This window comes from Pempheris klunzingeri, chromosome 7 (assembly GCF_042242105.1).
Source record: "Pempheris klunzingeri isolate RE-2024b chromosome 7, fPemKlu1.hap1, whole genome shotgun sequence".
NCBI lineage: Eukaryota > Metazoa > Chordata > Actinopteri > Acropomatiformes > Pempheridae > Pempheris > Pempheris klunzingeri.
In genome coordinates, this window is record NC_092018.1 from 8870168 (window position 1) to 9014346 (window position 144179).

The window sequence follows — 144179 nt, forward strand, 5'->3', positions numbered from 1 at the left end:
TGAAGATTCTCAGTCATCCAGGTCAGAGTTATTCCTTAGGAGTTGAGCAAAAGTCAACTGGACTTGTTGAAGGTACTTGAAGACGTTTCGCCTCCCATCCAAGAGGCTTCTTCAGTTCTAGAGACAGATGCATGAAGTGATACTTGATTGATAGCGATATGTCAGTATTAACCCAGGAGTTAACTACAATACTGCAAAAGCAGGGTTTCTGTGCGGCCTGCAGTTATCATGATATATAAACTGCCTATTTCACAACTAGCAGCGGAAACTGGTACTGCAAATCACTCACTTTGGCTCATCAGAAAATGGTATTGTCTCATTTGTTGAGGTTTTTAGCCCAAATTAGTTAAGGGATTCTGGGATTAGAGGAGAATGGGGATTATACCAATTACAATGGGGAAGCAAGAGTGTACGTATGTGCGTATATGTGTGCTGTGACTCTAACAAGGAGAGCATTTTTTTCTGTTTGTAAGCATGTGTCTTTGGGATACAGAGAAAAAAAAGATGCTTGTTTCTGTGTATATGTTAGCATTTCTGTGGCTGCATATATATGTGTGTGTGTGCATTTGAGTGTGTGTGATTGATCCATAACCACGCAGCACTCTCCATCACAGATGGTGCAAATATGGATGCCAGCGTGATGATTCTTCCAACCCCATTGGGGGCCAGAATGATTGTCTGAGATCTTGGAAGAGCTGGAAGACAGAATGAGGCACAAATTAGACTTGTTAACAAAGGACAATGAGTCTGACATGCAGCTGTCTAATCTCATATCTTTGAAGCATGCAGAGAACATTCACAGATTCAGAGGAGAGCTACTTCTCAGATAGAGGCCAAGAACATGTTCTGTCTGTAGAGAAAGGCACTCTCCAAGCCATATTCTGTCTGAAGATCTGGCGTGACATGTCAGATATTACACAATGGGGAAAAGCACTTTATTCATTCACTCATTTTTCCATGTTCAGACCATAAATCAGCCACTGTGTTACCGTGTCTGGTCTCAAAGGTCTCACTTATTTGACTGTGGAAGGAAACATGTTCAGATCCCACTAGCGTTGGGCCCTCGGAAATTTCACTGAATTAAGAGAAGAAAATGTAAGTTTATAGTGCTGAATCAGAATATCTGTGCTTGTGTGTGTTTTATTTGGTCAACTGACACATTCTCATGTCGTTTCTGCTCCTGTTGGATGACTTGGCCAATTGGTGATAGCTGCCCGCCAACAACTGGCCACCATCACTTAGCATCTATAGCTGGGATATAAACTCTGAGAGATACAACTGTATGCTATACCAAAATGAAAAATGAAGAAAACAACAACAGGCCGTCATTTTCTGTAAGTCTCTTTTTGGCTATTTTTCTTCTTTCAATCTCACACTTTCTATCACCCTGAAAATAGTCCCATAGTCATATGAAGGGTCAGTGATTATAGTGCAGCACCCATACCATTAATGCAGAAAGCATATATTGTATTTAGAGAGAAACCAAAATGATCACTGTAGATGTTACAAGATATCCTACGCAGTACTTAACCATTTATCATACACATCATATTAAAGCTATCTTATAAAGTTAGCGAATTCAGAATTGGAGTGTGGATTTCACCACACACTTCTTGGCCTGATGTTTACTTTCTTTGGCATGAGTGGAAGCTGAACTTTGAACCTACCACAGTCTCCAGAGTCTTTGAGCGTTCATAGACCAATCAGAGGAGGCGTGGATGTGAGATGTTAGAAATTCAGCACAGCGTGCATAGCCAAAAGCACTTAATGTTATTTCTTCCCGTCTGTCAGGGATTACAAGGAGACAAGTTTAAGAGTTATAATGTTCTTTAACATGACCTTACAAGACCAAGCTGAATGATTTTAATGTGGCTGTTCATATGAGTTTTATTACTCTTCCCCTCTCTCTTGGGGGGATTCATCCCCTCTACCACTTCATAACCGTTGTGGTTGTGGCCAGTGGTTAAACAGGCCTTGTCAACAACACTGTAGGACCATGGCTTTAAAGTCTGCTCATCTGAAAACAGAGCAAAAATTGCCTCAAAGTATAAATTAGCTGAACTATAATAATGAATGAGGGGCATAATGAGAGACTACAAATTACTTTTCATTGTGTTTTCCCCTTTGCATCATTAGCCACAGTCCCACATGACGCTGCAGATCACGAAACTACATAGTAACCGTTAGAATATCAAGCACATTTTAGGGTTCATTTGCACAGCATGTGAGGAATGTGGAGCTAAGAGCTTGCAAGTCTGGTGATTAACGCCTGACTCCATTTTATTCTTCATGAAAATGGATTACTTAAAAATAATCCCATTTATGAGATCATTAATATCTTGACTCTGAATTAATTTGTCTTGGAGCCTTCAAATGTTTGTGGCAGCAAATGTTGTTATATCACATCTGGATTTTTTATTTATTTATTTATTTTTTTGAAAGAGGCGCACATGTAGGCATACATGTTGCGAACACCCTCATACACACACATCATGTTGGCAGCGCTGAAACAATAGCTATTGTTTTAGCATTTGAATAGGAAACTGGGACAGTGTCTCAGCTAGCCAGGTCTTTTTTAAAAATGTGCAAATGGAAGCGGCAGCCACGTGAGCCTGGGCCCTCCTTTAGGTTGGGCTGGATATCAGAGTTGACCCTACAGTCTGCAGTCTCATTTAATTACCACTATGACTCAGCAAACAGGACAGCCAGCCAGTCGGCTCGCTTGCCTGCCTAGTCCAACCCGGAGTCACAGCAGAACAGAGCAGACTTAGAGACCAAAGCTTTGACATTTTGAGAGATAGCAGCCGCACAGCAGTCTGGGGTTTGCACCAACTGTCTTTTTTGGCCCCGGATAGTGGGGCCTGTAATATTCAGCACATTTCCTACACGGCTAATATCTTCTGGACAGTGTCTGAGCCAGTAAAAATACGCTCATTTCCAGGCCTTGAAGCTGGTTTGCATCCAGGTCTCCTTGACAATTTATGGAAAAATATGAGAGAAGGAAGGAGGGTAAAAGGGAAGTTTAATTTCTTGCATAAGGTGATGGTATTTGACTGCCACAAAATAAAACAGTAGCATAGAGCATTTAGTCTAATAAATCATGGGATATAAAAGGAAGAAGTGGCCATTTTTAAACATATTCTTCTTATTTCTTTTTTGCCACAACAACTGTAGAGAGATAAATACAGAGAGCACATTCAGTGTTCATACTTCAGTTTGAATTCTCACTATAGGCCTTTCCAAGTCCAATGGTGAGAAGATACACAGACATGCACACACACACTCAAGTACGCACATAAAATACAAACAATATGTTGGCAATACACTTTCAGTGGGTCTCATTTAAAGATGTTTGCTATTACTAATCTACTGGATTGAACCAATGTGAACTCGTCTCAGCCTGTTTCCCAGCTTGGCTCTAGTTCAAACTGCTGCGGTTTGCATTCTTGTGGAAGATTTTGGACAAGATGGTGGACAGTTTGAGTTGTACCAACATTCACTGTATATTTCCCCAAATCTATTGGTCATCAGAAAACACTTAGGCTGAATCTGTTCAGTTGTTTTTGGACACACTCGGTCATACCACATGAAAAGGGAAAATTTTCAATGATCAATATCGCCACGTCTGCCTGTCAGCATGCGATAATCAATTTTGTCTGCTGAAATATCAGTTTATGGATTCAAAGACATTCATTGGTGGTGTTCCTGTTACGCGCCTCCTGATGTTTTGACATTAGAGCACGGCTGGAGGAAACCAATCTCTTGCTTGCCTCAGGTCAAGATGGATGTGTTGAGAACCACAGCCCAGACCAGATTCCCTACGGTCGTTGAGCAACTGGCCAATTCTGGGCTCCGCTCCCCTCTTCCTGCCTTTTCTTTCCCCTCATGTATACCCTCCACTTCCCCTCCCAGGCACTACTCTACCTTGAGCGGCTGGAAATCCCCCTGTCTGTTGAAAGGCATCCTTCACTGGCACTCAGCAGCCATTTCAGACAGACATGCGATTCGGCCCAGAATGAATACAACAAGCATCTCAATCTTTCAGGCGCTGCGAAATGACTACTGACTGGTTTAGGGGAAGGAAATACTTTGACAGGAAAAATGTTTATGCCTTGACGACTCTAGACGTGTAACTGTGGATTAGGGACAATATTTCAGGGGTTGAGCAGTCAAACTGAACAGGATCATGTTTGGCTTTCTTGACAAACTGGACAAGGGCTAAGCAGCATGTTTTCTATCCAAACAACTATCGTGTTTTGCCTCTGAACAACTTTATTGTTTTAGAGACAATGAACAATGTACTGTAATGCTGCAGTGAAGTGAATGGTGCAGCCGTGGCCAAGGACCAATTACACTGTGTGAAATTTGCTGGCCAATAAATGGCAATGCATATTTTGCACATTTTAACATAATAAACCAAGCTAACAATGGTGTAGGATACATTGCAAATAATGAAGACAGTTTTGCTTTAGAAATGCAAGAAATAATGCTAAGGCGTTTAATTTGTTAGAGAGGTTGTTTCTCTACAACTGGCTCATGGTCTAAAAATATGACTATATCATCTAATGTTATTTAAAATCCAGCCACACTTTATTTTACAAGGTTCAGTGTTATATGGCTCTAGATGCCTGTCTCCATCCTCCAGACTCAGGTTTATGATTCCTGCTTTTGCACCCAGAGGTGTGTTTTGTCTCAGCATCTATCCCCATTTCACTTTTTAACACTCCTTGTCAGAAAGGGGATATGTCATTTCCCTCTGTAAATCTGAGCGGAGCGTTAGCTTCCCCTGGAAACACATGTTTTACCTTTACTGACCTGCTTATAGCCTCTCAGTCATCGTAATATTGCACTCTGACATTCGAGCGCACAAGAATGCAATTTCACATGCACAAGCTCTCACACAGATGCGCACACATTTACACACACTCTTACGGTGCACAACAGCCTTCTGCTTGGCAAGAGTGATATCATGTGACAGTGCTACAGGCCTTAGATGGCGCCCCATAGTGAAACTGTGAAATGTTATTATTTAGTTCCTTGCCAGTGGTCTGTAACGCTATGAAGGACGGCAGGGCATACAGAGGAGGGGCTTTGGGTTAAACACATGGTGATAAACACTGCAAAGCTCCAGCTACACACAGAGTCCAACTTAATTCAACTTGTGCACTGTATTTCAACTATGAACCAGATTTACATGTTTTTATTCCTCTGCTTGAAACATTGAATTACTTCACACAGTCAATCAGTTCTGATATGCATCCGACGAGTTTATTTTTAGTTGCAAAATAATAAAATTATCAAGTTTTTGTTTTTTCCAGCTTACTTTCCCATTATCATTTTCCCAGTGACCTCGGTGGTAATTGCTCGAATAATTTCCCATTAGCCACAAGTGTTTGCTTGCGTTCAATGGCCTTGACTAACTGTATCTCAAGGTGGAATTTCACTTTGAGGACATACTTTGGTTGGATAATGTCTGTGGGAGAGCACACTGACACAATTACTTTAACCATTAAGGATGGTATAGGCTTACACCAGACCAGTGATTAAATTAATGCTTAGAAGAGGAGGGGCGGCTGGCCCAACAGCCAATTACACCAACCCTGAATCGCTGGACCGCATTATCTAATGAGCACTTACTCACACATTACACAACAAAGGAGGAGGTAAGGAGGAGGTGAGATGAAGGCATCTGCTGTAAAAAAAACTTAACCCCCTGCTGCTACAATTTGTGTGAAAATATGATTTTCAGCAATGGCTACCAGTCACAAGCATGATTGCTTCCTGTGGTGGATGAAGCAACTCCCCCTACATTCCTCCTCCTTAAACACATACACACACCACAAAGGGGAATGTCTAATTGATAAAGTATGGTGTTCATTAAACCTAATGGGATCTCTTTTCAACTGCACACATGATATGGAGACGCAAAATACCTTCACCTGTGCCCTGCTCCACACGAGAGCACAGCTCAGGGCTCCTCTTAATGGAAGCAGGGCACTAGTTACAGGAGACATTTTAAGTGCACAATTTAAACGTCTGTAACCAGATACAGAACGAGAAAACACTCAGCGCTCTTCCAAAGAGCACAGGGAATTGCAGTTTTGAAAACCCCAATAACATTTTACATAAGCAAATCAACAAAACCTCCTGTTTCCTGTGTAAATCCATTTGGGTAGATTTGTGTGAGGGAGATTAGATTCTCTACATAGGTTTTCCAACATAATTCAATTCAAGAAAGAGCAAAGATTTTATTTTATCACATTTTCTGTACTTTATTGTGGTATTTGTCCGTTAACCTATATACCAATGTCTATGTAGATATTGTATACAATTAAATGCACATATGCACTGATGTAATTATGCTACTTTTTTGACTGAATTCAGTTTGACTCTTTCTCTTCTGGGTGATGCAGATCAGAGTTTGCAGACCACTGCGTCCCTTGTTATAATTGGCAGGACAGACAATAAGTGATCATTGAGCTAATGATGTGCAAACCAGCTCCTCTCCCTGTTAGTCTGCTAGCTTGGCCTGGCTCAGGGCACTGCAGCTGTGGACAGAAACTGTGCCAAAACACCAGTGTTAAGGTTAGTGGATGAAATGGACTGTAGTCGGGTATAGAAATGGATGCAGCATTCTAATATGTGACAGTAGTACTCATTGGTTGTAGTCTTTTGTAATAATGCTTCTGTGACTACGTAAATCATATATGCTGTACGGGGTATGGCAATGGTCAAGGTCGTCTCTGAAACTACATTACATTATAAAATCAGAAATAAACAGCCAAGTGTCCATGTCACACTAAATACAGAATCCCTGTTAATGTTCCATTGTATTTAGCCACACAGGCTAAGAGGAGGCTGCATGAAGGCTATAAATCGGAAGCAGTAAAGTGTGTTTTTTGTCTTGGTATTGGTTGTGATCATTAATGTTTTGCCCAAGCCAAGTGAGAAAAGTGCACTTCTACCACACCAATGCTCATCCACCACATACAGCTACTGATTTATTTCACACAGCCCCTCATAGATGTTATGATGAATGGAGTTAATTTATTTCTAATCTGTTACAGATCAAGCTGGGGAGGAATAATAAAAAGTGATCGTGTCAACTAGTCCAGCCAACCACATCAGTTAACACTGAGATCAGCAGCCTTTGGACCACCAGACAAATGTACAACACCTCATTTGGTTTTGGGCACACATTGCCACTGCATGAGCAAATGGGGAAATGCATCCGTGCATAATCAATTTCATTTTGGATTTGGAGAAATTCAAAGACAGACTCATAAGAAAGGGAAAAAAAAAACATCTGTGATCAATTATTTGCAACTACAGTGATGGGAATTTTTGTGTGTCATTTGATTAACTTTGGTCATTAGAAGTCAGGATGTGAAACACCAAATTTGCCATGATTGAAGTGTGTGGGGGTGAATGTGTTAGTGTCCAGAGTCGTGTGTTGTTATCTATTACCCTACAGCACAATTAATGATTTTCCAACCACAAGACAGGGATTATACATCAGACAGCGGACAAACCACGATAACCACCTTATCTCATACAGACCATACAGTAGATGTATTGTCAATAAATTCTATTGGCATATTTTTATTGATCCACTGAAGACACACTTTCCCAATAGCAAACAGAAAAAAAAGTCTGGGAGGGAAAAATCTATACATGGACTATGATGCTACACAGATTACAGATTCAAGATGAGGAAAAACAAGAAGTTGTAACTCATAAATGAGGGCATCTGCTGTGAGAGAGAGAAGCAAAAGGAAGCTCTTTTCCCCTGCTTAGTAGTGCTCTCATTTTGTGGTGATGTATTCAGCACAGTGATGTGATTGCAAAATCCCATCTCGTTCTTCCAGACCCTATAAAAAGAGTATGACAGCAGCAATACTGATGTGTGACTGTATGGCCCTGAGCGCACCACCAGGTGAATGTCCCAGAAAAACCAGAAAACACAATTTTGCTCTGAACTGGGGATTCTGTGGCCTCTTTCTGGGAAGAGAAGAGGGGAGAAAACCTACAATTTCATTCATGTCATTGGAATTCCACACATATTTCCTTTTGGTTGAAAAGAAAGAGGGATGAATCAGCTGTCATTATGCAGCTGGGAATGAAGTGTAATGCATGATGACCAGCTACTAGCTACTTTTTTTTTTTTTGGATTAGTTTTTAAAGGTAACTAATACACAGAAGGTGAAGGGAAAGAGACAGCATGACAATACTGGGAGTGAATCCACAAAGCAAGCATCGCTCTGTGACCTTGAGATGAGCTGCTGGCAACATGTATAGCAGGGCCACAGGAGAATGAAGGGAATATCGTAACAGTTAAAGAAAATAAAGGCAATGGTTGAATGGTTTGGCCTCTGTAAATGAAAGAGTATGGGCTTCTCTATATGAAAAGTGTCATGAAAATTAGTTTGCTGTTATTTGGCGCTATACACATAAAACTGACTTGACTTGACATGTCATGTCCAGAAGGGAGTGAGGGAGGGGGAGAGAGAGAGAGGGAGAGAGGGTTTAAATGTGAATGTATCTGTGTATGTGTTGATGTTTGTGGAGTGGGGGCTGGAAGACTGTTGATGGGCTTGAGTGGTTGAGTGGGCTTATGAGGGAGAATACGCCTCAATTAGTGGTACTTTGGTAATGGTTGAACCGAGGAGGAACTAGATGAGTCTCAAAGACAGTTAGCAGATGGAGGCCCTATATGTGCTTGTAGTAAGCCCTAGGTTTTTAGTTAGCGGTAGGGCAGCACAATGCTTGGAGTAAAGCTTGATACAGACTCTGAAAGCTTTTTACGATGACATGAAAAGCAGATTCTATCAAGTGCGTTCTAATAGGACCCACATTACTGCCGTGGCAACAGAGATACCAAATATAAAGGCACAAAACAATATGAGAGGAATATAATTAAGATCAGGAGAAGGGGAAAAAAATGTTCCTTGGATGAAGTGTATCATCTGAAGTAAAAGACTAGTTTGTGGTCTACAGTGGGAGAGAGCTCTCCCCCAAAGGAGCTTATTATCCACATATAGACACATCACTTTCCCTCTGAATGACATAGAAGATCGGAGAAAGCTGCAGTAGATCTCTCTCTCTCAAACACACACACAAAGACTGGTTTTCAAGCAGACATACTACAGAGAGAGTTTCCACCGTGTTTGACCACCCTGCTAATCTAAGATGATGAAGTGTTGGTGGTGTGGGAAGCACATGTGCACGAGTATATGTGTATATTTCTGGGTGTGTTTTTCAGCTATATATGCGTGTGTGAGTTTCTTAATCTATTTGAATCTTGCTTGTTTCCTCACTGTAAATAACTACTTGTCAAGAGAGGTTGGTTTTGGGGTGTTTTCCTTCTTTTCATTTTTGTAGATTTAGAGACAGGGTTGAAATGGACCTCAAACAGCTTCCGTTGGAATGTTGGACCCAGAGTTTTATTGCATCTACGGGAACGGCTGTTTAGATGGACGACCTTAAATACAGCTTCTGTTGCAAGGGATCACCAGGTACTTTCCCTGTGTATCACTGGTCACAGTGGATTTGTGTGGAGAAAGATCTCCTCCTTGACCCACCAAGTCAAGTCGGGTTGTTTTAAGTGGATACAGTTCATCATAAGTCAGGTCAGTGTAAACTCACTCCATCATTATGGCAAAATCCATCAAGATGCTGTGGCCTGGTCAAAGACTGCTGCAAGCAAGAATCTCAGTCATTTCAATTTTAGTTTTGTGTTAGCTGCAAACTCAGGTTCGCACAGGGTTATGGATTTAGATTATCACCCCACTGGCTGGGAGTAGTAGCAGAGAGAAAATCGATAACTGGCTTAGAGGTTAATCATGATTTCAGCCCCATATATTTAGGTAATATTTCAGCCAACCTCAATTCTAGTGACAAGTATCTTCTCCAAATACTGCTCACAGCCATTAAAATCACCATACCTAGGAAATGGATGATTAAAGAACCCTCACCAACATTAAAGTGGATATGGATTGTAAAGGGAAATTACAGCGTGGAAAGTTTGACTTTCTCCTTAAGACTTAATTTGGATACGCTTGCTAATTATTGGATGAAATCGTTATTATATCTCAACACAACAGGGAATTAACAAGAATTTGAATTCATGCTACTTTCCTACTTGTGCATATCCTCAACAACCTCTCTTTCTTTCTCCCATCTGTGTCACATCAAAAACCTAAGTGTTGAATTAGGGGAAGTACGTGTGAAGATGGTTGAGTGAGGATCTGCTGCTAGCAGTACAGTGAACTCCTCCCTCTGCGTATGAACTGAGGCCAATGTGAGCTGTATGGAAGTGGATGAACAGGCATGGCCTTGGCCCATTCTGTGGTGCTTATCTGTTCTACCCTTCACCTGGACATCTGTGTGGACTCACCCCTACTTGGACACATAGACATGTACTCAAACAGGACAGGACAATGTGTCCTGACTTGATATGTACTGGCTCTATATTCTGGTTTTCCCCCCAAAATGGTAGAGCAACCCTTATTGCTTTACAATTTTAGAAGTGTGCCATTTCTTGTTGATCAACAGAGGTAACCTTTCTGGTTATACAATTTTTGTAGTTGGTGGATCATTACATCTATGGATATGAATATTCATTTAAGTGTGTTACTTCTGGATAATGTTAGAGATTTGCCGTTTAATAAAAATGGTATATGAGGTTGAACACCTTAACCAGATTATGACCAATTGCGGAGTTTCTCTGCACATGAAAACATAACCATTCAGCTATACCCACCCGGAAATAAGATCTCCCTGCAATAGAGCGACCGTGCTTGTTAGAAAATTAAATCCGGAGGGGAAGGATATCATTATTTTCATTAAATCAAATGGCTTATCAAAGCAACATTCTGTAAACGTAGCTTTCACATTGCCATGTAATCACATAAAGCGAGTAAAATCTGATTTGTGTTTCAAATCTGATATTTCAAGCTTATTTTCCACACTGCCATGTACAAGTGAGCAGAATTAGTGTGGGGCAGGGGTTCCAGTTCTTTACTGTCGCATCTACATTCGTCATTATTATCTTTCCGCACCGTAGATTTAAATCTCAATCTGTGAATTCAAACGCAGCAGCAGCCTGGTTTTACTTTTGTGTGAGTTAAATAAATGCTAGATTTTTACATCTTAAACCACATACAGAAGTGGCTTGTGTACAGTTTAAAATGACTGGATTTTGAAAAGTTAAGGAGTTGCCTGGATTGTTGGTATCATGTTACTTGTGGACAGCAGGGTGTCTGAATGGTTAGCACTGTCGCGTACCAGCAAGAATGTCCTGAATTTCAGAATGCAGTTTGCATGATCTCCTCGTCTTCATATGGATTTCACCCAGGTGCTGAACTGACAATCTGTTCGTGATATTTCCCAGCCTCTAGCCCAGTGCATGCTGGATCCACTCCATGCCACCTGTGAACCTCCATAAGCAGGTGTAGAAAATGGATGAATGAACAATTAATTTCTCTGCACACCCCTGATGAACAAGCTGCTTTAGTGAATGCAGTTTGAAAAAAGTAGAATTTGCTTTTTTACTCTTCTTAAAAGACACTGCATCCCTTTGTGTCTTTTGAGTGTCTCTGGTCTGTTCAGTTTAGTTGGGCCATCAATCTCCATCAGTTCGCTCTCTCCACTTGCTTCACTGGAAATGCTGCATACTTAATGGACATTATTTGAAGAGTAAGGGGTTACATTGCTCTAAGTGGCCAAGATAGAAATAAATGAACTGAAAACACTGTTATCTGGAGGAAGAGATTGAAATGCTTATAGGCTGTTAGGCCCAAATAAAGCAGGAAAAAACACTTTATGTGACCTTATTTCTTTCTGTATGCATTTAGTAATGGCGCACATAAACTGATTATTTCTCTGTAATCCTTTCAGGATAAGGGCTCTTTTAAGACTTGACTGTTTGTGATTATACCCCACGCAGTCAGCTCTGCCTGGCTCAGCCCAGAACATGTGTTTAAACACTTCATTGAGAGTTTTCATGGACGCTCTGGCTTCCAAGATGAACTGTGATTCTGGCTTTTTTAATGTCCTCCAATAAAAATTCACAGTAGTCCATTTATCTCAAATGGTGGTGTGTGTGATGTGTGCCACAGCGCTATGATGAGATTCAGGGAGGTTTTTTTTCTTTCTTTTTTTTCACTCTGGCTTTGACACAATACTTTCAAACCTTTCCAGGTAACCTAGAACTAGAACTAGTCAATATTTCTTTTCATGCACACCAAGGGAAAGCCCCGGTTACACTTACGGACACCCACGCCCACCCACACCCATCATTCTCTCCACTTTATTTTTTATTGTCTTCTTGTTTCCACGTTCGCTGCATCACCATATTCATGTTCATTGATTTGGCGATATTTACAAGATGTCTGTAACAGAAAAAAATCAAAGCCATCTAATAAAACCAGTCCAGTGATGTAAGTCTAATCAATACTGTCGCGACAGTGGGATCACAGACAACCCTAAAACTAAACAGGTTTAATGGTGTTTTAGGAGAAATAACATCTAAGGGCACTTTGCCTTTGACATATTGGTATTATTCATGGTCATTACATTGTGTGATCAAATAATTTTTTATCTACGGAATAATCTTTTAGACACACAACACATTAGAAATGAGAGAATGGAGCCTTTTCTGTTATGCACCAGTAGATTACAAGGGTTTATACTATATTTGGCGTATGGATTCTCACTCTTTCAGTCTAAGCTAACAAAACATTAGCACATAGTCACATGTGAGATAAATAATAGTGTGCAGTATCTATGTGCAGGGATGAAATAAGGGAAAATCAATAAGACTGTTATAATTCAGGGAATGAGTATTATTTACAGGAAGAAGTTAATATAAGTCATCTACACTCAGGGACCAAAGCCAGATGATAATACTGAGAGCCTGTTGACGTCAAGCATCGGCTCCAGCAATAGTAAAGCAGGACAAGTAGCATGAACTGCCAGAGTTCATTTGCATAGTGTATTTCTGTCTACATTATGCAAATAAGGGAGTAAATTTGATGACATGCAATTCAGTATTCCTCTTTTCTACAAATCGTCACTTATTTTCATTATTATTACATGACTCCTACTGAAACACAACTACTCACCGCTGACTATGTTTCATCACTGAAATGTTGTCTGCAGAAGCACTGAGATAACCTCAGCATAGAGCCAGGTCAAGCTGATCAAACCAAGCCATGATGTTTAGTGTCTCACGTAATCCACATTACGCAGAACACACATCTCATACAATGACAATAACATTGTTCAATTTTGCCGAACACGGAGGGTCATACTAGTCAATTTAACTACAGTGCTACACCGTGGTCATCTGACGTGGCCGAAACAGATGGAGTGGTTATTGGATTGTTTGGTATGTAGTCTTGGCAAAAGCTGTGATTATGTGAAACGGGCCTTGACGTTGGTGCCATGAGTTTGATTAATACCCTTTTCATATGTTACCACTATGTGATTCAATGCAGACCAGAAAGTGGTGTTAAAAAAAAAAAACTGTTGCTGTGTAGAAAAAATAATACTCCAGAGCCCTGCACAGCTGCAGTCCAATCATATGAAGTCTGTAATGAATGCCGTAGGGCAAAAGTGACAGAGGAAAAATGTGAGTACACTATCTGTGTGCCTGTTGCTCATGTGTAGCATGGCATCTACTTCTTCTAGGACATTCACTCTTCAGTCCTTCATTCATAAACAATATTACAGGTATCGCCGTCTCAATTTGACCTCATTTCACAGATTAGTAGCACTATTTTTTTTTATAGGTCCGTCATTTCCGAAAACATTTCCTGGAAAGCATCATGTAATTCGGTGCTAATTATGTGTAAAAACTGAGACAGTGTTTAATTGGTACACTTTCAATTAATTCCAGTTAATTGCTAGTGTAACCCAGAGAGTCTCTTAGTCAGTGCACAGCAGGTCAGCTGAATATAAAAGTGTGAAGTTAACAGGCAAGCGTACAATTCAACATGCGGTCCCTGCTAATAAGATTATAATGATTGGGCTTCAATTGAGCACGTATTCTTCTGGAAATCGGCATCTACTAATAAACTCATCGCAACTAAATTCTTACTGTATCAAAGTAAATAATTATGACAAAATCGTGGACCCATAAAGTGTTTCCCCCCTGCAATGTCTCACACTTATTGTAGCAAGGAAGATGCTATAATTACAGGTAAATACAATTGCACAATTTTGTTTTTGCTACCAGCTGACCCACTGATTTGTCATAACATATTCTTTGCTATGTTCTCCTTTGTTGTTGTTGTTGTTGTTGTTGTTTTTGCATATAGTCCAATCTAATGTGATAAATGCAGGAAGAAATCTATAATACATTCTCTTTATTCAAAAAAAACAACTAGCATGCTTACTGGCTGCAGTTTTGCACACGTGTAAGGAGAATACTAGTAAAATGTTTTTGTCTGTCAAGTTGCAGGTTTCTGTGCAGAGTCTTTGGAGATTTATCTTTGAAATATCATGTCTCTGATCTTCGCATACTGTACTACACCCTCAGATCCTGGCATGGGTTTGTGGTTTTAGCCTCACATTACCACAGTTCACTGTGCTTTTATCTGGAATTAGTAGCTAAGCCTACCTAAGAGGTGCCCACCCGCCTGCTTAAAGCATATCACACTGTACACCTTTGCTCTGTCATCATCCACCTACCCACCAAACCCACAAGCATCCCAACACATTCTCAGCCACTCACTCAAAAGCTTAAACACACAGGCCTTAAGTGCACTAAAACCTAATACACGTACACACACAAGCATGCACACACACTTCACTCAACAGCTACATTCCAGGTGGGTTACCTAATTTAATTTTCTGCATCTAGAGGCTTGGGTCTTTTTTGTCCTTGACCCTGCTGCTGCTGGTCACCTCCCCCTGCCAGGGGGCCTGCCTGCCTGGCATATTTATAACTAGGCTGGAGAGGGACAACAACACTTACACCAAGTGCTAAAAAAAAACAAAGTCCCCAAAGCTTGGAACCTGCCAGTCATTGTTCCATTTTGAATAATTAGACTCAATAAACGCATACAGGCAAAGATAGCCACTCTGCTGACTAATGGAAGAGGGGTGCTGCAGGTTAAACAGAATAAAATCTGTCTCCAGCAGAATAGAGAGTTTTGTTGTTGTTGACACATACAAACATATCAACACTGTTCATGTCCTCATGTGAAAAGCAGAAAGTGACATTACATAGAGCCCCCATGTAAATGATACATGCATTTCTAGAGGTAAAATGTGGAAAATACAACACATCCTGTCAATGTGATTTTATTGTTTTCATACTCCAAACCAGGTCAGTCCCAAGTTGTTCAGGTTTAGGCGCTCTTGTTGTTGTGATCACATTACATCAACATTGTAAAACACCGACATGACTAATCCTCCTACAGCCCATCCCAAACTTTTGTATCTGACCATAAGGTTATAGTCATGACAAGTACTGAAGTGCACAGCATTGGCTCACAGTATATGCAAAATCCCTGTCATATCTGCTGCCCACACACCAAGCTGGGCCTACTGCACCTGTCAGATAACATCTGTTCATCTGTCCTCTGTCTTTCTGTACACTCTCTCTCTCTCTCTCTCTCTCTCTCTCTCTCTGTGTGTTTCTCTCTTATGAGTATGTCTGGATTTGATTCTCATCTCAAGAACTGAAAAAGTCTATAACTTTTACACAGTTTTTTATACTATCAAACAAAACATAACCCAGGCTATTAAAATATTAGTGATACACACAATGTTTGTCTCTCCCTGTACGCACGCTACACGACATGAGTAGGGCTTTCAGTAAACTAAATAATGCAGTGTGATGTGATATGATAATTGCTCTGTTTCAACAACCTGCGTGGAGGCTTGCAAGAGCATCCAGACGTAAAATGCTGATAATTAAATCCCCACAACAGCAGGACGGGACCCCATGAAACGAACAGTTGCTTTACAAGAGTTTTTGTGCAGTGTATAGAGCAACATAATGGTTGCTCTAAAGGACCATTTAAGAAATACGTTAAGACTTTTAACTCAGTGGTGCCAGAAGGATGTTACTGTAGACTTGGCTTTGCCTTAAGTTTCATCAGCCTCACCTTCCCAGTGAAGAAAGAGATTTTCAAGGCTTCGTGAGAAATAGGCAGCAATATACTTGAATGACTTAAAATATTGCAGTAGTCCTTGTGTTCTAAGTGTATCTTGCACAACATTCAAACAGCAGGGATAAATAAAACACATTCAGCATGCATTGATTATAAAATGTATGCATTAAGGTTACTGCTTGCCAATACCTAAAGCATGGTGACATAGTGAGTGTGACAGCACATCAGATAGGGCAACTCTTGTGCTCTACTTTGGCAGAATGTACTGGCAGGCACTGAGGGCCATATTTGAAGGTTGACCTTGTCACCCCTGATATTTAGGATTGACCCTCAGGGGTAATACAGGAGTGGTTACAACCGGACTAAAAGGTCAGGGGTCAGCAAAGGTGCCAGTGATGTAAGGATCTGACTTCACTTAAGACTTGCATTTCTGAGAGCCTACAAAGCTGGGGAAGCCAATGTGAGATATATTGGTGATAAAACATCATTAAATAATAATAAACAGAGAAAATGTATCACCAGCAATCCAGCGTGCTTGAGACTATGGACGTGTTTGTGTGTGTGTAGGTGAAAAAGCGGGAGGAGAATAGCAGGGAGGCACAGAGAGAGGCAGAAGTTAGAGGGGTCATTTGCATGATCTTTGTAAATATTGCCATAGCCTCAGGCTTTTACTAAGAATACTGAGCTTGGAGAAAACCAAGTTATTTCCCACAGTGTATGCTCACTCTGTCAGTTCAAGATAAATAAATGCACCTCCATGGTGCATTAAAACAACCACATAAGGTAGAACTTCCACAATTAGCTTTGCCGTTTCCCTTAATTAATGTTATTCAGCAATACTTCAGAATAATGACCTTTAATAAGATCCACTAGTGAAGAACATGCTTCCTAATGCATAATTTGGACGGTATTAGCATAACAGATTCATTAAAATTTTCATTACAGACCTACATTCCCTTGTTTGGAAAAAATTGTCAGCTTTACAAATGGTTTATGAGATGATTGTATGAAAAGTATCATTTTAATATGAAATATGTACATATGTGATGATTTGCTGTATTGGAATATACCATAAATTGCTTGTTAGTTCATTTGTTAAACATACAGTATACAGGGGAGCTTCAACACATATGTGGAGGGATTAACTTTTCATTTATGTTTTTGCCTTTGCTTGGTATTTGCTTTTTTCTCTTTGTATGCAGCCAAGTGAATTTCTTCTATGGGCCATAAAGTTCATTCCCTGTGAAAGGAGCCCATCAGCTTGTGGTTGCAAGGTCTCTAAAATGGAATTTGTACTAGTTAGGGTACTTGGTGGAATGTGCTATTTCACATGAATAGTACATTTTTTTCCTTTATGTCCATAAATTGTGCACATCTCTTTAAAATGTTTGCTGCTCTCAGTCTAAAGGTGCAATTAACATAACGGGTAGAATATTCATTAAAGCTAGTAATTTATATGCTGGGGTGAAAATGCAGTGACTTTTTTTTTTCAAATTACATCATGTGAGAAACCTTTTGCCCATAACAGCAGAACCCAAAAATTATCAAATAATGCTGTCTGTTGATATCTGAGGCCAGATGCTGGATACAAATAAAGAAATACAGCACAACCAGTTTAGGATCCTTCCATGAAATATTAAACTGCAAGTAAGGTTTGTGAATTTTCATTATTCTAAACAGTTACCAATTATTCAAAGCTTTAGGAGTGAAAGGGCTCAGTTCTAAGATGACTGAAGGTAATAATTTAGCTTTTAAAAATAGAGTAGAATGAATATGTATATTTCAATGTAATAAAATGTATGCATGCTACCAGAATGCCCTGTACAGTCATACTGGCAATTATAATATAAAAGTTGGTGTCAGAACATTCAATATTTATACCTGGATTAATGAAAAGATGGAAAACTAAATCAAGCTGTCTGCTAATCTGATCTGAGATGCACTGAATTCTCATTTGAAATACAATATGATGCTATCAAGGGCAGGAGTGATAATCCACCTGAAGACACATTTTCAGAAATGAAGGCTTCAAAGAAATTGTGAAAGAGTGATGGGAAATGTTGTCAGAGAAGGAAAGTGGAATTAAAAATCAGATTAAAGTTATGGCGATCTTCATGAATAATGCAGTGAACGTTTATTTCCCAGGAAGTCGACTGTAAAACATAGTCTTTCTTGCCAAGTCTGCTGCTCTCGGTACTCTCTACATTTCACCCACACCAGTAATGATGGATGACATTTTAAAGTAAACTAATTAAATCTGAAAAAGAAAATGAATTGTGACAATATTTCATCCCATCAACATCATAATGGCGCAAGTGTCAGACTATTTCTTGCCATCAAAAAATTAAAAGCATAAATCAAAGGCTATGGAGGCAAAAAAAGGGATTGGGTTGGAAAGTTATTGTTTTAACTGGATGACAAAATCATTAGAATCTAATTTATGACCTCGGGGCAAAGACTTTTCCATGATCTACTGTTGGCATGTCGGTGTAATATCCCTGCCATCGCCTTTGCTTCATTCATTCAATGGGCACTGGCAGAAAATACTCTCATTTCAATGGCACACTTACTGTAAGTGGAACAGGCTGCTCAGGAGATGACCAAGGCCCTCCCCACTCTGACAAAGCGGGCATATTGGTGTGCTCAAATTCCACAGCAGTACCCCACAAATACAACTCATCCATTCTGTGAGAGAGGAAGCCGATAGACATGCAGGATATAATTCTGACTCTGATATCTGATTACCGCATAGCAAAAATCGTCAGCAGTAATTAAATTCTGTTATTGTAAAAATAAACTCAACTCAGTGCAGTTTAGTCCACCCTGCAAAAGTTTGTTTAACAAATGCAGCAGAGTTAAGTGACATCTGTATCAACAGAGGAAAAACAACCCTCTGATCAACACTCTAAATAGATGTATTGAAAAATCAACCCTTCGTGACAGTGGAAAATGTTCTGTCACGATTTTATTGCTACCATTTGACACTTGACAAACTCATTTTTAGTTTTTATCGTAACTATTTTTGTATATTGGCTTGTTTCAAACCAAACACGCACTAAGCAGAGTTCTGTTTGTTTCACAGTGAAACCTTTGGCTTGCTTTGTTTTTTTCACATCACCCTGTGAAATCCGCTGTCACTACACACGAGGAAATCTTCATTTCTGCATGTGTGAACGCTTAATGTAACACATCAGACATAGTGTGAAACACTGTGTGAAAACCTGCTGTTTTCGTAGCTCATCATAGTATCTGACTGCCTACACACAACAATGAAAAAAATCCATCCTGCTGTAGTTCACAGGGAAATCAAGCCCTTTTTTTCCATTCCAGTTAAGATTTGAAAAAGAGACTGCAATCTAAGATACACAAACTTGATGCACGACACATAAAAACACACTCATGTGATGATCAGTGTCAGTCCTCACCTTCCACCACCACTTCTTTCAAGCTCTGTTGCATTTCCCCTGAAGTTGATATTTTGTAGCTGCATCACATCTTCCAATAATCCTCGTCTGGATTGGCTGCAGCCCCTCATCTCTCAGCCCTGAAGGTCAGCATGTGAGAGGCATCAGTAAAAGAAAATGACCTGCGTGAAACACATTGCAGCGACCTCCACCTGTGCTCTGGCTAACCTACCTTGGATTTACAGTTACTGAAGCTCAGCTGGAGAGAGAGGCCATGGTCCTCTGAGGCTGATAACTGATTAAAAACACTCCTACGAATACAGTGTCTTTATAACATACCACAGAGCATTTCCCTAAAGATCTTTGAGGTATATCTCCTTATTCTTTACAAGATGTTGCTTTCTAGCGTTTAGACCCTGAGACCTTTCAGGGGTTGAGGCCATTCATTTGCATTTCAATCAGTCTGCAAGCTCAAGATCTGATTTTCTTTTTTCCTGTGAGGTTCTGACTCTGCAAGAACAATGGAAGTAATTAAGACATTTTATTTTGATGGGTATCAAACACAACTCAGTGGGAGGATACATTGCACCTACTATGGCAGAGACAAGATGTTTCAAATAAATGTTTTGTGCTTTCTTGATAAAGCTGCTGTACAACAATGTGCTGATGGCTTTGTTCAAAGATCTATTTTTTTCTCCGCCAAACATTTTCCATTCTATTTTCACTTCCTCTCTTTGTAATTATTTCTATTCTTATTTTTGAACTTGTTCTTGAAGCATGTCAGAGCTGTCATAAATCATAAATCCTGACCTTGAATTCAATTCCAACTTTCTAACCCATCAACACTGTGACATTCCACAGTGTGACTGAGACTCTAAAATGTATTCAGCTTATCAGTTATTTCTGGCACAAGCAGCCACCCCCAACTCCCTCTCAATAAATATGGGGTTGACTAAGTTGATATGCCTCGGAGGCGTTTTAAATATTCCCCCAAAAATATCTATTCATAAAGCGGGGCAACATAATTGGGTGATTTATGACCTTTTCAAACCACTGGAGCGATTAACTGAAGACATCATTCAGAACTGTCAATCAAACTGATTGTTCACATGGAAACGAAACACCATGCAGCCAATAAGGCAGCTAGCTGACTTGAGAATGATGCCTTCAAGAGCCTTTCACTGAAGTGGCCTCTTCAGGACTGTCTGTTGTGTTGTTATTGTGTTAAGATAAAACTTCCTCTATCAGAAAGCTACAATCTCAGAGAGAGGAATGGAATCAAAGGCTCAGGTAAATCAGTACACTTTCATGCGTTCACGTTGCCATCTCAAGAGTGACATGGTTTCAGTTGAACGCTTCCCAGTGCTCTCCTCTGACAGACCTTGACTATGTTCATAGCTTAATAGTACATCTGGGTCACATCTTCACATAAAGCTATCATTACCTCAGATGTAATGATCAGGCGCAGTGATTTGTCTTTATTGGTCTTCATAGACACACACACCTGCATCTCCAGAGCCTTCCTTTGGTAATAACATCAGGAAGAACAACTTGACACTAATTGGCTCATCATGTCAAGTGTGTTCGTGCATAAAGCATTTATGCTTCTGATGCTTAAAAAAGTACCAGTTTTGGCAAAAGGATGAGATTGGAGAGGATTTCATCCTGGATGAGATTTCATGTCTTTGGCATCAAAACATTTTATTCCAGCCTACAAAGCTATGCCTGCTTAATCTTCACTGTGACCCAGTGGTACTGAAAAAGTCTTTAATACCCAACAACATACTGGCAGCATAACTATCCTCCTAGAATCCAAGCTTTCTGTATTATATTTAGCAAATCCAACTACGTGTATGTACCTCCCATATGAAAAGCAAGGTTCATACTTCACTGATCTTTCGAACATTGGTCAAATTGGCTTATCAGGAGGCCTGCTCCCCCCTTTGGTCCTCAGGGCTTGCTGGCTCTCTGTCTAATTACCAGAGATAATGGAGGGTGAAGCTAAATGGCACTGATGGGGTCCAGCAGAAGGTTATTAGGTGTCCTCATTAGTGCCCGACTGAAGTGAAAGGAGGTTTAAGGTCTTATTCTGATCCTGATGGATGGTGTTCCTCTTAGTCTGTCTTTAGTGGGTGTTATTCCACAGCAAAGGCTGCTAGGCTGAGGCACGGGTAGAGAGATACATACAGAGGGGTGTGTGTGTGTGTGTGTGTGTGTGTGTGTGCGTGTGTGTGTGTGCGCGTGCGTCTGGTGACTGCATCCAATTTGGCACATGATGAGACATGATTCTACTTGAGCGAGAGGAATATGTTCATTTGCTGTATTATTAACAGTGGGAATGTTTGATGCAGTAAATATTCCTACTAATGTTCTGACAAATTTGACAGTGCTTCCGATTATAAGACTAACGCCATGATCGCAGTATATCTCACTTTTATCCCTCTGTAAAAGGGTCAAAGAAGAGAAAAAGACACCACAATAATCAAAGCAATTTTCCATTTTATTGTATTACTCATAGTTGCTCAGACACGTGTATATACAAATACAGATAGTTTTTTGTCAATTTTTTTTGTTGTTGTTTATATACTGTAAAAGAGCAGGTTGGAAATATTCCCCATCGGTGGCAAAGTGGGAGCGGGGTTCAAAGGTGAGGGAAGAAGGACAGCAGGTGGTGTGGTGGAGGTTATACAAGCACAAGAAGGATGGGACAGGACAGGTGCACAAAATGAACAAGTGGCTCATCAGCAAGAGGAGAGATGAAAAAGTGAGGCTTGGCCCTGTACGCTCAGAACCTGGATCGATGATAGGCTTCCCCCCCCCAACGATCCAGCTCAGGATTTGGGGGAGGTGGGGCACTTATCCTTGAGATGTGCCCAGGACCAACGTCTTCCGTAGGGACAAGTGATTCAGGGTTGTTAAAAAGGGAGAGAAAGTGAAGGGCCCTGTTGTCGTCTCTTCGACGCCAGCAGCCGTTCCGTGTAAAAGCACAATGGCAGAAAGCGTCTTGTACACAGACGGGGCTGCCAGGGCTGAGGCTGAAGGGCTAAGGCATGGGAAACACTCTTCGTTGCCAAAGAGGGTTGCCGCTTCCCATTCACTGCGGCAACAGCAAATGAGACACGCACACACACACAAACTCAAAGGTCTCAAACATTTTTTCACACTGAAATACGTCCACACACTGATGTATACACTCCCAAATGCCTCCTCTTGGGAGAGCAGAAAGAGAATGAATAGTCAGAAGAGACAGACTGCAACTACATGAATTCAGTAGATGGGTACAGAAAGAGTCATTCTTAAGAAAAAAAAAAAATGACCGACCCCCACTGTAACTTCACAACAATGGTTTGTGTTATGTACATATGTCATCTGTCACTACACAGCTTAATGACATCACTCAAATGGGGATGCAAAAACACACAACATGAAAGTGATCAGAAAATCTAACACGTCTTAAAGAAAAAGAAAATAAGAGCAAAAGAAAACTTTCTTTTTAAAACTTTTTTGACTTTTTTTTTTTTTTCTCTTTTTTTTACATGTCATCAAGTTCATGCGCATGCCACATAATGAAACTGACCAGATCCTTCCATTATAAAGCAAACAGTCCACTCATGGCAGATCTTTGAGCTGACCAACATGCTTTCGAACACTGAAGGCAAGAAAGTACAAATAAGCCATCCATTAAGTTCCAAGTATTTCTTTCCAAAGCAGGATCCTTATGTGAAGAGATGGTGAAGGTTGGTGACTGGTTTGAAACATGTAACAGGTGAGCCACTCGTTTGGCTAATGTCCAGCCTTCTGTACACTGGTGTACAGCTCCCACGGGTTTCCCCTTCATATTAGCTCAAAGTTTCATTAGGCATTGAGGATCAAAGCACACAATGCATTGTTTGAGGACAGTACACACTCCGCAAAACCCAGAGATAATACCGTATTCATTTTTTAGAAAAGACATAAGAACCAAATTAATACTTTAATATCAAACACTATTTACATCAAGAAGTTGTCCTAATAATAATAATCAATCATCATCATCATAACAATAATAATAATTATACAGTTTTAACAATGATGTATCTCATTTTTTTCTTTTGTCCTCCAGAAAGGTACAAAACAGATACTAACATAACACTACATGTTTTATGGTTGACTACCTCAGGATACACAGTATCCAGTTTATAAGTTGATCCTCATTTCCCAGGTTAAGGTGTGTACAGAATAAACCATGGTAATAATAGCAATAATGACAAATAGTAGTATTGTTAATTATAAGAGAGTACAATTGAAGCTGGTTTCTGATAAAAGTCTAGTGTTAATCTGCTGATAAGCGTCCATTTTGAATCTGCACAATCCATGTGGTGGTCTCTTGAAAATTAGTACCTTATTAAATGGCCTCGTCTCCTATTACCCCCCATAGCTGAGCTGCTATTCCGCTTTAATAGCGTTGTTACTGTAGCACAAAAAACTAATGGCAAAAGGCAAAGTCTTTCCTGGGGGGGAAAAAACCAGCAAAAAGGCTGCCACAAAAATGAAAACAGCGAAAAAACAAAACAGTGCAGTGCTTTTTAAAAGACAAAAATGATGCTGAACAATAAGTTTGTCATTGAATTTGGTGTTTTCCTTCCAGTAGTGTTGCATGAATTTTACTTGTTTTGTTGTGTTTTGTTTTGTTAGGCGCTCTGGTCTCGCTACCTTCGGCTGCCTTCCACGTCTTTCTAGCTGTTCCTGTGTGTGCGTCTCTCCCTTTAATTCTCTTCGTCTCCTTCACTCACCAATTCTCTCAAACTGCAAGGTCATTGGTGCTTTAAAACCCCCCACGGTGGAAATGTACACCCCCCCTCCCGAGACCCCCCAAGCCTCCCACCATCTATTTTTAATACCAGAAATAACTCCCTCTGCCACAACATGGGGTCCACATGCCTGTCATTTTGAACCTCATTAAAGAGTCACTTAAACCAGTAACACTAGGAGCTGAAGGTGGACATGCAATTGCTCTTGTGCTCCCTTTCTTGCTCTATTTCACTCTTTCTATCCGTCCTTCCAAACCAACGGGCGCCCTATTTCTCATACAAAAACCCGCCTCTGAAAGGAAGACCGCTTCCTCAGAGTTAATTTCTCTATCTGTCCATATTTCTTTGAAAGCATAGAAACAAGCCCCCTTCCGTTTGAAAAAAAGACATAATAGCTTTCATTATGCTAACTCACCATGTGCATCTGAGGGAGCTGAAGGAAGCTGAATATCATTATAACACAGTGAATTCATTTGAATGTAAGTGCTAACATAAACCTGGCCAGACTAAATAGAGCTGCGCATTGCCTTGAATTAAACGTAAAGCGTCTCTATTCACACAATGTGTTTTCAACTAATTGGAGCTGTGCATCAGTCCTGTAAACGCTGCAATGACTGCTGCGATAAACTGACTGTAGGAACCAGTAAACTTATATTTGATGAGGACGTATGAAAGACGTGAGAAAAAGGATGGCACTGTGAATTGAAGTGTCTTTTAAAACACTTTTTCCATGACCACTGTTATTGTTCTCATTTAAATGGATTTTATTTTTCTTTACAGTGCAATGTGAAAGACAATAATTGGAGACAAAATAACTTAATGGCTTAGAAAAATATAAAGTGTCCAATTTAGCTGTGAATTATTTTTTAAACAATCACTTGAACAATCAGTATCAGTGAAAAAAGCTGTGGATGCAAATGTTTATGGGAGTGTTAATATTGACTAATAGTGAAATGGAACAGAGAGAACAATTGCTGCCCACCTCAGTAAACATTGCGTAAAATGACTGTGACTGTTGCCGTGAAATTGTGTGATCAACTTTCAAAAGGTATCGATCGTCGGTCTTAATAGCAATCCACAAAGTGTCTTGAGAGAAAGTTTCAATTTAGCTGTTTTGTGAGTCAGAGTGAATCAGATGCTTTTATTGAGCTGGCTGGCATGCTCTACACAAATGAGGACAAGAAAAAGTTGCCGCTTTGTTCCATGGGGTTCACATTTGCTCACCCAAGCTCTAAGTAGCTTATCCACCTAGACACACACACTTCGTATTCAAGAGAAAATTGGGTACTATCGTTAAACCAGGCAAGTTTCAGGATCAGTGGTCTAAGGTGCATACCATGTCTGTATTTCTCAGTGCTCTTCTTTTCCTACTTCTTTATCTTTCAGCCTTGTTCTTGTTCTGCACTTAACTGTCAAATAGAGGCGCAAACATCTGCGTCTCATGACCCTGCAGAAGTTGATCTAAATATTTTCTAAAAGGCTTCTTGAGAGGTCTCGGGACAACTATTTACTTGTGTATGTACAGTTCTTTCTAAAACCTAGAATCTTCACCTCCCTACTTTGTAATGCTGCTACTGTATATGACTTTGTAAAAACCCTACTGCTATTGACTATTAGTGTGGAGGCATTTGTGTATTTGACGCTGTAAGCTTGTATCAGTGTGTATGTGCTGTATGTGTGTGGGTAAACATCAGTGCTGCAATGAGATAAACATGATGTAAAGGGATGTCACAAAAAAGTCACGGGAAAATAAGAATCACTAAGTGTCAAAAAACGGGATTTGGCATCTTAGTTGAAGGTTCAAAAGGGGGAACTGTCTCTCCCACTTCCAACATCAACTTTTTTCACTCACAGATGGAGAAAGACCACTTAAATATATTTCTGAAAAAAATAGAGGGTTCCTTGAGAAGCCGGCTCTGATGCCCAATCAAGCAAACACACTCCACCCAAATCCCGCCCCTTCCCTGCAGCCTCGGGCAGATTCAGGCCACGCTAGGTGTAAATGCCCTCCGGGACAGAGGGAGGCGCTATAAAGTGAAGAGTGCTGGTAGGCAGACCAGCAACAAAGCCAGGAGTGGACTTGTTTTCTGCAGATGCGGCGCAGCATTTGTTTCGTCACTTCGGGAAGGCTCAGCTGGTTCATGGCTAGTATCGTCTAAAGGATGAGAAAAAGACACAAGGTGAACTGCTTTTTATGGATCACTGTATCACAGACAAAATACTACATTTGCAATTAATGTGTTCGCACATGTCTACGTTTCTATTGTTTTGTACAAAGTACAACGCTGCTCGTATTTCAAAAATGAATTACAACAATGGAGACATCAGGGCGGAACTGAGTTTGAGCTAGGTTCCTTCAGTTTCTGTCCGTGTAAGAGTGTAAAGGTGTAATAGTGAAGTCTGAGTTGCCATATGATCTTCAGTTGCTATATCATGCTTCAAATCTTGTAAGAAACATTTCTAATTCATCTCCCAGGTAAGGTGCCTCTTCTGTCTGCCTGGCAGTCGCATCAGTATCTTTTAGCAGCCAAATGCCCTCTGCACCGTGGGAAAGTAGCTGAACCATGCACAGCAAAAGACAGAACAGAGGACTGGACAGTTGCATAACTATACAAGTGTGTGTGTGTGTGTGTATGTGGTAGTGGATGTAGACAGTGGATGACGGATGAATGTTTTAATTTCCCTCCTTTGGAGACCGTAATAAGGAAATGAGCCAAAAGAAGCATGCATGGTGAGAGGCAGCCATCGGAGACGCAGACATGACAGCAAGGCAGGCAAATGTACAGATAGATAGTCAGGCAGGAGGAGAGGCAGGTGGGCATCACAAATATCCTAGGATCTGGCACTGAAGTGTCTGGCCTTGCGTATGTGTGCCTATCCTATTTAGATTGGCAATTACTCTGATTCAAAGTGAACTGCTAATGCAATATTCCTGCAGTTTCAGAATGCAATAGATCATATTTTCAAATGACTTTTATCCATAAAATTCTTTTTTAAATGACTAATGTTCTGCATTTGACAGTTGTATATTTTCCCAGTGGTACAGTCTGTGTGTTGTCTCAGATCTTGGGGTGAGCTGGTGCTGGGAATGAGTGCAGCAGCATGTGGGTGATGTGAGGAAATGTTTCAGTTCAGTGACTGCACTAGACTCGTGTATGAAGACATAAAAATCCTGTGCATTCTGCAAACAGAAAACAATCAATGCTGCCCTACAGAGCTGAATAGCAGCTCAGCGAGGAGTGAAACTCAAAATTTAAAATTTGCCAAATGTATTGTTGATGTGTAAATGTATGTGAATATATGTATATATATATATATATATATATACATATATCACTTAATCGATAATTATGGATTTTGATATATTAGGGCAGAGTGACTTTAGTTAAAGAAATCAAGACTAATGACATGGACAACATACAGTAGGAGGTGACATTCTGTGTTGAATTAGTAAAAATGTTTGAAAGCGGCGTGAGAGTGAAACATGCAACGTCTCTGGGTTTTGCGGTACTGTTAATTGACACATTCATGAATATGATATATATGTAATCAATTATATACACTGGACATAGTGTGTATACCCATACATATCAACATGCATTACAGTCAATAGCAATAGTGGCAAGACACAACTATAATCTGCAGAAGAATCAGTTTAAGACAAGCATCAGGCAGGATTGTGGAAGGACAGACCAGCTGCCAGACAAACAGCATAAAAAGAAAGAGGCACAGAACAAGAGACACATGTACAGATGTATGAAGGTCACACTGAAGAGAATCAAAAGAGCAGGAAGCCATACTAACCTCGTGGTTCTAATGTATTGTCTACTTTGTCGTTTACATCAAAAACGCGGTCATGTACGCCTATAGTTTTCACACAGCTGTCTATAACAGAAAATAGGGAGAATGAGAGATCATTAGAGGTATATGCCAAATAGGTTAGTGACATTTGAAGCCCCCCTCTCAGCCCTGAAATTAAACATCCCAAGCAACAAAGCTCATGGCAACATTCAGATGAGTTATGAAGTGACCTGGATTTCATTTGATGCGACAATCTATCATCCTTTTCATGTTTTTTAAAAAAAAAAAAAACATTTTCTTAGCAGTTTCGTGATAAATGAGAAGGGTATGGTGGACAGTGAGCAAAAGGTAATTGAGGAGGAAGTGAGGTAACCAGAGAAGTAGACATAAACTGTTTTGATTTTCAATCCAAATGTCTACTTCAACAAGCTCTATTACAAAGCCTTGTGTTGCATGCAAACACTTACTTGATGGTCGGACGAAAACTTTGAGCTTCAGGCATGTTTTCCTCCCGTTCTCAGCAATGGTGGAGGCTGAAAAAAAATGCAACAGAGGGTTAAGGGGTGTTTAATAAAATGTAGTATCCCATGTGCACTACACAATCAGCAATATAGTTTCTGACTGTATTTTTCCTTCATATAAAAGGTCTGCATTAATAGATATTTAATGAGTATTTCCCCATAGACAGTAGTTAAAACTGAGGTAGTCTATACAACAACAAAAAAATCACATAGTTAATGTTGACTCTTAAGTGGATTTTATAGGGTTAGTCATGGTTCTTGAGAAATTATAGCCAGAAAGTATTTACAGATGTGCTAGCGTAATCTCTAGGGAAAGCTGAGTGCTTTGCTCACAGTTTAATTGTAGCATTTTGAATTCTACAACTGGCAGCAGCTTAGTAAGGATCAAGGAATTTGCATCATATTGGCTTTATTTGGTAATTCTTCATGTATGTATACATTAATATATTTTCCTGTCTAAAACCTCAACGCTCTTCAAGGCACATAGAGCTCACACACAGAGGATGTATGTGCTGCATGTGTGGATGGCTTGCGGTTGCTCTGAGGAAATGGATCTCTTCCTGTCAAGCCCATGGGGTGTGAATCTCTGAGCGTTAGCTACCATGGTGGTTGTATCACATCCCTAAAAATATCTCATGTGGACAGTGTGCGCGTGTGTGAGCATGCATGTGTGTGTGGTTGACCACTAATGGTGTTGCGGTGAGGTACCAGGTGCTGTCTCCTGTAGACAGGAGGATAGGGGTCAAACACACGTCAGTTGGAGCATGGTGGGTGAGTGCTCCGCGCATCCATCAAGCCAGGAGAACATAGAGTCGTTTAAAAATGCTCTTGTTTCGTGTCAGGACCTCATATCAAATGAAGAATATTTCAGGCTTTTTCCCACTACTCTGACATATTAACGCTATTTACTGTGAACTAGTTTTTATTCATCCTATCCCCTCCAGCTCCACAGAGACCATATTGTCTGCTAAGATATCTTTCGGGCATCATTTTATGTCTTCTGTGGATCATTCCACAGCTGATGCAATGAAGCCAAGCATTTCCAAAGGCAACCATTTGGGATCTGTCAACTCCTCTCTAGTGAACCTTTACCTAACCCCTCCCTTCCCTTCTCTCTCTCCCAGCTGTGTTGCCCTCTCTACTCGTCTGTCAGCGTAGCCATATCCATTCATCAAAGCTCAACTGACTTGCCTTTATCATATTTACAGCACATACACCAACGACTGTGTGCACATAACACATGCACACAAGATACAGATTTCCATATGCGTCTGGAAGTCTTGCGCTACGTCCTCTTAAAGAACAGTTTTGTTCAAATTCTCTGATCTCTCACTGTCCGCAAAGTGTTTCACATTCAAAAATGTTTGTATACATGCCACTGCAAATTGTGTTTCGAGCAGCTATTTCATGTAGAGGCATTTGGAAAATGCAAGCACTTCTCTATATCTACGGATGTGTTCATTTAGGGAATTAGGAACTATGGAAGAGGGTCACAGAAGGATCTATTCCCCTCCTGCATTTTTCAAGATCTCCACTCTTGATTTACCCTGAGATTCAGATGCCTGCCTGTTTTTTTTTTTTAAATCAAATGCATACTACATACCCTTTCAATCCCTTTCGTTTTGCAAAGTCTTCTCTTCAGCTCATCAAGCTCTCTCTCTATCCCCCTCGCCTCTCGACCTTGCTGTTACCATTTTAATGTTGTCGCTTCATCAGCTGTTATTTGCTTCTTAGTCATGTGTCAGTGTGCAAGAGAGGTGGCATGAGATCAGATGCCCCTTTTCACAGCTCAGTTCATATTCAGCAGATGCAGAGACGGGGAAAGTGGTCGGAAGAGAGAGAGAGAGAGGGCCTTATTATTTCTGTGTGGAGGCAGCCGATGACACTCTAATGAACCTTGACCACCACCGCTCACCCACTCAGTCATACACACACACACACACACACCAGTACCCACACAATTTATGTCACTCCTCTTATTGCTCCACTTATCTTCTCTACCACTACTTTATGCTCTCATTTTCAATGTGTGCACATATATACACCGTCTCCAGATGTCTTATCTTCGTCATTGTTGTGGGCAGAGCTGAGTCACAGCCATCGACACCAGCCACTTAGCAAAGGCAGCTGATCATGAGAGAAGTACGGCCCTGATGAAACTGGAGTGTCTGTCATAAGGGCAGTTGTGATGTTTTATAGATTTGGCCGTAACATGCTACCTACCTCCTACACAAGGAGAATCATTGGCATACAGTGCAAGAGTGATATCATGATTGCAGTGATCAAAGTAGCTTTCACCAATTATATATTACACAGTTCATAATTCATTACTTCAATGTTTACTTGAGCTATTTGCCGCAATTTTCAAACTCTCATTTCTGTTTTCATATTCTGTTTTTTTTTTTTAAATAAAGTGTGTTAACCAGACACACTTACACTGCTGCTAATGTGACAAATGTCAACTACATGAGTTCAACTGAGCTTGGATGTGACCATGCTGCAGATGACCGAGGTGTGTTCCTGTACATTCTTGACTGTAAAGGGAAGATTACGCTTGGCTCTACATTCCTTTCTTGGTAGCTTGGTAGCAGCTCTGTGTTTGATGAGGATCCCTCCACCCGGGCCCAAATCGTCCACGCCAGCGTCTGTTTATTTTGGATTAACATGCTGCTGAGGGCCAGCTTATTGTTCTTGTAGGCCGTAACATCAACACCTGCTATTCTGGTTCCCATCAGGCTCACTGCCTCAACTATCAATCCATCCAGCCTGCGCAAGTGGCTCCTTTGAAGGACAGAGGCCCTGAAAAGATGTTCCAGAGACAGGCGGGTGGAGGGGGAAGATGGTGGGGGCGAGGTCAGGTTACTCCTCCAAGCCTTGTCCCCTGGCTGGTAATGGCTGGTCCCCTCAGTACACTGCATTATGCATCAGCATTAAGGCAAATGGAATGAAGCAGAATCCAATTACGGAAGAACAAACAGGTGGGCTCAGTGCGGCTTAGCCGCAGTATTGTTTCAATCACAGCCCAAGCCAAGCTTTATTGCAACTGTAATGTTATCTGGAAAACACATTTCCTTTGCCTTTCAATCAAAGAGCGTACAGCACATTTCAGACATGAGGACATAAAAGCATATGTCTGTAGAGATGGGAAGCTAAAAGCAAAGTCTACAAGAACTAAATACTGTAGATAATACCATGGTAGGATATTGATTTCTTATCTACCATTTAGGAGAGGTAATGGCTCAGCTGTAAATGAATCCTGCAGGATGAGTCAATCAAATTCCTACAACAGGTTTTTTTTTTGTTATTATTATTTTTTTAAAAACATCAAATCAGGTGTCATCTTGGTTCGTTTCATAGTCAGCGAACCGTTGCAAAGATGTGGCCATTTGGCAGTATAAACAACCAAAAAGGCTTAATGCAATAATGCAGATTAGCACATAAACATTGGCTTAACATTATTTTTTTTAATTTTAAATGAAAGTTTCTAGTTACCCCTACAGACAACTATGTTTCTACATTTTGCTTACAAATAAGAGAAGATGAGTAATTGTTATCACTTTATATGCAACATGTTTTTAGCAGTAGCATTTAAGGTTTGAAAAGCCAAGCCCTGCATAGACTTGCATGCCATCGTTTGAACATGTAACATTAATAACATCATGTTAGCATGCCTCCAGTCTGTGTCGGGTCTCCAGCTGGCTTTAATAATGGTGCTCTAATCCTTTGATCCCTGCTTATTTGTTAGGATGGGACGGGTTAAACAGAATGCCCTGTAATGTTGTGTCCAGCACTGAGCATTCCTAGTTAGCTAATTCAGCCAGCTCTATACAAACAGGTTCACTGAGATTACTCATGTGCCTTACACTGTACAAACTAGTCAGAGTTTAGGTACAAGAGTCTGAGTTTCTATAAACACACACAGCGTTACTTTCTAGAACCTTTGTACCATCTTCTACCCACGTCTCCATCTAGCTAATTAGCCAGCCAGAATACATTTAGTCTTTTCTGTGTCCAGAAATCACTGCTGGGATTAATTAACATTTGTCCTTCGGTTTCAGGGTGTAGAGTCAGTCAAAAGCACAATTTTTGAACCAAACCCATGGAAGAAAACCTTGAATTTGAGAGACTAGACTAAGTTTAAAGCAGAGAAAGACAGAAAAAGAATATTTAAATTACCCCTCCAGTAGGTAATATCAACTTCTGCACAAAATAATATCTTTAATGCCTAGAATAGCACACACGTACAGTGGAAACTCATGCAGATTAATGTTGTACATGCCTACACACACACACACACACACACACACACACACACACACACACACACACAGTGGTTACTAAATGTCCTTCACAAAATGTTCCTTTATTCAATCCGTTCAAAACCAGCATAGTTTTTGTATTAAGAAATAGAGAGAAGGTATTATAAAAAAGATTCAAACCTACAGACCAACACAGAAACTCTGTGTGCTTGCATGCCTGCACAAATTATGTGAGTGTTAAGAAGATGGAAGAGACCATCCACTGAAGAGGCCCATTAACCAGATGCTACAACAGCGGACGCACTATGGGAGGGAACGAGGGAGCTGGGAGGAGCAGTGAAAGAGGAGGACTTGGATTCAGGCAGCCTAGGGAACACAAACTCTCCCCCCCCTGGTGATAGCTGGCCCTTTGCTCTTTCCTTGCATCTTTCAACCACAGCCAAAAGTGAACCAAAATCATTTCTCATGTCACTTGCGCCGAGGTGACGAGGTCACAGGCAATGAGGAGAAGAGTGAGATGAAGTTGAGAAGGTGAAAAGTGAGTTAAAATCAATAATGCTTAATTAAACATTGCGTCAGTTTCCTCACGCTGTTGTATATCAGTGCTGTACAGTTTCTCTTCACTATCATGTAAAATTACAAAAAAGCGTCATAATTTTGTGAAAGACCACAACATGATTGACAAATTATTCTGTCTTCTTGAATATGGATAGCGAATGATTGAAAGTCTGAAAACTCCTGAATTTCATCAACTCCTTCATGTCAAGTTACAATAGATGTGGCGATTGATTAATCTAAGGAGAAGTTCAGCGTTTTAAAGCAGCTACTGAGAAATATATCACTGTACATAATAATGTTTCATTACTGCACTTAGTGTATCCCACCGAATCATAATATTATTGTTATGGCCTAAGTATCCACCCGCTGAATAAATTAGACAAAACTGTGTGTGGATGTGTGTTTACACGAACATGTGTATTGCAATAGAAGAATAATGAAATAGAATAAATAATGAACAATAACCATCTAAACATAATGACTAAAGCAGGGGGTTAATAATATTTGTGTTATTGGTTTAATGGCCAAGGAAAAAATGTCCTTGTCTTTGTGATGGTGAATCATATTCAGCTCCTGAACATGACTCTCAGATGCATGAATCATATTAGGTAGAGAGGAACCTTGTGCCCTCTGAATCACAGCCCTTGCCTGCCCTACTTTTCCTCTGGTCTCTTGGCTTTTCGCAGCTTTTCAGTTTTTAAGCAGACAAAGTGATGACTACTTCATTGGCGGTAAAACTCACGTAACTTGATTAGAGAGTTTTCTATCTCGCTCTGCTCTCTCTGAGCTGTCAACGGGTGCACCATGACTTAGCTCATGGTCTATTATTAGCCAAGTCTGGCCAATGTGCTGGCTCGCTTGTTGACTCTTGAAACTCCAATAAAAAAATGATAAAGAAATAATAAAAGATATATGTAAGAAAACAAAACAAGACAACAAATAACTTTACAACAAACAACATAAATAGATTAAACTTTGTGTGTCCACATTCATACGTTATTGGATCTTCTCAGGAGCCACAGATTTCTTACCATTTTCTAATATGTTTGATGTGCATTTAGATGGGCGACCAATTTAAGAAATTTCAAAATAAAGTGTCTCATTTGGGTGTTAGGTCACCCTGCGCTGCCAGGAGAGCTTCAAAGCAGTCAGGCAGAGATTCCAAAAGGTTTCTGAACATTATGAGAGCGACTGAAAAACATTCTCCTAATCATATCCCCTCATTTGTTGTTTGTGAAGAGTGCTGTTGAGCACAAATGCACATAGCTGACAGCTATCCTGTGCAAATGAGACACAGGGAGGGTTAGATCGGCAGTACTGTCCTGAAATCCAAAGAGAGAGGTGAGATTAAAAGGGGAGAGAAGAAATGATGTAGTAACCCGGGGAGAAGGAGGTGGTGGAATGTCTTTCCATATGCCAAGATTATAATAATGCATTTCAGAGAGTGTGCATCTGTGCGGCTTTTCTGTATGTCTGCTCATGCTTGTGTATGCATATTGTACTTGACTGCATGTGTATCCATGCAAGTGTGTGTGTGTGTGTGTAGCTTCCCGTCACATTACTCCATGTTGTCGGCTCATTTCTGAATGCTGATGGCAGGGCTGATTTTTCATGTGAACGAATGAAGGGGCTGAGTTATGATGGTGTCCATATGCACGTTCCCTCCTTGTACCACAAATGGAACAGCACCGGCTCTTTGTCATTATTAGCAGACCTCCCATAGCTCCAACGAAACACAGACTGCATACACCATTCTCTGTCTCCATTTCATTTGTCCATTAATGCCATTTTCCTGCTGCTGTTGCCGCTGCCTGCTTCACAATCTCTACTCCTTTCTCCTCTCAAGAGCAGATTACAAGGAGCGTGGTGCATCATAGGATTTATGATCAACCAGAAGACGGCTATCTTCCATGTCCCGGTGAATCTGTTTGAACTATGTGTGCATGTAGCAGCCCAGGAGAGAAAGCCTTTTAAAATCTTGCAAAAAAGCTTTATGAATATCAAATAGTTGCCTTGCATGTTAGCTTGGTCGTTATGATCAATCTTAGTCTCGTGTTGCATTTTGCATATTGGCCTGTGGGCATCTGCAGAATGATTGAAACCACACCAAATGTTTTTCATTTTGTAATCTATTATGGGTAGAATCATCACCCATCCTCTGCATTTTGTTGGCCATTTAGCGAGTGTTCATTTGATATCAGCCTCATACTCACACTGTGTTTCTGCAATATCTTCAATACTCTCTCGCAGTAACAAACCCAGAAATAACTTTAAAATAACTCCACCCACAAGTGAGTCACAAAGGTGTTATTGGCTGTGTGATCCGTGTGAAGCATTACCAGTCCATGTAGGTGAACAAGTAAGACGGCAAGAAAACAACGTATTTCCTGCTGACAATCTGCCACTGCATGATCACACCAAGTGGTTTCCTATTTGCCACACATCTTACACGCCTAAAAACACCATAACTCGGCTCACTCATCTCTTGCAGTGAGCTGCCACCGATATTGGATTTCTGCCCTTCTCAGATTAAAATCACTCAAATACAAGATTGTGGATTGTGTCCATATTAGAAAAACGTGCTCGCATCAGCATTCTGCGAGATGGGTTTCACTTAAACCATGAATGCACTATGAACTCTGACCTGAAAAGTGCTCCAGCCGTCCGTTTATCCCTTCTGTCCGTGTGTCTGTCACAGAGACACTTCAAACTGTAACTCACTTACAGCTAACCCTGCATTTTTTTGTTCTTGTTTGCATACGTGGCCATTAGATTACTCTCTGCACATCCCTGAATCCGGTCAATTTTACATCTTTAATGCATTCCCCTGTTAATTATTTCTCCGTCTGCCCGGTCTTGAGTTGACCGGTAGAGAAAAGACAGCTAGCTGTTGTCTTCCAAAGGAGCAGGCTCCTGACCGACTCCAGCTTTCATCTTGCCTTCAATTACCTGCTTCAGACGAAGTAGGCTGACACTCACAAAAATGAAGAATTATGACCTCCATTTGAGAAAATTCCCTCCATTCTGCTAGCGTTGATTAAGCTGTTTCTGTTGCTGAAGCAGATGACAGCAGAACCCTGTCTCCTCTCTCTAATTTTATCAGAGATGCAACAAATCAACCCTCGACCCGCATCGAACTCATAGGGCGAAAACACCATTAACGGGCATTTTCTCCGCAGGAATATGATTTGACAGCTTAATTTTCATCTACAAACAAGAAAGCTAATCAATCACGTCACTGAGGGCAGATTTTTCATCCCTCCATTCCGTCAGGTCATTTGGCTACAGAAAGTTATTAGACATGAGGAAAAGATTAATATTCTGCTACTGTGTACATGACCACTGGACATATATATAAATATAAGGTATGTGCTTGTTCTTTATTTAGTTAAACGCTGGTCAGTCTTAATGAAAACAGTGGAATACTGAATGTGAATATGTTTTTTGACTTCATATTTCATTGCATAAATTTCTCTAGATGATGTACTGTGATGTCCAAGTATGTGAGCTCATTCACAGTTCACTGTTGTTCACCTCTGTGCTGTTCATGTGCTCAAAGATAGTGACCTCTCCCTCAGGATAACCTGACAACTCTGTTTAGTGCAGGTGCAGTATAGCAAGCTTCAGCAGGTAATGGTGCATAAGATTTTCTCTGTTAGCTACGCTGCACTACACATTCACACAGTGTGGGCAAATGGCCTACAAGGGCAAAGACTGACCACTGACTTTGTGCTGAACTACAGAGAGTGCCTTGCCTTACCTTTCCTTATAGAGTAGAAAAGCCTTATATTGAAGATGGTTTTAGGCACTGTTATTACAGACCTCATGTCAATAAAAATTAATAAGATACTAAATATTTAAAAATGAAGCAAATCAATCACTTATTACTTTATGAGGTTCATTATTTAGACATTTAGCCTTGGGTACTTAAACATTTCTATGCACTGTAGGAGATAATATGAACATTTAACGATCCCTGTGGAAAAACTGGGTAAACTCAGGTTGTACTCCACAGCAGGCAAGGCCATATACATACAGTACATAGGGCTCCTGGCTTCCCCACTTACCCCCTAAAGAGTATTAAACTAAAATGTTCTCATTTCCATTAATTCAAAAGTCATATCTTCACTGTGCGAGTGCTTAATTCACATGATGATGTGATGATTTCAATCACTATGTTGACTCTACTGTTACATCAATCAATCAGCCCACCAATGTATATCACACATGTATAACAAAGCCAACTTCAAAGTCAAAAATTAACCATAAAATGTTGGAACATAGTCTTCCTAAAAATATGCAGCTTGAGTTTAATCAACTGCTACACAGCAGTACTCACTGATAACTTCAAATATGACAACAGTCTCTATTCTCATTGGCGACAATAATGTGACTGGATATCATCACAAGGGAGCTGGCAAACCGTTATCTTAATAAAAGTTTAACATCCGTTTCATAGTTCAGTAGGCATCCGTATCTCAGAAATCAACCTGGACACATTGCATTATGATTATCATTGAAAAGAGCTAAGCAATGCCTTCACTTCATTAAGCAACTGTGGTGTTATCAGACACTGACAAACCAGAAGCACTATGCCATTGAAAATGTCCCAGCAGGGAGAACTTAAGTGCATTATGACAGACCAAGAGAAATTGACTGCACTAAAGGTTGTTAAAACTGGAAAACAGCACATCTACCACACATGCATGCAATCCTATCAGGCTTACTGCTGCTGGACAAACACCGTTTTCTATCTTGGGTCTGGCTGTTTATTGCAAGCTGTGTACAAGGTAACTCCATGTGTGCAACACTGAAAGGTTATTCGTCTCCACAGTGGGCATTTTATGAATATTAGTTGACCCATCTGAAAATGACACTTCACTGGTACTTCAGTGTGAAGAGTTTACTTCCACTCAGATGACCATAAGCTGTTGCAATTGGTGCCAAACAGGTCAGCTTCTACTTTCGGTTTTAGTCATGTAAAAAAATCTGAGATAAAAGATTAGAGATAATCAAGTCTGAGCCAATGTTTTCCACCATCTCAACCTCTGAATATTTAAAATAATAGTATGATAAGCCAAAATGTAATCCCTGAGAAAATTACAGTAATTAGGTTTGACTCGAACTTGAAACATCCCCTGTTGTAAGTTCACTTTGGCGCCTGTTTACTTATTCCTCAGTTAGAAAGTTCTATTTATCACTGAATACTTCAGATTAAGGGGGAATAAAAATGATGTAACCCAATGCAACCTGATTGATTTTGTATGTTTCTACTGCTGAGGATGAGGAAGACTGCCTCATGGTGATGGTGATGATGATGATGATGATGGCAGCAACAGAAGAACACATGTTGCAGATGAATTGGCAGGTGTGGTAATGGAACTACCTCTCTAACTCTCTCAATCGTCCTCCTTCAACTCTACATTCTGTCCACTAAGGAGACTGTCCAATCCATCAGCAGACATCTCCCCTGCTACTCATGGACATTCAGACTGGACACAATGGCAGGGGGAAATCACATGTCAGACAACTTCATGGTAGATGGCTTTAATATCCGCCACAGTAGCCAGAAAGGCTATACGCTAGAATCATTCAATAGCCAATGAAGCCGCGGGCCACTAAACCAATATGGCGTGCTACAGCAGAATGGATGTGTTCCATGGTCGCAGTGTAATTTAATCCAGCCCTTAGGACAAGCATCTCTCAACAGAAATGGAAAAAAAAAATGTTAGAAATAGAGACTTGTGGGAGTGGATGAAATGTATAACCCTTCGCTAACCCCCATCTACGCCCCCAACTTCGGAGACTTCCATTTTTCCCTCGTTTCATTTAGTATGACTGTCAATGCAAATTGGCTATAAAAGCAAAGGAAAATCTGGTTACTTTTTAACAGACAAATGGCCAAACACCTGGTTGTTGAAAGGCCTCTGGAAAGGATTTCAGGCTATTTGTTTAGTGGACAAGCTTAAGAGAGGAAAACACCTATTCTCCACAGAAACAGGGGCAAACATTAAGGAGGTACTTTTTTTGTTGTTTTCTTTTACTCCAGACACTCTGATGTGTTACTTAGTGGGGGGAGAGGGGGAGAGAGAGAGAGAGAGAGAGAGAGAGATGGCTGTTGGGTTAACTGCTTCATAAAAAGGTGCCAATTTAGAAAACAGATCTCAGTGTGTAGAGCTCAGCTCGGCTATGCTCCTGATTCTTTCAACGCTGTCTCTGAAAGAAGGAGAAAACACAAAGACGCAGGAGTTTGACAGCCACCTAGAGCTGCGTTACCACCACCGGCCAAATTTTACAGATAAATACACACAAGTATAGTATAACCAGCAGCATGTTAACTGTCAAAAATGACAACCCCTCACTGAGGAGGAATTTATTCGTCTTCTCTCATGTATTAGCCCACAAAGGGCACAAATCTTTAAAATTTTCCTTCAACAGCTGAGGCAATAATGCATTACAGTGCATGATATCCCACTAATGCCACCCATATGAGAACATAACTGTGCTTCCTATTTTGTAATATCAGCGTATCCCTGTGACAAATGTGTTTTGAGCAAGTGGCGGTGACTGCGCCTACTGACAGTGACTCCTCCACCCCGCATGTGTGAATAGTCTGTGGTGGGAGGACAAACTCAACTCAATTCCACTCTATCACCTTGCTTTGATAAAACCTAATTTCCCAGGGGCTTCAACTTCAGATGAACTCCGTTAGGCTCAGTTCCTATGCCAAGAAGCAGACAACTTAACATCCGACGCCAGCTGAATAGGAGTATAACGTAATTCAGAGAGGAGGGTACTCCTATTTGAAGAATACAGTATTGTGCAGCAGGGGTTGTGAGCTATAACTTTCAAACTGTCTCAATTTAACTCCTCCGTGAATTCCATTGCCATTTTAGGGAAGACTTTTCTATGAGTGACGAGAGCAGTGTGAAAAGCTTAGAGCATGAAAGCATCTACTCGGATCACTGTAATGCCACACTCAAAGCTCTGTGCTGGAGTTGTGAAAACACGGGTGAGGCATAGAGTGTGTGTGTGTGTGCGTGTGTGTGTGTGTGTGTGTGTGTGTGTGTGTGTGTGTGTCTCGCTCTGGTGTGTTAGAAAAATAAAAACATTAGGCCAGGAAATGGCCATCTAGGTTTGTAATTTACATCAAGTCAGTAAATGTGGCTTCATATTTTTTTACGAATGCATGTGAGGTTTTTTCAGCTTTTGGAAAATGTACAACACAACATAAAAGTACTCAGTTCTATCTACAGATGGGTGATAAAGCAAAAGAAAACCCCATATAAATGAGGAGACAAACATGAGGAATTCAGAAATACACAAAGTGGCTTGGGTCCACTTTTCCCTTTTAAAGGTTTCTACACTATTCTGAGTGATAGCCTGAATCTTATAAGTATAAAACTGATGTCGAAATCTGGTGACCGCAAAGGTAATAGCAAATGATTTACAACTTACTGGAGATTTTGGGGCAATGTTACAGCTAACACTGCCATCTTCAAAATGATGGGATATGTTGGGAGAATGATGCTCCATCCCTCTAGTGGATCTCCACAGACTTTGAAAATCTATGCCAAGCAGCAGTAAAGCTGTTTTGACACTTCATGTTGTTTTTTTTCCTTTTATTTATCACCCATCTGTATGTATGCTATATACAAAGCAATCATGACTCACAGATGTAGTAGTATTCTCTGCCCGGTCTGAACTCAAAGCCCAGGGAGAAAGGAGTGAAGAGCTGGAACTTCTCTGAAAACTTGAGCGGCCCGTTCGGGGAGTGCGGTCTGTTGCACTCCCAGCGTTTGAAGCCCTTGGCGGTGTGGTCGCACGTGCTGTAGCCATCGTAGTTAACCATGTAGAGGACATAGCGCTCCGTCCGCTCCTCAGGCACTGTGTCTTCGTAGTGAGGACAGTAGACGTCCAGGTAGTCATTTATGCACACGTCAATGTGGTAGTCCCCACGATGGAACCTTGTAAATCAGGAGACAAGAGAGACAAGAAATGGTAAACTTTTTAATAATATTATTAAGTACAGACCATTGCAATGCAAATGCATTTCAAAAGTTAGTTATACTTTAGTATAATCTTAATACATCTGTATCTACATCTAAAATTATTCCGGATAAAAAGTTTGTCTGAATTGTCTCAGCACTCTCTGTGCTGTGGTGAAATTTATAAGCAGCAGTGCTCTCATCTCTTGGCTTCAATAAATTTGGGTGGGTTGGTTTATCTATAAATCTACCATTGCAACACATATTTACTCACACACACACACACACACACATCTGCCTTCTGAATGATAGCAAACTGAAGCATCCAAGCCTGAAACTATGCTGACAAGAAAACAGTTTTAAGTCTCTTTCGTAAGAAAAACACATTTTCTTTAGGATTTTTCTTTTACAAAAATAACAGACAACCTTAAGCAAAGTGCAATGTAGAAATAATCATCGACGTTTCAGGATAGTCCAGACAGTAAATGTCATGGTAGGAAAAATACAGAGCCTGGCTGTCTCTGCAGGCTGTGCGGTGAGGCATCTTTACAACTGCAATGATCTAGAACAGGCCACACAGGGTCAGAGGGCTTCAATACATACAGGCAGTTTCATCAAAAGGCCACCCACTGTCACAAGCTTGCATCTACCCCCACACACACACCCACACACACAATTTCTTCTCACTTGCCAACAAAATAGGTCTCTCACCTGTGGAATTTTCACAGCTACCACAATGAGAAAGCAATTCCTGTGCTCCGAGTTTCTTGCTGGGTCTAAGATGGTATGACCCTAACCATGGTGTCACATGGGGCCTCACAGAGAAAACATTGAACACCTGTAAACTTGCTAGGGATGCCCTCAATTTAGCACATGCACTTGAAGTCCTCTTAAGAGTGACAATACCAAGCCACACGGTTGCACAAGTACACACATACACGCACACACACCCGGTGCCACTGACTCATTTCACCCAGAAACCAGGTGGTGTGAGTTTATAATTGAAACCCAGTCTTTAATGTTGTAAGAGCACAACCTGACAAGAGTTTTGACAAAACTTTTAATTGAAAACCGCCTCTGCTGTCTATAAGAAGGGTTCCTCAAGCCCCAGAATGCACGAGGGGCAGAGCATATAACAGGCTAAAATAATTTTATCTAGAGGACTCTGGAGCCTCAGGATTAACATACTGAAGCAGTTCACATGCACCTCTTTCTCTCGCCATGCGTCCTTGTGTGTTTGTGCAGTCTGTCTCTCTTTCGTATCTGTTTGACGGCACCTGGAAGTTGCTCAACATCCTCGTATGTGTACATTCTATCTATAATTTTGCCATCCTGATTGTCCTACTGTAATTTTACTATGTAGGTCTGTTATGCACAGATCACATCTATTGCATGTCTGTCTGCTCTGGAGAAGGATCACTTTTTTGGGGCCGTTTTTCCTTATGCGAACTGAGGGTCTAAGAATAATGGGTGTCATATGTTGTTTTTGTTGCTCTCTGTCCATTACGTCTTAAAAATATCTTAGATACTGATGAAAACACTATGCTGAACAATGTCAGTACTTTTCTGTATCTCTTCTCCTTTCCTCCTTTTGCCTGTCACTCTCTGTCCACCCACTTATTTGCTTTCCTTATTCAAAACTACAGCTCTGCTCGTTATTTCAATGCAATGTCTGAGTTCTGACTCTAAAGAATGGATTTTCTAAGATCAAATCGCTGTATATGCACTGAGGACGCTTATCCTGCTTGGCTGCGTTTACTTCAGTCTGCAGTATGTGGAGACAAACAACACAGAATTACAATCACAATGCAAACCAGACTATTTGTTTTGAAGATCAAATAGCAATTTGAGCAAAATCTGCTTTCCAAGCCTACACTTGTCACTTAATTCATGTTGGTATAATGGAATGATTAATGTTACAATCAAGTGGCAAATCGAACCACAGCCATTTCTCATTAATGTGATCATGTGTGTCTGCTGGTGGTGCTCTGTATATTTATTTATGTGCGCTTGTGTGTATGTGAGCATGAGCTAGCATGAAATGTTGCTTTTCTGTGTTTACCCGTGTAGGGTAAATACCAGTGTGAGGGTGTTTACAACTAAGGCATGGAGTAGCTCATCTGTAACATCTCATTTAAAACATGTCTGTGGAGGTCCAGGAAGAGCCATGCATCTCCCTCACTACTTTAAAATGTTACTGACTTAATGGTCACATCCCTCCATCCGCTCATCCCCAGTTTGTGTGTGTGTACTGTATGTGTACTGTGCGTGTGTGTGTGAGACAGAAAATTAGTGTGTGTGTTTGTGCATGTCTGTATGTGTCTGAGTGTGTGATGTTTCAGCTGCCCTTCTCTCCCTGCCTCGGCAGTCAGAATAGTGGCTTGTGGCCCTGACTGCAAATGAAGCAGAGGATGTTTGGGTGAGTGAGCACATAAAAGGGGACAGGACAGGCATTTGTAACATGTAACACACTCACTCACACACCTATATGCAACAAACACACACACGGTAGACACCCACCCACGCACATACATTAGGTTTGTGTTATCAGCTCAGTGAGCTCCCTGGCACATTGGCAAAGGAGCAGCAGTGAGACAGCCAGAAGCTGCTAATGGCACTGAGTGGGAAAAAGAGTGAGGGTGAGAAACAGACAGGGTACGGTGAGGAAATACAACAAAAGAGACAGCAAGACTGAATAATACAGTTAGGATTGCCAGGCTCCCAGTGAATCTCAGTCTTTGCAGGAGTTGTTCAACCATGGATTTATCATTAAAGGAGATTCTACTAAAACTGGATGTGCATGAGATGACTGCGTGTGCTACCACAGCTGTAATGTTTCTTGAGGTCGATTCAGCGAGGGAATATCTTCATGATCTCTCCCGGACAACTTCTTGTATTTTGTATAAAACTGTGTTTATTGTCCCTATGAAAACCCATTTATCGAAAGGACTAATGTGGGAGTTTTAGATGCAGCCGGCATCTTGTTTATAGTGGTGGCAGCTTTAATCGGCTGCTGCTGTTGCTGCTGTTCTATAAACAGTCCCTGCTTTTCAGCAGAAAGACATACACCGTTCCTCACCATGAAGTGGACATGTGTTGTTCAAACACATGTCAGCGTCTCTACAGGACACATAAGCACCGGGATGTTTCATCAATGGAATGTAAATCAAGGCTGTGCTCTGTTAGAATCCCAAAGGGTGAAATATAGGCAGAAGAGAGTACGGTTACATTGTGGTCAATAGAAGAAAAGAGCAACTGCAAAGATGCTGCAGGATCAACTGACCCAGTGGGAACAAAAGAAAATGTAAATTCAAGATGCATCGAAATTGGCTGTGCTTGTGTAAGCGATACAGTGTCTGGAGTGTGCTATCTGAATATTTAAAGATTTTCGCAGTGTTTAATGAGAATTAGTAAATTGATCAATTTTAAAGAACAATTATGTTGATCAACTTCATTTACCTTTAAATAATGCTTTAAAAATACAATTTAATTGTCCAATTAAAAATGGTGTCCTTATTCTGTCTTGAAATGCTGAATAAATATCAAATGTATCCCTAAATAATAATGAAATGAATAAATAAATGACCAGCTGTTGAGCTCGGATACAATGACTCCCTGTTGCTGTGTACAAAAAAAGGTGGCAGCAAAGTGCAACACTTAGCAGTTGTTGTTGCTGTTCACAGCTTTATATTAAACAGAAATGTCTGTTAATTAAAGCTATTACAAAGCGTAAGCTTTAAATGTTAAAGCAGGAGTTAAATTAATTGTGAGATGGCATATGGTAGCCACACACATTGGTAAATTAATTGACAAATAAACAATGTTTTTTTTTTTAAATTGTATCAGTTTATTAGGGATTTTAATTATTATATGTTATAATTAAGTAAATAGTCCAATGTGTCCAATGGTACACTCCAGAATCCTCACAGTAACGGCTTAGATGTTTTTCTATTCAAGTTGCTAAGATGGGAGCTGAGAGCTGGTACAAATCACATAAGAAATTGTCCAGATGGAGAGCGCTGAGTTGACCTAACTCCACCGCCAATACCACACACGCACACACTCCACCCAGCCACCGCAATCACTCCCTGTTTTATGAAACGTCATGAGTGACGATCTTTTCCAGTCTTGTGAGAGAAGAGTAGCAGTGAAGGCCTTCTAGCAATAAAATATATAATTAAGGAGCAAAGTTGGGTGGTAGGCTAATTGTCAAATGGTGATAATTACATGTCTTTGTTATGCCACAGCTGTCCCACTGAGCTGTGTGCCACGATACAAAGCCAGGGAAATCAGCTAGATATAGAGCGTGTGTGTGTGTGTGTCAGTGAGTAGGAGAGAGGGAGATAATCTTTATTACCAACTGATTACATTTTCACACCACCTCCTCAGGCCCTCAGGGCTGAAACTGAAGGGCCATGTACTGCCAGCACAAACACACACACACACATAAACATACAGACGCACGCAAACACAGAGTCACAAACAGGGAGAGTGAGTTTGGGAGAGCTGGAACAGTGAAGTGAATGCAGGGTAAGGTGGCACACCACTGCAGTCGCTGATTGGCTCATTTCCATTTCAATTACACAGCCCAGTGACATTGCTGTGCATACACTCCTGCACACACACACACACACACACACACACACACTCACCAAGAGACAAACACCCACACAACTACACTTACACGCGCAGGCATTGCACGCACGCACACACTGTACCCAATGAACTCCCATCAGCCACTTCTCTGAGCTGTGCACCGGTGGCGGCAAACAGAAAGCAAGAAGGACAGGGAGAGATAGCTAACCTGAGTGAAAGAGAAAGACACAGAAAAGGATAAGAGCAAGAGCTCAGTAGCAGGTAGAGGCAGAGAGCAATCTGAGTCATCTACCCAGTTGAGTAAGTGAGATTCAGTCGAATGAGGAACTTTTCAAAGCACTTTGCTCTAACTACCACCACTCAAAGGTGAGACCCAGAAGGAGAGTCGGGAAGTGATTACTAACACAGGATATTAGAGGATTTTAAGATCCTGTCTGGAATGTTTTGCTTGTTTAGCATGTGAAAAGACACCCTAAAAAAATTTACTTTTTAATAGAGTCTTCTATGGTGTTTTTACCCCAAGTATAAAATCATAGGAATCCCATGAAAGCCATTATGCACTTCAGGAAGCTAAACCTTAGGGCATGTCTGGATAAATCAGCACACATTGTGGGAGAGACACTGGTGTCACAGCAAAACTGCAATGACATCATGTTGATAATTTGAGGGTGGACAGTTGATAAATTCACGGTGACAAAATAGTGTAAAGAGGGTGAAGTTTTATGTAAAAAGGAATGCCTGAACCAATCCTGTTTCATGTTCTTTATCTGCCAAGACTTTGACAAGAACTTTCAAGACTGTCGCGCTTACTCATTGCTGACAGCTGAATGCATTTCAAAGTCAAAGCCCTCTCTACCTGTGTATCAAAGATTGTCTTTGTTTTTCTCTACCTCCTTTTCCTCCTGTTCTCTTTGTTGTTGTTTTTTTGCTCCTACCCTTTTTCTTTCTTGATTGTTCCACCTGCCTGAGTTTCTCACTCGGCCCAGTCCCACTCATGACCCTGAATCAGATCTATTTACATTATTTCACCTCTCCCTGTTGAAATTCATACATTTGATATATTTTCAATTCAATATCCTGAAGCAATGTTCCGCTGCCTGATAAATCAAATCACAGTAACCTAGAAACTTAAAATGCATTGGGACCTTAAAAGGCAAGCCTGTGATATCCTGTTGATGTGTGTATGTGTGTGCATGTTTCTAAAGTGAAAGATCATTTGTTGATTTTGGTCCAGAGGGAAAATATGTTTAGCCAAGAGGAGACGAACTCTGACTGAACCCCGACTTGAGAACACATGCAAAGGCCTCTTCAGGACCTTTCAACACATATGCCACAAACACACATTGCAAACACTTCTTGATATAGTTTGCGCAGTTGTCTAATTACAGATGATTGGTTTGGGGTCGGAGGATGAAAGAGAGAGGCGAGCAGAAAGAAAGAAAGAATTGAAAAACAAAGGGGTGCAGAGGGAAAGAAGAGAGAGACTGTTGCAATTGATCATGCTTATTCAGAGAAGAACCTCTGTCCACTTACTGATGGCAAAGTAGTGAAAGTGAGAGCGGAGAGTGGGGTGAGGAACAGATAACTGCATCCAATATTTCCACTCCACAATCATCTTGACTGTAAAATGAAATTCCTGACCAGACCACAATTTCAGCAGTTCTCTTTTCTTTTGGGCCTAGAGATGGAAAAGATTTTCTTTTTGTCTGCGAGACAGGCAAGAAATGACAATGGCACCGTCAGGGATACTCATATTACAGCTCATAATACACAACAGACTATTTATTTACCAGTCTAGCAATCACATAAGCCAGGCAGTAAAAACCTTGCTCAAAAAAAATTTATGTTGAAAAGAAATGGGTGAGGTGGCTGTAAAGTATCATTCTGGTTTATTGTCATACAATGAAATAAGTCTGATGAGGTCAAGAAACATAAGTGTTCAGACGGGTTGTAAACAAGCCAATAGTTCAGCCAGATTATTTTAACAGTCTGAAGTGTTGGTAATAATCCCTCATAATTGCACAGTAAAACTGTGTGTGTGCAAAATACGGAAGTACAGGAGGTTATAGTTAAACGAGTACGTAAGTCTGTACAGACATTTGGGCAATCATTTTACAATTCACCCATGTTTTCATCCAAGAAAGTTTACAGAGTAATTGTTAAAAACCTGCTTTATCTGATCTGATTTAGTTTCTTACCCCATAGGACTTGGTTGTAGGGTTCCTAGATCCTAGTTCCTAGATCTCAGCAAGTCACTTGGACATTACAATGTACAATTAGTATTGATAGAAGTGATAAGTGATGGCCAAAAGTTGGAAAATATGGCGCAAACTGTAATGAAGTTCTCTGTTCTAAAATCTAAGATCTTGTTTCACATTCTCGCTCTATTCCGATTTGTTTGTCGCACCTTCGGAGAAAAAAGAACACGATACTGTGAGGAGAGGAGGTGCAACCCCCAAAATACTAATACTGAGGTAGAGAGACGGCTAAGGAGACGGAGAGAGCAGTGAAGGCAGAGGAAGAACATGTGAGAGTATATGAGTTGACAGCCACATTCCTTCATGGCTAACTGACTGATAGGCTTACAACCCTGGGAGGGGATGGGGTGCAGACACGGAAACATCAGACCTATAGTGTATCACATATTACTGGCATTGCCTCCCGGTCATGGTGGGGCGCTGGGGTGTGTGTGAATGTAGGCATAGTTTAATATATTTATATGGGATATCTGCTGTAATGGACAAACACACACATAGACACACACACACACACACACACACACACATGAGTGCATAGCTGCTGGTCATGGTGCATTTTATTGTGTCCATCTGCTGTAGCTTTATGGAGGGTGTACTGCAGGCTCAGAGCAGGTGGTCAGCCCAGTATAATATACGGACTGTCAGCAGCAAGGGACACAGGGACGTACTCTCATGCATTCCTTCAGCTCTCTTTCTCACATCTTTCATTCATTCCTTCATCCCCCCCATCTCGACCCTTTCTCCTACATTTCTCCTGCCTATTTCTGTCTCCTCTTCCTTTTCTACATCTCTCCATCCCTCCCTCGCCCCCTTTGCTTCCTCCCTCTTCTCTCCCACCCTCTCCCACCACCAGCACCGTCACCCTCGACTGTGATCTTATGATATTCATTTCTGCCATTTATGTCTGTCAGCGCTCATTTTGCCCCAGGGAGACAATGAATTAAGAGCAGTGACAGACAAGTTCTTGTTCTGCTCTTGGTGCCGAGTGAAACAGAGATGTAGGGCTCCAGTGAGTGTTTGATGTAGTCAGCATTAACATGCTGCAGCCCAAGTCCAAAACAGAGAGAAAAAAGACAGACAGATACTTCCTATGAGCTCATCTACTCACTACTCTGCCAAACAACCATTTTTATGGGTGTATAACACTGATGTGTGTAGGCTATATATGTGAGTGAATGGCAGAGTGGGGGTATGTGGGTCTGTGTATATCTCTCTGTGTGTAAAAGGCTTTCTTTATGTCTCTGCTCGTCACCAAGGGAGTCGGGGGAAAATGACACATCCCCCAACATCCTGTCAGACCCTGGGGCCATTCTCCTGAATCATTGCTGCCCCAAACCCACTTCAATCCCTTTGTAAATACTGTACGCTCTGACATGTTTACTGGGACCAGTGTGAGTGTGTGCATGCCCATAGATGCATGTGAGTTTATGCACAGTTACACACGGGCAGTTAGTGTCAATTAATAGCTATACACCTTTGAGTGGGAGACGTGTTGGCCATTAATCATAAGTCATTGTTTTATAGTGACAAGGTATTTGGCAGCTGAGACAGAACAGCAGCAATGAAACGGCTCTGAACCATGTAACATGTCCTCCTAGTGTGTGTGAGAAGGGGAAGGACATCCTACACAGATGGGGACAAAGGTGCATCACCTGCACTCAGCTCTGAGAAGCCAGCTAGCTATGAGTAGGTTTCACACTACACGTGGCTGCTAAAAGTGCTGCATGTGTCTGCAGCGATTAATGCTTACATAAGAATAAGTGATATAACTAAACACTTTGATCGGTGGACTAACATGCTTGTGTCAACACAGCAAGCAAACATGTCCGCTTTGTAAACTGTAGGCGACATTGCGTAATGTCCCTGATGCAAACCTTAAAGAGAATTAAAAAGGTCTCTTCAATGCAGATGAGCAGGTACTGAATTGGGGAAAATATTAAAATGAGCAATATTTTATATTTATAACACTTTCTCTCACTGTACTCAGGGGAAACAATGCTTAGGTGCCAGAGGGCCAAAAACCTCCTGAAAGCTAAACTACTACTGCTCACCCACAGCTACCAGCCAGTTTCAGACTGACACAATAAATCTGAAATGGTTGACATGCCATCTAACCTGGCTTTGCAGACTGGACACTACTCTGCTTTTGTGAGCAGGTATTTCAATTTCTATGCATCTCCTTATTTGTCTAAAAAAGAAGAGAGAGAATGTGTTCATGTGTTCAGCAGACCAACATCACATCTCGAGTATGAAAGGACTACTAAACACATTCCTATCTCCCCTCCCTTCCTTTTTTACTTCATCCGCCTCCTGTGGCCCACCTGTACATGACATATTTCAGAAGAATGTTAGCCCACTTTTCTTCTGTTGTTTCTATGTGGCATCCCCACCCCACTCCCCCACCTCATCTCCCGTTGTCTCTCTGGACAAACGATCAGCAGATGGATGGAGGAGTGAAATGAGTGGGATAGCTGGCAAAAAGGGCAGAGATGGACAAAAAATTAAAAATAAAGGAAAGGAGGCATACCATGTGGGAGAGGCGGGAGGGATCCAAAGTAGGAGGAGGGAAAGAGAAGAGAGGCATGTATGACGGTTTAAAAGCTGCAAATGACGGAGGGGATATGAAGGGAAAAGGGTAAACGTGGGTAGAAGCAAACATAAAAGCACGGATGAAAAGAGAAAAGGCAGAGATGAAAAGAGGACACACGGATATGTCATGTATGTTTCCTGCTTGTTTCATATCTGCAAACGTGTGTGTTCACCCATTGCACTGATCATTAAGACTCACGTCACAGCCATGTTACACACATGCACATGCTGATCCCCATACACTGTACATCCAAACACAGGCAAAAAGCAGACTGACCTTCAAGGTAGGTTGCCATGGAGCTGTGTCAGGATGTTAAAATGTCACCACTTTCATAAAACCCTCGCCCCTTTCACAGGTAACAAAACACTGACTGTATACTACTGTACCCTGTGTGTTACTGTGTGCATGTGCGTGTGTCAGGCTTTCTATTATTACAGCAGATTCAGGCCGTGTTACGTATGCAACGCTTAAAGAGGAGAGCCATGGGAAGTCGAAAGATACTGTAACCTATGTGTTTATCCAAAGGATGTCATTGCTGTACTGACCGACTGTGGCTATAATTGTGCCTGTCTATACATCACTGTTGTCATGTTCCAGGTTCCCTCCTTCCTTTAAGGGATTCCTGTCATCAAGCGAGAAATCTCTACAGCTGATATCCTTTCAAATTCCTTCAGAAATTCATTCTAGACTCACATTTTACCCAAAGTAAGACTACATGTGTGTTAGCTGTCCTTTTTGAGAGGTAGTTCATGTTTCAGTTTGAGATGGTGGAAGAGATCGCTGAAGAAAATTAACCATACTGTATCTTTTCATCCTTTACATCAGCATTTTTGTTTGTAAATTTGGAAGTTTTGTTACAATGAGTTTAGTAATTGGATGTGCCATTATTAAAAGGACTATGGTGAAGATGAAGTCTGCCACTTCATCTGTAATTGTATATGTACATGGCAAGCTGCCATTTTCAACCATTTTATGAAATGTATTGATCTACTGTACAGGAAAATGTATAGCTGCTTAGAGAGGCTGCGGATGTAAACGGTCTTGTTAAATGGGAGGCCTTTCCAATGGATAATACTCTCTCTGTCCTCCTCCCTTGGCTTAACTCATTTTTCCAAACTCATTCCCAGATTTCAGTCTTGATTACTCTTGGATAGTTTCACATCACATGAACCTGAGCAGACCGGTTTAGATAAAACCATGTTTGGAAATGTTTTGCTAGGCATCAAGCACCCAACCCACGGAGTTAGAAGTATATGACAAAAGCTTGTCGGGGTTCCCATCACAAATGTTCGCTCTAGGTTGATTTTCTCCACAATAATCTATATCTTTCCTCCTTCTTGTTCTCCCACACTTGGGCTCCTTGTAAAAAAAAAAAAATCATTTAATGGATTTAGCTTGTTCACATAACGAGATGTTATGTCAACCATTCATTTTTACACTAATTACTGTCTTAAGGCAATACAAGTGGGATGTGAAGTGAAATGTAGTAAAACATTTGCATCTTACATTAGAGATCTAAACTCTAGCCAGCTCATTTCAGAGTAGTCTAATTAAATCACAGCATGTTGCTCAATAGACAGACAAAGGTTTTTGACTCTGCCAGGATTTCTGTTTTTTTTTTCCTTGTTATGCTCATAAAAGTGTATTACTTCTTTGAATAAATACTTGTGCCAACAGCTTAGGTTATGTGATGACATGTTTTGTCACATCATGCCATGTTTTGCCCTCTCTATTATCTGCATCAGTCTAGACAGTATACACCTGTCTTAGACATGACGTAGTCTACACAATAAAGCCTAAAGAAGACAGTGTTGACACATTCATCAGATAGCAGAAAAACAGCAGTATTCCCTGATTGCTATCAGCCTGGCAGCTATCCAAATGAAGTTTTGTGTTTTGAAACTGGTGTTTATAAAGGGCTAAAAAATATTCTCATCTTAACAGTGAAAACCTATCACAGTGATAACAGTCAGATAACAGCCCTGTCTTCTCTCTCCGGTCAGATAACAACTTTCGAGTTCAATCATAACTTTTAAGAACAATCAAAATTCACCACCGTCCTCTGTGTTATGACTCTGTTATTGAACAGGAGATCGGGCAGGCAGGGGATGCGGTTGATGTGGCAGCGGAGAGGGGAAAGGGGTGGTAATTTCCAGAGCATCTGTGTATTGTAAAGTAGAGCAGAGTGTTTTAAGAGCAGATGGTTATGGGGAGATGATGGAAGTCCTTCATAACCAGCCTCGAAACAAGGTAACGGCGGCAAAATTGTCAAGCAAAGGACTGCTGTTTCAAGGCATGACGATAATCATTTGCTCATATGCAAAACAAGCATGTAGGCTATTGTATGTTTTCAGTAACAACAGTTCTACATATATTTGTTTTTCAAATAAATATATATATATATATATATTTCAAATGTTTGTTATTGCACATGTGTGCATGTGTGTCAGAGGGAGATGTATAGAGGCAGAGAAATGTAGTGAGGCGGTCAGGAGGACAGAGCAGTAGCTGTAACTCTAAAGGGATCAACAGTGCTTTTGCCAGTGGGGGGCTGACACATGGGCCTCTCTGCTAATTCCTCATGCCTGTTTAGAAGCTATATGGACCTTTAGCTCCTACCCTGTATACCCATGTGTGTGCATGTATGTGCGGAGTGTAAGTCTGTATTAATGCAGCGAGTTTGTCTGTGCCTGTATGTTGGAACAAAGAGTTTTCCGGGACCTTCAGGGTCAGCCTCCCATGGAGAAGCTGTCATGGTCCCAAGCAGGGGGTTAAGTGGTGTGTCGGATCCTCTGGCTATGAGTCTCTTTGTGGGCAATGTTTGCGTTATATATGACATCAAAGGTCACTATATAATATAGACATGAGCGTACACACAAACACACACACACACACATACACACAGCTCTGAATGCATACATGCACATGAAATACACACATGAAACCCTAAAAGTTAAACTGTAGGGTTCAGGGTTAGTTTGCAGTTATCCTTGTGTTGCTCTCATTATAAATGGCTTATATTACTGAGGCCTTGGCTGCATTTTTTGTATTTGTTGCAGGCCTTGTTCACTGTTAACGTGCGGACAGCCTGCATATTTGGTGTGTCTGCCAAACAACTCTATCCAGCAGAAAATTCAATTTAAAAGGAATAAGGTCTTGAGGAGCATAAAGAAGTAATTTTATAAGAACCTTGTGTGGCTAATTAAGTTGCCGTGATGATCAAAATTTGTTCATGTATCACTGTATTTTTGATATTCTGTTCAATATCAAGCATATTACAGTTCATGTTCAATATTTTAAAACGACTTAATCCATGCACCACAGCAATCTGAAAATATTTTCACTTGGAGGTCATTCATGACATTATGAATTGAAAATGTGTCTTTCCTTGCTGGTTTACTTGCTTATAAATACTTTGAGAGCTTTGAATGGTGGAACTTTCCTTTTCTTTTCTGTTACCCTCTGAAGAGACTAAGTGTGCTTCTCTTTGGAAAGAGCGGCAAACAGGATCAAACCGTGCAAAGTGGGAGCAGTCAGTCCTGTCCTTTCCTTTGATCCCAACTCAGCCCTGTTTAAAAGGCCTAGTCTGATGGAGCAGGAACTCTGTCAGTTTAACAAAGCTTTATGTCATGTCAAACAAGCTAAAATATGCTCAGTGTGCCTTTGTTCTGGTATCCTGGAGACCAGGTTGGGGGCGATTAGTATTATAAACACACTGTGACCTTACTGTATGTGCATATGTGCATTGATGATGATTGTCTCTATTTCTTTCCAATTTGTGTGATCTTAACAACAAGGAAAAACCATCCTTATCCCAACTATTCACTAGGAGGAAGAAAAGATACATCAAGCAATACAATGCTGACTGTCCTTTTGTTACCTTTGTGCACACATAACCCAAAACCCCCTCTTTCTACTCATCCAAATATATGCACACGCCCACACACGAATCCCTTTCCAAATCATTCCTCTGGTAATAGAGATTCTGATTGATTCTTGCTGAGCTATAACTAGTTCTATTCAAACTAATTGGCCTAGTTGGGTTTCCCCTGTGGAGGGAGAAAGAAGGTTTTGGCACTGAAACAGGGTCTGTAGGTCGTGTCTTGGTGGGCACAAGATATATTCTGTTCACACTTCCAACTGTGAGTTCGTGAACTTTTGAACTCGCCTCGTACAGCAGGAAATTGAAACAATAAGCTTCTGGAAAGAAATGAAATTTCAACACAGAGACAGGATTTGTTAAACTAGCAAATGATGTGGGCCCTTGTGTGCTGTTTAGTTGCTTTAGGCAAACAGAGAAATGCTCCCCAATAAACGCACCCACACACAGACACACACACACACACACACACACACGCGTGCTCGCACTCACAAAGGGGGTTCTGTGGAAGCAAGTGGTGACACGCTGTGGACAGGTTTTGGGAGGTTTACCGACATGTGTGGTCTAAAGTTAGCGCAGTTGGAGAATGTTTTCCATCCTTGCGTCTGTCCATCCCTGAACATACACTCCTCCCCAGCTGTCTCCTTCATCTCATCCTCTGACCTGAGCTGGCTGTCAATGCCTCCTGCTCCGACACAGCATACTGCACGTTCATCACATACCATGCCTGCGTACTGCAGAGCTCATAAAATAAATTTACTATCAATCAGTATTATAAAAGAGAGTCCAATCATTACTTAACGAGTGAAACTAGGGCCATATGTTGTACTGGATATGGTGCATATGGTGTATTATTACAGTAATCTTTAATAGTGTTAGGCTGAATTGATTTCACATTCTTTGGTTGACGCTTTGAGATAATGTAAACTATCAGCCAAGTTTATTGCAGCAAAATTAACAACAAAATAATAAGTCTGTTTAACATTATCCCTTCTGCCTGTCCTCCATTTTGTGCCTGTCTCACCCCACCTGCTGCTCTCTCCCCCCAATCAGATGCTGGTGTGTCGAAAGCCTAAACCGCCTGGTATTGATGTCCCCATCAGGGCACAGCAGGGGCCCCTTCATCACAGACACACAAGCAGACACACAGTTGCCTGGCTGAGGCGTCCCAGTTGAGGCATTAGTCAAACATGTGTATGTGTGTGTGTGTATATATGTGTAAGGAGATGATCCATTTCAAGTCAGCACTGTAGGCTTAGCAGGGTTGGCTGAAACCTCTCACAGGTGTTTGGGATCAATCCAAACACAAATCATTTCATACGGTAATCCCTAATCACGCCTGAACCTGCATGTTTTACAGTTTCTGACATCACGCAGCCGTTAACAGATCCAGCTGTATCACCTGCTTGTTTTTCCACCGAAAAGTCAGCAATGAGATAAAAACATGAATTCCCATAAATACTGCTGACCTTTTGTTTCTGTTACAGCAAAAAGAAACATCAGGCAGATATTTGGGGAGTGAGTCACAGAGAGAGATAAAGATATGGAAAAGAAGAAAAAGATGACATGATCTAAGGCAAACTTTTTTTTATCCTTCATGTCATGAAAAAACGTAATATTTCAAAAAGAATATCCAGGGTGTGAGCTACAGAAATATGATTATTAAAGAGTGAGAATGTCATAAGGTAACAGACAAAAGAAGAATAGGGAAGGAGATTATCAAAGTATTAGAATGAAAATCATATCCTGCTATCTAATTGACCATCTCTGCAGTTCAGCGTATCAGCATGCAGTATGACGGATGCACAGGAGTTGGTTTAATATCAGGCTCTGGTTTCACGCTGTTTGACTGAAATAGGCTCATGTGAAACACTAACTTATGCAGAACAAGTCAGAGTGAGGCAGAGAGAAAAGGCATCTGTTAAACTACAGAGAGCACTTGCACATCTCATTTAAGCAATTCTGACAGATGACAATGGATCAAAGTAATACCAGAAATAATCAGTGTTTCACAAAATACTACAAATGTCGAGGCTTCTGTTAAACTCACTGGCTGATGTTACAGATGGTCTTTGAGATACACACACACACGCATATACGCACACGTGCTTAACGTCACAGACGCTTTCATAATTCATCAGCCCTGACTCAATATTTCCCGATGAATGGTAAAATTTTTTGAAGTGGGTGCGTCATGAATAAACAGCAGAGTGAATGATTGGCTGGAAACGCTTATTTATCGTGAGGATGATGCTGCAGGGGGTAGAGAGGTGATGGGGGCAGAAAGGGGAGGGAAACCTGGGATTTAGTGAGAGGGATTGTGGGTAATATTTCCACATGCCTTCCGGTCACAGTTGGTTGGCCTTAAATTAAACCGACACATGGGAGGGCACGCCAACACAGTCGAACATTGAAGAAGGTACACGACACACATGCACAAAAATAACATGCATACTGTATAAATGAGAATTTAAACAAGGGCAGACAAGCAAGAGCCTGAGTGAATCAACATAAATGTGTGTTTATATACCTGCATCCAATTGAGCTGCTCAGATTTCCATCATCACCATCAACACTAAACAAATACTCACATTAAAAACAAACTGATGGCCAACCACCAATAAGCATCATGAGGAAAAACACGCTGAAATGCATACACTTAGAGAACACTGTAATATAGCAGACGTACACTTCTGAAGCGGAGCGTGCTCTTGCATAAAACATCAGCCGCTGAGCATTTTAAGTGCTTCTATTGTAATCAGGCCAAAGCCATAACAGCTCCCATAAAGGCCTGGGGAGAGTGGCTGAAGGTCCATTTAGGCGTCCAGAACAAAGAGCATCACTTGATCAATAGACAACCTCGTTAGGGCAATATGCTGTGGCGGGCACATTCTGAGGCACAGGGGGATGATGGGAGGTGGGTATGACAAAGGAGGGGGTGGATGGAAGGTGGTCTCTGTGCACATGGGTTTGAGCAGAAAGGCAACAGTGTGCAAAATTAATAAACAGACATGAGCAAAACATGCATGAAAGGCTGTCCAGCAATCACAAACCAAGTGCTTCGTGCTTGTGAAAAACTCTAATGAGGCCTGTGTGTGTTTGTGCGTACGTTTGTGCGCGTGTATGATCGAAAGCCACTAAAAGCTCTTTAGGGGCACCTTAGGGAGCTATCCTTCATGACTTATCAACTAGGCAGACAGGCAAAAGTGTGCATACACACAGACGGACACACACACTTACATGCACTTATACACACAAAGTGGATCCTTAATGAACCCTTGTCAGTTTGAAGGGAACAAAGGTTAGAAAGAAAGAAAGATAGACAGAAGAGAGGGGTGGGGAGCAAAGGAGTGGAGAGTAGAAAAAAGAAGAGGGTGGAGGTGAGGGAAAAGAGAGGGAGGGGAGGAAGGGAGATCCTCCCTGGGCTGTTTGGCCTTGAGATCGATCGCTTATCACTGTCACCTAATCTGTCCATCTCTCTCTCTGTCTCTCTCCCTCTCTCTCTCTGGGTTTCCTTCTCCCTCCCTTCCTCCTTCCATCTCGCTCTGGTGCAGAAAGGTGTGGAGAAAATGAGGGGCAGACAGAGATATAGGGAGACAGAATGATGGAGTGTGCACCTCTCATGAATAGAATTAGAGAGGAGAACGAGGGAGAGGAAGTCAGTGCGGAGATGGAGTAAAAAACAAAGGCAAATAAAGACCAACAGAAAGTGAAGCAGAATGACAGTAAGCACCAAGTGACTGAGAAACAGAGAGAGAAAGAGAAGCTGTGCAGCCTACCAATAAATCTACAGTAAATCTTTTCAGAAACACAGCAGCGCACTTCAGATTTATGAACAAAACAAAAAAGACTAAAGCAAAAACAGTAAAGGCACAGCCAGGTATTTGGTTGGAACTCTCTTGAGCGAGTGCTTTATCGTCAAGCAAGAAACCATGTAAATTGCAGAAAAATAAGACCTCCAAAATAGTAATTTAAGAGAATAACACACAGTGTGGACCTGTTGTATGCATGCCTACACACACTGGTACTGCAGGTGTTGCACTGTAAAACTGGATCAGACCAAAACTCCACCAACCTAAAATAACACACTGAAATTAATTATATATGATGTTCTTTTTCCACCATAATTCAAAATTTAAGAACCTCTAAAACTATACCTGAGCTCACTGAATGGCCCCAGCGCAGCAGGTTAGAACCATCACTGTACTTTTCTCAACTCTCCTCTATTGCACAATTATTACACAGTGCTTCGCCATTCCTGTCCATCTCCCTTTCTATCCTTTTTACCTTCCTTCTTTCCTTCTTTTCCTCCCTGTTATTACCCCGCTTCTATTCCCTGCCTGCTGGCTGTCTTTTGGCAGCACAGGAGGGATGACAGATGAGAGGGAGGAAACAAGAGACGGCGACATCAAGGAGAGAAAGAATGGGCTGTTGTTTGGTGTTGCACCTCGAACATTAAGCTATGAACAGCGAGCTAAGAAGATTTTACTCCAGCGCTCACATTCAAAGTAGTGTAAACAGCAGTAATGAAAGGGCTCTGTGTGCAAATTTGAATATTTCCCAAACATGCACCAGCTTAAGAAAATATGACAGCAAATGTGTCAATAGCTTTGTGCGGGTGAGAGAGAACGACAGTGAGACAGGAACAGAGATGTGAAGTGGCCCACTGTACTTCCCAAAGGGTCGCTTTGGAACAATAGGGGACAGAAAAAATAAAGGATATTCAGGATGGTGTGAAAGTTCCCTCTTCAGCTGCATTGGAGGCTCCTCTTAGGGTTGCAATTAACCTGAACACTTAACCCCCCATCAGGAAGAGACAGACAGGGAGAGATGGAGGCCGAGAGAGAGGCAACACAGTCAAAAACTGAGAGAGCGAAAAGTCTCCAATTTTTAGAATAAGTGGAAACTGTACCACACATGATCCCATTAAAGAAAGAATGAGCACACATGGACGAGCAAATGACAATCTAATGAATTAAATGGCAAAATTACACACACCACATCCACAGCGAGCAAGCACTTTTGTCTTGTCTCTCGAGTGTGTTTCTCAATGTGCTATATTAAAAGCACACAATGCCAAACTGCCAAGTCCACAGCGTGTCTCCACTTCAGACACAACTGATTCCTACTATGTGGTTGAATTTGTTATGACTCTGACGTGGTTTATTAGATGTCTTCCTTTCAGTTTTCCTCTCACACTGAGAGGATTTGTTACTTTTTGTTAGTGGTATCTTTTTAATCCTCACGTTGATCCAAGCCAAAAATCTGAGAATAAATTCCTCTGGCAGGATGAGAAGCAGCTGAAGTATTGCCCTGACAGCAAGAAAGGAAGCCGAGTTTGAGTCTCTCCTTACGTTTTCAATGCTGTTCCAGTGAGTTAATCTTTAATGGCACGACCATTGATTAAGAGTATTGCCAAAATCCACGTCACAGGGAAGCACACACAGGACACAGATGAACACAAGAAAAAGAAACATTTAAGCAGATTGTGAGTTTCATGTTTGATGTCAGGAGGTTTGAAAAAGAGACAACAAAGTAAAGACAGACATGTTGGTGCACTGCATATGACAAACATACACACAACCATGTATACACTCATACTGCTGAGAGCAAGATATTGTCATATACCTGAACAGCTCATCACACACACACACACACACACATTATTCTGCGTCCTTTGGTCTATTTTTTCTACTCCTTTCTTCTCTCCTTCTCACAAACTGTCTTTCTTTCTGGCCTTGAAACCCTCTTCACATCTGTCCATCTGTTCCCTCTGTCTGTGCAAATCGGTATGAATGCGAGCATCCACTTCACGCTCCGTCTTGCCACTCTATCATACTTTCTTCCTGTCATTGTATCACACTTATCCAGTGTCCTACTAGTCTCGTAACCCAAAGGCAAATGCGTCTGCCTACACACACAGCGAGGGCAATACTGGAGAAAGCAATGTGTTTCGTATTACTCACTATTGTAAAATACACATTTAGCCCAAGAGTTTCATTTAGTCTACTAAATTTCTTTTATTTTAGTGCCTGCTAGACACCGCTGTGACAGGACAGACGCGCATGTGTTTAACTGACCTCGTCTGGGACATCCCAATCATCAACAAGCATGTCTGACATTTTCGTCTGTGGTCTTGTGTTGTCTGCAGTAGAAGGAGGTGCAGTATCACTCGCTGACATCAAGATGTACATTTTTCTGGGTGATTTGACTGAGATGTGATTAGATTAGAAACACGGTGATTGTGAACACAGTGAATGCCTGGATTGAGACACTGTAACTGTAAATTATTTACATGGGACTACTTTTAAGAAAAAAATACTGTTCCTAAGAGCAATTATCACTGGTAATATCATCAGGTCATTGGCTATCATTATCATTAGTTATTTTGATTTTGTGAAACCTTATACTTAATTCAAAAGGGCACAATGCACAGCTAGCTGTACTACATTTTAGTTATTGGTTACTCTGCAGGCATCAGGACTAGTGCTGACAGTGCAGAAAAAAATAGATCAGTACATAAAAGTAAAGTGAAGTTGATTTATGATGACATGATCAGGACAGTAAGCTGTAAACAATCTAAGATAAAGATTAAGCAAAGCTATAAGCAACAACTGTAGTGTTGGAGGAACTACTGTGTAAAATCGCTATAATATCCAAATTGGAATTCAAGAGTCATTTAAGGGGGAAAACCTGGTAAACTGAAGAGATCTGACTGAAAGCCATGTTTTAATCTGGGATGGATTCATCATGTAATGAGTAAAGTAATCTGAGAGAGCTCATCGCTGTGATATATTACCAAATACCATCTGGCAGGGAGGACCACAGTTAAATGTTGACAGTAATGACAATTTAGTTCACCGGCCTTATTAAATAAAGAGCTCATTTGTGCAGACATATGGCCAATCAACTCATTGCCTGGCAGTTCATCATGCACACACACACACACACATCTATGTACACACACACATAAAGAAAATGACACAAAAAAAACAAAGCAGACAATAAATGCATATGCATGCACACACATAAACATGGAAATGATTTAATATCTAGTCATGCCTTCAACCAAACACCTACTATAACATGTTTCATTTGAACCTGGTTTACACTTTGACACCAGAACAGTGGGCAAACTAGAAGTTAGAGATTGGTGAAGACACAGACTGGCATCTGAAAACATGGAGTTTGTGACTTCACACGCTTGTTAAAAAGCATGGATTTTTTTGGTTGAGGCGTGATCGATCTAAATTCAAACACATAAATCAAGCATTTGCCCATTTGCTACCAAGCTGAAGCTAGGGATGGGGATGATATTTTGAAAGCAGAAGCAGATCCTGGAGGAATACTATCACAAGAGAGAAAAAAGTATTTCATAACACACACACACACACATCACTCAAGCAAGCATTTTACAGTAGATTAAAACACTGTGGAAGCAAAAAGAAGAGTTGTGTGATTATTGGTATGGGGACTTGGAGAGAGGACAGACAGGCAGCTGGGACCGTCTTTATTGGATTGGATTCCACATAAACACTCCAAGTGTTTGTGGGAGCGGGTGTCTGTCTGTCTGTCTTCCACATGCCTGGTTTGTGGGGTGTGTGCAGGTGTTGATCTGTGTAAAATGCCCATGACGCAGCTCCTGTTTTCCACACTTGCAACTGGCATTCAGCTCTAAGTGAGTGAACACACACACACACACACACACACACACACACACACAAACAGGGATGACTGGAAGAACATGAGAGCGACAGGAGAGGGGAAGGCAAAGGGAGGGAGACAAATATCCTTTGTGTTCTTTCAACACGACCAACTGCATCATCCATCTAATCTTTTGCCTTTTTCAGCCATTGTATCCCTCCTCTACTCCTCTTTAGCTTTCAGCAGCCTCCAGGAACACAATGTGATAATCTATTAGCTTGTTGTGTGTGTGTGTGACAGGAGGGAGCAGGTTAGCACATTAAAAGGAAGAACAATACAAGATGAAACTCCAGTAAAGCCTTACATGCTCATTTAGATCAGGCTGAAAACATCAAGAATATTGCCAAAGATTTCTGCACATACTCTCTGTTTAAGCTAACCTGACTGCTTTTGCATTTGACTGAAGCCTTATCACAGCAGCTGCGAAAAATCCCACATCATACTGTAGCATCTCTCAAACAAAAGGAAATGTTACACTTAACTGGTTCAAGAAATTGGCAAGAAATCTAGTGATGTTTACCCAGCCTTCTTTGCTCATCTTGTTCTAAAAACTGTCTCACATTTTTGTAGTCTGTTGATTCACGAGAATACAACCTGTTCTATTCTGTGTATCCACTCCTGTGCCTGGCAGCAGTGCTGGCAAGCATTTCTATCTCCCAGTTTTGGGCAAGTGACAGCTAGAACTGTATCTGATTTGACAGCATAGTAGTAGATCTGTAAAGATGGTGGCATAGTCCCTGAAATATATTTCTATATGTGGAACAAGTATCAATATGATAATCTATCTAAATGAAAACTAATATAGTTTCTCGCGTCACTTTAAAGCTCCGAGAAGCCCTCATTCACCTTCACTATAAGCAATGGGGTCCTGCAATGAAGCACAAGTTAGAACAGTTTTTGTTATCTCATATTTAAGTCAAGTCAACCCACAGATAACCACAAGTTGAAGTCCAGCTCTAGACACTATGCAAGACTGCAAAAAGGATGAAGTGTGATATTATAGTTTCCATTGAAACCTTGTCTGCACTTATGGCAGTCAGAAAACATCTTGGTAGATTGTTTGCAGATTCTCATACCTGATATCATGCAGGATAACTAAAAGCTTTTAATTATTATTCATCCATGTATTCTATTTCAGGCACTGTTTCTCTCACTCGCTAACTCTCTTTGTCCCTTTCTCATCTTGACACATCACCTATCCTTGCCTATCAGCATGTCATTCCACTCTTCCATCAATCTGTGCTGCACACATTCTTCTGCTAACTCTCTTTCTCTTTCTATCTCTGCTCACACCTCTGTCTCCCCTCTCCTTGCCTCCCTTTCTTCTCCTCTCTCCTTTGCTCTCAGGTGTAGTTTAGATAAGGCTAGAGGAGGGGATTAGTGAGAGCTCTCTGCCATGTTTGCCTTTGGCACAGAGGACAAAAGGACTGGGACGTTTTCACTGCTCTCCATTCTCCATTCACCTGCTTGTGTGCAGAAAACCGCCATGCAAGGACACACACACTCAGGCGTAAGAACGCACACTCACACTCACCTGTGTAATGACTGTGTCACTGTGCCCCAGTTATGAACTGAATCAGCATAATCCCTTCACACTCCATTAATCAAGAAAAGGCAGGGTGTAGTCTCACAAAAATGCACAAACACACACACACACACAGAAATACAGTGCTGACACATATCCTCACCCTGTGTGGTCTGCCAATTTTAGCCGGTCCCGTGGGCTGATATAACTGCTCTACTGAACCAAGTCAGACACAATAGCATGCGCAGTCTACAGGTGTGTGCATGGATGTGTGTATGTGTGCAAGGCCATATTTTTTCAAAAGAATATAATTCAAGCTACTGAAGACAACATGCCGTGCAGGGATATTAAAGTATGATTGGCCTTGTTTCCACCACAGGGCCTAGCAAAGCTTAGTAGGTGGTTCTCATTATTGTAATACTCAATATCTCTCAGCATTTCTGTGATTCTCTTTTCATCTCGTTTCCTGCAGAGATGATTAGTCCGCTTGCACTTCAGCCTTTAATGAAGTAATTTGACTTTTGATTATGTGCTATAAACATCCGATAAACATAACAGTGGCACTCATGTCCATGTGACTGCTGCAGGGAAGACCTGTCATGTTCACAGTGACACTTCCTTCATCGTACCTGTCGTCCAGATTACTCCTCACTGTACCTATTACAGCTCAAACACGGACATTTCTCAGGGATGTGTGTGTGCCAGCTGCTGCTGAGCGAAAAACACACATCTCAAAAATGTGAGCTTTTCAGCAGTGAAGAAAAGCAATAATTTTAGCTTTGTGATAATGCTTTGTAATTAGCCCTGTTGGCTCTAAAAGACTTTTATTAGCCTCGAGATGTGGTTGGACTGACCACAAAGCAAATTTTGGAGTAGGTGTGAAGTCTGTATGAAGATACATGTGGACACAAACATACATAGCTAGTAAGCTACAGCAGTCAAAATTCACACCAACAAAGCAAGTGATGATGTTCATTCAATTCAACATTCAATCTGAATGAAGTCTTTTAGAAGTAGGAATGTTTAAATGTTAATGAACTTATGAAGCCACAGCACTGTCATGTTGCAGGAGGAAAGCTCCTAGATTTTTTTGTTGTGATCACTGATTCTTCTTCATCATGTGCAGCACTTTCAGTTTCCATTTCTCCTCCTACTGTCTAAAAGCCAACATTGATGACTAATCCTTTACCCATCACTACTGGGACAACATCTCTGTAAGCAGGTCAAGTGAACGGTGGAGCTAAACAATATTTTTCAGGCCAATTATACCACCCACATACCTAACTATCTACTACCTGTCCATTTTTCCATCAGTCCCAGATGGGCAGAGACTCTGGGCTGAATTGGGCGGTGATCCACAGCAGACTGTAAACTGGAGCTCCTATCATCGGGGATCCGCTCATCTGCCTGCGTCATCAGGCAGGCAGAGTACTGAGCATTTGATCAGCCTGATACTGAGCTCAGTGGGCGATGAGCTACCCCGGAGAGACATGACAATCAAGGAAATTTTACACAAATAACACATGCAAGCCGTAGGAAATCGTATACATGAAAATAGACTGATCCAGTGAGTGGGCAGAAAAAATATTGAGTTCGTGAGAGGAAAACAAAGACAGAGAAAAAGAAAATAAGCAAGGGAGGAGGATGAATATGTGTGTTTGTTGTGTGTGTTTGCATGTGTGACTGTGAAAGAGAGAGACCTTGTATTTTCTGTTTGCTATCGGGTGAGAGTGTGTGTTGTTTTTCTAGCACCCACCTATCAGTCAGGGCCTGCAGGCAGGGAGCAGAGCAGTGTGGGTAGGAGAGGTGTCAGCTAATCTGCTGTGATTGATGTGTGGGTCCAAAACTGATGAAACTTTACTGTACACTGCAATGGTCTATGTAGCATCACACATGTCCGCGCGCACACACAAATACATGACGCAAACAGTGAGCAAGGGATGCCCGAAATCATGCATACATGCTAATCGGACGTGCGCCCTGACCTACTAGACTCACAGCTCATCTCTAAGCCTCTGTATCCTCTAAAGCTGGAGAGTTCCTGCCCTGCCATAGCTGAGGTTTCAGTGATACATGCTCTCCATTCACCTAATTGGCCAAGAAAAGTGGATGACAAACAAACAGTGGTAGTCGTGTGTGTGCGTGTGTGTGTGTGACCTGCGTGACAAGACAGACGGTGTGTCCATGTGTTCATTGGCATTTATATATGGAGACTGGAAAGCATAAACCAAAGGTATTTCTATTTGTTTTTAAGCCTAATTGCCGAAATAACAGTGTACTTTCAAACAACAGCCCAGATGTGGTGAGCTGGCTCCACTATCAGAACACCCACACTGAAGTGAGAGCGATGAGTGGCGAGAGACAGAGAAATAAACAAGGGAGAAAAGAAAGTGAATTTTCTTCTTTTCTGTCAGAAGATAGTTTTCACAGGATAATCACTGGAAATGAATATTAAAAGACGGCAAACGAAAAAGCTACGTCTACCCAATCTCTTCCCTCTTTTCCTCAATTCTCCAATTCTCTCCATAAAATGACTCATGAGCTACAACTTCACACACACACACACACACAACACCTTCACATGCATAAAATAGGACCCCCAAGACGGTGATGTAATCTGCATGAGAAGTGAGAAAAAAGGACCGCAGACAGAAGTTTCTTGTGTTTCTTTGTTTAGAATGATTTATCTAGGTAGTTTTCAGTCAAGTCAAGTCAGTTTTATGTATACAGCAAATCACAAATGTGGCTCAAACACTGACCGTGTTCTGTACAATCTGTACAGAACACGGCCAGTGTTTATAAAGGAAAACATCATTACGAAATATGCTAAAGGCCTTTGCTTCGAAGCAAAAAAGCAGTGTAAACAAATATCTTTTAATATAAGCATCTAACTATTCACGTAATGACTCATTCCTTGTTTTCTAAAAAGCCTTTTTCAAAATCACCATTGCAGTCTTCTGCAACACTCTGTATTTCTTGTTAATTTCTGTCTTCCCCGGAGGCTTTGAATCATAACTAGACTTTGTGCAGGATTGTGGTCAACTGCTGTATTGCAGATACAGTGTTGTCTATTCAAACTCACACAACTACAGTATATACAGTGGTGTGCAGGGTATAGATGTTGCTATCTGAACGCAATCTGTCTAGATCAAACAAGGTTTCTGTGTTCTGTACGGTACAAATGCAGGAACAAACACACGCTGCCAGTATCTGAAGTAAGTATGTGAGTGGGGAGTGCAAGTGGTCAGTTCTTAAGGTGTGAAATGAAAGTCTGGTGCCAGTGTTTCTGAAAATTACCATGACAATTATGAGCATCCCTCTACGAGAAGCACAAGCTTTTGAGAACAGACTCTCACATGATGCGTTTATTTGCTCGTTTGTCATTGTTGCCCCTGTTGCTAACAATAGGATTGATGTTTCATATATGGAAACCAACAAGTCATCATAGGTAATGGACAAAATAGGTGACTAATTTTTGCCTTCCAAAAAGACCTACATGACATGAAAGTCATTAAACTTGAGAGGATAGGCCATGAACCCATGCAGACTCTTTCCACCTCCTGCCCCATTTGCTGCCTAAAGTGTGTGTGTGTGTGTGAGTGGCAATGCTCAGAACTGAACATTATGCAGGAATGTTTTTGTTCTCAGTCAGACCAAATCCAAATTCCCACCAGTACTTACAAACACCGTCACACACACGTTTGAACCCAAGGAACACACGCATAAGCACACATTGAAACAGCACAGGTCCTCTCGCTTTCTTTCCCTGTTGCAATTAAAACTCAGAACACCAGACAGGCACAAAACAAGGTGCCAAATGCAAAGGTCCTGCAAATTTCAAAAGCCTTCCAAACAAATCTTTAGCAGGTCCCAAGAGCACAGGGGCCTGTGTTAGGATTAGAATCAGAATCAGTAGTAAAAGACATTGGCATTCTGCACAAGGTTTGGTGATGGGAAACTTTGGCAGGGTTGTACGGCCGTGCCGGGCTGGAATTCCTGATGAGTTGATGTGTATCTTATCTGGGAGACATAGTAATTTCTGAAGTGTTTTACATCAATTCAGCTAATTCAAATGGGATTTGGACAAACAGCAGTGCTGCATCCAATCAGACAGGGAATGCTGTCGCACATAAAACCTCCAAAGCAGCCTCGCAAACACGCTCACATGCACGCAGACACATGGCCTTCATGGCCAAAGCCTAGTAAACTGTGTTACCACTTGGAGTGCAATAGAAAGAGCAGTGGTCCTGCTGTAGGACAGGAATTAGAAGAAAGTATCCTCCTTTAGCAGTGAGTCTCTTGAGGGCCAATTAGTCAGAGGAGCCATGGTTAATGTTTCACAACCCTCTTTGCTACTTTATTTCCTTTGATGGCTCCTTTACCTACTACAAAAACATATAAAACAAAACTGAGCAAATTGGGGCAGACAGTCATTGAGAAACATGCAACAATTCTTAATTGCGACGTGGATTCTGATATTGTTTCATGGATGCTACGCAAATGTGTTTGTTTTTCTGGATTAAGATTGTACTTAAATCAGTCAACATGCATCCTAAAGATGGCTCATTTCTACCTTCCAAACTCTGCATATTGATATGTCTGAAAAAGCTTTAATCAGAGGTTGAACACCTGATTGGTTCGCGCTGGCTTCCTTCCTGCTCTCTACCAACATTCTTTCCTGGTGCAAGGAAAGTAATTACCAGAGACCTCTACCTTGCCCTAGGGACTGAGAGGAGAGCATATGCTATCACACACACACACACACACACACACACACACACACACACACACGACATACCGACACCCTCACTCAGAGTAATACTGCCCAATACGTGTTCACCATCTCTAGCTCCCCGGCCACTGAATGACAGCATAGCTAATTAGAATCTGATTTACCCATTTAATGAAAAAAGGAATAATTAGATAGCTAGATAGCAGCCAGGAGACATTTATTCTGTATGCGTTAAGGGTCACAATCAATGTGTGTGTGCGCGTGTGTGTGACCTCAGGGGATAGAGTTTTGAAATGGGATGCCTGATTGCACGGCCCATCTAACTGCTTTCTAAATGAAATTACTGTTCATTAGGTACACATATGTAAACGGCCACGCTCATAAGCACTCTCTCCCTCTGAGATACACACACATGCACACCCACACTGTATAGTGTACCCACATATAAAAGTAGGAGAGCGCTAATAAAACTCTTTCCCATCACAAAGCAGTCCCACTGACCCTGCTGTGTAACAGTGACAAGATGTCTCCTTATTCATCATCCATTGCTTATTTTCCCCTTGGCTTTCTCCTCAAACTGGTGTGTATCTCTGCATCAGATTGGGATTGGACACAGACTAATTTTATCTGGGCATTGGGAATTCATTTTGTTGTGCCACAAGTCCTGGAAGAAGTGTCTCTAAAGAAGCTGGATACCATTCGCAGTTTGCTGCTTCATGAACTGAGAGTTCTTTTGCCTCCAAGACACCCACTGTGCATGAGGTTTTTTGTAATTACAAGCAAGGAGTGCCTAAATCCATAGCTAGAATTGAATATCTCTCAAGGGAAAGACACATCTTTTTGAGGAAAAGAAGAGGTGCATTATTGTCTTAAATCCAATAGGGAATGGTGGATGGAATGAAGACTGTGTGGATAATACAGTGCAATAGGCAACATATAAAACATGACTGTCACAGTTGATAGTTAAACCTGAGTGGATTTGAAATGATGTGCATAGCATTAAAGGATTATACTAAAGGCATGTGTTGAAAGCAGCGCCAAGGATAGTCAGAGGTAGTCAATCTTTAGAGGAGAGGATGAAATTAAAAAATAAGTTGTTTTCCAATATCAAATTACAGCTCATAAGAGTCATCAAATGAGGAAAGCACAATGATAATTGGATGAATACTTGCATCAAATTTCAACATCAGAGAATCAAGATTCCGCAGCCAAAAATCTATTCTGGAAAGAATATACATGAAAGATGTGAAATTGGTCATTTCTTGCATAAAAGGTTGAAGAATCCTAAAACTACGTGTGTTTCCATCAAGCAATCCCACAAGGAAAGTCCCTCCTTGCAAATGTACCATCCAGATATTATGTTATGTGCATGATGTAAGTGCATGATTTCTATAATTGTCTAAAACATGCAAAGTACCTGGTACGACTCTTTAAAATGATAAGAGCCTTGGACATGTAACATTTGTGTACATAAAAAAACGAATGCAAAATATTTAATTATTCAACTTCAAAAATCTGCATGCAGATGGACTGAAAGGTGCCTGGCCTTTGTCCTTGAGCACAAATGCTTAGGTAAATATTCTTGATGAGCAGCTTCCAGATGTGCCTAATCCTTTCCGCCTTTGCAACCCTTCCCCTGGCCTTTGCTGTACATACTATTGTGAACTAGCAAACCTACTGACACATATAAGGGGTAAGATTTTTAAATTATATTTCAATGAGAAGGTTAAAACTATTTGGGATGTAAAATGAGTCAAAACCTCCTTTTACCCTTCTGGCTCAAAACTCTCCATATGGTGTAAACAAACAAAGGAGGACATTTGGTAATGAGATGGCATTGTTACAGTTTCTCAAGTTGTGGGCATTAGAGGACTTTCTCTCTTTCAGGGCCACACGCAGCCTAACACAAGAGATTACAACTAATGTGTGAACGTGTGGGAATGAGAAAGAAATGATCACACAGGCAGTCTCAAAGCAAACGTGCATGTGGTCGGACATTTGCTCTTCTGTATGCCACTTTGTATGTAACTCTGGTTCACAGGGTTTCATATATGTTGCCAGATTAATTATCTGTTATGTTGACATTAATACATTTCATGTGGTACATTGTGGCTTCTGCTTTTAATTTTTCAATTTAAACTCCGGAGAGAGCACTGGACAGCTGGCAAAAAGAGCAACACTAGCCTAAAGTGAAATGCCAAAAAAGCTTTGTTCCCATCCAAAAGGGCCACTTTCTGTGCTGGAAGTTTGAGTAAGCTGCTCTTGAGGCAGAAATGCCCACCCATCCTCAGAGAGTTGATGGAGCATTCACCTTATGCCTCATTGAGCTGACTCACTGTAGCATTGCAGAGGATACAGCATATGGGAAGAAATAAATAAACAAATGCCCCAAGTGTCCTCACTCCATCTTGGCTCTGTGTCGACTCGCAGCCGGGGGCTGTTTCCCCTCCCTTCAGTCAGCTTCAGTGAGAGCAGCCTGAAGCTGGGCCCTGTGTTGATCCATCATGGTTCATCATCATGCTGGATCAACCACCACCCCGATGCCTGAAGAGCCACGTGCCTCACAGAGAAATCTGTCACACTCCTCCTACTCCTGTCTAACTATCACGATGTTCTTCTCCCTCTCTTCCTGCCTCTCTCCTTCTTTTTCCTCCCTCACACATGCACACACACACACACACACACACACAGACACACACCTGGTCAAACAATGCATCCCTTCTTTGCCATGCCCTCCAGCATGCTTGGTTTGCTTGTCAAGAAACCGTCTCACTCTTCCAAGACAGCATGCCAACACCTTGAATATATCCACACACACACACACACACACACACACACACACACACACACACACACACAATGGAACCTGTAAACCAGCTGGAGATAGACGGTTACGTCCTCGGGGCCACTGATTAGGTGACTTACCGCTGGCAAGGATTGAGGCATGTACTGTATGCATCAGGTCATTTATCTTCCAGTCATAAGTCCTTCCTTGTTCCTGCGTCAAAAACATCCTAGTATGATGTCATGATCTGAATAGGACATTTGCATGCGAGTAAACAAAATGTCTATGTGTGTGTATGTATTGCATTTATGAAAATGCGAGCGAGACATACTTGTGCAATGACAAATATTCCTGCATGCGAGTGCAAGCTTCAACGCAAAGTTTGAAACTTGCCCAGGGCAAGATGCGGGCTTGGAGTAATAGCCCAGAGAGGGGAAACGAGATAGTGATTGGCATGAGGGTGTTTACAGTAAACAAGAACAAAGGCTGGCTGGCTATTACACAGGAATGCACGCTGCTCTCATCTATCCGCCCCTGAAACATCAACACAGTAGTGTGCTGTCAATCTGAAATGTGTGAATTATCTACTTGGTGCCTACATATGACATGTTTGACCATAACAGTGTGTGTAGGAGAGGAAAAGAGAATTAGCAAAGTGAGGTTAGACTTTTGTTTATCTACAACAAAAAAATATTCCAATATACTGATGTGGAAGCATGTTTAAGGTGAAATGGTATGACCTGGCTCTAAATTGGAAGGTGACAAAAATTCTGAGAAGGTCCTCTCAAGGAATTTCTCTGCGCGCGTGTTTTAGCAAATTTTTATAAACTGTACCAGACATACTGTCTGACTGTCACTAATAAATATCCCACTGATATATCTGATATGTCCTTCTCTGCAACTGACAAACAGGTGGTAGCGATGTCATTTGTAATCATTATCTACTCTTCTCTGACAAGTGGCTCTTAATCAAGCAAATGCACAGGCACATTTATACATACTTTGAAAAACACACACACACCAGACTGTCTTTCATATGGCTTCCAAAATTCCATCTGTCAAGTCACTTTTTTCTCTGTTTGTAGGTAAGGATGTTAATTATCTTCATTCAACGGTGGCACCACCAAGTCAACTTTGACTTATCTTCTAATCTCTCCTTCTTTGATCAACTTCCTTCTCTTCCTGTCTACTTATACTCCACGTCAACTATGCTCACCGTCTTCAACAACACATGACATACAGTTGTTAAACTGTGACTAAGGCTGTCATTGATATAAAGTGTTATTTATAGTGAGCTGTGTATTTGCCTTGTAATTTTTGACTCTCTGTAATTCTTCCAAAAACCATCCTCTGTGTTTATTAACTATTGTTTACTGTATATTTCTGATCCTATTATCTATTGTTCTTCCAGGAAACAGTCCTCCACTTATCTACACTATTCCCTCATGCTGGATGAGATGAATACATAAACACACAAAGCGATTACACATAAGCTTACCCATATATACAGATGGTTTTCCTCTGATCTCTGAGCTTGTGGTGTCCCAGATGAGCTTCCTCACTCGCAGTTTGTGTTACAGAAACTGCTATTGTAACAAACCCCAAAAATCCCACGTCTGCATGTACACATTGCATATAGTGCAAATACCAACGTGCAACTGAAACAAAACTGCAGACACGTGCACATGCACGCACGTCCATTTCTCCTCATTTTCCTTGAGGAAAACATGGCAAACCAATAGGAAGACAAACAAAACTTTATTTTGCTGAGAGCAGATTGATCATGGCTGTTTTGGAGTGATGCTACAGTACAATGGCTGTTTTTCACTGTTGCCACTCAATTTTACCTGTGTGCATGCAACATGTGTGTGGTGGAAATTTCCATTTCTACCCCCTCCCCCTCTTTCTCAACTCCTTCTTTCCCTACCTGCCTTCCTCTCATTTCTCACCAGCTCTCACCTGCACCCTCCCTTCTGCCTTTTTCCCACTCTACTTCTTTGAAACTTCTTTCCAGTCAGACTCCTCCACCAGAGTCCTGACATTGTCTTGGGAGCTTCGAACTCAATTGTATCGCACAAACACCATCAGCTGACATTACTTGCTCTCACTTCTACGGCTTTCTCATCCCCCCCCCCCCTTCGTTGCAAAATGTCGGTTCTGGTTTACTGTATGGCCTACATTCCTTTGCTCTGCCTCAGCCCTCACATCATCCCAAGACAGGTCCAACTGCTCTCTCATAACAGGGTGTGTCCTCATGTCCTGGTTTTGAATCAGCCCTTTTATCGACTTTTCTACCTTTTTTCCTAGTCCCTTTTCTGTATACTACCCACTTCCAGTCCTCTCCCTCTCTTCATCCCATCCCATTTGCCCTATAGCTCAGCCTTCAAAGATGTATACTAAATCCTTGTTGTCCCTTTGCTGGTCCATAGAGAATGAAACCACAGTACCCCTTCTCCTAATCAAAGTGTATTTTTTCCCTTTCAGTCTTTTAAAGGGAATCAAACAAAGAGAAGAAATGCATAGCTGGTCCCGGTTGCTAGGAGACCCTGTGTCCACGCTTCAAGCAGCTATTCACAAGCTTTTATTTACTCCTCTCTCTCCCTCTCCCCCTCTTTTCTTCCTCTTTCTTGTTTTACTCTGATTCACTGTACCTGTCCATTGTCCCAATCATTTATCTCTCACTATCTGGCAAACAGTTGGCCAAAAAGAGAAGAGATGAACTTTGATAGAACGGAAGTCAGTAAGAGAGAGGGGCGACTCGGAAAGGGTTTCTCCAGTATGTTGCAGAGAGATGAGGGGAAACTTGAAGAGGAGGAAAAGAAAGTCAGACTATTGATTTTTCTCTCCTCTCCTCCCATCTCCTGCTTTGTGTCACACAAGGGGGCAGTTGTGAAATCAAAGGGCCCCGTACAATTTCTCATTTTCTTTCTTATTTTCAACCCTTACTCCCATTTCTGTCCCCCATACTCACTTGTTTTTACGTTTTTTTCCCTCTTTCTCTCCGCTTTCCAATATCAGTATCCCCTTGCTCTGCCAGACTTATATCCTCATCTGTCTCCACTCCCCTCCCCTCCAGTCTTCCACAGCCCCTCCTCCCTGTATATTTTTCTGTTTGACAGCAGTGCCGGCGGCCCGGGGCAGTTGAAAGGAGGTGTGGTAGCTATTAGCCAAGCACCTCTAGTCTGCCACAGGGTGGGAGAATGAAGGAGGAAAAGAGGAAGAGGAGGAGGATGTAGTGTGGCTGATCCAAGAGTATCTCAGTTGCATGTTTCCTCCTCTGTTCTGTTGCGTTTCGTTTCGTCCTTCCCCTGCATGCTCCTAATGGCTTGCTAATGACAGCTTGCAGGCACCACACACCCAGCCATTTATAACCATCTAGACAGAGAGACTGTGTGTGTGTGTGTGTGTGTGTGTGTGTGTGCGTGTGTGTGCGTGTGGTGTCTAGAAGACAGGGGGGGACATAAAAAGCAGATGCACCTCATCCACTACACACACATGCTGTTAGCCATCAACCTATGCTGTCCCTGTTTAAACAACAGTAGCCTGAGGCGACTCTACATGAACCTGGAGGTGACATAAAGAGTTTTAGCGTCTTATGAGGAGTCGTTCTAGCCACATGTTGTGTGAAAATCACCATTAGCAAAGGCTAGTTTGTCTAAATACCTGCAGGCTATTTTTACTTGCAATTCACAATCTGGCTTTATCTCTCTCTCTTTCTCCACAGAGAGCTCACACATAGGCACAAACAAACTAACAACTTGGCACCAAACCGGCAGGTTTGTCACTACTGGTTGTTGTAGTAAATGTTGACCTGTGTAATTAAGAAAGAGGTGAGAAATATCTCCCACTTTTGCTCTCTTAAGTCCCTTTTACTCATGCCCTGTAACCCTGATCTTATCCAGACATTATCATACAGCGTGTATGTGAGGATGCAAATGTCCATTTCAGTTGGACCAGATGTTAACCCTATTTTGCTGACGGGAGAGCACGCGACCCCATTGCATATGCATTTTTCAGTGCCAGTAGAATTGCAACCAAATAAGATAGAGCAGTAATTCTTTTTGCATATAAAACCCGAGGAGTTACACTTTCATATCACGCATTCAACGTGTCCCAGAGCGCTGTTTCCTTCCACTAATGTGTTTGCAGAAATCCAATTTAAAGCGCACACAACAAAAACGTTATATTTCAGACCACAGGTATTCGCTGTGCTTCCTACGTTGGAATACACGTCATTGTGTAGTAAGCATAAACTATCACGTGGTTTCCTTATTTAGAAAAATATGTGGAAAAAAAAAACTATTTTCAGTTCTTTATGGTTTATTGCACTCTTTAGCAATTTATTTAGTTAGTCTGGACATAAGTCTATACATATTATTAAAACTTGGGATATAAAGGTTGTATTGATGTATAGCAAATTAAAATGCTCCAAAAAATAGCACTACAGCATGTAAAAATGTAAAGATATGCTCTGGCTTGTTGTATGGTGGCTATTAAAGGGTTAAACGAACTTTAACCCTGCCAGCTCCCGAGTACAAAATTTTTGTAACAACCCACGTGTGAACAGAGCTGGTCATTGTCCGGAGAATTTACAGTGCCCAAATTGGTGTGTTGATGACATTTTAGTCACTATCTACTACCACTACTCTGGACAATGTCCTGATCTGATTCTCCAGAGATTGTCCGCAGTTTATATGGCAAAACGGCAATAGTTGTCATTCTAATCCACTGTTTAGTCAAGAGGACAGTTTCTATGGTTATATTTGATAATACAGGCTCTGAAGTCTAGGCCACGGGGTGCATTAATCCAGCAGTATGCTAAAGATTTAACTCATCACCCTGGGATAAGAGAAGACAACACACCAAACACTTATTATTGATATAAGGATTACATAACTTCCAGAGACAAGACTTGCCATGGCCAGTATAGTGTTTCATTAGGAAATGGACTAGAGGAAGCTCAGAGGCAATATTCAGCAAATAGGCAATAGAGCTTCACTAGACTGAATTTAAGTCAAGCACGATTGTTTTTATCTTTAACAATCAGCTGATGAATGTGCAAAACTTGAACATTGTGTCTACATTGATACAAAGTTTCACTGATCGAAGGCAGCCATGAACTTGCTGTTGAAGTTCATGTCAGGAAAAGACGTTTATGGAAGAAACAAAACACCATTAGGGCTTTGGACCACCCAATATGCACTGACCTGGCCAAGTAAGTCTGGCCTGACGTTGTGAATGTCTGTGATTGATGGTATGCCTTTTGTTTACATCTTTTTTGCAGCACTAGATATTCAAAGTAAAAATGGTTAGCAATCATTTTAACACAAAAGTGCCTAAATGCAAGAAACAGGCATGTATAGAAATGCAGACACATAGAAAGGGAGCTCTATATTAACATCTTACCTGGATGGTGTATGTGAGTCAAGTGAGATCCTATCTGTGTCTGAAAATCATTAACTACATTCCTCCTGGGCTGGAAGGGAAATCCCTCAGCAGATAAAGAGTGCGTATGTCTGTGTGTGTGTAGATGTGTGTATTGGGGGTGTGGGCAGGGGATCAAATCAACACCTTCTGATGTCCCGGCATGTGTTGAAAAGGTACGTCACCCCAGTCAGACTTGCTATGACCACACACATACCCAGACACACCAGTTATCTGAGAGCTGGATAAAGGGAGGGGTGGAGGGGTCAGCTCAGTGTTTATTTGTTGAAGACCTCTATTTTATTTTGTTTATTTATATTCTAATATTCATACTCCGGATGCAAAACAGCTAATATCAGTTTGTCTCACCTCTTGTCCTTCAGTCTACCTACTTATCAGCCTGCCCAGCAAATTAATCTCTCATTTTTCTCCTGAGCTTGTGATTCTCCTGAGATTACAAAACAGACTTGCCATTGAAAGTGCATCCTCAGCTGTTAGTAGAACCGGTAGCAGCCATATGATCACTGCGTTGACAGCTCTCCATGACCTCATCCATTTTCATCAATTTTCGGCTCAGAGGCAAAAAAAAAAAAAAAAGAAAGAAGGGGGTGAATAGAGGAATTGTGGAAAAAAAATGAAGAAAAGGATAGGAAGACAAATGGGGAAACTGGTAGGGAGAGCCAGAGCTATACAAGGAGAAAGATTCAGAAAAATGCAGAAAGGAACAAAGGTGAGAGACAATGATGAAGAGAGGACAAGAGAGAGAGACAAAGAATGGGAAAAGAGAGCACCTGGCAGCCAGTCACAATGCAAATACACCTCAAAGCGTTGCAGTAAAAGGTCGGATCAGACAGTGAACGCTGCGGAGAGACGGGGTTCTAGGAGGGGACTTGGAAACTTAGCCTGCACCTTCAAAAGCACATGCAAATGTGCCTGTACACCTGAACAAGCAACAAGCACACAGAAAGTACAGGAAGGGGGAAAGGAAGTGAACTGAGAAACTATAGGAGGAGAGCAAGTGCAGGTGTGCACATGCTGCGAGTGTATGAAGTTGTGAGGGTTCAAGCAGGGTAATGAAATCAGACACATGGATCAGGAGTTTTATTGTTATTATTTTGTGAATGATAAACACTGTCTTAATTCTTTCTTTAAGTCGTGTCAGCTTCTCACACTGGCTGTCTAATCAGCCTCTTCCCTTTCAGTTCTAATTCACTTAACATGGCTGAGATGAGAAAAAAAAGAGCTGATGGGTGAGATAATGGAGCTGACTCGCAACCTGTCCATATACAAGTGTGTACTCACACACTCTCTCACACACACACACACACACACACACACACAACATGCACATTTGTTTGAAGATGCACATCCACTCATGCATATACCTGCAAGCACACAGAGAGATGCACATGGCCACAAGACAGAGATCAGGATGGAGTGGATAATGAAACTGCTTCTGACCCTGTTCACTTATGATCCTCTGTCCATTACCCAAATGGACACCACTCTCTCCTATTGATTACAACCCCTTCTCTTTCACTTCTCCGTTGCTCTTGTCGTTTTTCATCTCGTTACCTCTCTGTTCATCTGCATCGCTCTGCTGATGGTTTCCGTACCCGTTGATGGCACAATAAATCAGAGGCCGCGCCTAGCGATTATCACCACGGAGACCAACTGAGCACACACTCCTCGACCCTGAAAACCCCAAATGTCCTCATTGGGAATGATACACACCTCCTCAGACATGCACAATGGGTGTCCAAAGAGCGGGTGTCCTCTAGCTCAAGTCTACTTTTGGTAGACAATGTGTATGTGTATGTGTGCGTGTGCGTGTGAGAGAGAGAGAGAGATAAAGAGAGAGAGAGAGAGAGAGAGAGAGAGAGAGAGAGAGAATTATGAGTTACGAGAGCAGTAATGGAATCCCTTCCTTGATGTGAGATGCTCGGCCCATTCGAAGTCTCGTCAACCGTGAAAATGTCAGCCATGATCTAGAGGGGCTGGAGCAGGTTTATGACATCATCAGTGTGCTGCCACAGCAGAGATATGGCACAGAGAGCCCTGAAAGTCTCATCTATCCACAAGGTCTCAAGTCGCGCAAACAGTCACAAAATGTTGGAAGGGATCTAAGTGCTTCATTCTGTTCCACACAGACTGAGACACTTCAGATAGTGAGGCAGTATGGAGAGCAGTTTGAACTCAATCAAAAAGGTACACACTGGAAGCCAAACAGGAAACCTACGAGTGTGTTGTGGGTGAGACAGAGGGACACTGGATATAGGCATTTTAGCCTGGTATTTAGTCTGTGGCAGGGGCTTTGCTACTTGACTGGTGTCTGCCTGTGCCACTTTTGGTGCCAATCCAAGCAAACGAGAAAGGCTGCAATCAGAACAGGACAATCACAGGGGATTAATACTAGCATACTCCCTTCACCACATATGCACATTAAGACACTTAAAAATATGCAAGTACACACACACAAGCATGTGCATACACACACTTGGGCGTACACAAAAAAACAGCCCACAGATGTACACAGTTGGCACTCTAACCCCGAGTCTAGCTCCTGATTTCTAAACATATGGTTGTCTCCATTATGACTGTGGAAATGCGAGAGGCTGAGCTTATGGAAATGATGTTTCACTCACTGTCAAGGGACTAATGTAAATAAATGTTCTCACAACAAGGCGTCACACCCACAGTGGGTTTGAATTTAACATGTGGAGAAAGCATCAGTTCTCTGTGAATTTTGGACAGACAAATTACGTTGGTTGCATTTCAAGGCCTCCACCCCAATCATTGTTTACTAAATTCCTTAGTAACACTGAATCTATGCCGTCGCTTGTGCCAAAGATCATGGTCATACATCTTTTCAACACGATAAAATGAACACAAGCACAGGCATATGAGTTTGTCCATGTGTGTAGATGTCTTACCTTTGAAGAGGAAAAAACATTTGGCTACTTGGAAATGCAATTTTTTTTAACAACCGGGACCCTCAAAAGAATGCAACACAACACTGAAGGCCGCAGGAGAAGCACAAGTGGAGAAATGGAGAGACATGAATGAGAAAACACGAGACAGAAAGCACAAAAGGAGCGGAAGAGAAGGGACGAAAGAGAGAGAACGAGTGAGCAGGACAGAGAGGAGGAGTAAAATAAGCGCTATGTGGATAGTGGTAAATGATAGGGTACAACTAAATGAGGGTATGTAATTTGGGGTGTTTAGTAATTACACTGGTTTGACAGAGCCATGTCAAACCATCCCTTTGTTGATCCCCCACTGCTCGACTGCCTGCTTTTCTGCCAGCATCCTCATGTTTTCCACATTTAGCCCAACTAACTCGCTCTTTCTCGCTCTCCCTCCCATTTGCTATAGCTTTAAATGCTCCACTCCAGTCAGCAAGCATCAGTCAAAAAGTTTTACCAGCTGTATAGTCCATCCACCCCCTCTTCATTTGACAAGCTTGAAATATAGAGGAAAATGTTAATATATGTTTTCTAGTCACTGGCCAGGTCTATGAAATTCATTTATATTGGTCAATGCTGTGCCAAGGATTTGACGGCGGGTGCGTGTGATCCTATGGTGATTTATATTATCCCAAAAGCATATTATTTTGAAGTGTGAATGTGGCATGTGTGTGTGTGTGTGTGTGTGTGTGAGAAAGAGCAAGAGAAGGAGAGAGAACCAGTGTTTATGTGTTTATATTGCACAGGACTTCATTCTATGTGTGTCCAAGAACATAACTCTAAAGCTTGAGCACCAACTGAGTCGTAGAGAGTTTGGTTGGAAAGTTTCAAAAAGGGAAACGTTACTTTTCTCTCAAACATCAATATCCACATGCTGAGTTGATAAAATCCACATTAGTGAGGCAGGAAACCGGCAATAAAACCCAACACATGGAAACAGTCAAGCTCCTGTGATTTTGTAGTACTATATGGGCTCTCCAATGAATATAAACTATCATATAGCAATGATGAAAGACTAAACAGAGAATAAAGTGGGGTATAGAGGGATAAAGAAATAAAGAAGGAGAAATATTGTGTGAATGTGTGTGTCTGATTATCTTGGATACGGTAACAGTTGATATTGCTGAGCACCAGGGTCACAAAAATACTAAACTCTGCCTGTCTCTATTGAAGACACAATTGAGTCTTTCTAGTTCAACCTTTTTTCTTCTTCTTGAATGGTAAACACATTTATGTTAGCTTGGCTATTTCCATACAGTGGAACCGAAGGACACAAACACACACACACACACACACACACACACACACACACGCACACATACACACACAGTTAGAAAAGAACTACAAGGGTGTTGAAATGAGCATAAAGTCGGCATTAGTCTAACCACTCTAAAACCCTGGGAGAGCTGTTCTTTTTAACCCACTGCCACATTACATTACAAGATCACAGATTTTTAATAACTACATACACCAGCATATAAACATATATCCCGGCACACACAGGCACACACACACACACACAGGCGCACACACACACACACAGGCGCACACACACACACACACACACACAAAAAAACATATGCACTATGCTGCTTCCCAGTTCTATTTGACTGCCCCGGGCCCCTGACAGTGTTTGAACCCTGACCTTGTCACATTTGAGTGGGTCCGAGGGGGAAGGGGGATTCAAGGGGTTCGATTTTACATGGAAGAGGTCGCAGAAAGCTCGAACCTTGGACAAAAGCCCCAGTTGTGGCGGGTGTCTGCGGGTCAGGGTGGGTCACGGGTCAGCCCCACACCCTAACCCTCTTTCTGTCTCTTGCCTTCTTCTCTTCCTCTCCTCTATCCATCTCTCTTTTCAATGAGGAGGAAGATCCGAAAGAAACAATGGCCTTCTTCTGCCCCCACTATCATCCAAACAGTGGGGATGCATACTGAACAGGGGCCACAGCGAGCCTCTCGCTGCTTAGCCTATTTTCTCCTCCTCTCGATGCTTTCACCTCCACTTGCCTATTAAACTCTCCGCCCTCCATCTCCTCCACCCTCCCCTCCTCCTTCCCACGATACCCTCATTCTGCCTCTGCTTGTTACAATCTGAAACAAACTGCTGTGCTTCTTTTCTGAAAGCTTCACCGGCTTTTTATGTGTTCATATGAAATGAACATTGCATGATCAGATAATAAACCTGTGTTGTAAGCTACCTGCTTCTGCATCATTTTCTACAACCCACTTCAACCTACCCATCAACCCCCCACCTTTCATCCATTCTCTCGCCCTCTTTTTTTCACAAGCCTGCCTATCCAGTGGGCCTCACAGGCCTCTCTCCAGCTGGCACTACAAGCTGACCTTTGCCACAACAAAATAGCTAGAACGCTCTCTGCCTCTGCCTACACGCAAGCAAATACACACTCACGCAAACACACAAAGCCATGTGGACCTACAACTACAAATGCAGCAGGAATGCCAGCAGGAGCACGAAAGAAGCCATGGTAGAATACAAAATGACAGCCTTGTTCCTCTTTCAGCTGAGGGTTTAACTAAAGAGTTTCCCCTGTTCCTCCCTCAGCCCTCCATTTTGTGCTTGTCTGACCTCTCTAGTCCTTCTAGTTGCACCTTAGCAAGGGGGCTCACACTGAAAAGTGGCAGCCAATCTGGGTCCAAATGTGATTAATTTGCTGCATTCACCAGGGTTGTTCTCCACACATACAATAGAAATGGACTGTCTAGGAGTCCATTAAAAAGCCTCACAAGCCAGAGGGCCCCCATCCCAGGCACTTGGCAACGACCAGGAGGTCACACACTGCAGTCAAGAAGTTTTTAAACGTGCGCGTGTGTGTGTGTGAGAGAGAGAGAGAAAGACTGAGAGAGAGAGAGAGAGAGTACATGACAGGGTGTGCATGTGTGTATACTCTAAAGTTTCTTTAACCAAAGAAATAATATTTTGATAGCCTTGCACATCACATTAACCGACAATAATTCAGCATAACAAGAGGTGCTTCTGCTGTGTGATGGGAGCCCATTAGAAGGAATTCCTGAGGTAATCAATCATGAAAGGCGATTAATGCGGCAGCCATTGAAATAATCCACCATATTTGGAGAAAAATTGCACTAAGCACTCGTTAAGCTACATTTTAATATTTGTGCCTGTGCTTTTATATTGGCCTGCGTGTTATTGGAGCATCTTCCCAGTTGGAGATGATAATCTCTTGAAAGCAGTACATTTAATGCCAATTTCATCCTAGAGAGAAAGCGCTAGGAAGTAAATTCACATTAAAATAGAAAGTTCACTTTAAATAATCATAGCACTGGAATTCCCCTGAGGCTTCAAGAGCTACACAGACAGTAGATATACACTGTTTTTTATACACTGCACATCCAGCACTGCATTTGTATTTATGTTCTACTATGCTTATAAAGCATCTCTCTTGTTTCACGTCTCTCCCCCCTCTCACCCACTCGGTCTCATTTGCTGAAACAACACTGAGTGCTGAGACAATGTCATAATTAGTCCTGATTGATGTAGCATATTAAGCAGCAAACAATTAGCATACAGTATATTGCTACTGTGGCCATCTGAGAGTGACTGATGTGACTGACCCGCAGTAAGCACAAGCTCAATAATACAGAGAGAGAGAGAGAGAGAGAGAGAGAGAGAGAGAGAGAGAGAGAGAGAGAGAGAGAGAGAGAGAGAGAGAGAGAGAGAGATACACAAACACACACACACAAGGGAGAGAAAGCAGGGCCATAGATTCAAGAGCATTATATTGGAAATTTTGTTTTTGTTTGTTTTGTTTTGTTCCCTCACAAAGAAATCAATTCAATTTTGGAGATAAAACATTAAAAGCTAATTCACCAAATACTAAATAAGAGCCTTAGTATGCCACAGAGGTAATATCCGTCTTGTTTTTTTTGCTGTGTTTAGGTTCATATGCTGACTGGCGAGAGACGGCTTCAGATTTCAAACATTATGTTCTCAGTTCATTATGTACTTATACAGTACATACAGGGAGTCAGTGAAGAAAACAGCAGGATTTAAGAGACAAAAATTAGAAGATTAGGAGGAACAAAGTATATTTCAGATCTAACCAAGCGTGTTTAATATTTGTAATTGTTCCTGCATAGTTAGGTGCTGTCATTAAGCATCAGGAATACTCAATTTACAGAAAGGAATGTGAAAAGCCTGCCTATTGTTAAGCTGTCCATCAAAGTTGAAAGTTTACACCTTGGCTGTATAACAAAGCAGAAAAGATTACAGGGTGTATATGTTCAGCTACTGAAAAGCGCTCAACACATCGGTGAAAACGCACCATGCAGGCAAAGAGGCAGAATTGACACATAGGCATTCAAACAGACAGAAATGCAAATAAAACGTCTCGCACTGCTCCACGCTCGTTTCACTTTGATTGAACTAAAACAGTGCACGGGTAAATATAAGCTGTGTGTGAGCATGATTATGCTTGTCAGTGCATTCATGTGTACACATATGTGTGAACAGGAAGCCGCCTATGTCCAACAGACCACATGAGCCGTGCTAGTGCCACTGAAGGGGGTCAATTATCCAGCTTTGTTCTTAGCATGGGACATCATCTTATCCCTGTACAAAGCAGAGACTAAGATGGGGCCTCTGAAACCACTGCGTATGTAGGAGGGGTTTAAGGCATACATGCCAGGGGCCTTCACATTTCCATTCTAACAGGGTAGATTTGCAACAAATTACAAAATGTTTGTGATCCTAAATATGCACTAGAAAAGCACTTATTTTGCATTTTCTTTTCTGACTGGTTTTCCCTCTGTGTGTCTTGAACTCCATTTCTGCCTGCTCTCCGTCTTCGTCTCTCTGTGGTGCAACACTAGACAGCTACTACAGGGTCTCTAGAGCTTGCAAATCCCTGTGAGGGCTCCCACGGCAGCTACAAGCCCAGCCTGGGGCTCCCTACCTGGGGCTCCCTACCTGGGGCTCTGTGCTTTGGATACTTCCTTGGGGACTCGGAGACATGGGGGAGGCAGACTGGAGGGATAAACACAAATTTAATACTACTGGGAGGATTAAAGAGGTGAGAGTAAGGGAGAGACCATGGGAGGTTATGACAGCAGATGAAGTCAGAGAATAACTGTGTCAGAAAAGTGGAGGAAGGCAAGAATGAAAGAAGGGTAAGTGAAGTAGTTGTTAGCAAAGTAGTCTTCTGTGTGATCAAAGCACACAGCAATTTCCCCTGGGTATGGGTAGGTATGACTGGGCAGGTTTCCCAAATGCAAATGAAACTACAGATGAGAGCAAGTGAATAAGGTGTCTTTCTGTAAAAGAACAATGGCTTACCGAGAACATCCGACAAGTTTGTTTCTGCGTTTTTTTCCCTTTATTAACTTTCAACTTTGAAGTCGATAGAGCCGTCCATCCTGTTTCTAGTTTCAGCTACAGTAGAAGACGTGCAAGACCAACACCTTGGGTTTTATAAAAATGTGTGTGGGTGGATTTTTGATTCTGTTCTACATCTGGCATTTGAGAGTAATCTGACTATGCCTGAATACATGCATGCTTGTGTGTGTGTGTGTGTGTGTGTGTGTGCATCTGTGAAGCACTGTTGTGTTGAAAGAATGCTAGCATAAAGCCACAGGGGATGTAGGGCACTCCTCATCTACCACCAACAGAAAAAGGTCAAACTCTTCAATATTAACTCTGGTTCAGGTCACCACGCTGATTAAGCTACAATAACCATTTTACACACTGCATCTATGGACCCCCTCTACCCCCTAACACCTCACACACACACACACACACACACACTTTTTACTCTGTCCGTCCTCACACGTCCATTTGGAATTAAAACCCACCCTGAGAGAGCCCTGTCGGCGCCCCATGCAGACATACATAAACACATTCTCACACAACCAGCCGCAATCACGATCCTTTATAATGGTCTTAGCATAAACCCAGGGCCCTCAGAGACCCTTGCTCCCCATGCTACGCCACGCAGTGGAAATATAAGTTGACATGGTAGAAGTGTGAAAATGCATGTGGATACACATGCAAGCGCACACTCACAGCCTGCAGGAGGCTCAAATGTGATACACCATTAGGGTTCAGAGAATGTTGTGGGTTTACGTCGGGGACTTGACCTCACCTCCAGCCATGGCCTGATCTCAGCGTTTCTTCACACAATGTCAGATTGGAGGTAGATTAGGATAAGACCTAAACCCCTTCACCCCTCGCCCCCCCATCCCTTCATTCTGACAATTCCCTGACCACAAAAATGGCTTTTTCCTCACCAAACTTCAAAGATAAATGTGGAGTTAGGAAAATAGTTTTCTTTCATATTGGAAATCACAACGAATTATGGCACGCTGTAACATTTTTGGATCAATAATGCGAAACTGCTTTGAATTCATCACTCTTTGTGGTGTGCTGAACAATTCGGCAAACACGTAGTCTGACCAGTTTTGAAATGTACTCGCTGTTTCACTGCACTCGTGTGTAAACTATTTGACATGAAGTAATCTGTCTTGGTGATAGTAAATCATGTCATGGTTTCTTGGCAAACCTGTTGACAGAGCAAGCTTCTGCAGGCTTCAAAGAACCCTATAATGGCATGTGTGAGTGTTTCTAACACACCCCCACCCTCCCCCATGTCAATAATTACAGAGATCAAATAGACTAATTTTCTTGCAAATTTGTGGTATTCTGATTGCTGCCACATTGGGAAAAAAGACTGGAATTAAATAAATCCATTAAAACTGTGTGGAATGCAAAAAAAGAGACAGGAACTAATGCGACACGGGTAAATATATAAATAAAGAAAATGAAAAGGAGCAGAAGTCATCATGAGTGAATTAATTTTGGCTCAGCAGTGGAGCCGTATTAAATGACACCTAGCGAAACGTGTGGCTAAAGCTGTCATCTCCGGCGCCTCCTTTCTACACTGAATCATCCTAATCCTGTCTAATACTGTACTGCTAAATGTCTGTCTTTGCTGCTACAATGTCTTGTATTAGCCTAGTGTTGTGTAAAATTATGTGCCTGAGCTTTTCTTCCTATTGTGGTACCAGAGAAAAGGAATGCAGTGGTGTGGAAACAAATAGAATGTGATTACATTTAATACTGTGATACCATCATGGTCATAAGGCGTCCTGGTGACTAACAGCCATTCATTAGTATTCAAGTCCAGACAATAAAAACTCTTTCTGGAAATACTCGTTCATTAGTGTTTAACATACCATATTTTCAATTTACACGTTCAGTACCAAAACAAAAACAAGACTGACTATCCTCTCCGTCTTTTCCACAAACAAAAATTAGCACAAATGGATTCTCAGTCGACTTTAACGCTAAAAAACTCCACCCTAGTTCGGCTAGAAGTGTCTTCGTTATCATCACTGCTGATTCAGAGTCAAACAGTTCGGCTAGCAGAGTATCAGTGATATTTGTGACTCTGGCTACTCCTACAGCATTGGCCACCACCACGCAACAGCTTAGTGGATAAATCACATTTACCGCTAAGAGATACCACACCCTAGCCTATCCGGGAGCTGAAAAATGAGTTCCAGGTAGAAAACGGAGTTGTGACGGATCTTCTCCCGGGTATCATATCTGCTCCTACTGTGATCTGGCCCATCTGTGGGTGAGGGATGAGACTCTGGGAGTGCAGGAGAAACACTTTGTCATCTCTGACGATGAGAAGGGGGGAACTGTCAGGTATAATCAGCAGGGTGACAGGGGTGAAAGCAGAGAGGGGCACAATTTGAGGATGGATGAACGGAGGCTGGCATCCCTCTTGTTAACACGAATTATTAATCCCGCTCTGTTGGCTGCAGAGTTTAGTGTAAAAACAAGAGGGGCAGCAATAATTTATCCGTCACAATCTCTTAGGGGATTTTTTTCATAAATTGCCCACTGAATGTGATCAAAATGTCTGTTCGGACAGTTCCTCCACACTGCTGGGACTGATGTTTGTTCTTGTGACTGTGACCTCTACGTGATCACATTAAGCAAATACATGGTCAGGTCTTATTCATAATCAGTTGCATAAAGAACACATTATACAAAACTGTGGACTAAACTCTGCACATTGTCCTCTGCATGTTTGACTAACCATCTACTTTTCCTTTCAAATGAATTGTTGTGTAGGCCATCATTAAGGGTAGTAGGGTGAGAGTGGAACATCCCACGATGAACTGATTTGTTTCAGAAAACGATGGAGAAATTCAAAGAGTTCACCATGCATCCATGCTACTACGTAATGGTGTAGCATACTATTGTATGCTATGCAGTACAGAGTGATGTGTAAATTAACAACCCGTCTTGTTTTGTGGTATTATTTTGCCCTATTTGATAGCTAAATTGAGCCTATAATATTACATAAAGCTAATTATCTAGCCATTTTCCCCATGGGTAGTATGGGTAAATAATCTTTGCCCGTAAACAAGCTTTAGCTATAGTATACCAACAGCGTAAGCACTGAACAAAAGGAGAAAAGGAAAAATTTTGAGCAATTAATCACCTCATTTGATTCCCTGCCTGTAACGGAGACAGTGTGAGCCAGGCCCCAGGGCTGACTACAATATGATTCATAACGGTTCGAAAATATAAAGAACATAGCATCATCACGACTCAGCAGCTGCTGGCATTATAGATATTTCTTTATCTCGGATTCATTACACTCATACATCAATGTAAATAAATTAAACATAAACCAAATATGGCATAGACACTAGTTTTGACCATATTGAATGTTAGAATATTCAAATTCATCGAGCTTCATAGGCTTCCATTTCTGTTTTATATACACATAATATTCAAATACATTCTTGATTATACAGCCTTTTCTCTTTAATCCCTCCAAGTCTGTTGCTCTCTCAGTCTCTCAAGTGTGCAACTAAACACACAAAAACGGAAACCTGACCATGAGGGAAACAAATGCTTTATCACAGTAGATAAGGAGTGAATAAAATACCTTTTATTAGCTTATAAACAGCTGTAGTCTTCTAATTACTCTATAAGAAACACCTATCTACCCTGAAACAGAAAGACACACACATATAGATACACTCTCATCTCATTCTCGCTCATGCTCGTGCTCTTGTCTCTCACCTGCCCCGTTAAGTGTGTGCGCATTTGCAGAACAAGATCTGTTGACCCTTTCATTAAAAGGAGAGCTCACAATCCATTTGCAAAGCAATTCCAGGCTGGATCTTATTTTGCTGTTGCAAAGCACATTTCTTAATTTCTATTGATTGAGTACGATTGATGAGAGGAGCAGACCTGCCGAACAAAGTTTTTACCTTTCTGTCAGCCTTAAAGAGGGTGCAGCATGGTCTTGGTGTAATATGTGAAAGGAGGGAGGGAAAGAGAGATCTCTTTTTATCTCTTTTCTACCCTCTGACCTCCAGATGAATTCAGGGAGCTGTTGTAAAGCACAGTGCCCAAAGAGGGTGGAGGTACCTGGGCTACCTTTTCACCACGTGGCCCCTACGACCAGAGTCGCCTGGCAGGGATAAAAGAGGAGAGACAGATGAAAGCAGCAAAGAGGGGATGACTCCCCTGATCCCCTCCTGTCTTCTCCGTCACCCACCCGGAGGAAAATTTAATAAAGTCCACATACCAAGAGCCACACAAGAGAGAGAGAGATGAGAATACATGAAAGGAAAGATGGAGAGATGGAGGGGTGGCAGTGATGACTGACCCCTCTCCCACGGTGTCATCTCTGACCTTCAGAATGGCCAGAGAGCGTTGAACCCCAGGAGAACGGAAGAAACACAGAGAAGCCACACAGACGTGTGCACGCACACATGGAAAGCACAAACATTGCTGACACAACAATAGATCCTGTGCACCAACTCACTTACAACAATATAAACACACATCACTGACATTAGCGCTCTCCCGATGCACACATTTGTTTAAATTCTGCATCAGGTCCTGTGAAACTGCTCTGCAGATTATACGACAATTTGAAGAATAGTATTTGAAAAATGTGTCAGCAGAGAATGAGCCCTTTTCATAAAAGTAAAGCAAGAGTCATGGGATCAGCAACTGAAAGACTGAAACACACACACACACACACACACACACACACACACACACACACACACAAATAGAGTCTGGTCTGAGTGACCTTGAGGGAGGATTTGGTGAGTGTGTGAGGAGGGAGTGCCGAGTGAAACAAAGTGGGCCATGTTGGCATCATGGCCCACTCAGACAGCAACACACACACAAAGTGTTAGCTGTGGTAACATTAATGTGTCCTCTTTCATAGATGATTACTCCCAGCAGGAGAGGGGGCATCTCTTTAATGACAGTCTTTCACACCCAAACACTCCCGCCAGACAGAAGGGAGGGAGATATTTAAGGAGGAAGGAAGGAATGCCAGAGTCGAAGATAAAGGACACATAGAGAAAGGGAAGACAAGAGGAAGTGAGGGAGAAGGATAAGCAGAAGGAAGAAAAAGAGGGAGTGCAAGTTAAGGCACACTATGTGGGGAAAAAAGGAGAGGGGTGGCAGAAATGAACACTGGCAGTATGGCGGAAGAAAATCAAGAATAGGTGAAAAAGTAACACTAAAAACAATGTCAGGAAAGATGAAACTAAGAAGTAAAAAGGTGAAGGTGGGGAAAGCTGAGGACAAAGAAAATGAGTAAATAATGTAGAAAAGGTGAACAGTGCAACAGATGTGTGTAAGGTTGTCTGTGTGTTTGTGTGTGTGCACAAGAAGGCTATGCGTTTGTCAAGTGCCAGCCAACAGATGGTGTCTAATCTATGGCGGGTGCCCTCCCTCAAGGCACAGCGGGAGCTAAGGACCCCAAGTGGTGCTCACACAGTCATCAACCACCATTGTACTTGCTCTCTAAAAAGGACAACACACACACAAACACACACGTGACTCATGCATTCAGTCATGTCTCGTTTACTCTGGATAATATACAGAATACAATGTCATTATGTTTTTTTAACCACCTTTAACTACATTTTATCTGAGAAATGTATAAACTGTTGAGGGTTTATGTATCAAGGGCAATGGGAATGCTGCTTTTGGCGAGAGACGTTACAGTTTTTAGAGTGAGGGCAGAAGGATGCATCAAAAGTACCAAAATGAAAACTTTTTGCATGAGAAGATACAACTGGACGTGAGTGAGAAAGTGTTTTTAGTAATTTAGGTGAACTGACCCTTTAAGTTTGAGGTTAATTCACTTTCCCTCAAACTTAATTCCAGTGGCGAATTTTCCTCGGTATCAAATCACTAAAAAACATTTTGTCATCAAACGGCTGACATATACAATCTGTCACAAAATTAGGTACTTCAGCTGACACTTTTATCCAGAGCAAATTACAACTGAGCAGGTGAAGGTACAACATCAGGAGCACTCGACACTAAACACTGGCTGTCAAGTCCGTGACTTCTCCCTTATGGCAGCATCGCTCTAACCGCAAGGCCACCCTGTCTGCCATAGAGAATGCAGTTGCAGCATACATTTTGGTTGAATACAACATAAAGTGAATTAACTTAAACCTCTGATGCATGCTCAGACACATGAGCACACATCCCCCCCAACACACACACAGCATAATGTCTACGTGGCTTTGCATGGTGTCTGTCTGGCGCAGCCCCCAGTGCTGATGCCGCTGTGACAGCTGTCTGAATCAGCAAGATCCTACACTGACTGACTGACTGACTGACTGACTGGGGAAGGTACAGCCAAGCAGGAGCCGATGGCAAAGGAGCCTGCTTATGTACGCATGCAAATGTACGTCTTTGCCTCGTTTGTACACGTGTACGACTGTTCCGGCTGTGGGTGTGCACAGGTACAACCTGTGATGTGTGTGTATGGATGTGAAACTGAATGAAAGAAGGGAGAACATGAGAGAACGAATAGGGAACCATGTGGGATGAATTAGGCATTTCTCTAAAAACTGAAGGTTTTGAAGGCCTGATGAAAACCTTGGCGTGAACAAAGAGGAACTGTTAGTCACACCGGCCCCCCTTGGGCTGCCCCGTCCTGCGACAAGCAGTGAATCGGAGGCCATTTACTCGGTAATACACAGAAATAATAGCGTCTCCAATCAGCAGCTATTCTAATAGGCCTAAATTACTCAGCAATACCATCCTGTCAATTTTGAAGTTATTTTTCCTTGACGGGAACCTATTGTATTCTTCGTCGTTAATATCCAAAGGACTCTGTAGACTCGAGCTACTGGGAATATTCTCTAGGCACTGTGTTGTGATGAGCCTCATTGTGTTCAATAGGCGTGGATATTTAATTGCATGTATTGTACACAGATATTGGTGTATCTATCAGGTGGTGCTGCTTTATAAATATTTGCTTCACTAAACGTCCGTTCAACTGACATTACAGCTGATGTTTTTACAACATAATTCATGGTAAAAAAAACACACGCACTGCATTTTGTAATACGAAATAAAGGTGACTCAATGAACAGAAAGGTGAATGAGGTCCTTGTCGTTTTAAGGGTCCATTTCTCACAGATATGGGTCATTCTATCCCTCTGCGTCTCGTTTTTTTCCTTTACTGCCTTCCACTAGTACCTTTTTTAAATTCAGTCCATATAACCGGGCACTTTACACTATTAAACCCTCCCTCACCCCGCCCCCACAGCAGCTCCCGGTGTCTGATCTAGAGACACAGGTCATTTGTCATCAAAGAGGGGAGCTCGCTGAAACAGCAAGCCCAGCATGGGAGCTCCACACTGAGCCTGACAGCTCTCAATGCTGCCCTACAGATTCACTGAATATAGTCAAGTAGTCAAGTAGCAGTCGGAGAGGAAGAGAGACAGGGATGGAGAGGTGGTGTCGGTGTGTTTACGAGTGAGTGTCACTCCTTCTGACTGCTTTTCTGTGAGGAGTGCGTCTGTGTTTGGGCCTACATGTGCTCGCCCGTTTCTGTTTTCTCTCAGGACGTAGCTGGACTTGGGACAAAGAGATGGTTAAAGCAGAGAGGACTGCAGATAGAGTCAGCTTTGCATATATAGTGTAACCTACACACACACACACTGAAATGCAGATGCACGTACACCCACATAAGGAAAGGGGTTATAGTGGTGAGTGTCCTGGTCTGTTGTGCATATTTGCTCTCACTGACTCTTATTACTCACACACACACACACACACACACACACACAACACACCCACATACGTGCATTCAGACTCTCATTACAAGCCATCACAAGGAGGAGGAGGAGGAGGAAGCAAAGATGAGAGGAGCACAGTAAATGCATTCTCTGTCTTTTACCTTTCTCACCTTTCTGCATTACATCTTGGCTTTGATGAGGGGGAGGTGGGACGGAGGGGCGGCACGTAAACTGAAGGTGGGTGTAGGGAGTGGATCGACAGAAAGGAGGATAAAGGAAAGACACACCGGACAAATAGAATAAACAACAGACAGAGAAAACAGGTAAAAGGGTGAAGAACAAGAGGACGCTGGCTGAAGAATAGCTGACCCCTGCTGTGACACAGTCGTAGTTTGTGTGCTTGTGTTTTATCCCAGTGTACATGCAGATAATGTATTGATTTGGGCTGTGAGGGGTAGGCAATGGCAGAGGGGTATTAAATAAAAGAAAGGGGGAAGGGGGGGATGAGAAAATCAATTTTCTCTGCTTTAATGGCAGACAGTCCTTTGAAAAAGAAGAGAGAAAAGAGAAGAGAAGAAATAAAATAGAGGAGTGTTGGTCAGTAAGCCAAGTCTGTTCATTTGAGCCAGGCAGTTTATGGAACATCTACTTTCTCTGCACCCTTTCCTTTGCCCACACTCCTCGTCCCTTTTGTCGTTGGATACTCTGGTCAGCACATTCTGCCTCTTTGTCTGCAGAACCTTCACCTTTCCTTCTGTTGTCAATAACTGTACTGCTACCCAAGGGTGGGTGGAGAGACACAGAGGCACACTTGGATGCGCGCGCATGCACACACACACACACACACACACACACAGTAGAAAACACGCAACAACACACCAATAGACATTGATACACACAGGTGCACAAAATAGCTCACACATACCCACCTCAATCAGGTTGGAAGCGAAAAAAATACTGGTTATATCTGTGTGTGTGTGTGTGTGTGTGTGTGTGTGTGTGTGTATACGTACAGTAGGAGTCTGTCTACAAGGTCTGTGTGTGTGCGTGCCTCTAGAGTTCAAAACATAGCGTGCCAAGAATCACCCCGGGAGATCTTTTTGTGGGTCCACCACGTGACCCAGCCTACCCCAGCCTACATCGACAGCATAAGCCAGACATCGACCACTTATCTACCAGCCGCCACCCTCCTCCTCCTCCTCCTCCTCCTCCTCCTCCTCCTCCTCCTCCTCCTCCTCCTCCTCCTCCTCCTCCTCACTCCACCCAAACCCCATCAACGACACAGGACCAAGCAAGCGTGAGAGAAGGGCTGGTGATAGACACGAAATGTGGCACGAAATTCAGAAACGGAGCCCCTCAGACACACATAGAGTCAAGCACACAGATGTCTCAGCCTTCCAGCCAAGCCTACAGTGTGGTTAACTTCTGGCATGCCATGCAGGACCAGAGACAGCTGTTCTTCAGAGAGACGCCATGACTGGATGGAAAAAAAATCTTCCTGGTGTCAAAGCAACCGGGAGGACTATTTCACTTCCATCTAAAATTTTCAAAATAGCACAGTGTATACCTATGATACTAAAACACCCGTTGTGTATGATAATACAGTATATACTTTTGTGTGACTTAATACAAATCGTGGAATGAAATAAGCATATTTGCATTTTCAGAAATTGCAAATTAAAAGACAAATTATTTTAAATTGTGTCATTTAAATTATGCTTTAAAGCTTTACAGTTTCAGCCCAATTTTAAAATTCAATTTTTTGACTAAGTTTGTTATGCAATTTTCTGTCCAGATGGCTAATATAATGACAGGAAAATCACATCTTTATGTCTGCGGGTGGGTTTGGATAACCTTTAAATCTGCAGTACGCGGGTGATCTCCTGCTACTCTGAAACACGTCCCCCTGACCTTCCAATTAGAGCTCACTACCCAACAGCGGCAACACACTAAATCTTCCCCAGGCTGCAGGTTTGGACAACGGTATGAAACAGCCTGCTATAAAATCATTACTGGGCTATAAAACACTGGAAAAATTCACAATTAAAAGACCAGCAGAGACACAGAGAAAACAAAGCCAGAAGGAGAAGAATTATTCTGTGTCCAGATATTTGGAAGTAAAACATTTGCACAACAGACACAATAACATACAATTCCACTGAGGGATCAGCATGTACTATAAGTAATGTTTTCTCTATGGGTTTCAAGGGCACGAATACCAGAAAAAAACCCACTGAGATATAAACCACTCATATTTTAACAATGTTAGTGTTTATACATAAATCCACGTGATAAGCCATGACAGGCAAATACTGCCACATCAGACATCATTTATATGCCTTTCTTTAAATTCTCGTACATCACAATGCGCCTCGTGAGCAAATAAACATATGGCTAATCTGAGCTTTGCTGTGACATTTAATTAATTGGCTGTTTGCATGTGCATAAATAACACATGTTCAGACAAATGTATCAAAAAGGACAGTAGCTCGTCCTCCATTAGCCATTTTTTTTTTTAACTAAATGCCAATCCGTGGGCATTAGCAGTGACATTTCCTGATGAGACTTTTTCTTGATAATACATTAATTAGGTTTAGAAAATTGTGAGGGTTCGTCACAGTATTACAAGGGGAGAAATACATGTCTACTGCACTGCTACTGTATATAAATGCATTAAGCCATGTAGAATAATTGCACAGTTATATGTAAATATACTACAGCAAACCATTACTGAAGCAATTAATGGTAGAATATGATGATAACACATCTAACTGCTGTACAATGTAATTAGTGACACCGTAATAAGCCATTATATCATATTAATGACACAATGGGGGGCTGGGAGTGTGATGAGGAGGGCTTGTTTCAGATGGAGCGTGTAAAAGGTCACAGAGACATGATTTATTGGGTGCCGTCTCATCAGATTGGAGTCAGAAATCGTCAACTCAAATTAAAAGTGAAACTGTAGTGCTTTTTAAGCTGTCTGCATGCAGATCTGAGACAGTCCCAGTCCACTGTGGGAGGAGGATTCCCTCAATTAACTTCACAGTGAGACAGAAAGGGGTCTAATCCATACCTGCTAGTGCCAATAGCATTCCAGCACTGGCACGCTGAGCCAAGCAGTAAATAAATAAGCATTTGAGCTCAACTAGGCATACCAGTCTATTCACATGTCCCACTGCTGGATGAACAAGAGCATATTTCAGACGGAGCTGGCACTATTGTTTCTATGCACCAGAGCAGCAGCGTTGTTTACTTAATACTGAAGTGTTGATTATTGAAATTTCCTTTAATTAAAATATTTTCTCATTTGGGACATCAAAAAAATGGATTAATATAAAAACAGTAATTGCAATAAAAGCATTCTGGCCCTTGCAATTTCTCTTTTAATGAGATAATGGCGAGTCTCTTAAGAATTTACACAAACAAAAGATAAAACCATCCATTCCAGAGGACGACTGCAAAAACAGCTCAGTGCAGCATTTAGCCTGTAGGAAGAGAACAATAAAACAAATCAATGGTAAGCTTGTAAATAATGCAATTTTAGTTTGATAAAGAGTGTCTCAATTGGAAATAACTGGGTAAGTCCGAGATTAACAGGCCCTCTATCACTTATCGATCCACATTTATTACTTTTAAATGTGGGTAATTGGGGGGTGTTTGGTGCAATCTCTGTCTGCATCTTTCTAGAATGGCTCCAGTAGGTGTATGAGCCTTAAGTGCACTCGTAAATTGGTTTTATGACTTTCTGAGACATATCGCTGCTAATGTTTCCACTCGACGGCTTTATGGCCACATTGTAGCGACTCTGGTGAAAGATACTTTCCAATATATTGCAAAAGTGATGCTGACAAAAAACTAGCTTGGATGTAGAGCTTTTGTTTAAACTTAATTTAAGCGTATGAAAATGAGAATTAAAGAGAATCATCGGCGGACAGCAGCGATGAAATACCTTTCAGTATCAGTGAAAATTAATACACTACTATTTGTTCAATTATTTCTGTCCAGCCGTGGTCAATATATTTGCACACATGTAAAAAAGTGAAAGTAAATGATCAAATAAATGAATGTAAGTGTGAATAGAGGGGAAAATGCTGAATTAATTAGCAGAATCACGGAATGGTCGTAAAAGGAATAGCATGTAATACTGCTGTGGATACTACTAGTGTGTGTGTGTGTGTGTGTGTGTGTGTGTGTGTGTACGCACTGTATACAACTCCCTGTATTATTCTCCAGATGTTCTCTTTCACAACTCCATAAAGACTACCGGCATTCAGCCGCCTTTCTATTTTCCTTCAACCCCGTTCCTCCTACTCACACTATCCGATCCCTCCATCAAAGCGGGCCACTTTGCCAAACATGATCCCTGCCTGTTGTGTGTTGGTTTGGTTTCGAGAAGCGGATTAAACAGTTCCCACCAACTCTCTGATGTGGACCTTATCTCAGGTTTCTCTTGACACTGGCAGTGCTGTGGTGTTATTAGAAGCTAAAGGGCTTTGTTATGGAACACAAAAGGCAGAGCTAGGCAGCAGTTAGTAAGGCTTTGTTAAGGGTCAGAGAGGTGTTAAATAGACTACACCTGGGGTTGTGTTAACACCTTCACCTGAGATGTTCAAACTCCCATGAAAGAGTGTTTTATTCCATTGAGGGAGCTCATAGACATAGTTGGATGAGAGATGTGAGGAGGCAGAAAAAAATTCTCAAGAAAAGAATTATCAAACCATCCATATAAATATTTTGCTCCAACATAGGAATAGATTCTTTGGGGAATTAGGTTAGGATGAAGTTATGCAATGTGAGACAGATTGTTCCTCTTTCCAATAGTAGGGTATTGTGTTGAAACATTTTTAAAAGGTTGCTTCACACTCAGTTTCTCAATTCTGATGGCCTCTCTTTACTATTGGAATAGAGCCAATCACTCTCGCAATGCTCTTCTCTGGAAGTTGCTGTTCATTGATCATTGTATCACATGGTTGTAATGTGATTTCAATGCCTCTCTTACCTGCCTGAGCAAGCAGGTGGTGAAAAAAAACTTTCTGGACGAAGTCCAAACGAAACCGAAACCATGAGTGCAAATCTACTGTGCAGATAAGAAAAAAAAGACAGTTGTGATTACTCCGCCCCGATAATTTAAAAGGCAAAAACAAACTTTTTCATTCCTTAATCAAATTCAATTTGATTTCAAAAAGATATTTGCCCACAGTGGAGCCCCAGAGTAACTTTGAGGGAGAAACAGACCACATTCTGGGCCGGCTCAGCGTCAGGCCTTGTTACTCTGGATCCCCATCTCCTCTCCCTCCCACCTCCTTTCATCCCCCTCTTATCCCCCTCTTACCCCCACCAAGTCTAGTCTGGCTGGCCTACACGCGATCCTCACGCTAGCTAGACCTAAGCCCCGTAAAGGCTAACACAAGCTCAGTGTAAAAACTCCTATAGGGGCCCACCTCCATCCTCTATCCCCCTCACTACCCCACCAATCCCCCTCTTCCCTTCTTGTGCTGCCTGACTACACTTTCGCTTTGCATTACTTCTGCTATTCTAACTTTTCCACTTCTGAGCACTATCAATTATGCACTAGAATAACAGTGGGGCCAGGCTTGGCGGCAGGACATAAAGGCCGATTATGAGTGTGAATAATTCAGCCATCTTCGTGCCATGTTCCTCTTACCAGTGATACAGGCAGCATGGCTGTGCTGTTAATGTACAACAGCAGACGCAATCTGACCTGGCTTTAATGTAAGGACACCTCCCTACATCCCAGAGAAAGGAGAGGATGAAGAGCTGGAGAGGACATAAAGTGTGTGACTATAATGCATTATTAAAGCAGCTCTGAACCTGATGTCACTCATAGATTGACAAGTCACAGACCTGGTGACTGACACCCGTCAAACAGGTAGAAAAATTCTGAGAATCCAGGGCCAATCTTCGATTAGCTTCATCATTATATTTATGCTAATTCATCCATATTAACAACTTATTTTAACAACTTATGAGAAAAGACAAAGAAAACTCCCTTTGAGGAAATGTGTACCATCATGAATGTTTTTGGTTAAGGTCATACGACCCAGACAAGCAGACAACCTTCCATCACCTTCATGCTCAAAACACGTCTACCGTGACTTCATTTTTCATGAGTTGCGTGCGAAGGTTTGCAAGTGCTACTCTTCTTAGAGATCACAAACAGTAATGAATATTTCATCACTCCACCCAAAGCCAACCGCGCACTCTAATCCAATACGAGAAATATGATGCACCTGTTTTCCCACAGGCTAATAATCTACTAAAACTTTGTACCTCACAAAAAATAATGCCACTGAAATATCTGCAAATTGTTTTCAGTAAAATAGAGAGCAATTTTACATTGAAACAGCGAAATTTTTAAATCGATAAAATATTATATTATTGTCTTATATTCTCTCTCTCTTTATTTATTTATTCATTTATTGAAGAAATGTAATTTTTCAATGTGAAAAATACATGGGGTGGACTAAAAGCAGAAAAATATTTTCAAAAAGTAGGAAACTCATTGGAGAGTTTCTGTATTGGATTGCACTTTACTGAAGGAGATTATTTTGTCAACAACTATATAAATATTTAAGTAAAAGTAAGTTGGTAAGTAAAAGAAAAAAAATATAGTAACACAATTCGTAGAATTCTTTCACACAATTATCAAATTTAATTCGCTTAACCAATTTGTGATTTTTAGTTGTTAAATCTATTTTATAATTTTTTTCAATTGTGAAATGATGTAATAAAACTTTGTTTCTAACTTCAATTGTATTCACAATTTAACTTTTTCAGTTCTGTCTTCTGTTGCAAAATGCTCGAAGGAAATGCAAATTTGTGAATTTTGCACAAAATGTTTTAAAAATGTCAAAGGCATATTAACCTTGAAGCAGCCAGGCCAAACACTATGTCGCTCCTGAAAAAAGACCCTCTTATTTGTGCTTCCGTTTGCCATGCACGCTCTAATCCTGGCTGGAATGTCTCCGGTCGTGGAGTCCTGCGGCCCTGAGCAACAGAACAGCAGGTGAAACTGAACTCTCTGAGGACTTGTCCCGCCTCACAGCTACTCCAACAGTTCTACTGTATAGCTCAACCAGACTCTCTGTCACACTAGAGCTCAAATGTGCGGGAAAACCATTTTTTTAATGTTTTCTCTGAAGCAGGAACGTGTTTTTCATGGGATGAAAAAAACATATGGTATAAGTATAAAATCATGTAAAAACCAATCAAATCAAAAATCAAACTTTCGCAGTGTCATTTTTAAACAAAATGGTATTCTTTAAATGCCCATCTCGTTTTTTCGTTTCTTAAATGACTTACACATCTGGTGAATTATGAGCATATTATTATAGATTATAGTTCATTTGCCTGTCTAAAATCTTAAACATTTCAAATCTGAAACTGGTTCAAACATTGCTGCTATATTTACTTCCATTTCACATTTTTTATTTTTCACCACACACACACATACACACACACACACACACACACACACACACACACACACACACACACACACACACACACACACACAGCAGCTCAGTCTCTCTGTCTTGGAGTTTAGAGCTTAAGAAGAAATTAGAGCATTAGGCTGGTGCGTGTTTTTAAAAAGATTAAAAGAGAGAGAAAAACAGAGAGAAAGAGAGCGTGGGCGACTATCAGTCAAGTGCTGTAGCCACAACACTGAGCCTAATGCTGACAGTGGGCATGCTGTGTCACCTCAGCGGGACCCCTAGAGCCAAGGACAAGGATAGTATAGTTACAGATTTGGGGATCTCAGAGACATGAGAGAGGAAGGGAGGGAGGACGGGAAAGACTGGACAATATGGCACAAAGCGCAAAAGAGCGGGAGGAAACCGACTGGCCTATATTCCAGGGATACTTGGTGGGATAAGGAGCAGAGGGCATGAACTGGGTGAGGGGGGGATTAGGACAAAGGAGGGAGTTATTGAGGAAAAGACCTGATGTTGGTTGAATTCACCGATTCATAGTTTCTCAACCCCTTTAACAAACCAAGACCGAACCAAAATCATGAAACTATCTCATCATCACCTCTCCATGTATGAGGGAAGGTGATGATTGTCTCTTCAATAACTGCAGTTTAGTGATGTTTTGGTTTCCAAAACTCAACAGTTAGATTAAGGACATTAAAAACTTTTGTATGCATGACTATGCTCAAAAGAAAACATACACTCTTGAGGATGTAACCATAGGCAGCGCTCATCACCTCTGTTTATCCAGAGGGCTTAGGCCACTTTGGGGACTCCCCTTAAGTCTCACTTATCTCATTAGACCCTTAAAACTGATTAATATGAATGCCAGCAGAGGCCAGCTCAATGCATTCTTAAGAAAGGAGGGAAGGAGGAAAAGAGAAGAGAAGGATGGGGGGGATTTTGGAGGAAGGGGGTTTTTGTGTCTCCGGACAATGAGCTGATGGCTTTTTAAGCCTCTCAGTGGCTCTGGGTTAATACCCAGGGCTGCAGTCATGGGATAGGCCGTGGTTCAAAGGCTGCTGCACTCCAAGGCTCGCTGCTCGCTGATTTAGAGGAAGAAAATAAACAAGCAGAATAAATACCACATCTCCTGCAACTTGAACCTCACTAAAGAAATAATGAACTGCCCTTCCAAACCAGAGTTGAATGAGTGTGTATGTGTGTGTATGTGTGTTGGTCTATGTTCTTTGGGGTGTCATATTTGGTTATGTGGGATAACGTTCAGAGTAAGCCAGACCAGTCAAAGCTGGGCTCAGATGAGAGGAGAGGGTGAAGATGGGATTTATCACACATTCCGGGGATCAATCGTTTTCCCTTCAGGGGAAAAAACACACTCAGTACAGTTTCACACAGGAATACCAACCACCACACATAAACAAAGGCTGACATGCACACACACAATGCAACTTCACAAAATGGGAAAACTATCAAGCAGCTCTCAGAGGAGCAGGCTCAGAGAATTGGGTCAAGAATAGTGCTGTGCTCTGCTATAGTAAAGGGTGTGTGTTTCTGCTGCTTCATTAAAGTGGGCCTTGAAACAGAGGTCGGCTCAGGATAACCATGCACGCACACATACACGCGTGCAAACAAATACTACTTGGAAACCACGCACACGTGTTTGCGCACAAGTTACAAGCCGACTCTCGGATATGCCCACATGTAGGTACACGGACACGGACATCCCCACTGATAAAAAACAATCATCTTAACATCAAACCAAAATCCAACTGAAGAAGACATATTCATTTCTGCATTATACATTTTTAAACATTATTTATTATCTGCTTGATTCTAGACTCTTCTTAGAGCTAAGATCTTACAAGCATCTGTTGCCTCAGGAGACTGATCTGTAAAAAGAGCTTTTGATGCCAAAGTAGTAGTCGTTGAAGTTTAGTTTAGTTTAGTTGATTTTACATTTTGACGGGAGCCTTTTTAATAGACAGTATTACAGATCTAAAAATAATTTTCATTTTGCACTTCATGTTAGGTCAAAATTCCACTTAGCCTTAGACCCTAAGCTTTCATATTCATGCAACTAGAAAGACGAGCTGCATCAAAGACAAAGGGATTTGTTACAAAATGAGATATCCAGCATGTGAATTACAATCCTGCATAATTATCTACATTTTCTTACATTATTCATCACAATGAATGCCTCAATTTATGACCTTCACTTACAAAGTAAATCTACTTTGCTGAGTACAAAAACAGCTCATTCTTATTGTATCAATTTGTCTCCACAGCAGAAATATAGCATTTTGGAATGAAACCCTCCATTAAGCTGCTACATTACACACACCCTAGCATTCTGGCCGTGACACATGCATTTCAGAGGAAAATGCACTTTCAAGGGCACAGTGTGCAGTGTGTCACAGTAGTCAAGACCAAGATGCAACTTAGTACCACTACACCAACCCCCAAGTAAATACAGCCCTGTGTGTGGGAGTCTTCAGTGTCAGAGAGGAAACAAAGCAGGGGTCTGAACCTGAGCAGGCTTAATCCTGTCTCTGTAGAAAATAGCCCCAGTGTCACTAAACCCGGACCGCAAAGATGACACCTCCTCAGGGTGAAGACCCAGAGTCTGTCCCCTGGAGAATCACCACCAACCAACCAACCAACCACGGTCACCACCAGGGAGGCACAGAGACAGACAGAGAGCCAGCAAGCCACATGCATCTTTAAACCTTGGCAAGGACAGACAAGGAGGGGAGGGGGCCGGTGAGCTGGAGGGAGGCAGATGAGAGAGGATGGATAAGGCTAGTTGGAAATGAGGGAAACTGCCACCTCTTCTTTTCCACACACTGTGTCACTCCTGGCTGCTACATGTCTCTCCCCTCGTGTCTGGCGCTCGCATTATACTCCTCCTCCTCCTCCCTTTTTCTGTCCCAAAGCGTACTACATCTTCAGCTGTGCACTCTCCCTTTCCCCTCGCCATTCACACCATTCTCCCTCACTCCTCTCCTTTGCCCTCCCCTTTTTCCTCCCTCCGTTTAAAGCGCATGCACTACTTTCAGCCCTGGCTATGTGGAGTGGACAGAGAGAGTAGGAACAATGGCCGCCTTTCAGTCTCACGACCCAGCAGTGGGGGGGTATTGGCTGCTAGTAGTTTTTCTCTACTGTCAATTCAAACTGGCTAAAGCAGTTTGCTTATTATTGGCACGTCTCGCCACAACGGTAGACTGAACAAAGTGAAAGCGACATTGTTTGATTGTTTGTTTATTTATATTTATGTCAGTGGAAAATTGTTGCAGCCGCAACTTTACAAAGAGGTGTTCATATTAAAAACAAGGCCAGGGAATCAATAAGTCCTTTCACCCGATTTCACCTCACCATTTCATGACTGTGCCAGTGCAAACAAAGAAACGCCAAACAAAAACACACAAAGCTGTGCAAGCCATCCATGGATACTCATCACATATAGGTCTGGAGGTGATAACACCAACTCTTCCTAAAAGCAACACTTAATGACTTGTAAAATTTCTATTTCGGGATATACACGTTTGGAGATAAACTGAGGATATTGTCTCAGTTCCAACGGGAAAGCAGACCACACAATTGTACAGTCCCTCTGTGTGTTTCTCAGTCTGTCTGTGAAGACGGATTACCTCATGAGTCATTTACAACTGGCTACAACCCGTCAATTAGGTCTTTATTCACAAGCTGGAGATGTGTTCTCTACTGGGATCTATTCTCCACACTGCTGCCCAGCTAGAAAAACATCCATTCACTCCCCCGCAGCCCCCCAAGTTAAATAAGGAAAACGGCAGTGTAAGGTCCGAAGCCAGCCTACCATGAAAGGAATTATCTGTGGAAAATGTGTCTGGCAAAAACCGAACAGTCTCAATCGTTCTCGTCACATTTTCCAGTTGAATAGTGACCGGTGACAGAAAGAGAATTTTTTTTATTTTTTTTTTTAAAAACCCATCAGTCGTTTTGGTCTTCACATGCTGGTGTAGTTCCTGTAAATACAACATGAGTTTGACAGTAAATGAGTTTAACGAGATCAAATCAACCAAAGCAGAAAGAGCTGGTTTAAATCAAGCAATTGTACGTAGCTTCAACTGCAACTGTACGCTTGAAATGATTTAGGCTGAGAGCATAGGACACAAAAGGCTACCAGACCTCTCTCAGTAGCGCCCCTTTCTGGTCAGGGGTGATAGATCAACCGAGCGTTACTACAGTAACAGCTGCTTCTAAGCCTCCATCTTACAGAGGAGAGCAGAGGAGCTGAAGAAGGATATGGTTGCGCCATTTTCAGCCACGAATGAGGACTTGCAGGATAGCAAGATTCCTGGACTGGCGTTTTGACCCTTATTAGACCTGCAGCAATCCTGTATCCCTGTTAATCACTCCTTTTTGGGATCTTAAAATAAAATGTAAGCCTTTCGGAGATGGGAGCCAAATTTACCCCGACAGTAAATCGTTTTTTCTCTTTCTTTGTCTAGTATGTTCATATTAACTACAAATCTGCTCAGATGTACATGGTAAAAATACAACTTTGCTAGACGTGTTCCCACAGCTGCTCTAGGGTGGTAAAAAGTAACTTTAGCAAAAATAAAGAAACACGCGTTTTTTAAGTGAAACTGAAACAGTGAGAGCAGGGATAGAGAAAAAACTTTAAATTAACAAACACATGCATCTAGTAGGCAACCAACTAGCAAAAAATGGGAATTATTTTTGTCATTCTCATGGCAAAATATATGTGTTGCACTGAGCTTTCCACATGTGGGTGTTGCGTAAGCTGGTTAATACTTTATTGTTTCCAAGTAGAGCTATACGGAGCGTTCCTCTGAAAGCCACGGGTTGAATGAGGGCTAAAAGACAGATCGCTCAGCTGATAGCGGTGTTTCAGCACTCCATCTGACCTTGGAGTGATTACTCTGAAAACAAAAACCTGGACATTAAAATCTGGTTCCCCAGGCAAGGGAGGGAAACATGTGCAACTGAGCTGAAGCTGCTATTCAATATTGTCCATTTCCGTAATTATAATAGGAGATCCTGCCTATTCTTTGGTTAATAACACAACATTTAAATCTTTTACACTCTTAGTGTCAAATCAACATCCTTAACTTTGGTCAGGCTGAGTATCGTCAAAAATAGGCTTTCTGATGTTGCTTAAATAAATAACATAAATCACCAAAATGAAGATTAAAAAAAACAATGTAAATTGTTCAACTGTAAGCACAAGACATATTTTTTAAAATATGCCTTGTGCATCAATATGCATATTTTAAAAAATATGCCTTGTGCATCAAATGTATGTATTTACAGAAACAGACTGTAAAACCACTTTTGAGGAACAAATGTATTATTTTTTACATCAAATTGTCAAATAAGTATACATATTAATAATAATCCAGGCCATACATGTTGGGAATGTCTTTTTCTATCCAGTTGTAGGCTCTCTTTACTTCAGTGGCATATTAGCATATCCAAGACTACAGCCTGACCACCAGGCACCCCCGGCGACAGGGCTGCTTCTGTCCGCCGCATAGCAAGTCCACAAGGGTCACGGCCAAGAGTCCTCCCCCTCTTCCATCGTGCGCTGAAGAACAGCTGCTCTGCCAAGCACATTGACTAAGCATTGACTACTGCCTGCTGGGCTCATTTTCTAGTTAATAGGGAAAAAAATCTAATTTAAATGGAAAGTGCATTTACAGGTCTGCTGAGAAAACACAGAGTGCCATTTAAACCTAATAGAAGTATTACCACGCACAACACCGTCATTACAGTTTGCTGCTTTTCCGTCAGGTCCTGTGTTTAGATTTCTTTATCCTCTGCCTTGCTCTCTTTGTGTCTCCTACACTCGCTGTGCCTGCAGCTCAGTCTTGCCAATGCCACAGGCATAAAAGAATGACAGAGCAAGGGGTCATTAACGAGAACTAATCAGCCCTCAGACAGAGAGACGGAGGGAGAGAACGAGGGCCAGAGCAGTGGAGAGAGGAAAACACAGCTCCGAGTAAGTTAGTATAAAAATGAGAAGAAATAGAGGAGAGATTAGCATGGGGTCAAAAACTATCCACTTAAGCAATCAAGGGCAATATAAACTTGACTTTAAAATGACAGGTTTTCAGAATTTGGATCATAAACAAAAGTTAATATTGTGATACGCAATTCTCACATCTGTTAGAGACATAATAGTGTATGGACTAACCTTCCACCTACATTCGTACGTGCCTGTGTTAGTGTACAGTCAGCATCTGCACACAAAGACACATATAAGCAATACAAGCACAGATAGCCGAGGCATTTATTCATGTCCCACTGGTCTGTGACAGGTAATGAGAAGTAATTATTATGGTATCTATGAGTCTGAAGGAGAGAAAACAAGCCCGATATGACCTCATGGCTCATTTGCTACACACTGCATGCACACACACACACACACACACACACACGTACGTACGCTCAAACACAAAAACATGCGCAAAGACAAGCCAGACCTGAATACAACAAAAGAGCAAAACAGAACAAATCAGCGGCGTATCTACTGTATGTAGGCCTCTCAATACAGTACATTACAAGAATAGAAAAGTGGAAACTACAGCACAAGGTAACACATTAGAAAAATGCTTTCCAGATTGTTTGTTGAGCCACAAATTGTGCAACAAAATACAAATCACCTTGAGCAATTTGCATGACCACAACCGCATCAAACTGTTATGTTAATAACACCCTCCACTTCAAGGGGAGTTCTAGTTACTAGTTTGTCATTCACAGGCCAACTTTCTGCTTCGTTATTCATCGCCGTATGTGTATGACCTCTCCCTCAGCTCCTCTCAGAGTGTGCCTGACCTCTGTGTGTCTTTCTCCACAATCAACCGTGGAGGGACTCCCGAAATATCTAATTGTATTCATTCATTTTCTGTGCCCGGCAAGGAGAGACAGAGGGAGAGGGAGAGAGAGAGAGAGAGAGAGAGAGGAAGGGAGAGAGAGGCAGAGCACCGAGAGGCAGTGCGGGAGAAAGGCGAAGAGGGATATGGGGAGGAAGAAAGGGCAGAGGGGGAGAAAGAAAAGGAAGGGCCATCTCTTCGGCATTACAGCTGAGACATCATTACAGTCGCTGTCTGTCCCCTCATTAGAATAAATACTCACAAGCAAAGACGGTCAGCGAGATAGCACAGGGTCAAATCCACAAAGGGAAATGTCCCTGTATTTTAAGTTATTTCATGCTGAAGGAACTCTCTAAGGACGGATAAAACTTCTCTAAACTGTTCCTCAAAATAACTTTTTGGTGGGTAAAATGCTGAACATGTAAATTAAGGTACCAGGAGAAAAGCTCTAAGAGCCACGAACAGAGAACTAAAAGAAATGTGTGGATGTGTTGAAGAGAGAGACAGTGAGACAGGTAAGCAAACGCTAATGCTGTTATTCAGAAAAAATAAAACAGTTAGCAAGTTTCTGGTCTCATGCTGGAGTTGTGATATACAATGGTGGGCTAAAGCCAACAAAACAGCATGGAAATCCCCCTCAGCCCCTACCGTAGTCACCAACAACACAAACACCCCGCAGAAAAGACTGTGTTAACGCCAACAGATTACGATACACTAAACATATATAAAATTCCACACTAATCTACCAATTGCTCATAAATCGGACCGCTGGAAAACCAAATAGAAGAAATTCAATCCTGCCAAATGTGTTTTTCCAGACAGAAGGCTCCATTTCAAATACAAAAAGTCCTTATCTGATGTTCCTCATTCAATACTACTGGTAGTCTAAGCTGTAAAAGTGTCTCCACCAGTGTGTTGTGTCTACCAGTGTCTCAGACAACAGTAGAAGTCACTCCTTCAATTTCAAGACCTTTCATTTTTACCTTTCATGTTTACTTTTTAAATGCATTTTTTTTTTGTTTTAAACTTCATATTAATTGTAGACACACCCAACCAAAAAATAGGAAGCAGCTATGCCCAAGACTGTCAGTAAAACAGCTTTTAGTTGGTATTTCCATGACGAGTTTTTTTATTTCTTCCTGTGCATTTCAGGTGATTAAGTAAGCAAGCAGAGCATAACGTATTGCACACGCTGATCCAACTTGGGCACAATGAATTAAAGGCAAAACAGATTTTGTGACAACACCAAACTCAAACTACAGCTTTAGTGTGATGGATTACTAGCGAGGGCAATTTTCAAGTCTGTGGAAGGTGCAGTTTCATACGGTGCAAAAATGAATGGCGACAAATGGCTTTTTCTGGAGGTACTAAAACAAGCCCTGAGCAACTGTGCTCAGACACCAACAAGATTGTAAAGAGAGACAAGGAGAAACGAGAAGAAAAAACATCAAAGTTATCCTTTAAGTTAACTGCCAGCATTATGTATGACAAATAAGATTATTGGGCTTCATTCAAAAACACTCAAATGTGCTCGGTCATTTCTTGGGTGTTTACAGTAAATTCTTGGAGCAGCCATACTTTCGGCGTGACTGTGAAGCCAACAAACAAAGGCAGACGCAGGAAAGGTACGCCACACCAGCTTTCTACAGTAATGCATGAAGAAAGGGACTCAATATTTATTAACTGAGTCATCAATAAGACAGGTTTGCTGTCTCTCCGTCTCTGCTGTTATGTTACCTTTCTGGCTTTCTGCCTCAGCCCTGCAGGGGCGAGAGTCAAACAAACTCTATTTAGAGTAAGTAGAACAGAGTGACTGGTGTTAGCAGCATTACAGCCTCTGTGAAAACCAGTTTCCTTTCTCAGGGCAAGTCTGAGCTTCAGAAACAGATGAGCCTCGGGAATCTTTCTATTTCTCTGATTTTACTTTTTGGACCCAAAGAGAGTAAAAGACACAACATGCACGCAGCCAAGTGGATCACCAAGTTCCTATTTTCTCCCCTCTCTCTCTCTTTCAGTGTTAGTGTGTCAGGTCTGAGATTAACAGTAGATTTACTTAAAGGTTCCCTTTTTTTTCTATCTATGCTTTTTTTTTTTCTTCACTGAAACTGAGAAAACTTGTCAGCACATCTGGAAGATATCAAGTTAGCTGAACGGCCAGACAAGTCAGAACTTTTTTGTTGGGGGGGAAAAAAAAAGTACTGTCTAATGAAAGTATGTCTATCAACAGCAGAAATCAAGATTCAACTCAAAATTGTGTTTGCCTCTATTGAAGAAAGCGGTCCATAAATAAACAGTCGAGGTAAGCTGGAGTAGAGACCTAGACCGCAACAGTCATGGTCCACCGTATATCAGGCTGAGAATCTACGCACCCCGCTAGACTGGCCCCGACTACAGGAGAGGGCTTACAGTCAGCCCTGCGTTTGTAACCCTGACCACTAATTGCTTCAAGCAATAAATCATGTTTTCCGAAACTTCAAACTGAATATAAATAGTTGTGCAACAAATTCACCATGTGCTATTAATGGCTTTGTGCACACTTGGTGGGTAAGCTCAGGATTTTATTCAACAAATACTAAGTGCTGTTGGCAGTTGAGTGAAAGATCTCTGTAAACTCCACCAGCAGTGTTTAGACTTAATAAGTCCAGGACAAGGCTGTACAGTCTAACCCCATCAGGGACTTTTAGTGGGAAATGTTGTCTCGATAAACATGTGCACTGAACGCTGAGGTTGTCCGAGCAGAGCGGGGTTTGACTCGAGGATTGTAGCTCACCCAAGAAACTTTTATCTTAACTTTGCTGACATTCTCTCGTGTGGTCCATCTGAGTCGGCAGCACATAAAATCCTCACTTCCCTACTAACAGCGCTGAGTCTTAGGCTGTCCTTTCATTAGTAGAAAAACACTTTTTATTCCTAAAACATATACCAATATCTAAGTTAACTGTTTGAATATTTTAATTTTGGGACATTAGGCGCGTGATTCGTGCCTCTGACCTTACGAGTGAACAAACTTTCATGCTCACCAATATGAAAAGAAAACAGTATGTGCAATTTTATTTAATGTAACTTTGTCCATGTTAGAGTGAGGGAGCCACACACTGTCACAAAGTGTGAAAGTTTTCTCGAGTTTTAAATGGGAAAGTTTGTGGTTTCTACTGTGTCCATCACTACACTTAGTGGAATAAAAACCCTCTCCCAGTTTTAGACAATTATGCTTCACTGGGTTTTAGGTTTCAGAATTTACTCGCATTCTTTAGGTTTTAATTGCAGCAAGCTAACATATTACTTATTCTCTTAAAGCTTAAAACAACGTCCTGACCAAAGTTCATTGATTTTTTTTTTAACTTTATAATAGCCTGCTTCATTCTCAACATTATAATTCTGCCAAAAAAAAACTTTGCTCAACTTCTCAAGGAGCGTCTCTTCACATAAAAAGTGACTGAAAAAGTATTTTCAAGATTAATAGTAAATAGGAAAATCCATAAACACTATCAAATTGTGGTGTAAAATACAGTAAAATATTATATTAATATTGACAGATGCATGATGCTCTCACTACCTACCACATAGTACATAAATACTGAGGTACGTACAAGATCTGTCCTCGCTGCAAAGCTTGAGACTCATGGCCTGTACGTGTGCTTACAACTGAAGTTTTCCGAAACAAGCCAGTGAACCTACGCTGTCTGAGGTGAGTAAATGGACGATCACGTCTTGTTGACTTTTGGAAATTGTGCTTATTTGTGGCGTTTAGCGTAGTTCAGACTACTTAGATAGTGGTGTTAATGGGTCCAGTGGGGTCGTGTAAACACCCAGCCTGCGTCCGCCGGACAGAGAAACAACACAAAACAATGCCCCAGGTTTTCTAGCCTTTTAGGGCTCTGACTCTGCACTTCCAGCTGAATATTTCACAGTGAAACTGTGGATTTCCTTATCTGGTAAAGCGGCGCAACCCAAGACAATGCCTGATATGCCCAGGCCTTATTACGCACGGGTTTAATCTGTAGTTTCCTCGGGGGACGCGCTGTTAATGAGCAGCCACGTATTGGAAAATAAAACACAGTAGCCATCTACACAACTGTTCCCGTCCTCAGCTATAGTCTGTACCTACAGCTACTGGCACGATGCCCTCACTGCGGAGAATAAACACAGATATGGTCCAGAAAACCTGCAAACCCCGTGGTTCACGCAGATGCGAGGAGAAGGGCCGTCGCCGAAAGCTGCCCGGTGTGGCGGCCACTTACTTGGCGTTGGTCCGGTTCCAGAAGACGGCGTAGCGGTCGGCTACCACTTTGGAACTGGGCTCCTGGCTAAATACACACATCAACAGCACCAGGCAGACGAAGAGGACCATTTCCATTTGCAGCATCACTACAGCAAAACTTCGGCACGTATTCCTCTTCAGTGTCGTTCAGTCAAGTCGAGTTGTACGGGCGCTTCAACCGGGACAGGTGATGAGTCTCATTCACATGTGGCCGTGTGTTTCTGGTGCAGTTTGTGAATGCTAAACAAATACAAATGCGCACAACATAGGAAAACGCAAAAAAAGATAGCGAGAATGTGACCATTCGAGGGGACACTTGAGAAGACACTTGTTCGGGTTGACGCAAATGTAAAGTTACGAGAGCAACGCGTCACTGTGTTTTTTCTCTGATGCAGGTCGAGGGTCCAAGATGATTCATGGGCTTTATTTCATGCAGGATGTCAGCTCTGACAAATCCGTGGTGGGCTGACAAAATATGTCTCCCACTAATGCACAAAACAGCCAAGACACACAAATGCGCAGCACAACAGGCAGTGTCTTCTGTGGTGAGCTGGTGTTCCCCTTGTGCAGGGTGCTTCTGGATGTAAGCCTGTGTCAGGGCAAATGACAACTGCTCAACACTTCTTCTTACTCCAAACCCAAAGCGCAGGGGATTAGCCAGTCCAAGATGTGATGGAGAAAAGAGAGAGAGAGAGAGAGAGAGAGAGAGAGAGAGAGAGGCTCAATGTGTCCAATGACGCCGTGTGGCGCACGTCAGATGTCCATGTTCTCCAGGCAACTTTTTAAAGCCATACAGTCAGTCAGCCGCTGGCAGATGACTGCTAATGTTAGACGCGCTCTTTCGTCCCCAGCGTAAAAAAAAAAGACTGTTATCCTCTTTCGGTGATTTACCGGAGGTGTCACGGCCGTGGTGGGGAGGAGTCCTTCTCGGAGCCGGAGAGAGGACGGACAGCGTTGTGTTTTCTCATGCGCTTCTCTCCGTGGAGACGCTTGTTTATGTCCGCATCCCAAAGTGTCCTCCTCATATATAAGCCATCGTGCGACGTGCAGGAATGAAAAAAACCTCGCGTTCTCCCATGCGCGGGCTGTGTAGTCTTCCTCTTTCCTATGTTTGGGGTTTAAAACGCCGGGACACGCAGGAAGGTGAGAGCAAAGGCAGGCAGCTCCAGACGCCGACTGAGAGAGTGGGTTTGGTTACGGCGGAGCGGGGGATAGTCCCATTGGTTTGAAATTATTTGAATGGGCGTCACTCGAACAAAGCCAGGCCCCTCCCCCGCCTAAAACCGAGCTAATTCAATTACCGAGAGGTAGAGCTGGAAGGGGACGGGGGGGAAGAGGTGCACAGGACAGGGACCGCTTTTAGATTCTCTACTGTCAGATCCGACCGATAAGTGCGCGCGGTGCTATTTAATTACATGCAAACGGACGCAGCGGAGCAAAGAGACCACGGACTCCAGTTACTCTCTCTTAACTCAATTCAAATATGCTTTTTTTCCTCTGTTAACAGGAGAGAGGCATGTGTTTGGGTATTATAGACTGGAAGTTAAGATAGTCTATTTTAATTATATTTAAAAAAAATAATCTAAATATTTGTTCAGAAAAGAATATATAATAAAGAAGCACGAAATGGGTTGCAATTTGTTCAGTTTTTGTGTATTTTTTTTTTCCCAATAGTGTAAATTCAAAACTATTTATTGTCAATCATATTTGATCTATAATTGTGAGGAATTCAACTCCAGAAAGGCCACATCTACCCAACCGGTTTTCGAGGACGGAGGAGGCTGGTGCCTCACCACCTCTGTGCGCTGGTGTAGTGCTGAGAGGTGACAGCCATGCAGGGTAGATGTGACAGGGCAGCCTGTTGGCGGGGAGCGGACTGAAAGGGTTCAAAGCGCCGCCCCAGCGCCCATACGCCCCGCAGCGGCGGCCAGGCGGGATGGCTAACTCAGCCGGGGACAAATCCAAGTTCGAGTGCGCCAGGGGAGCCGCGCCTGTCGTCGCCTTAAATCAGACAAGTGCTCACACGGAGGATTTATGAAACTTTACAAAATGAGCAGCAGACCTAAATTCAGGTGGGAAATCCCTAACGAAAATAACCGTAACATGAATTCATATGGATACAATGTGCAGAACCTTTGGCTGAATTTATAGTCATCCGGCCTTATGGGGTGTGTGTGTGTGTGTGTGTGTGTGTGTGTGTGTGTTAAAAGTAAGAGAAGTAGGGTTTTTCAAAGGAGATGTGGTCTAAGTACAGTACATTCTATGTTGAAGCAGAAAAAAGTAATTGCAGTCACAAATTGCAAGAGCATATAAGCTCAAAGTATTGGGAGTTTAAATCTAAAATTATAAGAGCAATAAAAAATACGGGCATTTTTTCTTTTCTGTTCTCCTCTCTGCTTCTTCTGCTTACATTTTCTATTTTCTGTTGTGTGTCTGGCAGCCGATAAATAATTATAAATGCTGAAAAGTAAACGACAAGATTCAGTTGAGAAAGACCTCGAATGTTGCATCAATATTTTTATCCTTATAAAGTCAAGAAAATCAGATAATCCTAAGTGCCTTCTGTGTGCAACAGGTGCTGTTTGCATTCAATCATGCATGAGGAGAGAGAAAAAGGAGAGGGAAGACAGAGAAGGGGAGGAAGGGGTGAGAGGGCAGCTAATATTTTAAGATAATCCTCTTGACCTCTTCCCTTGGACTATGGTAAACTCAGAACCATTCACTTACAGCTATCACCACGCGCACACACACACTAAAGAGCACTCACACTGCAACCACACACACTACCACTGCACAAACTCAGGCGTCAAGTGTTATCACGTACACACACCTCTACTCGACCATTTTTTTTGCAATACATACACACGCGCACACACACACACACACACTGAGGACACTATCAACTACCAGGGGAGGAGGGTTGGGGAGGTCAGCTTGGAGGTCAGTGAACATGACTGTTTTCACACCCACTTTACAGCCATGACTGCATTCCTCTCCTGCTGCGTCCCATCTCTCACTCTGTCTCTCTCTCTGCCTCTCTCTCTGCCTCTCTCTCTCTCACACACACACACACACACACACTTACATACAAAAACACACTTGATAACAAGCATATATGACTGACTAGTGCTCATAGCCTGTACCCCCAGCTGCTTTCATTTTCTCTGGCATAGAAAAAGATCTTTCCCTGGCCATCCCTTCCTTAACCTATTCTCACTACCATAGTGGGCTGTGTTGATTATTTCTCACGTGGGCCTATTTTCTCCCTTACACATGTTCCAGCAGATTGGTGCAAAGATTCAAAGATGGCTTGACCTCTATTTTCAAAAAGCTGGGTTTATTTTTCGATTTGATTGGTTAGTGAGGAGGAAAAGAATACGAACATGTACAATCATGCATTGTGCTGAAAATTTGCCAGCCGCCTCTTCTCCTCTTGTTTTCTCCATCTCTGACATCTCGCTCTGTTATTCTCCCTCATATATTGTATACATTCACATCTTATGCACACAAAGTACCTTTTCATTTTTACAGCTGAGCCTCATCTTTCCCTCTAAACACTATTTAACTTTGAGGTTTTATTGTCCTATTCAATTTTGGTCATGATTCTAGTAATGCCTTTTTGATACAGGATAACTGGTTTCACCAAGAGCTTCAATTTGATATATAGGAGTCATTCTGGCCAAAATGACAAGTGTCTGGCTTCAAGCCTGAGATTTTCCTCCTCTCACACAGTAATCTGTACGCTCACACAGCCAGGGTCACAGCAGGGTGAGATGGGAAGGTTGACTGGCTGGCTGACTATTTGGCTGATGAGCGGTGTGCTTCGTACCTTTTTTTTTAATGTTATCGTTCTTTTGCCAAAAGGACAATTAAAGACTGCATCATAACACAGACTCATTAAAAAGATGTGAGAATGTGGCTCGGTATGTCGGGTGTCACATGACAGGTCAGGCATGCCAAGAGGCAATTATGGACACGAAAAGCCAAAAAAGATCTTTTGAATTTGTTCTTTTGGAAATATCTGTCAATTAGAGGTGTGTGACAGTGGCAAAAACACGTCATGCTGTTTGGCAAAGCATTAATTAACACTATGTGTACAATCTAATCACCTTTTCTGAAATTAGATTTATTGCCAGTGAGATGCTCTTACATCAAAAGAGATATAAAACTATACCACTGAGTGGATACAGACAAAGTGGCACCTTACATGTATAATGGCTTGCTTTTAATGTCATAAACCATAAAAAGGAAACATTAAATCTGCTCTCAGGACACCTTTAAAAATCATCCTCAGTCATCATCAAATTTCTCTAAAGTATCCCTACAGTTTTACAGTACATTGCCGCTGTGTATATTGCATGGTGGAGCAATTTCCTAATGTAATGCCTGTTTACTGAGATACAGAGCAGCATTAGGAAGCAGCAGATCGAGCAGTGTACTGGAGATCTATGTAATGATCTATTCCAACAGTGTAGCACCAAATCTCATTGATATACAGCTCACACTTCGATAAATATGATGCTCTCTCTCACAAGCCCAGGCAATGGGATCCTTGTCAGTTGGAATTACAGAGAGCACTGTGCATGCATTATGCCCTGTAACCCCATTCACACCATCGTATGCTTCAAACCGCAAACGCAGATTAGGCTTGGTTACATATGAGAAGCAAATAGGATTTCACCTCTTCAGAGCACAGATGTGAAATTTTCATGGCCATTTCAGAGGATAATAATCATATTTCTCCTTCATGCAAGGGGGGGGGAGATGGGTTCTACAACAAATAAGCACTGGTACCTGTGTATATTCACACTTTCATAACTAAGAAGACTGTGTAAGACTGACAAACCAGTCTCACATCTGAGGTTTCACGTTAATCACTCAGGATCAAAATCAAAGCATCGAATTCAAAAGCTTAGTTTATGAACACCTTGTATATTCAGCTTGACACAAACCTTTCTCATTACATCTGAGCTCATCGAGAACATTACCTCCCTTCTCTGTCTGTCTCGCTCACTCTCTCCACCGCCCCCCTCTTTAGGATGCATATTAGATTAAAGATTTTATTGTCACACTCAATGCACTTAGAGCGTTGGCAAACTAAATCACAGGGAGACAGCATGTCATAGAAGAGACACCTTGGGTTGACTAAGTCATGACGAGCCAGCACAAATCGATGAGAGGGACTAATCGGATGTATCTGCTGGGATGGGCCCTGCCCTGAATCCAAATGATGGACACCAGATGGGGACTGATGTTGCCATTAGTACACCATCAGCGCAGTAGACAAAGTGATGTAAGGACAAGGACTTCTATTCAGTGAGGAATCAGGTTTTCAATGGGGACAGCCAAGGTCCTTCTATTCATAGAAGGAAAGCAGGAACCTACAGTGGTGATAGCTTGTCTGTGTTTGTGCGAATGCAAGAGAAAAAGAGAGTGAGATAAAGAGAGAGTTTGTGTGTCCCTGTGTGGTTACACTTATGGGGACCACAAGGACGGGAAGATGGGGCACATTTTGTCAACCCTCAGAGGACTATGTGAGGAACCAAACAGATCGACCAAACCCCCGTGACTTTTAAGACAATGATCCAGATGAGCGTTTTCCGATCCACCCTCTCTTGGGTTAAAGTTTGGTTTAGACAGCTAAAACTTCTTGGATAAAGTCTGGGAAAGACCGTGGTCATGGTTAGAAGAAACCAACGCTGACTGATTGCAGGAGACAGAGTGCAAACTACGGTCACTAGTGTCAAAGTTACACATTTGTAAAACCAATGCTGCCATTTTCCCAGTGAGAATAATCTCAGTTTGGACAAAACTTAAATCAGTATAACTGTTATACTTAGATATGCTGGGGTGAGGATTACAAGCGTTTAAAGGTTAAAAGTACAGCTCAAAATGTCTATTTCTGTTATGAATTCCCTCCCTCAGTCCCACAGATTGAACAGAATTTCTTTGCCCTCACCAAAGGAAGGACCATTAAAAGTCCTCGTAAGTACAGAGAGCAACAGTGCATGTGTATAATGTATGTGGGAGCCTCTATATACATACAGTACATACCACATATCTGTGTATCTAAGATCAATCATATATGTGTCAGAGAGAATTTTGCTTTTAAAGTCTTGAGTCTTATCTGGTATCACAAAGTAAATATTTCAAAAAGCAGTTTTACTTTCCCGGTTGAATGCGAATGTCCACCCTGGCTTGTCTCTCCAGCTGTTTGGGACATACCATCAGCTGATAAAGAATTAATAAGAACATTCTTTTTTTCTTCAGCTGGACGTTATCAGCCAGTGCTGGTGTGAAAACAGCTGTTTTATTTCTGACCTACACCCTGTGTTTCAGCTGCCTTACAGTAATGCTGTCTGGATTTTTTTTTCAGTGAAATTGCTCACACACCCACAAACAAAATCACACACACAGCCCCCCCCGCCCCACTAGTGTAAATGTTCATTTGGCCTGCAACAAAGCCGTTTATTTCTTCACGTCTCTTTTTGATGTATTATGTTGGGAAATATTTTATCACACCGTGCACTAATGACATCAGCTCCAGCTGTGTGCTTGTGTGTGTTCCCAACTTCACTGAGAAACAAATACAACTCTGTATGCGTGCACAAGCGTGCAGCATACACACCATACATGTGTGCTTGTGTGCACTCTTTTGTGTGTGTGTGTGCGTGTGTGTGCTTAAGATGGAATGGTTTTATTAGCTACAACTGTATTAAGTTACTTTTTCTCGATGTTGTTTTAAACCAAATTCTTTCCATTTATTACCCTTAAGTGTATTACTTCCAGTGGGCAAATACAGGGTTAATGATAAAGAGTACGTTGCATGGTGGCATTTTATCCTTAGATCTAATTCAGAGAAGTCTAACTTATCCTCATTACAGGGACCTGTAGAGGAGCAAATGACAAATCACAGTATGCGATAATAAAGGTGACACTGTGAAAATCCCTTGGCTGGGATCCATCTCATCATTATGAGAGCATTATGAATGGATGTAATAAAAATGAATTAAGACAGGACACCGCTGATATAGATATTATGAGCACATTGTCCCTTCCCTAATGTGAATGGTGCTTCAGCTAGCTTCTGCAATAAGGGCCTCAATTTGGAGAGGCTATCCTCAACTCTGAGTAATACTTATATACAATCATGACCAAAAAGCTGGGAGGAGAGAGGGTGGGCAACTATCGAGTCCTCTTTTGTACTCTCTCTGCTCTTTCATTATGGCAATAGATGTAAAAAAAGCCTTTGATATCCCTGGCTACAGTGCGCAACGCAGCAGTCATTCGGCTCTACGGGGCCTCACGTCTCTCTTTGAAGTCCCAGGAAGAAATTGATGTTCCACTGTCCCTTTATGACTCTTCTGTCGAAAAGGAAATATAGATTCATAGGCCCAGGACAAAGCTAATAGCCAGACTTGTTCAAAGCAAAGGAGCAGAATAATAGTGCCGTGTGTCAGTTCAAGCCAAAGAACATTAATCTCTTATTAATACCAGTTGATTCTCTTTTCAAACTGCACATTCTCTGCTTCTGTCTTTCCTTCTCGCTCATTCTCTGGCGGGTGTTGCTCTGTGGAAAAGGCCACCATTGAAGAGCTCAGCTATACATCATTGATGAGGATACAATAGCATTAGTGTATGCTTAGCCTGCTAATTCTCACCACCATTATGGAAAGTTTTCTAATCGGGGCATTTGTAATTCCACGCATAAAAGGATAAGCTGAGATCCAAGCCTGCAAGAGGGCTTATGACGCTGATCAAATTAAGATCATTTTCTCCCAACAGGAATACCTGATAATGAGAAATACAATTGCCATGGAGAGTATCACTGACAGAGTATTGACAAAGAGATTTGCCCTGAGGTATTTATGAGTAGCTGTTTGTTATGCACATTGCATATGCAAGAATGTTTCCAGCTACAGGCCATCCATTTTCATTTACAGTGTCTTTTCCTTCCAGAGGTATTGTTACAAACATCAAACTTCAACAAAATAATGTCATTTTATATCTATTTGTTAGTGAATCTTGGCCCCATTGTGTCAGTCATACATTCCTGACTGTATGATTGTGAGAATGTTTCATATCCCCCCGACGCCACAGTAATCCTCCCTCTCCAGATATCACTCAGTCACTGAGATGGACCATTTCCCTCTCATGTTCTTAATTTGTCTCTTTTAATGGAGGGAAAGAAAGACACATTATGAGCTCGGGGTAAACTTGCGTCTGATTTCAACACAGACGCGTGCAAACGCACACACACAGTCATTACGATGGCATGCAGCACAGATTCATGTTTGAAAGCTTGTGCACACCTAAATACATGTAGAAGTACGGCTGCCCACATTCTCGCATGCGTAATCATAGACACAGAGACATTAAAGTATAACTTCTGGAAATTATGGGGTGGAAACCTTTGCCATGTGTTTTCCCTCAGAGAAAGTACTAGAAACTTCATTGGAGACTGTTTGGAATAATGAAGATACAGCATTATGAGCAAATGTGACTCCATTTAGGTCATATACTTCATACACTATGCTGCATATGTACAAACGCATATACAGTGCTGTCTCTTGCTGTGACTTACGACGTTCTCTTTTCGGAGCAATGCCCATCACACCTGTGTTGTGATGTCATCATCTTTCTCCTAAGTTCTTTATGAAATATGATGTCATCTTTCAGCGCCTTGTCCAATGATACGATCCAGGGAACTCTGAGGTCACTCCAGTTTCCCCAAATGTAACATCAATCACAATGACTTCCAGAAAACCAAAGTGCAATCCAAGGCAGGGCTGTGTTCAGAGTGGATCAGCACCTCCTAAACACATGGATCACAAAAATAATGTGTCTGCCATTTTGATTTAATCATAGCATCGGCCTTATATTACTGTAGTGTGACATTTTAATTACAATGATTAGTAACAGTGGAACGCACGTACAGTATTTCTTGCATGTGTTTGTTGTTCATGGCAGGAAAAACAGCAGTGTGAGTGTGAGCGCACAGAGCATCGCACACATTCACTGTCTACCAAATTACCAAAAACATTGTCTCACTTTGGCTTTAGACTTGGTTTTGTGTGTCCAGGGGACATCCCACCCAAAGACAATGGAGGTGAATGGACTTGTTTGTGATGTCTACAGCACTGAAACTTTGAATTAGTCAAAAATACTTTCTGATGAAGAAATCGTGAAAAACTGTGAAAAGTGTCAGTGGATTAAACAGCATCAAGGACATTGCCTCTATTGCTGATCACCACAAACACATTTATATTCACCTTCACTGTAATGGGGTGACAGTGAAAATCACTGTGTGTATACGTATCTTAAAACCTGGGCAAATAAAACGTATCTTCGTGGTTGGATATTGCTCGAGGTAAATGTGGTTTTTGGTACTTTGTGTGAACCAAGCCTTTAAGGAGTACATTTGCTTTTGGTCAGTTTTGGAAATCTGTCAGCTGCAGACGTTTGCACAAGATTCACTCCCAAATGATTAGTAAGGCACATAAAACCACATTCACATTACAAAATCCAACCATCCCTGTGTCATAAGTATCAGTATAACACATCCACCCACCAGACTCACACCTGCTGGCCAGCAAGCCAGTAGAACACAGAGCCGCCCTCTGAACCGACATGTTTGACTAATACCAACTTGTCAGCACTATGTATCCCTGCAGCTCAGGATATTGGAGCAATTACCTTCATACAGCACCCCCTAAGAGCACAGGGGTCGTTGGTTGCCCAATTCATCTGTAGGGCCGAGTCAAACAGACCTAACAGCGCCAACGCTGACTTGTTAGGGAACAAGGAGCCTGTCATAATTAGCAGTGACATTTGCTGACAGAGAGGCCAAGCAGGCCTGGCCTCCACTGAGATGTTTTAGCATAGAGAAAGAGAGAGAGATCTATCAGATAGAGAGGTCTTTCACCCGCCTCTTAAATGGATGCTGTTGCCTAAGGGGCCATTGTGCCAATCAGCAACTTTCCAACCAAATCATTTGCATCATTAACAGTTTTTCATGACGCACTTTGAATTAATGTGTTGTTCAGTTAAACACCGGAATTAAAAGGTTTTAAGAGTTTGTAACAAAAATTGTTTGAAATCAGACATTCGTGTTATAATTACAGAGTTTTAGCCATTTCTGAAAATGCCCACTGAGAGGCTCCAGACATATAGCACCCTTCTCACCTCCAAAAGTTTTAGTTTGGAAGCAATGATCGTCTTCTACATTTAAATCATACACCACCAAAAACCAAAAAAAAAAGTGTATGTTTCCGTTTTTGCCCTTCTGACTCCTCTAACAGTAGTTAAAAGCGATGATTCAAGTGTTGCTGCAGCTGGCAACTCCAGAGACAGTTATCAACAGTTGCAGTGCCTGCTAATTATCAACCCCCAGGGGACCAGGGATGATAATGCCCCTCTCTGTTTTCAATCTTTACCTGTCTCCCCTGCCTCATCAAACAGCACCATCTCCATGGGTGGACCAGTATGAGAGCAGCGTGTAAGAGGAAGCTCAGTGGTGTGACTGATAATGCACTGATGAGCGTGTTGGTATAGTTAGCCTCATGTTTCCCTGCATGGGGCCGATAAACACTACCAGAAAGACTGCGGAGAGAGGAATGAGAGCAGAAGGAAAGCAATGACAATTGCAAAAGGAAACAAAAGAGCAAGGAGAAAGTTACAGTTCTTTCCATATTACAATTTGCACTGCACAAAACTGCATGCATATGAAGGCTAACATGCTTCCATAACAACGCATCTGGTGTCCATCAGAAACTTTTTCTTAAGTCAGGGGCCACAAGATATTTAACATTTCCATCAAAGAATCCAGATGACAAGGTAATATCTTGGACAGAGACACAGGCTCATTAATTACTTATATTACTCTTGTGATCCAGAAGAAAAATGACAATAATTTTTTTTAAGACCATGAAACATAACATTGTCTCAATTAAGAAGATACATTTCCTCACACAAGTTTTTCATATAGTTTACGAATCCACGCACGACCAAATTGTGAACATTTTTGCTTGCCTCAAGGTAGAATGGTAACATGCATCACAGTAAATATAGGTTGAGTAAAGGAGCCTCACATCACCCATTTCTCTGCCATGTGTCATGTCTGAGCAGCAGTAAAACAAAACAGATCTCCCTTCATGTCAATCACTCTCACATCTTAAGGAAACATGGCGATGAAAGGGTTTATCAAAGATAAATGAGCGCAAGCGTGTCTTGAATTGCTCACTCTCTGCCACCCAAGAAAAAGGTTCACTTTCTCACCTGTAGAAATATCTCACTGGCCTCTCTCTCTCACTTCCTTGCCCCGGGCGGGACATGGGACCACCTGCCACTGGTGAAGCAGGAACACAGGTAGCAATGACAGCTCACCAATGGATTTGCACGCTACTGCAGGCCTCAAGGCCCTGTAGTGAAGCGGAGAGGGAGAGTGGGAGAACAATAGAAAGGAGGTTAGAGAGAGAGAGAGAGCGACTGCCTATCCCAGGAAACGAGCCAATTAATTATGCAAATCACACAATGACTTCCTAACATTTGTGGCGGAGGTACATGCCTTGTAGTAATTGGTAATTTACAGCAACATATATGATACACTAATGGGGGTCACTATTCACTTCAGTTCTGTCACATAATCATGTATCAATTACTGCTATTACAAAAAAGCATAAAGAACCTTTTTTTTTTTTTCCATTTACAATGAACCCTGGTTTGAAGTCCACCAGCTCGCTTCCTGTAGAACGTTGATGCGTCCATTTAGTTATGTCTATAAATAAAAGGCAGAAATTGCATAATATATCCCAGCAATGCTATTTTTATTATCTGTTTTGCACATAATTCAATGTTGCACACTTACTCTGCACATTCAGTTGTACATAGTCTATATTTCTATTTCTGCACAGTTATATTTTATTTGTATTTTTATATAGTGCTTGTTTATAAACTTATTTATCTAGTTAATACCTTTTATACTGCTACTTGTACTTGGCATTCATTGTGGACAGCAAATCATTTCATTGTACAAGGAAAAATGTTGTCCGTACTGTGCACATGACAATAAACACTTTGAATCTTGAATCTTACAATAATTATAGAAATGAATTAGAAGCTAAATTTATCAAAGCATTTGAAATACATGCACAGGAACTCGAATTTCGGCCATATTGCGCCAAAATACACTATCATTTATTTCTGGCCATAAGTGCCTTGTTGTCCCTTTTCTGGCTGCTCCCTTCCGGGGTCGCCACAGCGGATGAGCCGCTTGTAGATTTTGGCGTTAGTTTTTTACACCGGATGCCCTTCCTGACGCAACCCTCGCCCATTTTTGGTAGCCGGGACTGGGAGGGAGTCGAACCCGCAATTAATCACTGCGCTATCGGCCGAGGAGTCTGGATTGGCAAATAACTTCCACAATTTTCGTCACATGTTGTCTATTCCGATATATCAGCAGTAGAAGCAATCAATAATATGATATGTATTTTTTTCTTAGCACAACTTACCTCGTATATGGAAAATATCCCGAATAAAGCCGCCAAATTTTACGCGCGCTGCCGAGCAAACACTTCCGCCGTCATGAACCGGATGTAGTTTACACTCCGACCGCTGAAAACCAGCAAAGTGCTTCCAATACGATCCTTGGCATGTGTGGAGTATGCTTCAACCGGCATTAGTGGGATTCATACGCCACCTCTGCCGCATCACGACCGGAAGCGGTTTGAGGCGAATTCGCGACAACCGGCAACAAGGGGATAATGCTTTGTATTAAAGATTGTCCTCATCAGAAAAAATTGACAGCATCAGTCATTTGATGAATAATTTAAAATAACTTCTGTTAACATTTCTCTCTCTCTCTGTCTGTCTGTCTGTCTGTCCAACCTCCACCCAACATGGACCCTGACAGAAAGCCGCCCACCTCTGAGCCTGGTTCTGTTCGAGGTTTCTTCCCCTTAAAGGGGAGTTTTTCCTGCCACTGTTACCTAATATATTTTCTGATGCTTGCTCATGTGGGGATTCTTGAATCCTTAATTTTGAATTCCTGAATCGTTGGAATCTGAATCTTAATTAAAGAGTCTGGTCTAGGCCTGCTCTTTGTGTCAAGCGTCTTGAGATAACGCTGTGATGAATTGGCGCTATATAAATAAAGATTGATTGATTGATTGATTTTTCTGATAAATCATCTCTTGACTGTTGTCTGTGAGAAGCAAAGCTGAAGTGAAATGGAATTTGTTTGTGTCCTGTACCCTTCCAACAGTGTTTTTTTTTTTTTTTTTTTTTTTATCCACCACACTTTTTTCTCTAACTTAAACCCAAGTCTTATTCAGTCTTATTTTTTGCTGTGTCTCCATTGGTACATAGGTTTCCTACTGAGGCCTCACAGCAGGGGATACCTGCACTGGCCAGCCTGACACAGTCTACTCCTTCAAACCAAAGCTGAGTCTTCCACTAAATTGATTGGATCAGCATGTTTGGCTGTGCAGGTGATGACAGAGAAAGAAATGCTTTTAAAGATCACAGTACTCAGCTTTCAGTACTTTTGTGGCTTATGACCCAATCCCCGTGGTTTTAAGTTTAGTTTCTCTACTACTTTCAGTCTTCAGATATTAGCCTTTACAGCAGAGTTAGAGCTGTGTTGACTTACTGCTCATTTCTGCACAAGTATCCCCATTCCAATCCAAAAACAGCATTTGTTGCCTGACCTAAGCCGAACATTAACCATAGAGATCAGAAAACACTCATATAGTACGTTTAAAACACACACATTTTGTATTAACAAACAATGTTGACATCCTGATGATAGTGCTTCCAAATCAGAAAATGTTCACATTGATCATTTGGCAAGGCAAAGAGGAAAATACCTGTTTAATCATTTCATTTGAGGAACTTGTTTTATATATTATATTCTTATTCATCATTATTTTATTATATATACATAACTTTTTGAACTCTTTTTTTTTTTTGTCACTGAGTCACAATGTTGCTGCCATGACACATTTTATTAAAACACATACATTTTCATTATTGCTTAGCACTAACTCACAGCTGCAATATTACCACTATCTATTACAATCGGTTATTCGTTGTTTTACACATTGTCATCTCTTCTTTTGCTACTCCCTAGTCCATGTTGACCGATTGCAGATGCACAAATCTGAGAGGTTTATCGCCTGTTCCAATACAGACTTGACACAGGATATATTTCAGATAGGCTCTCTCTGCTCGTGAAACAATGGCACATCAGGAATGCCACGTCTAATGGTGTTTTTCTGGTATTAAGTGGAATCAGCTGGGGATTTTCCTCCTGGTGCTCTGAGAGTCCTGCAATTCTTGTGCGACTGTTCAGTTCACAAGTGCTTGCTATACAGGAATGTGTGTGCGTGAGTGTGTGTGTGTGTGTGTGAGCGCGCACGTGGGTATACTCTCTTTGAGGGTCTACCATGTAGGCATGACAGCACGAGCAAGATAAAGAGGATTAGAAAATGGAGATGGACAGAGAATGAGGCAATATATATGGAGGATATGGACAAAGCTTGATTCTGAGACAACAGATCCTTTTTAAAGGTCTCCGATCATAAATGAAACATATGCATCTTAATAACACTGCATGGGAAAAATAACACCACCCTAGATACGATCTCCAGTGATTTCTGCAGTCATGATGAATCAAATGTCTGCCTCCTAAAACGGCAGAAAGCACGAATACCCCAAGAAGGGCTGCATCCGCATCGCAGCGCTATGGATGAATAGGAGAGGACAGATTGAGGAGAGTTTGACGGTGATGGGGGAGTGGGGGGGTAGAGAGGTCATTGTTTTGGCAGGTCAACAAATAATGGCAAAAGGTACAACAATGAGGGAGGGTCATTAAAGGGAATAACAGTAAGTCGTGGGAAGGATGTGATCTAAGTCCTTAAACATGTCATTAAATGAGGCTTGTTGAGGTTTCTGGAACCACAGAAACAAACAATCCCAAAAAAAATTCACAAAAGCTGTTAACATGTGGTTTGTCTTTATTTTTTGGTGATTTTCTTCTGTTGTGAGCAATGCTATGTGATAGGTACATTGCTGTTGTTTGTTTTCTTCTTCCTACTCGAGCATCTGTGCACCTGTTGGGGTGCATATGTGTGCATGTCAGAGGAATATATTGTATAGAGGAATATATTGCAGCGAGTGCACAAGCTGCAGGAGCAGACAGATAGGAGCTCTCTGCACAGTGGTGCCAGAGGCAAAGCATTAATTAAGCAAAGAGATAGAAATTGACCCAGCTGGTGGTACAACCTATACACATGAAACTCATAGAGTGCACACCCACAATCTCCATGTACACACACACACATACGCGTGTATTTACAAACACCCGCCTCCCCTCAAAGAAACGCACAAATGTAGACATGAGCAAACAGCAAATGCATGCACGTACACGCAGACAAAATCTACACTGATGAGAGTCTGTCTGCAGGCGAGAAACAATTAGTCAGTGAGCAAGGAAACGCTTTCACTTAACGATTTTCCCTTCATCGTCTAACTGTGTCTGCTTTTTTTGGTTTGTGAATGGCTTAGCCGCATTTAGTCGATTTTATAACAGCCCCACCCCCACCCTCTGTTGCACAATCAAACCCGCTGTTAAAATATGTGTGCATGGTTGGGTTGCGAACAAGCCTGCATGTATGGAGCTTATGATTGTGAAAAGAGAGGCGACTTTCATGGCTTGGCTGTGGGGCTCTCAGGGGGACACCAGGGCTGTGGTTTATCTCTGACTTTACATCTCTGTCCCATTCATCATGTCAAAACTAAAAGTGAACATCTTTACTCACATTTTCTTCATCTACCTACCTACATGTACCCCCCCCCCCCCCCCCCCCCCCCTCTCTCTCTCTCTCTCTTGCACACACAGTTATACTGAGGAAAATAAGTTAAATCAGGTTGTTTAGATTGGCTGTCTCAGAGTAAATCCTCAGCGCTGGACCCTATGGAGTGAGGTCATGGAAGAGCAGTCAATATGGATTAAGGCAAATTGCTGGGTTGTCTATGGGAGGAGAGGAGATACATACATGCTAACTTGTAGCCCACTGTCACACCAAGCATGTCAGTGCGTGTCAGTGTTATGTTTTGCCTTGCCTAAGCCTATTAGCGTGGTCAACTTAGCAATAATTAATATGATGACTGCAAAATATCTGGTTACACTTTCAAAATAAAGCACCAAATCTATGTGGTGAGGTTTTGGTATCAAAAATGTGTGGTGAGGTTTATGAAATGATGGTTTGGGGTAAAATAAGTATATCACTGAAGTTATGTTTTGTACATGATGTAAGTTATGTTAAAAGTTTTAGTACTGTACAGCGATACTGGCCTGCAGATATGCAGACTTTAGAGCTTTGATATTGAATGTGATAGTTGGATCCAAATACACATCCATACTAATACAATAAATAACAGCAGCATTGGTGCAAAAACACACAAATACATGTAAACACACAGTAACTATGCCATGTAGTTATTACACAGAACCTGCTCACATAATAGAAAAACAAACCTTAACACGCTGACTTAGTCACACTTAACTCTGACACCTGCACACCCTCATGCACAGTGCTCACACCTGCACCCACACACTACACTACAAACAAACCTACACACATATGCACAATTAAACCAATATGTACACTATCAACAAGTCTCCACACAGTCACTAGGTCTGTCTCTCTCTCACACACACATACACACTCAATGACCACAGCACACACACATCTCCTCTGTTTCTTATTATCTGGGCATCATGAGATATTTTGTGGGTGACATTTCCAATGATCTGTCACTCTTAACTCTTTCAACTGCCCCTCTGGAATGTGCAGCATTACAAAAAGTGGTGCTCCTGCTGTCTTCCCTTCACACATTCACAAAGCTCCATAATGGTAATTACTCTTCACATCATGATTAGAACATATGCAGCCGGTGAATGGCCAACAGATGTGGCCTGATAATCCCATGATTTGGGGATGAAGATAATTCTAACCTAGCCTTGAATACACAATCACCCTCCTTTTCAGAATTTCTGCGGCTTCCTCTCTCAATGAGGCATTTGCACATGTCGTGTATTGGTTTGGTAACTTCTTGTACCGAGGAGCGACGCACCTGAGAGTTTATTTGCACTTTCGATTAAGGGATTCAGGCAGTCTGGTGTCACTTATACTTGTAAAATAATATGCTGATACAACTCTCAGACAAACTTCATTGCAGTTTCAAGAGGCAGTGAAAATGAAATCTGCCTGACCTTATCTCGTCCACATCTGTCTGCTCATTTTGCCCATTTATCCAACTATCTCGGAGTGCTGATCTAGCTTGTTTGTCTTGGCCATTGCTGCCATGTACAGTTATTTCCTTGTGTTTCCTGTTATTGTTTCAGTTTTCCCATCTCTCTTACCCCGATTTAACCCACAGAACATTCAAACCGCATTTACACAGGGCTTGAAAATCAGAAATTTACCCAGTGTGACCCACATGTTTTCCACATGTAGTCACTGACAATAAACACATTATACACCGGCAGACATGCATCTAGATAGAGAGATATATCAAATAAACGGAGAGATCAACAGTTAGTTATAGTTGACAGCATGAATTCATGTTTTTGTAAACAAAAGTCAGTCACAGGTTGTCCATTGCATGTGGGCAGGTTGGCCCCCTCACACACACAAGAAGGATCAAATTACACACTAAATCCTAACCTGGACAATTAAAGGATCACATGCTAAACTGGTGCTCTATCAGCATGGGACTGACATTGTGCCACAGTCCTCAGGAAGGGCCTTGGGCTCCATGGAGTAATATCCATTACCCATCAAGCAGCATGGCAGCCCTGGGCTGCCCATCACAAATGAAACCATCTGCCTCTTCCATCTGCACTCATTTTGTTCATTATTCTTGGGCCAAAAACAATCCATACCTCCATCTTGTCCCTCATGCTCCACAACTCCTTACACACCACCTTTTGTTTACTCTCAGTGCTTATTTAAAGACAGGTTTGCATTTACATGTATACAAAATCATTTTTCCTTGCATCTTATTATGCTGTCACAGTCCTTAAATCCTATCACCTTTCCTCATTGGTATTTCTGTGTGGTCATTCATAAAGCAAATTCCCTGTGTCATGTCCTACTGTATGTGTAACTGAGAGTGTGTGTGGCTTAACGTCCCCTGTCTTTCAACATCTTAATAAAGACGGAGATTGCATCGCATCCCAACTTATTAATCAGCTTTCTCCACTGCATCACTCAGCACGTCTGCATGTGAACGTGTGTGTCACCATATATTAAACTTCATAAAGTGCAGTCTCTTATCTGATTAAGCGATTAACATCTGTTTAAGCAGTAAGTAGCCTTAGGTGGTTCACATTTATTAATACGGGCATGTTAGGAATACTACAGTGTTTTCCCCTTGCCTCCAATCTTCCCCCCAATTTTTTGAATCATTTGCTAAATTATTTGGCATCATTTTATCCAAATTCAACAATTTCAGATTACATACAACCACATATCAGTCACATATGCCTACTTCAAACATTAGGCTTGATACCTCACCAGTGTTTTAGTTTTATACCTCCTTAACTCATCAGCAGTTAGGATGTGATGAGTGCAGCCCCGAATAACCACTGACATCCACATCTTTGATTAGCTGGATGATTCAGATGTCCATCCCAGTAGTGTTAGTGTTTGTGGTGGCGGCGTGATTTAGATCTACTAACACAACACATGGCTGACAAGCTCAAGATTAATCTCTCAACTCTCATTAGATTAATTTAGAAAAAAAAATATTTTTTCAGTTTCAATTAAGGCAAATTGGAGGAGGAAGCGCATGGACATGTTGATGATATACTTCAACATCTGGGAGATGGGTGGGGTTGTCATATATTCTAATTAATCAGTTGGGATGAAATGCGATAGAAAATATTGGCTCATATTTGAGGAATTTCAGGGTTGTGGGAGGGAATTCATGTACAGATTGTCAAGATAATAAATGAATCATTTGTGGAAGTTAAATGAGTATTGTTAAATGAGTTTCTCCCCTCAGGCCTCCTCCTCTCTTTCTCTAAATCATCATTCCCTTTCCTTCCTTCTCTCCTCAGCCTACCACACACATCTCAGGGTAAAGATGTCCAACCATAGAAATTGAACTGACTATCTCATCTGAGCTGATGATCAAAAGCCTTGTTCTATACATTCAAATTTTAAAAAATAAACATGGCACAATAAAATATAATTTTAAATTGCCTTAACCTCCAAATAGACCGTGTTTGGACCAAGTTTCGGAAATGACTTTAAGAAGGGTGGGAAAACAGAAGGAGTATCAATTATAAGGGTGTGCGCCTGTGTATGAAAGTGTATGTTTAGAGGAAAAGTTGGAGATATACGGGTGGAGTGAAGCTGGAGAGTGTTAGATGCAGGAGTTTTACAGCCCAGGGCATTGACTGGGGGAGTGTTTTATTAAAGTTAACGAGAAAAGGCCGCGCCCCATCCACTACCCATGCCCGAGCTTAAGTGCTTGTTACCCCGTTACTCTGCAGATGTGTAAATCTCCCTCCCTCTCTTTCTCACTCTGTTTCTCCTCTCTCCCTCGGACACACTCGCAAACAGGACAGAGGAGCTTCCAATAAAATCTCTCTGTGCTGGGGCGTCTGTGCTGGGACCCGCTGGGCATTTGTGTCTTCTGTTATGTTTATGGCAGCAGCATGTCCAGCTTTAAACACCTCAGACTTCACATTCACACACACACATGCCAAATTGCTGTGATTGACTCCTGTGACCTCTTTCTGTCAAACTTGACATGGAAAAGTTGCCATCCAATTTGCGAGTGTGTGAAGAGACAAAATAAAGCGAAGGAGTAAAAGGGCAAAGATTGTATAAACTGGTAGTAAAAATGACCCTATATATGTCAAAGTGAGATGTGCTTTCAGCCTCCTTATCTGGGTTTACAAGTTGTCTAAGTTGTCTGTGCCTCTGTGTGGTATTAGGAGGAGGAAGAACACTTTGAGAGACTATAAGAGAGGGAGCGAGATGAGAAATCAATAAGGCAGAAAATGAGACCATAAAAAATGATAAGAGACAAAGAGTAATGTGTCTCTTGCCATTGATTGCTCTTCCACACTAATGCCAGCATATTAACTTGTTGATGAATAATGACAGTCAGCAATGGAACTATAAGAGATTTCTTCATATAAAACAATTGAGGTTATTCAAGTGCCACCTTATCCAAATTTTAGACATTGGACCACAAATTGGAATGGAATTGGACCACAGCTAAGAGTGGTTTATGGAAAATACAAACGTGCACTTGTACCTGAAGTATTATAGCTTATTATAGCCACAAAAGCGTGAGCAGCTACATTGTTGCACAAAGTAGTTCTGATATTTTTATCTGTGGTATTCAATATTGTGTTGATATTGTTTTAACAAGAGCACCTTTTCAGGTGATTTTATGGCCACTTTAAAAGCCAGTAATTAAACACACACACACACAAAAAACAGAAAAAAATACATAAACTAGTTAAATGTACAGTGGTGCAGGCAATAAAAAAAAAGGTGTTGCATTCATTGTAATCAGAAAAGTACCTTATCTTGGATTGCAGCTGCGTCTTTACTTGTGTCCTAGTTCATAAAATGAAAAAATAATAAAACATTAAAAAAAACTAAACAAACTGTGTCCTAGCAGAAACATAATGTGGCTGATATACAAAAGCAAAAGCAGGAAGATAAACAAATGTAGCCAATGTCTCAAATTCAGAAGACAGAAGAGAAGACTTAGGAGTTTTTGTTGTTGATTTGGGCTGAAAAACATGTTGTTAGCCGTCTGACTTGTCAGTCCATCGTTTTTTTTCTAGTGTCTTGTGTCTCAAAAGTTTGTCACAGGATTTTGTTTTTGTTGTTTGTTTGTGTGCGTGTGTATGCGTAATTATTTGCAGCTGTAAATGACTGAATTTTCAGCAGCATTTCAGAAAAACTGTAATGCAATGCAGCTTAGCAATGTTTAAAACTGCTGATGAACCGCAGACAGCTATTTGGAGGCCTACACAGTCTGACAACTAGACGACAACAGCTTTGGTGAAAATTAGGTCCCACAGGCAACAGCATTTCTGTGAAGGATGAAGGACCCTGAAAAGTATTTTTATGTTTTTATTAGATACCTGGAGTAGAGAGATCACAAGAAATGATGGGGGGAGAGGGGGAGGGCGGTCCAACGTGCAAGGTCTCTGACTGGACTTGAACTAGAGGCGTTGCGGTTCGTGGTGGGAGCTTTAACTCGTGGTCCGCCACATTTGAGACTGCATTACTCTTACAGAGTAGTTAGGGCAATATTTCTTACAATTCAACCATTTTTTTGTGAAAATTTGGACTCGGAAAGCTCAAGCTTTCATATAAATATTACAGGGATTTATTTAATTTGCATTACTGTAATGATTTTTAGAAGGGACTGGTTAATGCAAAAAATACTGTATGTCATGCATCTATAAAGAGCAAAATGAATACATTTAGACAGTTTATTTGAATATAATACTGGCCTCTGAAATTTTATTGCCATGCAACATATTTCTTTTCATTGACTTTGAGGTAGACCTGAGCTAAGCCAGGTGACTAACACTGCTGTGCCTCAGCACATCAGTTCAGAAGCATTGATTTAAACTCTTGGCTTGTCTGCTGGGATTAGTCCAGAGTGCAGCAAGTATGGTGTGAACAGTAAAACACTAAAGAGAGCAGACTACATGGTGATGGTGATGCCTGCATGCCCGCAAAGTAAAAAACCTTTTCTTTTTGTGTGGCAATGTGTTCTACTATTATGTTTCCTGACTTATTATGGTGTCCTTTACATTTATGTTTTCTATTGTAATCTGCAATTCTCCTTCCCCCTAAAAGTTTGGGAATCCTCTGCAGTTGGGGAATTGGCACAGACTAGTCTGAGAGGAGACTTCTCTTCACCTTTTCCCTGAACTCCAGCCTCCAGCTGGGACTATCTGCATGCTCTATAGGAGCTCTCTTCTGCATTCTTTCTTTCGCCATTCTTCTCTTCTCTGTTTGATTGTTGTATGTTTATCACTGCTTCTATGTGTACATACATATATACACACATACACACACACACACACATATATACATACAGTGCATATGTCTATAGATGTTTTGTTATATATTGGTAAATAGCCACATACAAGAGGTATGAGGGGAAAAATAGACAGAACATACAAAAAGAAGTCCGAATGAATAGAGGTTTTGTGTTTAGTGAAAGAGGTCAGGCATTTTAACTCACTGCCCCTTGCTATCCCTTCAACTTTGAGGAAGGGCAAGAGCAAAAAAGAGGAACAAGGGGGAGATGGAATGAAAAATAAGAGCCCCTGGAAGAACGTGATGGAAAAAGTGGAGATGTGGAAAGTCGGAGGGACCCTGATGGAATAATAAAAAAACAGATTGTGAAATACAATATAAGGGAGAGGGTTAGGTTTTTGAAGCCAGATAAGATCAGATATGTGTATATAGGAGGCGGGTGAGGAGAAATGATGAAGAAATGGAAAGAAAAAAGCAGAGAAGAAGAGTGGGAAGTGCAGAAGTCAGTAGGGTGGAGTATAAATACAGCAGGGATTATAAAGTCACCCTGTTCTGCTCTCTGCTCCCCATCTCCTGTGACAGAACACAGAAAGAGGCTTACTAGTGAGTTATGCATTGCAAACAGGGTGTGTGTGTGTGTCTGTCTGTGTATGTGTGTGCCCGTGGCCATTAATAACATCTTTAAGGGATCTAGTCAGGCCTTGCCTTGTCCTCTGTGCCCTGTCCCAGGGTGCATACCACTGATCTCACAGGTTCCCAGTCTGTTTATTCACCCAAGCAGAAAGATAACAAACGGACATTAATACCATCTTTTTTCTCTCTGTTTCACACTATACACACAGACGTACCAACATAAACCTGAGAGTGCACATGCACGCATTGGCCTGCTCCACTAAAGCTCAGTGGGTAATAACAGCCTGGCCAGCATCCAGAATTTGATTTCACTTATCAAAATAAATGATAAAACACCATAACAGTCGATAACAAGCTATTGAGACGCTGTTTCATATCAGCAAGTTGGAGGCTGTCTAAAATGCCTGAATGAATGACTCTCCATCAGACCTTTTAAACACTCACAGGCCCTACAGAACGACGTTGTAACAAATAGCCGTCTGAGCTGCGACGCCACTCAGGTTTATTTTGAAGATATTGATTTTACGTCGCTGCAGAAGAAATATCACAGCCTTACAGTAAATATCATAAGCACGTATTCAGATGTGAACTAAACAACAATAAATATTTTTAAAATTCAACTAAGCTGATGTAGCAGTCTGGCTTCTGGGGGCTGTGAGCCGAGCCAACCTGTATCCACATATTCTACTGGTTTAAAAGCATGTTGTTACATAGCAGTGAAATACACACAGCAGCCACATGCGTATGTCAACGACAGTGAAGGTGGTTATTATCTGTAAGATGAACAAAGTGGAAGAAAGAGAGAAATTCATTTGGAATGGGGGGTGTTGATCTTTAATTCAACACCTGTCTGTGATCAAATCCAAGCACGCAGCATCAGCCTCACAGGGGCTTCCTGCTGAACTCAGAAGTACAGTAAGTCAAGGAGAGAGCTTATGCAACAGCTCGGATAGCTGCCAGTTAAACTATTAGCCTATGGTAACTAATTATTTCAGCCAAACTTGATTAGGGGCAGGTTTAAGTCGAAGCTCAACCTCATATCTTCATTTCCTTCAGAATGAAAGTATCCATTAAAGCAAATTCAATGCAACTCTGTGATTGTAGACCTAAATTCCACCCTGATGTGGTTAGAAGTTGACCGCCAGGCTGCATTCCTCACTTTATAAGTTTAGCATTAGTCCTGCTTTTGAATCTCAGCGCATATGTCATCTGACTGCACAGACCAAAAGAAATCATAAGTTATTTTAGTGAAACAAATGTGATCTGTAATGCAAAGTCATACTTAATGAAGTCTTATATTCTCTCATCCTCCTTCATGGAATACTTTGCAGTAATGCCACAGTAGGATGTAGAGATAAAGGAAGGGTTTGAGACCATACATTTTGATCTTCAGTTTTCTTCAGTTTCCTCAGAAATAATCTACTACTTTTGTATTCTCATGTAAGATACATACAGACTTATTCTCTATGAGCAAAACTAGACTGATTATATGGTGCCCTTTGTGCTTCTTCTTTCCAACACAACAAAATTGTTCTCTTTGTCCTGAGGTTGATCACAGGACGAAACTGTCAGACGCTATAATTTGTCACCTACGAGAAAAAACTAACAGCTTTAAATGGTTGAGCTGCGTAAATTACAATACGTTCTTTAAATGCAATAACAAAACCCTTGTCAAAAAACAACAGGTAGTAAAGGTCTTTAAAAAGCCAAAGCCAACAGGGTAAACAGTGGCAGAGCAAAATTAGGAAAAGCTTATGCAAAAAGACACATCTTTGTGATTATAATAAAGGCTAAAAAAAAAAAAAGCAATTACATACTAAAGAAAATTAACTTTTGGGCTGCTTTTTTTTTATGATATTGAGATTTCAAAGTTACTATTCCTGCCTTAGGTTCAGTGGTATTTGTGAGGGATTTAATGCTCACATTGTTAACAGCATCCCAGTGCCCAGGAGACAGAGATCAATGTCCCAGGAACACCTCTCCTCATTTATGGCCCTTATGATGAGCACTTTGATGTTCTCGGTCAATAGTCCATACTATCAATGATGAGGTTAGCTAATCAGAGAGAGTGTATTGACAAGGCTATTTTCTCAGGTCAATAAAAAGATCATTGATCGGCATAAATAGCACTTCCTGTGCTGTGTGTCATAGAGAGATGGATCCATACTGATGTATTTTTTAGACCCATAAAAAAACCTCACACACATACATATCAGTGTTTTCTTCTGCATGTTGATTTGCATCAAAATCTAGTTGACCTCCCCTCTTTTGAGCACAATACTATAAATGGATGAATGTCTGTGAGCTGAAGCAAAAAAATAACGATTGTAACCTACTGACCTCTGAAAATTGACCTCAGCCGTAACCTCCGACCCTGATTCAAGATCAGACAGATCATGTATTTTCTTATTAGCATTCATGACACTGACATATCCTGTCTGACATAACCTTTTAGTTACTGACCTCCATAGGCCTCGGGGATCCTCAAAGTGTGGCTAGGGGACCCGAAGAGGTTTAAAGGAACAGTTTAACCCAAAACTCATATTCAGTCATTGTAACCTCCAAGTGTGATCGGTGTACACTTCTCTTTTCCAAACCTGTCAGAATCCAGATCTTTATTTTAAATACAGCACATTTAATTAGAGTACACGGTCAATAAGGAACAAGGAAATGAAATGTGCATTTGTGAATTGTGGATTTGACCTCTGACCACTACTAGAGTCAAGACGCCATGGAGGTTCATCCGAAAGTCATATCTTAGCTCCAAAAGCTTTACCTCACTGCATTTAGCTTTTGAGCAATGCATTTGTCCCTAAAGCTCATGCAGCATTGGTTTGTAGCATAACAGGTATTGACTGTGTACAGTAACAATATATTTTGGGGTCTGCTGTGTTCTAATGTAACATTTATAGGAAGCAGCTTTCTTCTCAATGCCCCCCTGCAGGGGCTAATTTACGCTGTGTCTGGTTTTTGGGTGAATTTATTGGGAATTTAGACACACACCGGATGAGAGTATTCAACAATTAAGTTTTCGTTTGTGGGTGAAACATTTTATTAAAGAATAAGACTGAAATCAATGGGATGTGTACGTAGAAGGCCCCATAAAAAATGTAGCAAACCATTTGGGACCTGAATTCATCTCTGTCACCGTCACCCTCTCACGGACTCAGACAGGTTCAAAGCAGTATGACACATCAGTAATAGAACTGTCTCAGAATCAACTGTTGGAAACCCACTTAGGTACTTTGGCGGTTGTTCCACCCACACAATCCCAAACTAATCCTGAGGGATAACGCTTGCCAATCAGAAACACTAGCTTGGTCACAGTCCTTAAGAAATGTTTCTTTACCTCTTTCCCTCCTCGACGTGGGTGGACGACAGTACATTATAAGTGTAAGATTTTGCTTTACAAGAGTCTTTTCAAATGATAGCTGTTAGCTCTCTTGTTCAGTGATGTCTCCTTTATAACAGAGTGTCACATTGAAACATTGTCATTTTGATGCCCCAGAATAAACTGTTTAATCTCCTAGTCAATCACAACTATTGTCTATCCCAAATACACATTCTTTTATTTAGTATAATGCATGTTGTAAAGTATTCTTTCCCTCATAGGAAAATAATGTATAAATAGATTTCCCCTCATTTTCTCATGGTAATTTTCATTCACAGCAGTTGATTCATCACTCTTTCTGTTCAGCTCTTTGTCTGTTCGTGAACACTGATGTTTATTCATCTGTCCTTCCAACGTGCACACAGAAACATCACATGACATGTATTAAACATGCCAATCAGATCATGACTCAGACAGAAAAAAAAAAACAAAACACAGACCACACCACATCACACCCTCTACTCACAGAGCCCATCTTAAGGGATTGCTGTAACCACCGGGCATCATGTGCATATCCAATATCTGGGCCTCAACACTGATGTTTGTTCCTCTTCTTTTTTTCCTGTTGCCTCAGTGAAGAAAGAGAACGTGCATGAGACGAATTTGACGGCGATATTGTATCGAGGTGGGGGGCAAGACAACACTCACCTCCAGTCACCTCATATGTACTAAGTATTCTGGTCAGGTCTTAATGCTGATGGGAAGTGGAAGTCGACTTTACATTTCAAGGTGTAAGGGAAAACTCAGCCTACTGAGATGCTAAAATACCATTACCTCTTCCGATACTCTATCTCTGGCTGTCTGTGTTTATCCCAAGTGTGCACACTCATCTATTTATGTGTTTTGGTACAGAATATATGGATGCATGTGTGATTTGTTTGTGTCTTGTAGTTGTTGCTTGTAGGATTCTAAGTGCAGACTCGCTGCGTTTGTGTGTATTCATGTGTGTTCAGGTGTCCAGCATCCCAGGCCTGCCTCCATAGGGAAATTTCCTCTACTCCTCACTGTCTGCTTGGACACGGTATATCTGTGTTCGGATTGCCGCTCCCGGTCGGGGCTCTGTGCCCCGATGTACTCGTCATGCAGCTTTAGTTTACCTCGCCTTGCCTCCCCTACTGCTCTCTCTTTCTTTCCTTCTCTTTTTCTCTCTGTCTTTCACTGTCTGTTCCTCTCTGAGTCCCACAGCAGCCAGACACACAAACACTCACAGCACACAGAGGTATACAAGCACCAGAGCATTCATGCGCACATTCACATTCAAGTACACGCACATGCATTACTCATTCAGTTGCACTCAGGGATATATGACTGACAATATGTCAGACAACTAGTATCTGCCAGAGGTGTGGAAAAGTCATGAGTCAGTTTTGAGTCTGAACTCAAGTTCCAAGCCAAGCTCGTAGTTTGGGTTTCAAGTCATAATGCATTCTTCACCATACCTTTAAAAAATTGACATGTTGTAAATGGCACCTGTGCCAGACTAGATGTAACTGGAGCACAGATGATGAAAAGGATAATTGAAATTTCAACAGTTCATTTCTGACATCTACACGAGTAAATGCCTGTCTTCAGAGATGCTGTTACCTCGGGCCAAATAACAAAACTGTCACATACACTCAAGAATGGGTCCAGTCCAAATGTATAGATCTGCTTTCATATACCACAGGGACCAAACCAGACAAAAGACAAGACTTGTGCTGATAAGACTTCTAGAGACATGCACTGAAGTTTCCTCTCAGTTACTTCCATCATGCTTGCCCTGACGTGGGTAAGAATATGATCAAATTAAGACATCGGGGTCCTCCGTTTGGATCTTGGCAAGCTTGGTAAACCACACTCAAGTGTATTTGACAATTGTATTATTGGGACTGCACTGTTTTACCTCGCAGATGTTTCTAGGAGATGACTATCAACATAGAAATATCCTCTGAGGCATAAATGCATGAACAGATGTCTAGTATAGCATAGCCACTCCAAGTAGGCATACTGTGCTCTAGCATAATGTTAGAACAGCTTGTCACAAACCTACATAAAACTCCCTTGTTCTCTTTCTCTACCAGACTTTCATTAGTTTGACCTAAGTATATACGGCACCAGCAGAGGTCAAGGTACTTTTATTGTGTATTGTCTGCCCTTTTGAAAGCACCTTAGTAAGCATCTTAGTTAATACTGGAATGCCACATCTTGTACATCTTTTCAGCACAGGATGTCATGAAAACTGGAACACATCTTTAATTGACTTTTGTCTGAAAGCAATGCAAATGGTAAATGGAGGGAATGCCTCAAATACAGCTGGTAACATAAAAGTTCAGCTTGTGAAAAGGGTGATGGTGCAGCGCATTTTATCACATTGAGCTTTGTGGGAAAATAAGTTATTGCTATGCTATAATGTGACCAAAAAAGCCAAACAAGTGAGAGTAGCCAGCATAAGTTATTATATAAAAGTATTTCATTTTAGGGTCATGTTTCAATTCCCATAAAAAGGGAATTGATTAATGCTACATATTCGGTGTCAATGTACTCACTATTGGGATTTATTCTGACATGAAGCTGACTTTTCAAAATGGTTCTGGAAATGCCATTTGGATGGAATCTCTTCCATATCAGTATCAAGATTTCTAAGCAGCACCAGTGATGTGGATTTAAACCTATGCAAACTTCAGAAACTAGTTTATCATGAGATCTTTCTAGACATTAGACACCAGGTGTGTCCATTTCCCAAATCCATCCTGCCAAAACCTTGCTCCCAGACAAAGAGTCAGAAATACGAGTGGGAAAGATTGAAGTTGCACTCCAGCTCTCTCTCTCTCTCTCTCCTCATTTGCAGCCTTGAAAAACACCGGTTAACACGGAAATGGAACCAAAGTAGCGTTTCATTCCACCCGTTCGTATCCTTTAGGCAGTGATTGAATTTTCCCGTTGCCTGCACAAAGCCAGTCCCCACAGGAGCATTGGCATAAATGCTGTTGGAAGCCTGCCTGTTAATCCGCTAAGGAGAAGCATGTGATGAGATGTATCATGTTCGTCATGCCGGTCGCATCAGACACACAGATACTCACACGTCTGTCCGTGCAGCGGTGGAGCACTGGGTATGGAGAATACCCATGATAGTGTAGCAACGGCATCAGCTGACCTGTGGGAAATAAAGAGTGTTCTCTGTTTAGTCGGCCCTGCATCTAACACCAATCTCTCTCTGTTTGGAAGAGTACCTTGAATGGCTTCTTTCTCAGTATGTTTATTATCTACTGTATGAGAAGACAGCATGTGAGATGGAGGATATCAAGATAGAAAAGGGGTGATGAAGATGTGTGGTGCTGCAGGGAAGAAAGACAGCGTGACTTTGACCCTAGATAGGGACAGATGGTGGCAGTTTAATACTTAAATACTCACTCCTGCTTCCTTTCTCAATGAATACACTGTCTGCATTTAGTGTGGTCGTAAAAAGAGAACGCTGGTAGAGCCTAGAGATACTGCTGACAAGCACACCGTCTCCATTAGATATTTCACATTCCTCTGAAAAGCAGTAGATAAGTTTCTCTCAAGATCAGGATGCTGATCAGACTATAAAGGTTTGCCCGATTGTGCGACTGTGCACCTATGTGTGTATGTATGTGTGCATCACGTGTGCCATTCCTCGCATTACACAGCAGGTCTTTGATGTGATTGATGCGATTGGACTTGATCCACTCTTTCATCAGCATCAAATAAAAAAGGCAAAGAATAAAGTCAGCCATCTCAGAGCATTGGCACAAAGGGACTTAGATAGCTAGCGTTTACTGAGTGTGTTTCTGTGTGCAAGTGTGTTCACAGACAGTATTTATCACTATACTGTAGAAGCACACAGCAGAGTGTTCTGTTATGCTAATGTTGTCTGATATGAAGACACAGCATTATGCAAACCTGTTCTCTAAATAATATACTCATATACATTTACGTAAACAGTTTTGTGGGAAATGTAAAACCATTTTTATTAGCATTATGATTATATTTTTATTGAATAGACCTGTAAACTGCTGCCAAATCAAAATATTCATACTGAATGTGCAAAATATTCACTAATTCTTGTTTGTTTTGTTTTCCCCTACAATATATACAAATAAATTAAATAAAATGTTTTTATGGTAACATTTAAGCAACTCAAAGAACCTGGTTAAGTTTATGGAAAAAGTGTGGCTAAAGTGTGGTTAAAAAGAAAATCAACACTGACTTCAAGCACAACACAGGACACACTGAGTTGTTTGTTATTTACCCAAAACCCACAATGTAATTGAGCTTAACCCATAACAAAGTCATGCTTTGTCCGCCAAATCCTCAACCTCCTCCCTATGCAGTATACGGATGTCACACTTCTTGGGCTGTAGAAAGCATCGCCAAATGTGATCCAAGCAGAAACTACATATCTGTCAAATACATTTGGCAAATCAAACTAGTAACAAATATTTTGCAGAAGATATGGTTGCATTTAAGCCACATATGCACATTGAGAAAATATTAAAGAAAACATAGCAGCTCCAATTTAACACAGGCCATAGAAAAATTCCCATTGGCTCTCACAATGTGTTTTCCATGCTTTCACTTGATCCCAGGATCATCAAATATGTCTCAGCTCCTAGCAATCCTGGTGTAGTGACTATCTCATTGTTCCGCACAAATAAGTCTTTTAAAAATGTTGACCACTGACCCCTGAGAGGATTAACATAGCTACATTGCATGACACAGTCACACCCCGCTGTTTACCAAATGTCTTAAGTCTGACATGGTTTCTCATTCCAGCAGTTTAACACTAAAAGTGCCATCTGAGGTGGAGATGTGTGCATGTGAACTGTTTTCATGCCATTTGAATCATTATTTCCATACAAGGTCTCATATCTCGTGCAATGCAAGATGCTCTCACCTCTGTGTGAACATAAGCCTGTTCACATAAATTTCACCGAGGGCCATACAGTAGCTTTCAGGTCCTCTTGTATATGTATTGGAGGAAATATCTTCTGCCAGTGTTATTAAGCGGCCTGTGTGTTTGCTCCTGGTAGAATAAACACTATGGCTTCTTTGATAAACCATGAAGCCTTCATTTCACTTTGTATATCTGGGCTCCAGCCGAAACTCATCCGCAAGAAATTTGCTGTGCCGTTCTGAGGGAGATTGGTTTGGCTGTGTTACTTTTTGAAAGGACTGGGGCTAAACACTGGGTCTGCATGTTAAATGCCAGCACTCTTACCTCCAGGGAGGCCTCTTAGCTCTTAATCGGCATTTTGTTTCGAATTTCAATTTACTGGAAAAAAGCTTTAGTCTTTTGAATAATATGAACAGAGACGCTGAGGTCCCTCTTGGCCCCAGCAACCCTCACAGTGCTCCACTGGCCCCTGGGTCAAAACACGTGCCGTGTTTGTGATAAATGTGGCTGTGTGTGTGTGTGTGTGTGTGTGTGTGTGTGTGTGTGTGTGTGTGTGTGTGCATATCTGTGAGATCTCTGTGGGTTTGAGTATACATTCCCAGCATTAAAACAAAGCAAAGCTCTTAACTTGGACCTCAGCTGAGCTCAGACATATCCTCCATGGCTTACTGAGGCACAGTAAGTGTTGTACTTAAACTATTAAATGCTTCTATTCATTTATCTAAATGAAAACCAAAAATGAAATAATGACTCATGAATGCATATGTGTGGTGTCTGGTGAGTGTTTTAGCATTTCTGTGAGTGTATGAATGCGTGAGTACATATATGCGTGTGTTTATTAACCTTTTGCCCCTGTCTCTGCCTTATGTCTCTCAGGTCTCAGGAGCCTGACACCGGGCCACTTCACACATGCACACGCTGACATCACAGGACCCAATACACACAAAAACACACACTCACAAGCAAAGACAAGCAACAGCATAGCAGAGGTGAACCTTGCAAAAGAGAGGAAGCGGCTTAATGAAGGAATAGATTGAAAATGTTAAATCTTGCTTCAAGATTAAGCAACAATTTTGTTAAAATAAGCAAAAAAATCATTAAGCTATATTGTTAAACATTTGGCCTCTGGGCAACCCATATAATTATGGAGTTAAAATCTTCCATCATCCACACATTTTCAGCAGTTTTGAGAAGAGACAACTGAACAATAACAATCACTGGCATTTTTATTTTCTAAATACACATCTGTGCACATACTACACTCACTAGGATATGTCACTCAGCTCTCATTGTGTGTCATCTGTGTTTGTGTGCTTGTATGCTTCCTCGCAGGTATGCATGTGTGGGTGTGAGTTCCAAAATAAAACAGTCCCAGAATACAAGTTTGCTGGAAGCGAGCAATCAAGGAGAGAAACAATACAAACAGATGGAGTCTCCCAACAACACACACACACACACACACACAGCCACCACACCACACACAGATGTCCATAGTTTCAAAGGTTGCTATCAAAGCATCTACTGGCACCAAGTCCCCCATTAACAAGGCAGATGGTCTTAAACGGTTTTGTTTGTTAGACTGACAAACACCCACA

At 41.5% G+C, this 144179-nt stretch overlaps 1 protein-coding gene across 2 annotated transcripts; it reads right to left on the bottom strand.

Moving 5' to 3' along the window:
- Positions 1-25769: 25769 nt before the first annotated feature.
- On the bottom strand, positions 25770-111807 carry efna5b (ephrin-A5b). Of its 2 annotated transcripts, XM_070833855.1 has the most exons (5): positions 111553-111806; positions 41132-41424; positions 28587-28652; positions 28123-28203; positions 25770-26473 (listed from the first exon to the last, which is right to left on the bottom strand). In XM_070833855.1, the coding sequence occupies exons 1-5, from the start codon at positions 111675-111677 to the stop codon at positions 26346-26348; spliced, it is 693 nt and encodes a 230-aa protein (XP_070689956.1). In that variant the 5' UTR covers positions 111678-111806; the 3' UTR covers positions 25770-26345. The 2 variants fall into 2 exon arrangements, with proteins under 2 accessions (XP_070689956.1, XP_070689957.1); XM_070833856.1 differs by lacking the exon at positions 28123-28203 and having other exon boundaries at positions 111553-111807.
- Positions 111808-144179: the final 32372 nt, after the last annotated feature.

Coding starts and splice junctions, on each gene's coding strand:
- efna5b (XM_070833855.1), bottom strand. CDS start 111,677: ATGCTGCAAATGGAAATGGTCCTCTTCGTCTGCCTGGTGCTGTTGATG. Junction 41,425..111,552: donor TGGAACCGGACCAACGCCAA/GTAAGTGGCCGC, acceptor CTGATTTACAAG/GTTCCATCGTGGGGACTACC. Junction 26,474..28,122: donor CAATACATTAGAACCACGAG/GTTAGTATGGCT, acceptor CTCATCCTTTAG/ACGATACTAGCCATGAACCA.